Source organism: Lissotriton helveticus, chromosome 11, assembly GCF_964261635.1.
Source record: "Lissotriton helveticus chromosome 11, aLisHel1.1, whole genome shotgun sequence".
NCBI classification, from domain to species: Eukaryota; Metazoa; Chordata; class Amphibia; order Caudata; family Salamandridae; genus Lissotriton; species Lissotriton helveticus.
This window is the reverse complement of record NC_136072.1, coordinates 28,224,002-28,368,180: the sequence shown is the minus strand read 5'-3', so window position 1 is coordinate 28,368,180 and position 144,179 is coordinate 28,224,002. Positions and strand designations below refer to the sequence as shown.

Sequence of the window (144,179 nt, the reverse complement as noted above, 5' to 3'; positions counted from 1 at the left end):
CTTTTTTTTTACACGATTTTTCGTTATCTGCAAAGACTAAACAGAGTATTGCGACTCTGTGTTTGTTTGTAAATAGAGAATGAACCAAAGAGAACTAATTCTAAAACAGTAAATACTTGGATAACAATCAATCAAATGGAGAGAGAAGCAGGCACGACGGATTACAACGGGGGCAAAGGCCTGCGTTAACTACCTTTCACTATCTGCAAAGAGAGAGTACTCCTAATAGAAATGAGGGGGGGGGGCACCATTCAAAGCAGATCAGTGTGCATAAACACGAAAATGTTTTCACTTACCACGTACTTGACATTCGACAGCTTATGATATTTGCTATTAAAAAACCATTGAAATTCACTGAAAAAACCATAGGTTATAGACCATATATAGTTAGGAATTAGCATTTACAAAACCTTGAAAATTCACTGAAAAAACCATAGGTTATAGACCATATATAGTTAGGAATTAGCATTTAAAAAACCTTATTTTACTCACACAAAACCATTGAAATTCCATATATAGTTAGTTGCACTAACTATATATTGCGCACCCGCAATCCACTGCTGATCATGTCACATATTACATCATTCATGACATGGTCAGTGACATCACTGATGACATCACTGATGACATCTCAAATGACATCACTGATGACATCACTGATGACATCTAATTTGACATCATTCTTGTGCTAATACGATAAACCTCTTCAGACTCTAATATAACCTTAGATACACTCAGTGTATACAGACACTCACACACTGTCACTCATCCATGGAGTTACTCACACACCTAGTCAGTCATGCAAAGAAACAATCTCACCTCCATTTCCTCAACTATACAGTTATACACACCTTACTTATTCAAACATATACTAACACATATTTACTCTCTTATACAATCCCTGATACAAGTTCACAATGATCCATACAGCCACTCACACATTCAGTGGCTCTCATGCACAGTTATTTATATATGCCAACTCTCACATGTACTGTGTTTTACATATGTACTTACTATGACAAGTAGCATTGAGATATCCATTCACTCATCAATACACTCATGCACACAGTCAACCGCCCATGTAGCTTTTTCCACATGCACTCTTGAACTCATACACCTAGTGAATCAACTGCTCACACATCTATGCACAGAGTCACACACCTCCCAGCCACCCCCACACAAACTCAATCTCCCATAGAAATACTTGGGCAACCAATTAATAACACATATAGCCTCTCGTATAGCTAATGATCAACACATGCAGCAGTTTACATCACAACAGACATAATGATGCACAAATTAAGACAGTTTAGTCACTAACCCATGCATTCAGTGAGACACATTTAATCACTCACTCATACAGTCAGTCACGCACCTACTAAATCCTTCATCCAGACACTTATACATCCACTCATTCTTCAATATCTAAGACATATTTTAACTTTACAGAAACATACAGTCACTGGATGTTGTCATCAGTGATGTCATTTGAGATGTCATCAGTGATGTCATCAGTGATGTCACTGACCATGTCATGAATGATGTAATATGTGACATGATCAGCAGTGGATTGCGGGTGCGCAATATATAGTTAGTGCAACTAACTATATATGGAATTTCAATGGTTTTGTGTGAGTAAAATAAGGTTTTTTAAATGCTAATTCCTAACTATATATGGTCTATAACCTATGGTTTTTTCAGTGAATTTTCAAGGTTTTGTAAATGCTAATTCCTAACTATATATGGTCTATAACCTATGGTTTTTTCAGTGAATATATATATATATATATATATATATATATATATATATATATATATATATATATGTATCGTTAATCAAGGTATGTAGATGAAAGTTACAAAGTTGAGTTAACTTTAGAGTAACATCAATAAAGAATTATACTGGTTCGGTGGAGGGTTTGGATTAAGGACAGGAAGAAATGGTGCTAAAGCAAGTACGCAAGGGAGTCTAAGATGTGAAAAAATTAACACGGTGCTGCCAGGTCAGGGGAAACAAACCCAAACAAAACAACCCCTGCGAGTGTGTAGGTCAAGACCCACACTGTAGAAATAGAACAAAGTCCTGTGCACACATTTTAGGTTGATGGCTTTAGTGTGAAAACCAATATTAAAGAACTTTTCTTGCAGAAATTATGAAGGTCGACATCAGGAGTATCTTAATGGAGATTTTATATATCAATCCAGATCAATACAGAAAGGAAAAAAAACTGCTGAAACGTGTTTCGTCACAACGTGGTACAATTGTAACTCTTCAGGGCTGGGAAGGACACAAAGCATATGGTATAGTTCAAAACAAAAAAGCCAAATTCTGGCGCATGGAACAAAAGACACAAATGGGGTGAGAAATCCAGAAACACCTCTAATTTCTGTGGATACCCTATGGTGTAGAGAGTACAAAAAACGTGACTTCACTGCACACTAAGAGAAGCGACTCGTGAGATCAGAAACGCACAGTGCTTCACACTAAAGCCATCAACCTAAAACGTATGCACAGGACTTGGTTCTATCAATAAAAAATTATACTGTTTGCACAAAGTAGAAATTCGAGGCCGTCTTTCCGCGTGCCTGAGGTCTCCGCAGGGTTGGGCCACTGGCAGTGAGAGGCAGTGGGTGGGTGTGGTGATGTGTTATTGTGTTGGAGTTTGATCGCAGACACGTCTGCTGCCCACACTCGGGCACAGCCAGGCGCGCCCCCGCACAGTTCACCTCCCTGGAGCCCAGAGTGGGGGGCCCGTGCACAGCAGGATGACGGGAGGGGGCCCGAGCAGCTCTGAGTGGGGGCCCGTGCACAGCAGGATGGCGGGAGGGGGCCCCAGCAGCTCTGAGTGGGGGCCCGTGCACAGCAGGATGACGGGAGGGGGCCCGAGCAGCTCAGAGTGGGGGCCCGTGCACAGCAGGATGGCGGGAGGGGGCCCCAGCAGCTCTGAGTGGGGGCCCGTGCACAGCAGGATGACGGGAGGGGGCCCGAGCAGCTCTGAGTGGGGGCCCGTGCACAGCAGGATGGCGGGAGGGGGCCCCAGCAGCTCTGAGTGGGGGCCCGTGCACAGCAGGATGGCGGGAGGGGGCCCGAGCAGCTCTGAGTGGGGGCCCGTGCACAGCAGGATGACGGGAGGGGGCCCGAGCAGCTCTGAGTGGGGGCCCGAGCACAGCAGGATGGCGGGAGGGGGCCCCAGCAGCTCTGAGTGGGGGCCCGTGCACAGCAGGATGACGGGAGGGGGCCCGAGCAGCTCAGAGTGGGGGCCCGTGCACAGCAGGATGGCGGGAGGGGGCCCCAGCAGCTCTGAGTGGGGGCCCGTGCACAGCAGGATGACGGGAGGGGGCCCGAGCAGCTCTGAGTGGGGGCCCGTGCACAGCAGGATGTCGGGAGGGGGCCCGAGCAGCTCTGAGTGGGGGCCCGTGCACAGCAGGATGACGGGAGGGGGCCCGAGCAGCTCTGAGTGGGGGCCCGAGCACAGCAGGATGACGGGAGGGGCCCGGAGCAGCTCTGAGTGGGGGCCCGTGCACAGCAGGATGGCGGGAGGGGGCCCCAGCAGCTCTGAGTGGGGGCCCGTGCACAGCAGGATGACGGGAGGGGGCCCGAGCAGCTCTGAGTGGGGGCCCGTGCACAGCAGGATGGCGGGAGGGGGCCCGAGCAGCTCTGAGTGGGGGCCCGAGCACAGCAGGATGACGGGAGGGGCCCGGAGCAGCTCTGAGTGGGTGGAGATTTGGACAAGAGAGCATGAAGGGGGCGAAAGTTATGGTTAGGTGTGTAAACTGGAGCGGTGGACGCGAGAACATGTTCGACATCGGAAAGAGCACATGACGGGGTGAATATGAGGAGAATTGGGGGAGGCTGGGGAAATAGCTAATGATACTGTCTTAATTTATAAGTAGGGAAGATGTGGCGTTAGGGCAGAGCTGCCGCATTTGGAACTAGATAACAAGGTTTCAGTCTCGGCGCCGCCTCAACACCCATGTGATTCTGGACACATCACTTACGCCCACCCCTTTTCTAAAAAGTGAATGTGACCTTGAGGAGTGTAACAGGTGCTCATGTAAAGCGCTCCAGTACCTTTGGTTCGAGTTTGCTCTATATAATCACATAAGTGTAGACTACATTGTGTGCTGACTCCGCCCACAACCTTAACTGCACTTTAACCACAGATCTCTCTGGCACTTTATCCGACATATGTATCATGTCGTTTTCCTGTTGCAGCTCCTCACTAAAATAACATCACCCGGTTGTTAAATTAGTGACACCCTCTGCAGTCAGTTGCCAGGGATGGATTCCACACTAGGGGGTGGTGCAAAGCTCCCCACTGAAGTGTGGCGCAGTGTGGTTCTTTTAGTGACACCCTCTGCAGTCAGTTGCCAGGGATGGATTGGATTCCACACCAGGGGGTGGTGCAAAGCTCCCCACTGAAGTGTGGCGCAGTGTGGTTCTTTTAGTGACACCCTCTGCAGTCAATTGCCAGGGTTGGATTCCACACCAAGGGGTGGTGCAAAGCTCCCCACTGAAGTGTGGCGCAGTGTGGTTCTTTTAGTGACACCCTCTGCAGTCAGTTGCCAGGGATGGATTCCACACCAGAGGGTGGTGCAAAGCTCCCCACTGAAGTGTGGCGCAGTGTGGTTCTTTTAGTGATACCCTCTGCAGGCAGCTGTGAGGGATGGATTCCACACCAAGGGGTGGTGCAAAGCTCCCCACTGAAGTGTGGCGCAGTGTGGTTCTTTTAGTGACACCCTCTGCCGTCAGTTGCCAGGGATGGATTCCACAGCAGGGGGTGGTGAAAATCTCCCCACTGAAGTGTGGCGCAGTGTGGTTCTTTTAGTGACACCCTCTGCAGTCAGTTGCCAGGGATGGATTCCACACCAGAGGGTGGTGCAAAGCTCCCCACTGAAGTGTGGCGCAGTGTGGTTCTTTTAGTGATACCCTCTGCAGGCAGCTGTGAGGGACGGATTCCACACCAAGGGGTGGTGCAAAGCTCCCCACTGAAGTGTGGCGCAGTGTGGTTCTTTTAGTGACACCCTCTGCAGTCAGTTGCCAGGGATGGATTGGATTCCACACCAGGGGGTGGTGCAAAGCTCCCCACTGAAGTGTGGCGCAGTGTGGTTCTTTTAGTGACACCCTCTGCAGTCAATTGCCAGGGTTGGATTCCACACCAAGGGGTGGTGCAAAGCTCCCCACTGAAGTGTGGCGCAGTGTGGTTCTTTTAGTGACACCCTCTGCAGTCAGTTGCCAGGGATGGATTCCACACCAGAGGGTGGTGCAAAGCTCCCCACTGAAGTGTGGCGCAGTGTGGTTCTTTTAGAGACACCCTCTGCAGGCAGCTGTGAGGGATGGATTCCACACCAAGGGGTGGTGCAAAGCTCCCCACTGAAGTGTGGCGCAGTGTGGTTCTTTTAGTGACACCCTCTGCAGTAAGTTGCCAGGGATGGATTCCACACCAGGGGGTGGTGCAAAGCTTCCCATTGAAGTGTGGCGCAGTGTTGTTCTTTTAATGACACCCTCTGCAGGCAGCAGTGAGGGACGGATTCCACACCAGAGGGTGGTGCAAAGCTCCCCACTGAAGTGTGGCGCAGTGTGGTTCTTTTAGTGATACCCTCTGCAGGCAGCTGTGAGGGATGGATTCCACACCAAGGGGTGGTGCAAAGCTCCCCACTGAAGTGTGGTGCAGTGTGGTTCTTTTAGTGACACCCTCTGCAGTCAATTGCCAGGGTTGGATTCCACACCAAGGGGTGGTGCAAAGCTTCCCACTGAAGTGTGGCGCAGTGTGGTTCTTTTAGTGACACCCTCTGCAGTCAGTTGCCAGGGATGGATTCCACACCAGAGGGTGGTGCAAAGCTCCCCACTGAAGTGTGGCGCAGTGTGGTTCTTTTAGTGACACCCTCTGCAGGCAGCTGTGAGGGATGGATTCCACACCAAGGGGTGGTGCAAAGCTCCCCACTGAAGTGTGGCGCAGTGTGGTTCTTTTAGTGACACCCTCTGCAGTAAGTTGCCAGGGATGGATTCCACACCAGGGGGTGGTGCAAAGCTTCCCATTGAAGTGTGGCGCAGTGTTGTTCTTTTAATGACACCCTCTGCAGGCAGCAGTGAGGGACGGATTCCACACCAGAGGGTGGTGCAAAGCTCCCCACTGAAGTGTGGCGCAGTGTGGTTCTTTTAGTGATACCCTCTGCAGGCAGCTGTGAGGGATGGATTCCACACCAAGGGGTGGTGCAAAGCTCCCCACTGAAGTGTGGCGCAGTGTGGTTTTTTTAGTGACACCCTCTGCCGTCAGTTGCCAGGGATGGATTCCACAGCAGGGGGTTGTGAAAATCTCCCCACTGAAGTGTGGTGCAGTGTGGTTCTTTTAGTGACACCCTCTGCAGTCAGTTGCCAGGGATGGATTCCACACCAGAGGGTGGTGCAAAGCTCCCCACTGAAGTGTGGCGCAGTGTGGTTCTTTTAGTGATACCCTCTGCAGGCAGCTGTGAGGGACGGATTCCACACCAAGGGGTGGTGCAAAGCTCCCCACTGAAGTGTGGCGCAGTGTGGTTCTTTTAGTGACACCCTCTGCAGTCAGTTGCCAGGGATGGATTGGATTCCACACCAGGGGGTGGTGCAAAGCTCCCCACTGAAGTGTGGCGCAGTGTGGTTCTTTTAGTGACACCCTCTGCAGTCAATTGCCAGGGTTGGATTCCACACCAAGGGGTGGTGCAAAGCTCCCCACTGAAGTGTGGCGCAGTGTGGTTCTTTTAGTGACACCCTCTGCAGTCAGTTGCCAGGGATGGATTGGATTCCACACCAGGGGGTGGTGCAAAGCTCCCCACTGAAGTGTGGCGCAGTGTGGTTCTTTTAGTGACACCCTCTGCAGTCAATTGCCAGGGTTGGATTCCACACCAAGGGGTGGTGCAAAGCTCCCCACTGAAGTGTGGCGCAGTGTGGTTCTTTAAGTGACACCCTCTGCAGTCAGTTGCCAGGGATGGATTCCACACCAGAGGGTGGTGGAAAGCTCCCCACTGAAGTGTGGCGCAGTGTGGTTCTTTTAGTGACACCCTCTGCAGGCAGCTGTGAGGGATGGATTCCACACCAAGGGGTGGTGCAAAGCTCCCCACTGAAGTGTGGCGCAGTGTGGTTCTTTTAGTGACACCCTCTGCAGTAAGTTGCCAGGGATGGATTCCACACCAGGGGGTGGTGCAAAGCTTCCCATTGAAGTGTGGCGCAGTGTTTTTCTTTTAATGACACCCTCTGCAGGCAGCAGTGAGGGACGGATTCCACACCAGAGGGTGGTGAAAAGCTCCCCACTGAAGTGTGGCGCAGTGTGGTTCTTTTAGTGATACCCTCTGCAGGCAGCTGTGAGGGACGGATTCCACACCAAGGGGTGGTGCAAAGCTCCCCACTGAAGTGTGGCGCAGTGTGGTTCTTTTAGTGACACCCTCTGCCGTCAGTTGCCAGGGATGGATTCCACAGCAGGGGGTGGTGAAAAGCTCCCCACTGAAGTGTGGCGCAGTGTGGTTCTTTTAGTGATACCCTCTGCAGGCAGCTGTGAGGGACGGATTCCACACCAAGGGGTGGTGCAAAGCTCCCCACTGAAGTGTGGCGCAGTGTGGTTCTTTTAGTGACACCCTCTGCAGTCAGTTGCCAGGGATGGATTCCACAGCAGGGGGTGGTGCAAAGCTCCCCACTGAAGTGTGGCGCAGTGTGGTTCTTTTAATGACACCCTCTGCAGGCAGCTGTGAGGGATGGATTCCACACCAGGAGGTGGTGCAAAGCTTCCCATTGAAGTGTTACGCAGTGTTGTTCTTTTAATGACACCCTCTGCAGGCAGCTGTGAGGGATGGATTCCACACCAAGGGGTGGTGCAAAGCTCCCCACTGAAGTGTGGTGCTGTGTGGTTCTCTTAGTGACACCCTCTGCAGTCAGTTGCCAGGGATGGATTCCACACCAAGGGGTGGTGCAAAGCTCCCCACTTAAGTGTGGCGCAGTGTGGTTCTTTTAGTGACACCCTCTGCAGTCAGTTGCCAGGGATGGATTCCACACCAGAGGGTGGTGCAAAGCTTCCCACTGAAGTGTGGCGCAGTGTGGTTCTTTTAGTGATACCCTCTGCAGGCAGCTGTGAGGGACGGATTCCACACCAAGGGGTGGTGTAAAGCTCCCCACTGAAGTGTGGCGCAGTGTGGTTCTTTTAGTGACACCCTCTGCAGTCAGTTGCCAGGGATGGATTCCACAGCAGGGGGTGGTGCCAAGCTCCCCACTGAAGTGTGTCGCAGTGTGGTTCTTTTAGTGACACCCTCTGCAGGCAGCTGTGAGGGACGGATTCCACACCAAGGGGTGGTGCAAAGCTCCCCACTGAAGTGTATCGCAGTGTGGTTCTTTTAGCGATACCCTCTGCAGGCAGCTGTGAGGGACGGATTCCACACCAAGGGGTGGTGCAAAGCTCCCCACTGAAGTGTGGCGCAGTGTGGTTCTTTTAGTGACACCCTCTGCAGTAAGTTGCCAGGGATGGATTCCACACCAGAGGGTGGTGCAAAGCTCCCCACTGAAGTGTGGCGCAGTGTGGTTCTTTTAGTGATACCCTCTGCAGGCAGCTGTGCGGAATGGATTCCACACCAGGGGGTGGTGCAAAGCTCCCCACTGAAGTGTCGCGCAGTGTGGTTCTTTTAGTGACACCCTCTGCAGTCAGTTGCCAGGGATGGATTCCACACCAAGGGGTGGTGCAAAGCTCCCCACTGAAGTGTGGCGCAGTGTGGTTCTTTTAGTGACACCCTCTGCAGTCAGTGGCCAGGGATGGATTCCACACCAGGGGGTGGTGCAAAGCTCCCCACTGAAGTGTGGCGCAGTGTGGTTCTTTTAGTGACACCCTCTGCAGGTAGCTGGGAGGGATGGATTCCACACCAAGGGGTGGTGCAAAGCTCCCCACTGAAGTGTGGCGCAGTGTGGTTCTTTTAGTGACACCCTCTGCAGTCAGTTGCCAGGGATGGATTCCACACCAGGGGGTGGTGCAAAGCTCCCCACTTTAGTGTGGCACAGTATGGTTCTTTTAGTGACACCCTCTGCAGTCCATAGCAAGGGTTGGATTCCACACCAGGGGGTGGTGCAAAGCTCCCCACTGAAGTGTGGCGCAGTGTGGTTCTTTTAGTGACACCCTCTGCAGTCAGTTGCCAGGGATGGATTCCACACCAAGGGGTGGTGCAAAGCTCCCCACTGAAGTGTGGCGCAGTGTGGTTCTTTTAGTGACACCCTCTGCAGTCAGTGGCCAGGGATGGATTCCACACCAGGGGGTGGTGCAAAGCTCCCCACTGAAGTGTGACGCAGTGTGGTTCTTTTAGTGACACCCTCTGCAGTCAGTTGCCAGGGATGGATTCCACACCAAGGGGTGGTGCAAAGCTCCCCACTGAAGTGTGGCACAGTGTGGTTCTTTTAGTGACACCCTCTGCAGTCAGTTGCCAGGGATGGATTCCACACCAGGGGGTGGTGAAAAGCTCCCCACTGAAGTGTGGCGCAGTGTGGTTCTTTTAGTGACACCCTCTGCAGTCAGTTGCCAGGGATGGATTCCACACCAGACGGTGGTGCAAAGCTCCCCACTGAAGTGTGGCGCAGTGTGGTTCTTTTAGTGACACCCTCTGCAGGCAGCTGTGAGGGATGGATTCCACACCAAGGGGTGGTGCAAAGCTCCCCACTGAAGTGTGGCGCAGTGTGGTTCTTTTAGTGACACCCTCTGCAGTAAGTTGCCAGGGATGGATTCCACACCAGGGGGTGGTGCAAAGCTTCCCATTGAAGTGTGGCGCAGTGTTGTTCTTTTAATGACACCCTCTGCAGGCAGCAGTGAGGGACGGATTAGACACCAGAGGGTGGTGCAAAGCTCCCCACTGAAGTGTGGCGCAGTGTGGTTCTTTTAGTGATACCCTCTGCAGGCAGCTGTGAGGGACGGATTCCACACCAAGGGGTGGTGCAAAGCTCCCCACTGAAGTGTGGCGCAGTGTGGTTCTTTTAGTGACACCCTCTGCCGTCAGTTGCCAGGGATGGATTCTACAGCAGGGGGTGGTGAAAAGCTCCCCACTGAAGTGTGGCGCAGTGTGGTTCTTTTAGTGACACCCTCTGCAGTCAGTTGCCAGGGATGGATTCCACACCAGAGGGTGGTGCAAAGCTCCCCACTGAAGTGTGGCGCAGTGTGGTTCTTTTAGTGATACCCTCTGCAGGCAGCTGTGAGGGACGGATTCCACACCAAGGGGTGGTGCAAAGCTCCCCACTGAAGTGTGGTGCAGTGTGGTTCTTTTAGTGACACCCTCTGCAGTCAGTTGCCAGGGATGGATTCCACAGCAGGGGGTGGTGCAAAGCTCCCCACTGAAGTGTGGCGCAGTGTGGTTCTTTTAATGACACCCTCTGCAGGCAGCTGTGAGGGATGGATTCCACACCAGGAGGTGGTGCAAAGCTTCCCATTGAAGTGTGGCGCAGTGTTGTTCTTTTAATGACACCCTCTGCAGGCAGCTGTGAGGGATGGATTCCACACCAAGGGGTGGTGCAAAGCTTCCCACTGAAGTGTGGTGCTGTGTGGTTTTTTTAGTGACACCCTCTGCAGTCAGTTGCCAGGGATGGATTCCACACCAAGGGGTGGTGCAAAGCTCCCCACTGAAGTGTGGCGCAGTGTGGTTCTTTTAGTGACACCCTCTGCAGTCAGTTGCCAGGGATGGATTCCACACCAGAGGGTGGTGCAAAGCTTCCCGCTGAAGTGTGGCGCAGTGTGGTTCTTTTAGTGATACCCTCTGCAGGCAGCTGTGAGGGACGGATTCCACACCAAGGGGTGGTGTAAAGCTCCCCACTGAAGTGTGGCGCAGTGTGGTTCTTTTAGTGACACCCTCTGCAGTCAGTTGCCAGGGATGGATTCCACAGCAGGGGGTGGTGCCAAGCTCCCCACTGAAGTGTGGCGCAGTGTGGTTCTTTTAGTGACACCCTCTGCAGGCAGCTGTGAGGGACGGATTCCACACCAAGGGGTCGTGCAAAGCTCCCCACTGAAGTGTATCGCAGTGTGGTTCTTTTAGCGATACCCTCTGCAGGCAGCTGTGAGGGACGGATTCCACACCAAGGGGTGGTGCAAAGCTCCCCACTGAAGTGTGGCGCAGTGTGGTTCTTTTAGTGACACCCTCTGCAGTAAGTTGCCAGGGATGGAGTCCACACCAGAGGGTGGTGCAAAGCTCCCCACTGAAGTGTGGCGCAGTGTTGTTCTTTTAGTGATACCCTCTGCAGGCAGCTGTGCGGAATGGATTCCACACCAGGGGGTGGTGCAAAGCTCCCCACTGAAGTGTCGCGCAGTGTGGTTCTTTTAGTGACACCCTCTGCAGTCAGTTGCCAGGGATGGATTCCACACCAAGGGGTGGTGCAAAGCTCCCCACTGAAGTGTGGCGCAGTGTGGTTCTTTTAGTGACACCCTCTGCAGTCAGTGGCCAGGGATGGATTCCACACCAGGGGGTGGTGCAAAGCTCCCCACTGAAGTGTGGCGCAGTGTGGTTCTTTTAGTGACACCCTCTGCAGGTAGCTGGGAGGGATGGATTCCACACCAAGGGGTGGTGCAAAGCTCCCCACTGAAGTGTGGCGCAGTGTGGTTCTTTTAGTGACACCCTCTGCAGTCAGTTGCCAGGGATGGATTCCACACCAGGGGGTGGTGCAAAGCTCCCCACTTTAGTGTGGCACAGTATGGTTCTTTTAGTGACACCCTCTGCAGTCCATAGCAAGGGTTGGATTCCACACCAGGGGGTGGTGCAAAGCTCCCCACTGAAGTGTGGCGCAGTGTGGTTCTTTTAGTGACACCCTCTGCAGTCAGTGGCCAGGGATGGATTCCACACCAGGGGGTGGTGCAAAGCTCCCCACTGAAGTGTGACGCAGTGTGGTTCTTTTAGTGACACCCTCTGCAGTCAGTTGCCAGGGATGGATTCCACACCAAGGGGTGGTGCAAAGCTCCCCACTGAAGTGTGGCACAGTGTGGTTCTTTTAGTGACACCCTCTGCAGTCAGTTGCCAGGGATGGATTCCACACCAGGGGGTGGTGAAAAGCTCCCCACTGAAGTGTGGCGCAGTGTGGTTCTTTTAGTGACACCCTCTGCAGTCAGTTGCCAGGGATGGATTCCACACCAGACGGTGGTGCAAAGCTCCCCACTGAAGTGTGGCGCAGTGTGGTTCTTTTAGTGACACCCTCTGCAGGCAGCTGTGAGGGATGGATTCCACACCAAGGGGTGGTGCAAAGCTCCCCACTGAAGTGTGGCGCAGTGTGGTTCTTTTAGTGACACCCTCTGCAGTAAGTTGCCAGGGATGGATTCCACACCAGGGGGTGGTGCAAAGCTTCCCATTGAAGTGTGGCGCAGTGTTGTTCTTTTAATGACACCCTCTGCAGGCAGCAGTGAGGGACGGATTCCACACCAGAGGGTGGTGCAAAGCTCCCCACTGAAGTGTGGCGCAGTGTGGTTCTTTTAGTGATACCCTCTGCAGGCAGCTGTGAGGGACGGATTCCACACCAAGGGGTGGTGCAAAGCTCCCCACTGAAGTGTGGCGCAGTGTGGTTCTTTTAGTGACACCCTCTGCCGTCAGTTGCCAGGGATGGATTCCACAGCAGGGGGTGGTGAAAATCTCCCCACTGAAGTGTGGCGCAGTGTGGTTCTTTTAGTGACACCCTCTGCAGTCAGTTGCCAGGGATGGATTCCACAACAGAGGGTGGTGCAAAGCTCCCCACTGAAGTGTGGCGCAGTGTGGTTCTTTTAGTGATACCCTCTGCAGGCAGCTGTGAGGGACGGATTCCACACCAAGGGGTGGTGCAAAGCTCCCCACTGAAGTGTGGCGCAGTGTGGTTCTTTTAGTGACACCCTCTGCAGTCAGTTGCCAGGGATGGATTCCACAACAGGGGGTGGTGCAAAGCTCCCCACTGAAGTGTGGCGCAGTGTGGTTCTTTTAATAACACCCTCTGCAGGCACCAGTGAGGGACAGATTCCACACCAGGGGGTGGTGCAAAGCTCCCCACTGAAGTGTGGCGCAGTGTGGTTCTTTTAGTGACACCCTCTGCAGTCAGTTGCCAGGGATGGATTGGATTCCACACCAGGGGGTGGTGCAAAGCTCCCCACTGAAGTGTGGCGCAGTGTGGTTCTTTTAGTGACACCCTCTGCAGTCAATTGCCAGGGTTGGATTCCACACCAAGGGGTGGTGCAAAGCTCCCCACTGAAGTGTGGCGCAGTGTGGTTCTTTTAGTGACACCCTCTGCAGTCAGTTGCCAGGGATGGATTCCACACCAGAGGGTGGTGCAAAGCTCCCCACTGAAGTGTGGCGCAGTGTGGTTCTTTTAGTGACACCCTCTGCAGGCAGCTGTGAGGGATGGATTCCACACCAAGGGGTGGTGCAAAGCTCCCCACTGAAGTGTGGCGCAGTGTGGTTCTTTTAGTGACACCCTCTGCAGTAAGTTGCCAGGGATGGATTCCACACCAGGGGGTGGTGCAAAGCTTCCCATTGAAGTGTGGCGCAGTGTTTTTCTTTTAATGACACCCTCTGCAGTCAGTTGCCAGGGATGGATTGGATTCCACACCAGGGGGTGGTGCAAAGCTCCCCACTGAAGTGTGGCGCAGTGTGGTTCTTTTAGTGACACCCTCTGCAGTCAATTGCCAGGGTTGGATTCCACACCAAGGGGTGGTGCAAAGCTCCCCACTGAAGTGTGGCGCAGTGTGGTTCTTTTAGTGACACCCTCTGCAGTCAGTTGCCAGGGATGGATTCCACACCAGAGGGTGGTGCAAAGCTCCCCACTGAAGTGTGGCGCAGTGTGGTTCTTTTAGTGACACCCTCTGCAGGCAGCTGTGAGGGATGGATTCCACACCAAGGGGTGGTGCAAAGCTCCCCACTGAAGTGTGGCGCAGTGTGGTTCTTTTAGTGACACCCTCTGCAGTAAGTTGCCAGGGATGGATTCCACACCAGGGGGTGGTGCAAAGCTTCCCATTGAAGTGTGGCGCAGTGTTTTTCTTTTAATGACACCCTCTGCAGGCAGCAGTGAGGGACGGATTCCACACCAGAGGGTGGTGCAAAGCTCCCCACTGAAGTGTGGCGCAGTGTGGTTCTTTTAGTGATACCCTCTGCAGGCAGCTGTGAGGGACGGATTCCACACCAAGGGGTGGTGCAAAGCTCCCCACTGAAGTGTGGCGCAGTGTGGTTCTTTTAGTGACACCCTCTGCCGTCAGTTGCCAGGGATGGATTCCACAGCAGGGGGTGGTGAAAAGCTCCCCACTGAAGTGTGGCGCAGTGTGGTTCTTTTAGTGACACCCTCTGCAGTCAGTTGCCAGGGATGGATTCCACACCAGAGGGTGGTGCAAAGCTCCCCACTGAAGTGTGGCGCAGTGTGGTTCTTTTAGTGATACCCTCTGCAGGCAGCTGTGAGGGACGGATTCCACACCAAGGGGTGGTGCAAAGCTCTCCACTGAAGTGTGGCACAGTGTGGTTCTTTTAGTGACACCCTCTGCAGTCAGTTGCCAGGGATGGATTCCACAGCAGGGGGTGGTGCAAAGCTCCCCACTGAAGTGTGGCACAGTGTGGTTCATTTAATGACACCCTCTGCAGGCAGCTGTGAGGGATGGATTCCACACCAGGAGGTGGTGCAAAGCTTCCCATTGAAGTGTGGCGCAGTGTTGTTCTTTTAATGACACCCTCTGCAGGCAGCTGTGAGGGATGGATTCCACACCAAGGGGTGGTGCAAAGCTCCCCACTGAAGTGTGGTGCTGTGTGGTTCTTTTAGTGACACCCTCTGCAGTCAGTTGCCAGGGATGGATTCCACACCAAGGGGTGGTGCAAAGCTCCCCACTGAAGTGTGGCGCAGTGTGGTTCTTTTAGTGACACCCTCTGCAGTCAGTTGCCAGGGATGGATTCCACACCAGAGGGTGGTGCAAAGCTTCCCACTGAAGTGTGGCGCAGTGTGGTTCTTTTAGTGATACCCTCTGCAGGCAGCTGTGAGGGACGGATTCCACACCAAGGGGTGGTGTAAAGCTCCCCACTGAAGTGTGGCGCAGTGTGGTTCTTTTAGTGACACCCTCTGCAGTCAGTTGCCAGGGATGGATTCCACACCAGGGGTTGGTGCAAAGCTCCCCACTGAAGTGTGGCGCAGTGTGGTTCTTTTAGTGACACCCTCTGCAGGTAGCTGGGAGGGATGGATTCCACACCAAGGGGTGGTGCAAAGCTCCCCACTGAAGTGTGGCGCAGTGTGGTTCTTTTAGTGACACCCTCTGCAGTCAGTTGCCAGGGATGGATTCCACACCAGGGGGTGGTGCAAAGCTCCCCACTTTAGTGTGGCACAGTATGGTTCTTTTAGTGACACCCTCTGCAGTCCATAGCAAGGGTTGGATTCCACACCAGGGGGTGGTGCAAAGCTCCCCACTGAAGTGTGGCGCAGTGTGGTTCTTTTAGTGACACCCTCTGCAGTCAGTTGCCAGGGATGGATTCCACACCAAGGGGTGGTGCAAAGCTCCCCACTGAAGTGTGGCGCAGTGTGGTTCTTTTAGTGACACCCTCTGCAGTCAGTGGCCAGGGATGGATTCCACACCAGGGGGTGGTGCAAAGCTCCCCACTGAAGTGTGACGCAGTGTGGTTCTTTTAGTGACACCCTCTGCAGTCAGTTGCCAGGGATGGATTCCACACCAAGGGGTGGTGCAAAGCTCTCCACTGAAGTGTGGCACAGTGTGGGTCTTTTAGTGACACCCTCTGCAGTCAGTTGCCAGGGATGGATTCCACACCAGGGGGTGGTGAAAAGCTCCCCACTGAAGTGTGGCGCAGTGTGGTTCTTTTAGTGACACCCTCTGCAGGCAGCTGTGAGGGACGGATTCCACACCAGGGGGTGGTGCAAAGCTCCCCACTGAAGTGTGGTGCAGTCTGTCTATGTTCGTAACAGAGAACGGAAGACGAGGTCGTATCTTGTTTTTCACTCGACAAAAGATAGCGCATAGAAACACAACACCAGGAACCAAAAGCAATTAAGCGTCCTCTTTTCTGCATCTGTTGTCTTTTCCTGCTTATTTCCGGCTCTAGGGTGTGGACGGAGCCACAGGGACGTCACTTCCTTCCTCTTCTGTATGATGACGTCTGCCTTGGCTGGTTTGCCCCCATTTCCCACCTGCTTCACCCTTCTCTCCGACCACCCGTTGGGCTGGACTTAGACAAGCCCTCCAAAACATGGCTAGTCCGATCCACCCTCACACGCCCTCGCACTCACAAATTCCTTGAACCTGTACACGTTTTAACAACCTAACACAGCTTTGGTTAGTTGGAGATACATTAAGAGAATTGTTTGCTTTTTGTTTATGCTTTTCTTTGGCAGCCAATAGCTCAGCACTCGCATTCTGGCTGTGCCAGTGCTTCTTGTCTAAGCAGTAAGTTGAAATCCTTTTTAAAGGAATCACCATGGATCTAACAGTGACGTTGATTGGTTATGGTATTGTACAGTACAGGTGCTTACAACTTCCTACTCGACGGTGACCTCTGAATGCTCACTCACCTACCACTGTAGAGTCAACTGAACAAAAGAAGTCTCAGCTAGCCAATCATGGACACAGACACTGTTATGTCATGTGTTGTTATTGTTATATTCTGTGAGTAAGCGTCATTAGAACATTGTAATGTTGGGAGCTCCATTGAAAACAATGGAGTGCTCCGGGCTTATAATGGCTGGTAGAAGCCTGGAGCTTCAACATTCCAATGTTTCTTTGTTCACAGCTCTGGATGTAAACAAAGGCTTCAAGGAGCCTGAGGGGATTCCAAACCCCTCACGCTCCCATGAGGCTTTGTTCTTTTTAAAAAAAAACATTCTGCCCTCTAGTGGCAGAATGTTCTAATAGCCTTATAGCCCTTCATAGCTGGCCTATACCGACTATTAAAGTCCCTCTCCCTTGTTAAAGGCCCTCGCCGAACGCTGGAGAGGGTCTTTATTAGCCGGTATAGCCCTTTACGGCGGGCTATAAGGCTATATTAGAACATTGGAATGTTGGAAGCTCCATTGAAAACAATGGAGTTCTCCGGGCTTATAATGGCTGGTATAAGCCTGGATTTACATTTGGGGTGAGTTACCATCCCAACCAAACACACAGCTGCACTCGCCTGTGAAGGCCGTTTTCCTCAGTTTCAAATTAATCCATGTATTCCATTATAATCAGATTTTTAACCACTTTTATCCAACTTTTTAATCCAACGTTTTTACAGCATTTTCTCTCCACGCGCGGAATAGGTTTGCCAATTTACACATTTTCACATGTTTAAGCTGGGCCATCCGAACCTCTTGCATAAAACACGAAAGATGCAAATTCGTCTGAGGCAGTGTTGTTTATTTAAAATACCCAATGCATTTCGGGCACATGGTGCCCTTCTTCAGGGGTTACTGCTACTGCCATTACGGAACAACCATCTTCGTTTCTTGACTAACAAGTGACATTTCTTGGTATAAGCCTGGAGCATCAACATTCCAATGCTTCTTTGTTCACAGCTCTGGCTGTGAACAAAGGCTTCAGGGAGCCTGAGGGGATTTCAATCCCCTTGTGCTTCCTGAAGGCTTTGTTTTATTTGTCAGAGCATTCTGCCCTCTAGTGGCAGAATGTTCTAATAGCCTTATCTCCCTTCGTAGCAGGGCTATACCGGCTAATAAAGTCCCGCTGCCTTGTAAAAGTCCCTCGCCTTCGGCTCGGGCCTTTAACGATGCAGCAGGCTTTTAATAGCCAGTGTAGCCCACTACGGCAGGCTATAAAGCTATATTCTCTGTAAATACAGATCAGTCAGTCTGCCGGGAGCCTCATTGGAGCTAGGGAGTGAAGTAGGCAACTCACCCACTCTCTTATTTGCTTCAGGGTGAATCTATCCCAGTGGGGTAACAAAATATGATGAGGCTCCTCTGCAGAATGTGATGTGGGTCCCCCAAGTCTCCAATATTCCGTAAATATTCATAGGGTTTGGACTGAATGGGGGACCCCAAGAAGGGGTTGGGGGCCTCCTGAAGGGTCCCCCCTATGCCACAGGGGCTGAAGGGGCATGGGTTACACCCCAGGACAGACCCCCAAGTTACCCTTCCCTAGTAAAATTCAGGATTTGTCCTAGAAGACAAACCAAATGTCATGGCAGAAGATGTTGTGAGCTCATGAGACACTTTTCGGCTCATTCTGTGTTAAAATCCACTTTGGTTCTCTCATGACCCTGGGAGACATGAAATCCTGATATCACGGGAAGTGAATCTGGTAGTGAAAGTCACCGCCATATTGGAATGGGCAAAGCACTCCATTCACACAGGGTGCTTCTTTCAAAGCTTCACCCATCACATCAATACAATATCAAGAAAAGAACCTCAAAACACACACACACACACACACACACACACACACACCCACACACCCAAACAAACACACTCACTCACTCACACTCTCTCTCTCTCTCTCTCTCTCTCTCCCTCTCTCTCTCTCTCTCTCTCTTTCTCTCTCTATCTTTTAGACACTGGGAAATATAGTCTAAAAATGTATGATATCTAGAATAAGATTTGTAAAGTTAGAGGTGGAGTAAAATCCGGTAGCAAATAACATTCTGTACATAGAAAACCTCCGTATTAAATGCAGCCATGGCGCACAGTTTGGGAACCACTGTTGTATTGTATCTATGTTGTGGCTCCATAAGGTACTTAAAGGGCTCGTAGTACACACTCAATGACTTGTTATTTTATGGACTAACCACCTCTCCACTAGGTGCCTCCAAAACATATTTCACTGGATCCCCACGTTCCAACACTCCCAAAGTAAGCAGAAAATGCCTGATTTATTTTGTTAGACTCGTTAATAGTTTTGTTTTTTCCAAATGCATTTTACACCAATGCAAGTTATCAGGAAAGGACAATTGTCCTGTCTATTAAACACACTAAGTATTATTAAGTATTGACATTTGTACTTGAATCATGGGTACTTCCAGTACACATTTTTTTCAGTACACACACATTTCCAGACAGACCTGCTCTCTCCTTGAGCACAGGGAAGTAAAACACCCACATCCGGTATAATGCCAACATTTGGAAGCACGAAAGAGGGACATTTAAAAAAAACAAATCTGAGGAATTTATTTTACTTGCATTGATTTGGAGGCAATTTTCGGGAGGAGGCAGCAAAAAATAAAGTTGTGTGTGGTTTAAAGAAAATTCCAGACAGGTGTGTTGACACGTATGACATGGGTAGAAATGGGAGTGCATGCAAAAATTCTTCAAGAGCAGAAACACTTTGGCAATGGGGCCTACATGCATACGGGTGCTATCTAGCACTGTAAGTGGATAAAAACATTTGAGAGTATTCTCTAAACAAGGCATGGGCAAAGATGTGTAACTAGGAATATTTTATTAGAGGCGCCACCTTAGTAATACAAAACACCCTGCATATATGATTTTATTACCTTCATCCCTATTATTTTCAGGGAGAAAGTTTCAAGTACTCCCGAGGCCGGGCTTACAATCACCTCACTCTCCAAAAAAAGTAACAGAGGGGAGCCATGGACAATGGCCAATGGGACAAGGGAGCCGTGGGTCGAAAAAGTTTGGGAACCACTGCAATAAATTGTTTATGGCTCCTGCATGATTCTGTGTAGAAGAATTGTATGCTGGTTGCTAAACATGTTCAAGTTTGCCTTTGTAATATTCTAATTTAGGTACATACAAAACAGTGACTACATGGCGACAAGGACACCAAGACATTCATTTAACCCCTTCGCTGCGGGGGTCATTCCCCCGCTGTGCTGGGGGGAGGGGGCGCGGACAGCGCCCCCATGCTCATGACGAGCTCAGCTGGTCATGAGCCACGGCGCTCCTGTGCTCATGACGAGCTGAGCTCGTCACAGGTGCACCGGCTCCCGTGGAACGCTCAGCACAGCAGGGGAATTCTCCCCGCACCTGAGCGTTCCACGGGCCATGACGAGCTGAGCTTGTTCGTCATGAGCATGGGAGGGGTTAACCACCCAGTGCAGCCTGGGAGTTGTAGTTCAAGTGCACCAATCACAATCACAATTAAATTTCGAATTACAGTGCTTTGTAGAAGGGGCAGGCCAGCTGGTAAACTGTATCTCACTCACAGGACATGAAGTTAGCGAGTTCTTTTAGGAATATAATAAAAATACAAAAGAACAGTGTTACTTTATTTGAATAGCCAGACCATATTATCAGTCTTTTATGATGTAAATATATTTTTGTTTTTTAGGTTCCACTGCTCAAAGTGTGGACGCAAGTGGCCTTCAAACCAGGCGTTTATCCTCTTCGGCATGAAACGCGGCTACCCCGACAGCAGGAGGGGTCTGGTGCAAATGTGTGCATTCAAACAACAATGTCGTGACTGTCTAACATTCAACGAGCCTCGTCTTTCAAGCACAAATATCAGTATAGCGCTTGGAAACCTCCAGGGAGAAATTCTCAAACAGTGCTATGGAGAGTGTCTGTCCTGGAAACCTCGTGATCTGGTGCCTGAAGAGCACACGAGGGGGCCTCACAGGAGTGACCTCTGTGGAGCTTGTCATAAAAAACGCTGTCCAAAGAGGAGGCGTGTCAGAAACACCTCTATAGGGTATGAACTATGCACCTCTATAGGGCATGAATACATGTCTATAGGACATGATGAAAACACCTCTACAGAGCGGTGTGAAAACACTTCTATAGGGCATGATGGAAACAACTCTATAGGGCAGTGTGCAAACACTTATATAGGGCATAAAATATGCACCTCTATAGGGCAGTTTGAAAACACTTATATGGGGCATGATGGAAACACCTCTATAGGGCATGATGAATATATCTCTATAGGGCATGATGGAAACACCTCTACAGGGAAATGTGCAAACACTTATATAGGGTATGATGGAAACACCTCTATAGGGCATGATGAATACTCCTCTATAGGGCATGATGAATACATCTCTATAGGGCATGATGGAAACACCTCTATAAAGCATGATGAATACACCTCTATAGGGCATGATGGAAACACCTCTATAGGGCATGATGGAAACACCTCTATAGGGCATGATGGAAACACCTTTATTGGGCATGATGTGAACACCTCTGTAGGGTTACATGTAAACACTTCCATAGGGCATGATGTATACAACTCTATAGGGCATGATGTTCACACTTTTATAGGGCGTGGTGTGCGGGAGCCGGAGTCCTCACATCTGCTGGGCTGTCTTGCCTTTCTAATGTGTATTGTTGCTGCGTTTGTGTTTTGTTATTACAACATGATGGTGAAACCTGAAACTAACTGGGAAAAGTTTGCAAACATGTTTGTGAAACCTGAAACCAACTGGGAAAAGTTTGTAAACATAATGGTGAAACCTGAAACTAACTGGGAAAAGTTTGTAAACATGTTTGTGAAACCTGAAACTAACTGGGAAAAGTTTGTAAACATGATGGTGAAACCTGAAACTAACTGGGAAAAGTTTGTAAACATGTTTGTGAAACCTGAAACCAACTGGGAAAAGTTTGTAAACATGTTTGTGAAACCTGAAACTAACTGGGAAAAGTTTGTAAACATGATGGTGAAACCTGAAACTAACTGGGAAAAGTTTGCAAACATGATTACCAGCATTGTTTAACGAATCGAGATTACGTCATTACTATGGTGTTCCTGTATTTGTTGCCTGTAAAATAACTGTAGCCTCCTGGCGTTTACCTCTCACTTTGCTTGGCAAGGGCTTATTTGATATATGCTTGCACGCTATTCTAGACCTAGGAATAGGTAGTACATGATGTATACTCTTTGGTAGTTTTCTCACACATAGTTGGAACATTTAGGGGCATACGTACAAGGGGTTAACGCCACCAGACCATCACTTTTTCTGATATTCTGGTGGCGTTAACTCCTTTGCCTTATTTACGAGATGGGGTTAAGACACTTAACGTGGCTTAGTGCCGCCTTGTAAATAATGCCACTATTTACACAGCACTGAGCCTGAAAGGGGCAGGCAATGGGTGTTGCACTGGGCGTTCTGCCACAACGCCTGATGCTTTTTGACGCTGCCACCTAGTTACAGGGTATGGGGCAGCGCCAAAAATAAGACCAGAAAATACCTGGTCTTAAACAGGCGATATAAGGAGAAATGTTTTATTTCTCCTCGTATTTTGCTCCTTCCATGTGTGCTGCAAAAGAAACAGCAAATCGTCTGTGAAGATTGTTTCTGTTCCTTCCTGCACATAAACAATCACCAGACACCCTTGCAACATGGCATAAGGGTGCCTGCGCTGGTGCTAGTCAGCTTCTTTAGCGCTAGCGTTAGAGTGAACACAGGTGTACGGTGTATTCCTGTACATACAGCCCATCGCTGCATCTAAAAAATTTTGGAGTGCCACTTTCACTTTACAAATGTTGGAGTAATACAGGTTGTTCTCACTAAACTAGCTTCTAACAACCACACAATACATTGGGTCAAGGCTGCTTTTCCACAATGCCATTGTTTTATTATATAAAATGTGCCTGCTTCCATTTTGGGTCAGAGAGGAGCATTCCGGCAGTGACAATCGTCCTAAGACGGCTGCCGCATTGGACATGCCGTACTGCGCAAACTACGCTAACACCAGGTATGGGGTCTACGGCTAAACTCCGAGATCATGCAGATACCACTTCCGTTATGCTCTCAGAGTAGGGTAAATGTAGATAGAAATGTAATCTGCCATGGTCTGGATATTTATTTTCTTCACCATGTTCATAATGCTGGTCACATGGCTATGCTTCAATGCCCTATAATCACAGCTTGTTCATTTTATGCAAGATTACAATAGTTTGAATAAATATATTGTAAACTTTTGTTGTGTTTTTCTTGTGTTTATCATGGGCATGCATGAGTGGACAACCAAAGGTGTAAGATCTGTTTCCACGATTCCTTGGGGATCAGAGTGTCATGTTTCAGGTTGCCAAAATGACCTGTTACTATGGATGGGTTAGGGGTTCAGGTGAGGCACTGTGAGCCAGTCTGTCACGGCAAAGACAGGTACTGATGGCGTAAATGGACTCAGTCCTTCCATTGTGAGTTCTGTCGTCCGGATTCACAGTTCTGCCTTTCAAAGAAGGATTGTGTAGGCTTCAAGGAGCTGGAATGGGAGACCCTCTGGCTGTTCCATTGACAAATGTGACCCTCGGGATCTCTTCATTGTAATACATTGATGTGCCATGGTATCTTTGCAGTATTTATTCCAATCTCCTGTTGTGTTATGATGCCATCATGCTATAATGTGTTCATTTTTTCGAAACATATTAGTTACCAAGCAACTTTAACCTTACAGTTGCCAAACTAAATAAACCCCCCTATCCCTATTTTGCACAGTTACATCAACAACAGCATCACAAGGGCATCAACAACATCTGAAGTGATAGATATACTTTTTATTTCATTATAATCTTAATTTGTTGCCTGTTTTACCCCTTCCAGCAAGTTGAACACCTATCTTTGTTGATATGCTTCATTTTTTTTAATTTTCTTTTTAAAATCTTTTTATTATTTTAATTTGTTGATATGCTTCATGCAGAAGAAGTTCACACTCCAATTGAGTAAATAACGTTGCGACACCGAGCTGCTTTTTCAAGGCAGGATTTATCAATACGTTCCACTGTTCTAGGAGTTAAATATTTCTAATCCACGGTGCGAGTGCTCAGAACACCGCAGTCTAATCCACAGTGCGAGTGCGCGGAACACCACAGTCTAATCCACTGTGCGAGTGCGTAGAACACCGCAGTCTAATCCACAGTGCGGGTGCACGGAACACCGCAGTCTAATCCACAGTGCGAGTGCGCGGAACACTGCAGTCTAATCCACGGTGCGAGTGCGTGGAACACCACAGTCTAATCCACTGTGCGAGTGCGCTGAACACCGCAGTCTAATCCACTGTTCGAGTGCGTGGAACACCGCAGTCTAATCCATGGTGCGAGTGCGCGGAACACCGCAGTCTAGTCCACTGTGCGAGTGCGTGGAACACCGCAGTCTAATCCATGGTGCGAGTGCTCAGAACACCGCAGCCTAATTCATTGTGTTAGTGCGTGAAACACCAAGCGTGTACTTTGGGTTAAAAGCGGTGGTATACTTAGGAGTTATAGCTTTTCTCTTTCTCCCGCTATTTTAACTAGACAAAACAAGTTGCAAATTATTACTTTGAAGCAATATTATCTTGTATATCTACGTCACCCCTAAAATTTACATAGAAATAATTTCAAATATTTTATTGTTGGTAACACAATCTTTGTATTTATTTTTTAATTAAAACTTAAGTCAAGGAGGTATCTGACTTGATCACCAGGCTTTGGAGATTGTAATCTCCTGTACTACTTAATGTACATAATTTGGATCAGGGATGACATCAAGTAGGGGCCGATTCCGATGTCGGACAGACTCAGGTCCTTCTGACATCGGTCAGGAGTAGTAACCCACCACCTGCTGTTGTTGGTTACTGCCCTGCTAATACGATGCGACCGAACAGGGTTCGGTCGCACTCATATACTTCACAATGCAGGCATGCATTCTGAGCGGAATGCATGCCTGCATTGAGAAAAGCAGGGGTGCAGTTCATCCCTGCACCCTGTGGCCGGCACCCCAAGGTGCCTGCCACCGGGTGCAGGGATCCACAGAGGGGCCGTATAGGTGCCCCCAGGCTGCCATTCGGCTGCCTTGCACTCATGGGGGCCCCCAAAGACAGTTTCCGACTGCCTTTTCGTGCCGGACAGACCGACACGAAAAGGCAGTGAAAACTGCCATCGTACTCCCTCGGTCGTAAAGAGGGGACTGGAGGAGTACTGGAGGACTTCCGGGTGGCAGACAGGCTCTCCGAGCCCGTCACAGGCATCCAGAAATCTGAGTAGGATTCCATTCTGACCGAGCCCATTGGAATGGCTCAGTCGGAATGTAATCCGGCCGGCAATGACCGATTCGGTCGGAAGGGCTCTGACCATGGTTCGGAGCCCTTCCGACCCGAATCGAAAACGGCCCATTAGTAGTGGAGCTGCGAAACACTGTATTCTTCACACCTGGCCCAAGCCACTCAGGGTACTGCAAACATTTCCCCATTAGGGGGGGGGGTGCAGTCGTCAGAAGGGTGGTCCAATACTCTGATAGTCACGTGAGACACCATCTTGCGTCATCCCCTGTTCCATGTGACCTGACATCAGTTTCTGCCAGTGTCCATTCGTGCGAACCTCTGATGCATTAGTTTATTGGAACCACTGGACCATGTTTGCCATCTCGCTACAGACAGCTCCAACTGCCTTTTGCAAACAGAATTTTGTAAAGTACTCCACAGAGTCTGTCCTTGCTCATGATAAGATGACTTTCTTGTTAACCTCAGTTCCCTTCACTTTATCTGTGGCTTTCTTGCCTGTTCTGTGTTTGTCCCTCCCCTGGAGCATGGCTAGTTTACACTTTCTGTATGTGGGATTAAGTGTATCCTTCCACTGCTGACATCATGGAACTCCCTGCTTTGTTTTTGTTTTTCATTAGTTTATTAGCACTCCATGAGACTGCATGTCTTACTCCTCAGAGGACGCTTGTGCTCTTTCCTTGCCCCCTCCTGAGTCGTCCATCTCTCCCCTTCCACTGTTCCTCACAATGCTTCTCCATGGCATGCCAGGTGCCAGGAGCAGCATTGGTGACACCCTGGCTGTTGTCCGTACACTGTGTGCCCCCAACAAGCTGGGGTCCGCTGTCAGCCCTTTAGTCCAGACAGCATGACCATGACATCCTTCCAGAGCCCCCTACTAGCCCCACTACCTGTGGAAGAAGGACCCCATAGTATCATTGCATCGCGGACCTTGTGCTGAGACCCCTGGGGTCATTTCATGCCATAGGCGTGGCAATAAGTAAGTTGCAGGTACACATTTACGAGGGCTTAGTCACAATATGTAAAGTATCACTGCAGTAGTACATCTCAAATACTACGAAATGTTATTCACAAACATATAGGCAGAGGCGTGTTCGGGTGTGCATTCAATGTGCAGCGGGGTAATGTACATATGTGTGCCCAGGTGTGGCAAAGTGTCATCTTCTAGGTCCTACACGGGCAAGAATGGTAGCTATGTATCTGCTAGCAGCATAAGGCCCACAACAGGTGGGGGTGAACTGGGTATTGTGTCAACACCGTGAACAGATCCGTACAAATGTCCACCATCCTGAGAACTACGTATTGCAGTTGAGATGCCACAGAGCACCTGAGAAAATATGGAGAAACCGCACTATCACTCTACCTAGAAAACATCACTGTGACAATGCTACCTCACAGCCACGCCCCCAATAGAGACCAGCAGCATACATCACAGTTCCTGAAAAATGTTGTTAAATCTGTTGTAGGTGTGCACTGTTACATGGGACAGTGATCATTTTAGGCAAGACACTTCGGGGCAGATTTACTGGATACACACCAGGTGCAGTGCAACAACCGCAAAGGCTGCGCTGCACTACGTGAGAAGAAGAGAGCAGGATAGTGCCATATTTACAGAAATATGGCACTCTCCCCCCTCTGCCTGACGCCGCCGCAGAAATATGCTGCTGTGCGTCTCGGACACACCTTTTCACCATAGAGAAAGAGTTTCTCTGTGAGTCTTGCATAGGTTTTGTACTGGAAGGGAATACCATGCTTAGACTGAGGGAACGATTACGGTGTCGTTTGGAAACTCTTCTGACCGAATCGGTTTCAGAATCGTTTCCGACCAAATCAGATTCTGTTAGTCCGACCCACTGTTTACGATGCTTCCCAACATTGTTCGTTCGGACTCACTTTGACTTCAATGGGTGCCTGTGTTCGAACCAGAACAAAGCCTCCCATTAAAAAAAGGGGTGGTTTGGGAACACCTTGCACCCTGTGGCAGGGCACCCCATGGTGCGTGCCACACTGTACATGGCTTAACAGAGGATCCCTTGGGTTCCCCCACAGGCCCCAACTGGAGACCTCAGGGTGTAGGGTGGCCTGCTATAGGCCCCAAAGTCAGGTTCGGACAGCCGTTTTGTGTCGGGCTGACCGAATTGGAACGGCTGTCCGAATCGGTCATCATAATCGCTCTCTTGAAAACTGTGTCCATAGAGCTGTACGAATCGACTCCGAAAGACTCGGGCTGTCCAAATACCTTTCGGATCCGACTCGGTAGCCTTAACAGTTTCCGTACATTATAATGGGTTGGTTCGAAATGTGTACGATTTGGTCAGAAACATAGGTTTTGAATCGGATTCCGAGATTCCGAATCCCATTCGGAACCTTTCTGAAACAACATCGAATAAGTTAGAACAGTGCAGCACACATACAAAGTTGAAAAAGAAAAGAGAAATATAAGCATTTCTGCTTCATAGCGCCTAGTTGAAATGAGTACTATTTTCTCACTCTAAACCCTGTCTACTTTTTAAGTAATAGGGCTTATCCTCAGAAGGCTAGGGTGGTTGTTTGGGAACGCCCAGGCACCACTCATGGTATGCTCCCTTGGCGCTAAGCAATGCAAGCGTTTTCCAGCACTAAACAAATTTAGCACTGGAAAGTAAATTAGTAAAAAAAAGATTTTGCATCAATTTGCATCACTTTTGTGATGCAAATACAGCATTACATCTTAGCAAATAGACCTCTTTGACTACTAAATGACATTGGGACCGACAGAAGAAGCTGTTATTTCTAATCTACCAAGCAGGACATGTGTCTCTGCACCCAACATCAGATATACATACACCACTGATTTACTGCAGTTTACCCGCACCACCCGTGACTCTAGTCCCACCTGCAGTATGGTGTCAAATATCAGTGGTGAACCATTGGGTGATTTTCAATGCATGGCAGAATATGGTCTGCATACTGCGAGGTGACATGAACCTTTTTTTCCACCCTGACACCCACAGTATCTCACCTGTGCCGCAGCTGTGGCACAAAAAAGGCAAAAAGAAAAAGGTCAAAGGCAACAGGGGACATCCCTGGCTTTCTTTGCTGTTAATTGACCTGCTGGAGATGGGTTACCTCCTGTCCTCATCCTGCCTCAATATATAAAAAATATATATATGGAGAGGCGTAGGGTGGCTCAGAGTGAAGTGGTGTAAAGTGGTGTAAAGTAGAGTGGTGTGGCACAGAGTGGCATGGAAAAGAGTGTCATAGAGTAGAGTGGCCTAGAATGGCGTAAAGTGGAGTGGAGGGTCATTTCGTGGAGGGGAGTAGAGTGGTGTAGCGTAGAGTGGAGTAAAGTGTCTTAGTTTGGAATAAAGTGTCATAGAGTGGAGTGGAGTGGCATTGAGGGGAGTAAAGTGGCATGGAGTGTAGTAGAGTGGAGCAGCATAGAGTGTTGTGGAGTGAAGTGTCACAGAGTGGCACAAAACTACTGAGCGTTGTAGAGTGAAGTGTCCTTGAGAGGAGTAGAGTGGCCTAGAGTGAAGTGGAGTAAAGTGTTGTAAAGTACAGTGCATGGCATAGAGTGGCATCGAGTAGAGTGCTGTAGAGTGTAGTGGGATAGAGTGGAGTGGCAAAGATTGGTATAAAGTGTTGTAAAGTAGAGTGGCATGGCACAGAGTGGCATGCAGTAGAGTGTCGTAGAGAAGAGTCACCTATAATGGAATAAAGTGGAGTGAAGTGGAGGGGCATAGAGTGGAAGGGCGTAGAGTGATGTAGTGTAGAGTAGAATAAAGTGTATTGCAGTGGAGTAAATTGTTGTGGAGTGGAGTGAAGTGGAGTGAAGTGTCAGAGTTGAGTTACACAGTGTTAAGTGGTATAGAGCAGTGTATAGTGGCATGGAGTGTATTAGAGTGGCATAGAGTGGCATAGAATGTAGAGTGGCATAGAGTCTCATACAGTGTAGTGTCATAGAGTGGCACAAAGTACTGTCATAGAGTGAGGTGTCCTTGGGAGGAGTAGAGTAACCTGGAGAGAAGTGGAATAAGGTGTTGTAAAGTAGAGTGGCATGGAGTAGAGTGTCGTAGAGTGGAGTGGCATAGAGAGGAGCGACATTGAGTGGAGTAGAGTGACATAGAGGGTCAAAGAGTGGAGAAGAGTGAAATGGGATATAGTGGAGTGTCAAAAAGTGGTGTGTCAGAGAATGGAGTAGTGTGGCCTAGAGGAGCGTAGAGTGGAGTGGCATAATGTGGAGTAGAATGGCATAGAGTGAAGTGGTGTAGAGTGGAGTAGAGTGCTGTAGAGTGCAGTAGAGTAGTGTGGAGTGGAGTAGAGTGGAGTGGAATAGAGTGGAGTAGAGTGGCTTAGGGTTGAGTACAGTGGCATTGGGTGGAGTAGAGTGCTGTAGAAGAGTGAAATGGATATAGTGGAGTGTCAAAGAGTGGCGTATCGTATAAATGGAGTAGAGTGGCCTAGAGCGGCGTAGAGTGGAGTGGCATAATGTGGAGTAGAGTGGCATAGATTGAAGTGGTGTAGAGTGCTATACAGTGCAGCAGAGTAGTGGGGTGAGGAGTGGAGTGGAGTGGAGTGGAATAGAGTGGAGTTGAGTGGGGTAGAGTTGAGTAGAGTCGTAGAGGGTGAAGTAGAGTGCCATAGAGTAGAATAGAGTAGAGTGGTGTAGAGTGGAGTGGAATATGGTGTCATAGAGTGGAGAAGCATAGAGTGGCATAGAGTGGAATAGAGTGGAGTGTCGTAGAGAGGACTATACATAGTGTGGAGCGTACTGCCATTATAGACAATACATTTTCAATTGAAATGACCCTTACATTTGAACAGACATACCGTTTAAATGATAAAACTATAAAGTGCATAAACAATAATGTGCGGAATGACGTCACCTAGTGTATTGATTTGTTTGATCGTATTCAAATATTTGTTTCCAGCAAACTCAGAATTACAAAAAATGTGCTCCATTTGTGCTTTACTAATTATAATATATTCTGAAATATTTGCACAGTTCGTTTACAGGCATTTACATTTTGTTGTTTGCTAGAAAAGAGCCTTTAATATGTAAGTAAAATACATTTGTAGAGCGCACAGTATCAAAAGATTTCACAGCGATAGAAAACCCAGAAGCTGTGACAGAGGCAGGGAGTGAAAAACCCTGCAAAGAAGCAAAGAAAAAAAGCCACCCCCTTTCACACCGCCAGATACTAAGATAAAGCCTCTCGCTTTGAAGTCAGAGAAAGAAAAGCAAACCCCAAACTCCTCAGAAGACAGAGTATGACATTCCAACTCTGTCTTTGAGTGCACAGCAAATGTGACAACATAAAAACAAAACGTAAAGGCCTGGTAACAGAAAGCGAACACTCGTGGAAGAATACAGTAAATAGGCTGTGCTAGGAGGGACAATCGCAAGCTGGATAGCCTAAAACAAATGAAGCCAGCAAATAGAAAGCAAGCAACTGTGATTTACAAACCAGAAAGCCAATGGTGAGCAATGGGCGTAATGCATTCTTAGGTCAGCTTTCGGAATGTCCCCACAATGTCTTTAGCAAAACAGACAGCTAAACTGTTTGGTAGGCTTTGACCGAACAGGACACTGGATATGTTTGAAGGCTCAAAATGGGTCCAAAGACCCAGAGAAAGAAGCCGAACCGGCAGTCATGCAGAAGGAGGCGGCCTGGGTGTGACAGTATGGTAGTGAAGCACTGTGTCTTAAATATTGTGCTACACCAGTATTGTAGCAAAAATATTGTTGATCAGACCTCGAAAAGGTAAGTATATGAGGATAACAACAGCTGTGCTATACTCAGGGCTTAATTTGAGCCGGTGGTTGCAGGTCGGCCCCACTGGCACTCATGTTGGCGACAAGGACGTATTTTACCACAACATGGAGATTTTGCTCCAGAGTAAGAGACAGAAACACACAAAATAGGGGAGAAGGACACGGAGAAAGAATGAAGAATATTGAAAGGGAAAGGGAAAGAAAGAAGAGATGAAACAAACCTGTACGAGTGAGTTAAAGGGGAAGCAGTGTCTGGATGTAGATTAAGGAGGCATGAGGTGTAAGCAAGACTACACATCCTTGTTGGCATTCTACCCCGACCTTCGATGGCGATTTAGTAACACTTTGGGTCCTGGCACTTATACTTTTACAAGTAAACACGGTCAATACTTAACTCCAAGTGCATTTACCTTTTCTTGTCCATAGATATATATCAAGGCATGCAGAAGGAAATTTACAGAGTGGGTTAACATCTGCGCAACATCAATAAAGTGCTTTATTGCTAGTACAAAGTCTTGTATTGAAATCTGAGGCTGAGTGTTTCCGCGGTCTCCGTGGGGGTGGGCCACTGTGTTGGAAAGTGGGTTATTGGTAGGAGCAAATGTAGGTCTGCCACTGGCAATAAGGCCACAATTACATGGTAGGACCTAGCATAGGTCTTAGAAAAGTATTCCTATGCTCAACCCTTGGTAACGTGGCTGCGAGCAGACAGGCTTAACTTCAAAGACAGGTATGTAAAGCATTTGAAAACACCATTTCAGTAAATAATTAAGATACAACGAACACACAAAATGAAAATCCAACACCAATTTATAAAAATAGGTAATATTTGTATATTTTAAATGACACCAAAACGAAAATAATCCAACATATGTCAGGAATGCATCCTAAAAGCCAGCGATAACAACTAGATTTTCAAGAGGGCCACAGAGTGTAAGTGCCAACATTATGCCAGGGCGGTGACTCCAATATGCCAAGCCCACCCTTATTGTCAAGATGAGCTACCATGTGCTGGGACTCCCTGAAAGCCGATCACAGCAGGCAGCAAGGAAGTCACAGACACATGGGCCGAAATCCATGCAGACAACCACTCCACGTTACCTGGCTGACAAGCTTAAGGTTGCAGCTTGAATATGAAATACCTTGAAAAAAAGACTGGGCGGGAAAGAGTTTAATATGGTGGCGGTGTCTGTTAGACACCGCCAGCCATATTACTATGGGGGTGGAAAGGCGTGTGGGAATTGTTGCGGGGGCCCGTTGCGGGCCCCCAGGGACTCTGTGCACCCTATGGTACCCCCCTGCAGTTCCATGCACAACATGGAAGGCACCGCAGGGTGCCTGCCATGTTGTGCATGGAAGTGCATGACATGCCTTCCTGGCATTGTGGCGGGCGGTGCTGAGTGCACCGCCCGCCACAAGGTCAGGAATGCAGGATGCACCCGCCACTGTGGCGGGCGCATCCTAATGGCCCCCCACGGGACCACGGCCCTTATGGCGGGCGGTCCCATTTCACGATAGGATGGCGGGCGGACTTTGTCCGCCCGCCATCCTAATGACTCACATAGAGTCTGAAGACTGTTTCAACTTACAATCGATAGGCCATAGATTTTATACAATTTGTTTGATGCAATAAAGCAGTTCCGGCGATCCTTTTTTGGTAAGGATTCAGGACCTCTTTCTTTTGAGCCATAAACCAATGAATTTGATTAGGAATCCAGGTGGGCCTCACCCTTGCATGGACACGATGCAGCCAGTGGGTCACATGTCCAGATGTTCGGCATGGAGAGCATGTGATCACTTCTTGAACTGTGTGTACTGTGTCCCGATCGGCTATTATGTTCCTAACTTCATGTGGCATCTGACTTTATGGTATTTTGGGAACGAGGGTACACCTCCAGCCAATCCCTCTTTATTGAGGCCAATCTCCCTGGACCTTTGTGGTATTGCTGCGCCTATCTGTGGGATTGATCTAGGACTTCCTGTTTATGCATTTGTCTGTGGGCTACATGCCACCACAACTGTGACCAGTCAATCAGTGACCTTGGCCATAGGTTTCAAAGTTCTGCCCAACTGCTTATTTCAGAGTCGGGGTTGATGTAGAGTTCATAATAGACAAATTTATTAATAGAGATGCGATTTTGTTTTCATACATGAATGTATCATTTTTGACATCGACATTCTCCATAGGAACATTTCCTCTCTAGCTGAATTTTCAACTACACTATCTACCCACACTTCATTACAGTAACTTAAGTAGGGGCCTGGTGTTCTTCAGTCTTGAAAATTACTACTTTCCTAGTTACTTGCATTCTACCCAATTTGAGGGCTCCATTTTTACTCAGGAAATCCCTAATTTCACAAAACCACACAAAAACAAGACAAGACCATCAGGGGATGCAGAGCTCTGCTGCTAGAGCCCCCCCCCCTGGCCTTCAAAAAGGAATGATTTATGATTCAGTCCTTTTCAGCAAGTACAACCAGGGAGCCTTCTCTTTGAAAAACCTTTGAGTTAATTTGGCTTCTCCACTCTTCACCTGTTGTCTTTAGTGTCCTCACTGATTGGTGGCTTGAGGCTTACTTCTCGACTTCCATTTCGCTAGACATCATCCTGAGTCTGGAACCCGTCCACACTTTTCTTTGTCTATTGCAGATGTCCAAACACCTTTGGCTAATGTCATTTATATGCCTTATGTAATGACTAGCAGCCCATCCCGACGTTGTCCGGGAGAAATCAGGCTTCTGGGCCCCCGCCCCAATGTTGTCTCAGGCTTCAGGGTCCCCGCCCGCCCCGACGTTGTCCGTGGGTCCCCCAGAGCGTACCCGCCACTTTCAGGGCCCCCAATGAGCCGCACACGGGCCGTTTCACCTACCTCAGCCGCCGCTCCTCCCCGCCTGTCCGCTGCTCCTCGCCACTCCTCACCGCTCCTCACCGCCTGTCCGCCGCTCCTCCCCGCCTGTCTGCCGCTCCTCACCGCCTGTCCGCCACTCCTCACCGCTCCTCCCCGCCTGTCCGCCGCTCCTCCCCGCGCACATGTCCGCAGCTCCTCCTCGCGCTCCGATAGGCCGCTCCTCCCCGCGCTCCTGATGTCAGCACGCACATCGCGGCCGGCGCTACTTCCAAGGGACTACTTTTTTTTTTAATCGTAAATATTTTAAAGAACGTATATTTTATTTTTTTATATAGCCTATGTCCATCTGCAGACCCTGACAATTACAACGATGTATCGGGTGTTTGGATTGGCGCTGTTGTTCACGAGTTTACCCGCCTCAAAGGTTCAAAGTTCTCTCTTTATAATAGTAGTATAGATTTATTCTTTTGTAAAGCGCTCTAGCACCCTTTGGTAATGTACACACTATATAAAATTGCACAAAATGAATAAAAAAATAATATATATATCTAGAGCAGTGAATCCTCTATGCTTCTCGCTTACCTCCCATACTCTGTTTCTTCCTCTCATTGGCTGGTCCTCCGAACTGTCAGTCGACAAGAGAAAGTGGCGGGCCCATAGCTTCATGTGAGCCCAGCGCAAGAAATGCCTCACGCTGATTTTTGGAAGAAAAACAGAGGGATTGATTGTGTGGGAGGCATGTACTACCCACGAATGACTATCGGATCAGTCCTCGTAATGTAGCTAAACCCTGACAGAACCAGTCAAACACTATCTTTACTAGGACTGCTGTGCGGACCAGTCTCTGTAGTTTGTTTAGGTACTTTCGAGCGACTGAATAAAAAAAGTACAGTTATATTTGCCACGGTCCGCTTTAGAACCTTACCCAGTATTAAAGTGCGTGTGGAGTTAGAAAAGTAAATACACACTACAGTATGGCCAATGGCTGGTCTATGTGTGTGTGAGAAAGAGAGAAAGAGAGAAAGAGAGAAAGAGAGAGAGAGAGAGAGAGAGATATTTTTATAGACTGAGCAGTGGAAAATCAGAAGATCAATATGCTAATATGTTCTTCACTTCCTCCCATTCGCCTCAGTGTCATATCACAAAAGATATTTGTAGGAAAGTGGAGTATTATGTAGTGATGCTGGTTGGGCCTCACCAGGCAATACTCTCACAAACCTCAAAGATGGTTCTTGGATTCACAATAATAAATACTTAGCTCAGTCCTGGTAGACTGGCAAAGAGCATTTAGGCTTTACTAGAGGAATATGTGTGAAGCATTTCAGAGCACCATCATGGATGATAAGTAATTGACATGACTCGAAAGAAATTCGACACCAATATGCAAAAATAAAGCAGATTTTTACCTTAATTTAGACACCAAAACAAATAAGATAATATACAAATAACTGGAGTAATGAATTTTAGAAGCAATATAAAATCAGTGCAAAGGAATACAGTGAAACTTTATCATTACGGTCAATGGTAAAAACTACAAGCCACAATTGGTCGCTTGCAAGTCAAGTTGCAAATGACCGAAGAAGGGTAGAGGTGATGTGGGCCACAGGACCAAGCGACGACAGTCAGTTTGATTTTACCTGGCCCATAAAGCCCGTGTGCAGAGTTATTCTGGCTGTCCTTGGTGCGGAACGGGAGCCGCGGGAGAGCTGCTTTTACCGCTTACACCATGCTGCGGAGAACAAGATGCATAAACACAACAACGGGGCCGCCGCTGATGTCAGACAAAAGTTGGATGGAGTTCCTTCTTGGTGCAGCATCGAGTGAAGGGGTCGGTTCTCGGACTGGTGACCAACAAGCCTTGGTCAAATAGGAAAAGGTATTTGAAAAATTGCAAAGCAAAGGGCCAAATGAATCAACTCCTCCTTAATTACTTAAATACTATCACTCAGATTCAATTACACAGTTATGAGGTCCGTTCGTTAATTCAATTCTGTTAATTCGGTCATAACAATGACCAAAAAAACACAAATAAAAAAATGCATTTTACATCAAATAGTTCTTAGGGTCAGAATTATGAAAAAAATCACACATCAATTAGCACGAGTTTAAAAACACCATAAAAATATAAATTATAACAGAAGGGGTTAAGGCATAGCAAGGAAAATAAACCAACGAGAAAAACTTTCCTAGGCAGTAAATACCATGGGCATTACATTAATTTATTTTTGACATGATATGGGGGATAACCCAAGCTCAGTGCAGTAAATAAAAATCAACAGCTATTTAAAACATATACATTCTTTTTTATTGAAATTTATCTAAAAGATGCAACATGGAAAAAACTAAATTCAAAACATATACATACCAGTGCATATACATCCCATAGAACATATTTACCATAAGTTACGATCGGTAAGCACTTTATCCAAAACAATGTAGACAAACAAATCGAACAACAAATACACAAAAAAATTATTTTTAAGGAATTTTATGAAAGAATTATAAAAACTGGGCAATTGATATGTTCTGGCTAGGTGGTAACAATTCTTAAGGTTCTCAATGCGCGTTTCGGCACAGGGCGTGCCTTCATCAGGAGAGTGTAGTAATCAAGTCCTCAGACAGAAGATGTAGATAAATGGTTTATTAGAAGTTAGGTAGATAAGATGGAATAAACCATAAAGACCCCAACAGGAACATCCTGCATGATGCTCAGCCCCAAGCCAACTGCCCAGCCTAAGCCCACAGACTGTCAACATTCCACTGCGCATCATAGCTAGAACATTCTATAATAAAAGGGGATAGTGCAAGGATACTACATTATCCTTTCCCTTTAATAATGGAACACAATAAACTTAAAGGGAAGAACAAAAAATTGAAATATAATACAAATATAAAGACATCTGTAACCCAGGGATGGAATTAAAATTAACATCACACGAGGGAAAACAGAAATACAAAAATTGTAAAAGAAGAAGGAAAGTGAACAGATAGAATCAACCTCACCATCCTCCTCCTCCTCTAATTTAGAACAATGTTAGAATATGTAAATATTGAGCTCTCTTAATCAATGAGCTCACCAAAACCCAAGAAAGTGCTACAGACAAGAAGAGAAAAAAAAATAATGGCACTCCTGTAGTAAAAGACACCATGGGACTACAAACCCACGTGTATAATAACGAAACCAATAAGGCAAGACTAATAAAGTAATCCCTCTAATAGGAATAAAATGCTTTCTAAAATGGATAAAGACTACAGAGAAATAAGAAGATAGGAACTAAAAAAAACAGATTCCTACTCATATGTGTAAATTAGACGATGAAGGGACTAAGACCCATATCTAGCCCTAAAAACTGAGGACCGATAAACAAATGGGACCCAAAACCTAAAATCTAAACCTGCCCCAAAAACTAGGGACCATGAATGTTATACAAGGGTAAAAAAAAACATAGACTAGAGTAATGGGACTAGAACCCACTCCAAAGTGCTTCTCACATGAGAAGACTGTGACGTAGCCAAAAACGCCACCCCTCTTTTATGAGACACTATGGGACTCAAACCCTAGTGTAATACTATTTAGGTGGGACTGACACCCCCTAAAAACACAAAGGTGGGACCAAAACCCCCTCAAACAAAACTAATAATTTCAATTTTTTAAAAGCTAGCGTGTTACAGGGTAATGGGACTAAAACCCATTCCTATACAAAAAAAAACATGCACCTCTTAACCAGAGTAATGTCAAAGAAGAAAGTGGGACTGCTTAAATCCAAAACCCATTCCTAAGGATCATGGGACTAAAACCCGCTCCTACACTAAGGGGTCGATTCCGATCCGGTAAAAAGCGCTCCGATTCGTCGTACGGAGCGTTTTTTCCCCGTACGAATCGTACCTGTAAACGTCCCGTACGTACGACGAAGTACGATTCGTACCAGGAGCCGTACTCCGTACGAGTCGTACAAGACACCGTACGACTCTAATCTCCGTACGATTCTCCCTCGGAACCCGCTGTACGCGACATCTGTACGGTTCGCGGCTGGGTTTACGACCCAGCAAGTACGATACGTGTCGGGTACGCACCGTACAGCCCTTTTTCTACGGGAGCTGAAAACAGCCGTAAAAGCAGAGTTCACGCCGAAACAGGTACGGAACGGCCCCCCGGGTACGGTGCGTACCCCCCATGATCGCAGGGCTACGCACCGTACCCCTGCGATCATGGGGTGTACGAGCCGTACCCCCATTGTACGATCGGTGTACGAGCCGTACCCCCATGTACGATCGGTGTACGAGCCGTACCTCCATTGTACGATCGGTGTACGAGCCGTACCCCCATGTACGACCATTGTACGATCGGTGTACGAGCCGTACCTCCATGTACGATCGGTGTACGAGCCGTACTCCCATTGTACGATCGGTGTACGAGCCATACCCCCATTGTACGATGGGTGTACGGCTCGTACATCGATCGTACATGGGGTACGGCTCGTACACCCATCGTACAATGGGGGTACGGCCCGTACACCGATCGTACATGGGGGTACGGCTCGTACACCGATCGTACAATGGGGGTACGGCTAACACACCGATCGTACAATGGGAGTACGGCTAACACACCGATCGTACATGGGGTATGGCTCGTACACCCATCGTACAATGGGGGTATGGCTCATACACCAATCGTACATGGGGGTACGGCTCATACACCGATCGTACAATGGGGGTACGGCTCGTACACCGATCGTACAATGGGGGTACGGCTCGTACACCCCATGATCGCAGTGGTACGCACCGTACCCCTGCGATCATGGGGTGTACGGACCGTACGGTATGGATGTGTTTGTATGCTTTTCCGTACGACTCACCTGACGTGGCCGTACGAATCGCGTCCTGATCACCCGGTCCGGATCGTACTCGCCGAGTAGTACGGTGTGTGTACGAGTCGTACGGAAACGGCTCCGGATACGAATCGTACGGACGTTAATTTTACTGGATCGGAATCGAGGCCTAAGTGTGTGTAAAATTACATTGAAACACAAAACATTACTAATTCGTGTCAGTACCAAAAAGAACTACAATGGAACACAAAACGCTGAAATTTAAGATAACAGCCAGTCTGACACGCACGAAAAAAAAAAACAGTCAAACACACACGGAAAGAACTGCATAGAAACAGCAAAAACGCTACAACCCAAAACTACTAGATAAGATCACATCCAGACACACACACAATACCGCAACAAAATACTTTCTCTATTATAAAATTGCCAGCAAAATACAATAAGAGCTAGTATATGCTCCGGTGAGCGGTCTCTCACCCGAGGTCACCAAAGCAAATCGTCGATCTATGAAGGTCGTAGCCGTAATTTTTCCGACTTAAACAGAAATTTGTCTTCTTTCTAAAAATTCACTGCCAGGCAGGAATAACCATTTCGCCAGTGTGTAAAATAACATGTCTTTTACTGTCCTTGTTGAAGGATTTCAACAAAAATTTTTAACGTGTTTCTCGTAGAAAGATAGTTCCCATGGTGACAATGGACAAGTAAACTCAGTACGTAAAATGGTGTCACATTTCCTACGTTGCGCCGAGTGGCTCTGCGCACAGCGTTGCTTACAGACGTAAAGAACACGCACACTCCCAAAACGTCATAAAGTGCTCAGGAGCAAAGGTAAGCTTCGCGTTGTTTCATTGTCAGGATTTAAAATGACAGTTGGTATCTCGAGCACATTGCATGACGCAGTTGAAAATAATGTTGATTAAAAACAACGTTAACGATGAAAATTAAACACTTCTAATACTTCTAGTGTCGACTATATTCTTCTTCTTGAGACAGTAAAAGGCACGGCTTCACACTTTCGCTATTAATGTGACTAGACTAAACAGCTTAAGACTTTAATAGTTCGTTTCACTGCCAATCCCAAGTTGAACGTTACGAGATGTAAACAGTACTTCTAAAAATAAATTCGAGATGTAAACAGTGCTTCCGCTTAGTGTCGAACTTGCTATTAATGTCTTCAGAGCCATTAAAAAACGTAGCTATTAAAAAAATAGGATGAATTACAACACGTCTATGTTAAAGTTGCGCTCGTGAAAGTACCGGTTTTTCCATGTACACAAGCGACCAAAAAAAATTAATTCTGTGTAGACAGTGTACTACATGCTCTAACCGGCACAAGTTTTTTTTTTTTTTTTTTAATGTCTCATCGCAGGTCGCACTGCAATTTTAAAGAGCCAAAAACAAGTAAAGATAAGATCATGCTTACTTCTGATGCTTAAGATGACCATATGTACAAGGAAAACCACTCACAGCACGTTTTGGCAAAGGCCGTCCGATCTGATGGACACTGATGGGGTCGTTTTTTCATACTGCGCTGATGTTCCTTTAGTGGCTCCTTACTTTGAAGCATCTTATATTTCTTGATTTCTTCTTTTCGATGATAACTTCCTTGTCTTTTACGTTTTGTGGCTCTTGGTCCTTTTGTCTTGATGTTCTTGTTTCCGCTCGTCATTTTCTCTCTGCTGAAGGATTATCTTAACTTAATTCTTTTGAAGACTACTTCTGGGTTGTTATTTATGCTGAATTTTGCTTCACCTAGTACGTGGGAAGGTCACTTCGTCGCCATAAATACTGTAGTAATCAAGTCCTCAGACAGAAGATGTAGATAAATGGTTTATTAGAAGTTAGGTAGATAAGATGGAATAAACCATAAAGACCCCAACAGGAACATCCTGCATGATGCTCAGCCCCAAGCCAACTGCCCAGCCTAAGCCCACAGACTGTCAACATTCCACTGCGCATCATAGCTAGAACATTCTATAATAAAAGGGGATAGTGCAAGGATACTACAGAGAGCCACAAAGGTATATCCTGAGAATGGATCAGAGAAAAGGTATATATATTTATGTGGATCCGTAAATACATAATTCATATGCTACAAGTTCAGATATACACATTATTGCACTGAGCTTAAAAATTAATAAAACAGTTAAAGTCTACTCAAAAGTTGCCAAGTGACATACATTAGACTGACAATGTGAAATACTTAAAAAGCCATCACCAGGATAGATAAGTTTAAGATTGTGAAAAGAGATTAGATCACCTCAGTGTGTTCTAGATTATAGAAACACATACAATTAAAATAGAATTCTTGCTGGGGAATACCAATAGGAACCTTAAGTATCAAAACCAGAAGTTCAAAGGACTTACCAGCTAAAAATAGTTATGGTGAACAGAAGGAATTCGATGGTCCAAGGGAGGTGGATAGTAGCGACTTCCACTATGGATAACCCATGATGGAAAAATCAGTAAGTAACGGCAATAGAAACAGGAGGAGCATGGTGAATATGCAGATGCGAATAGCATATGTAATAACTGCATAGTTTCCATTTTGAAGATTATAATTCAGTAAACAGGAAAAAATAAAGGTTCAAATTAAAAAATATAATTATTTTTTACAGTTAGCAATGTCTTTATTGGCACCCATGAAGGCTAGCAATCCTTTAAATACAGTTAACAATCTAATCATGGCTAAAATAAATATTCTTATAAAGCGTACCTCCTTGTCAATTTTATTGCAGACAAAATATAATTAAGAACAGCAAATGGATTTTAGGCGTACTTAAGCGTATTGAAAATATCAGTCCCTCTTGGTGTAAAGTAAAGTGCTTGTGCTTTAAAATTGGTCATAAGAAGCGTGCTCTCAAGCTGCTAAGGGGCACATGCATCATTGTTTTTTGCGGTCTCAAAGGGGCAGATTAGCAGAATCTGCCCCTTTGCAACCACAATTTTTTCATTTGAGATGCATCATCCCAAATGCAGAAATCGCTATTTAAGTAATTGCTAAATTTGCGATTACTTAAAATTGTGATTCCCTAAATGCACTGCAACAAAAAAGAATGCGATTTTGCATTTCAGAAACGCAAATTACCACCAACTCAAAGTTGATGGTAATTTGCGAGAACTTTGAAAAATGCACAAAAGTGCATTTTTCAAAGTTCTATGTTGCACGCATACATGTCCTTGAGGCATGTGTGTGTGCAACATGTTTTTAAATTGCAATTTCAGGGGTGCATCAGGGTCTCCCTTTGGCACCCTTGAAATTGCATGCGCAATTCGCGAGTACCTATTTGGTACTCGCAAATTTTGCATGCAATTCCCATTGATTCCTATGGGCCTCATGGCCCATAGCAATGAATGGGAAGCAATTCCTTATTTGCGAATCGCAATTTGCGAATCGCAAATAAGGAATGTGTAGGATTCACAATTTTTTTACGATTCCTACATGCATAAGGAATTGCGATTCCTAAATTGCAATTTCTTACAAATCGCAATTTTGGAACCCCAATTCCTTACTTTGATGCATGTAGCCCTATATGAAGTGCAAAAAAGCATAAAGTGCACTATCATTTGGGGCGAGGAATTATTACCTGGGCAGCCTGGGAAGAGATTCAAAACAGGAGCCAGAATTAGCGAAAGCAACCAAATAGTGAATTGATGTAACCTGCGACTCTAAAGGGAAAGCCTATGTTCTGGTTTTTCCTCCCAAATTGGATACTGCTCTATCCCAGGCATTGTGGAAATTGGGAAATGGTTAAGAACGGAGGTTAAAGGGCTGGATCTGGGAAACATCCTTTACGACGAAACTTTTACAACGCGGTACCATTACCACGCAGGTTTTACAACGCAAGTCGTTACAATGACTTGCGCTGGAGAGCCCTGTAGGATAGGGAATAGTTTAATTTACTATCTAACACCTTCCCTACTATCCACGGGGACTGGAGTCGGAATAGTGAATTAAACTATTCCACTATCCAGCGCCCCCCAACGCAAGTCGTTGTAACGACTTGCGTTGTAAAACCTGCGTGGTAACGGTACGCGTTGTAAAAGCACGCGTTGTACCGTCATACATCCCTGGATCTAGCGATTCTAATCTCTTCGTTCAGCATGAAAACATTTTCCTTAACTATGGCCTTATTTTGGGGTACACTACCATCTGGAGTTTCGAAAAATGTGTCCAGGCCCCTGTCATTGAACATTTTCCTGGCATATGCCAGCCAAGGTGTAGAGTATCTAATGCCCAAATTCAGACAACCACTCAGAATGTTTTTCGAAAAACCTGCTTGTGTGGTACACCAAATTTTAACCCAGAGTAAAAGGGGGCCCATTTTAACTTGATCTTCCTAATAGCCCATGCTCATTTGCTATGGGAGATATAGATTGGGGTCAAATTAATGATGGCCAATAGCCAGCAGAGGAACTAGTTTTCAGAGGCCTGCATTCTAGCTGGTGCTCCATGAACCCACACACCTGCTCCATATGTTCCTACACCCAGGCATTTGGATTTATATAACTGGAACATCTCTGTAATTAACTTGTACCCCAATGTTTTGGGAATACTCCAATTTTCTGTATTCTCTGGCTGGCCATTCTCCCCCATGACAAATTAGCTTCAAGCAGGATGCCAAAATAAGTAAAATGGGAAACCTTAGTGATCGGGGTCTTACTAATGAAACAATAATTTTTATTTGGTGTTTTCTGCACCACAGGTTAGGATCAATAATTTCTGGTGGTTTACTTTTCAACTTTTTATCATGAAATCATTAAAACCATTTAAAGGGAATCTGGAGGCTAATTACTGTTTGTGGGGCCGATTCACAGAACTAACTTAAGACAAAATCCTAAACTTACTACTTTTTGTATTCACAGAAGTTAGGATTTTGTCTTAAGTTTGTTTTAAGACAGACTTAAGTTAGGATTTTGTCTTAAGTCTGTCTTAAGTCTGTCTTAAGACAAACTTAAGACAAAATCCTAACTTCTGTGAATACCAAAAGTAGTAAGTTTAGGATTTTGTCTTAAGTTAGTTCTGTGAATCGGACCCGTTGAAATTAAAACCTCCTCATCTGCACATAAAAGAACTAGTAATGTACGAAAGACAATCCTGGGGGTATTGTTACTACTTAAGCCCAGTTATGAGTTAACATTTCTGACACACAGAAAAGAAGAGTCACTTTAGAAATTTGAAATTGTATTACAAAACAGCAGTCTGAATAAGTGTATTAAATTCAATTCTCAGCTCCAAAAAGATTTTCAGTGACAATAAAGGTGCTCAGAGAGGGTGCTCGTGTAGATTTACAAGCAAAAGAAAAAGGGGAGGTATGGACCCATTGCATATGCCATATTTCTTCACATTGAAGCCTGTTCCAAATCTTTACTACATAGCAGAATTAAATTCAGTTTAATCAGACTGAGGTTAAGGTGCAAATTCCAAATTGTCCTTCTGTGAAACATCTCCTCAATCCATCCAGACTTTTCATAGGATGTCGACGTTTCGAACCGGCAAGGAGGAAAAGGGCCAGTAATTGCCTCAACAGTGGGTCTTCTTCAGGACTGTGTAAGTGAGTAAAGAAAGAGCAACCTGGAAAAAAACATCTTCCATGTGTGGATGAATAATCATTGTTTTGAAATGACCACCAAGCCTTGGCAGCGTTAAGTACAGCAGATTGATACTTCAACGTCCAGTGGTCCCGGGGAACACGGTAGCTGTCTGAACTTCATGGAAGGCAGGACTATAGTTCCCACAATGCACTAGACCATCTGGATTGTCCGATCCCTCAGCGGATTCTTCAGATCTCTAGTTTTGTTTTACCTGCAGTTTGCAGAGTACTAGTACCACTAGGCCAGGGGGGGCTGAGGGAGCTTCAGTCTCTCACAAGGATTCCTCTGTCAAAGGGCCGAGAGTTAGCCTAGGATAAGTCTTTGTCAGACAATTCCAGTAGTGTTGCCACAGGTGCATGTTATCCCTCCTTTGGTTTGTGTTAGTCCTGTTGTCACAGCCAAAGGTTTCTGCTATGTCCTCTTCGATGCAGGTTGATTCAGAACTGAGCTTCTCGTGTCAGAGGTGGCCCTTAAATCCTAGATTTAGGGGTTTTAGGGGTGTGGGTGCAAGTGGTCAACGGTCTGCTTGCCCCAGCGGCAAATCCACCCCTGAGGTGACCACGTCCAGGGTTGTAGGTCACCTTTTCTACCAAGAACACACTATTTACCCCTTTTAAAAGGTACCTTAGAAGTACAGACATGGCAGCCCATCCTAGAAGTGTGACTAGCCTTCTGCGGATGTACACCTCATGAATACCATCTTTCCTGCCTATCCGGGTGCAAATGTGCCTGTGGCAGGGGAGGGCTGTTTCCTCCTTTGGGAGTCAGCCTTGATGCATATCAGAGGTGACATCGCCTTTTAAGCTCATCACCTTGATGTGCTACTTCACTAGCCTTCCTGGGAGAGAGGAGGTGTGACCTTCTTTCTGCCCAGGCCTTTGTTCCTGGCTCCTGGGAGTGATCACACTGCCTGACAGGAGGTTAGAATCCTGTCTTGGCAGCAGCAAATACGGGCTGCCAGCCTGAGAATAGAGTAGCTGGGGCAATCAAGTTGGCAACCTCTAAGGTAGCCACAAGGGTGCATACCACATCACCCTCGACACAAGATTCATGTCAGGGGTGAGAAGGCAAGTTGTTTGATACCAAACTTGACATATTTAGGTAGTACCATAATGGAGCTAGGGACCCCGATTCTGCCCAGGTGCAAGCCTGTGTTATCCTTTTGACTACTTATCACTTATAGTGTACTTTAATGGTAAAGTCCACTATAGAGACATATAAGATTGCACTTTCATGCCCACATCTTTAATAAGGAACCCTGCCTCCTGGACTCAGGAGGCCTTCCTTAGGGGTGACGGACGTATATTAAAAGCAGTAAATTGACGTTGACACGCTTGGTAGGGACAAAGTCGTGATGGAGTAGCTTACACTGCTCCTGCAGTCTGCATTGGCAGTCCTCTGTCAGTAGTTTACCTGGGACACTCAGGGTGGCACAAACAGTGCTGCCAGCCCGGGGGACCCCTTTCCCAGGCATGCCTTGGGTATCACTGGTATTGTATACTAGGGCTTATAAGGAGGGTAAAGTCCTGGTCAATTGAGGTTGCCAATTTACACATAACCGTCTTATGGAGTTTTTGGGCTGCAGACTCCAGTGCACTATCAGAGTCATAACCATCAGCATTGGAGCAAAAACTGTGGGGGGGGACCATCTAAACAGGGCACATTCCTACAATATTCAAATGCTGTGAGATTTAACAATATCACTCAGATTTTAGGAAGCATGTGACACCAGTCACTCAAAGGTGCAGTATTGGAGTATGTACTTCAAGCCCTGCATACTCTCCGCCCATATTTGTCATTGGCTTGTGTCATTTTCCTTTGTAAATGCTGGTTTTTGATTCGTTAAGAGGCTTGCAAGTCCCTCCTTAGTGCTGCATTGTCTTCATTTGGAACCTCCCATGAGGACTGGCCCTTTTACTTTACAGGTTTCATGGCTAGGGGAGCTATCACTGCAGCGCCAGGACACCGTTTGGTATCAGCGCGCTCTATAAGTGCCATAAATAAATACATTTACTTCGGTTGTTACACTGTACGTCTTCTTTAGTCTGTAAGCACTATTTTTTTTAATGAGTTTTTCTTACTGCAGGAGGGTAGGAGGGTCTCTCATGCACAGTTGTGACCACCGCCTTGTTTATTTAACTCGTAGCAAACGGGGAGCTCTTCAGGGGCCAGGGGAGACAGAAGGGGGCAACTCAGTGACGCCTACCACCATTTGGAATGCAATAGGTCTCGCAGTTGCGAGAGTTTAAGCTGTTGGCATTGTAAATGACAATGCCTTTTGTTTATGTTTTAAAAACAAAAACATAAATAAAAGGCATTGTCATTTACAATGCCAATAGCTCAAACTCGCGGAAATGAGAGACCTGTTGGATTGCAGATGTTTGTTTAGGGCATGTGAGTGAACAGTCACTCAAAGGGTGCGGTTTTATGGAGAATGGGGTACCAGCCTTACAAAGAGCCACCAGGTTAGGCTGTGCCGCAATGCGCCAATCATCTGATATTGAACCAGAAATAACCCAGCATCACATTACAGAGAACCAGGTGAGGTCAAGGATCTCACAGCATGCCATGTGTGGTCAATTACCGCAAACCCTACCACATGGGGTTACGCATCGTTCATCATGCTGCATCAAGAAGGCAGGTTTGGCGGCCATCTTTGGTGAGGAAGTTCCAATGCAGGAAAGCTTAGTGCCGGCGAGGCACCATTGTCAGTCATAGGCTTTTGATTCCATTTGTGGAATGAACATAGTGACACTCATCGTCGATACGGGACATTGTAGGAAGAGAAGTGCCAGCACGCATCGGAAAGCTGTGTACTGGACAATAGGGGGACCCAGCTCTTTCAGCAGGAAGTAAAGCCCCAACTGAACAATTTGCTCCAATTATGTGCCAAAGTTATTACCCCTATATTATAAAGAACAAGGGTCCTTAGAGCAAAAAACAATGAAAAGAAGAAATAAATATAGACCAAATGGAAATATATTGTTAGGGGAAATGTCCAGCCGGACAATTTATTTCCCTGATACAAAGGTAATTCTAAAACAATAGAACACTGAGTGTGATAAAAGCGGGACACCGGCCGGTGTCCGACTAACACACTGAGAAGACATACAACATACAAAATAGCAGGCAATGGCAGGACATCTGATTAGGATAAATCATAAACCAGACAATCTAAAGTATACACATATGCAAGAAAAAAGTATAAAACAATTTATGCATTTAGTGTAATGTGTCGACGACGTTTCGAACCATAATTAATAAAGGTTCATCCTCAGGACAGAGGGTAATTGCCTTGAAATTACACATTTGCAAATATATCACTAGTAGGAATGTACATATGCCATACCATGAGAAAAGAAAGGAGACATAAAAGGATAAAGACATGTCATTAGAACATTGTCAAGACTGCGTGCATAGATTGCATGACTCATACCATGCCATAGTGCAGCCGGCAACGGGGTGTAGTACATGCTAAGTACAGGCAGTGGAAACAACGGGGGGAGCAAGACTAGTGGCGCCGCGTATCTACAGTGCATGGAAGTGACTATGGCTAGTGCATGCCAAAGTGCAATGAATAAACACGTGTGGAGTGAAACGGCAACGAACAGGCGTGCCAGTAAATGCAGTGAAATGTGACATTGTGTGACATTGCGGGGAAGTGGAGTGGCTTACCAATTGTGTAGCACTCAATTAAAGAAGATTTCTTGTACTTGTTAATTAATTTGCTAAAGAGCAAAGAAACATAATAGATCTAATGGAGAGAAAAAGATTCGGTGAAGTGGCGCAAAATACTTCACAAAAATGCAGGGCTATAAGGAAAAAATCCTACCTTTGAGAGTGCCCTCGATAAGGGGGTCTGTGAAAGGAGGGGAAGAAATTGTAATTAAAGTTAAGGGGTAGCGTGGATAATACGAGTTGCAAGGGGCTGGCTTACCCGAAATGCGGTGGTCTCGGTATCCGGGTCTGGGGAAAATAAACGGGCGGCGTGAGTGCCAGTGGTCTCATTAGCCGAATAAATGAAAGGTATACAGAATGACCGGGACGGATCTCACCTGGTAATACAGCTTGCAAGGCCACAATGGGGGTTCTTGCTGGCACCGGGAATCTGCGCGGCGAACCTTTGCAAAGCAAGACGCGATGTAGTGGGTAGGGGAGTCACGTGGGGGGTGAGAGCCAATCGGTTTGCGCCAAAGGCTGTCGGCCATTTTGGAATGGGAAAAGAATACCCATTTACAAGGCACGACGCGATGTAGTAAGCAGGGGAGTCACGTGGGGAATAAGAACCAACCAGTGTGCACCAAAAGGGGTGTCGGCCATTTTGAAGTGGGAACAAGACCCATAGGAAGGTAGTGATATTAAAAAATCTTCCGAGTAAAGGACGGGGAATTACATGCCAGTGGATACAGCTCACTCTAAACATACAGTAACACCATCCAATCATAATTAATGAATTTATAACACATTTTTTACATTTTTCCATTTTTTACAAGTGCACCCTGAGGAGGAAAATTACAGTTGTATTTAAAGGCTTCAGTTAAAATCAGTAAAAAGAAGGAAACAGTTTGTAATTATAAAGTCAAATTGTTAAATCAGAGAGGTCCAATCCTCAGTCCGATTGAGCCCAGTGTGAAGACTTTTAGTCTTCAGAATCCATCGCAGTTCCTCCTTGTTCAGAAGTTGTTGCAGGTTGCCGCCACGGCTGGGGGGTTTGACCAGGCAAATGATGGTCCATTTGAAATCCATTTCTGTGTGGGCCTGTTCAGTGAAATGCTGTACGAGGGGAGCATTCGCGGTTCTACAGCGTATCCTGCTCCGATGTTGGCACATCCTTGTTCGTGCCTTTTGTGTTGTTTGTCCAATATAGATCATAGAGCAAGGGCAGAAAATAGCATAGATCGCATTTGAGCTATTACAGTTTGAGAATTCTCTACGTTCATATTTCATATCTCTGTAAATAAACTCTTTGCCTTCTATAGTGCTTTCACACATTGAACAGTTACCACATCTAACATGTCCAGTGAGTTTTGGCAGGCCCCATAGTGTATCAATTGTGGTCATTTCTGCAGGGGCGGGTAGTGCTGCCCGCACCAAATGATCTTTTAAATTCTTGGCCTTCTTAAAGGCAAACATGGGTTTTTCTAGTTGTAATTGGTCAGCATTCAGCACAGGCCAGTGTTTTTTAATGCTCTTAGTGAGGGAATTAGATATTGGAGAGAAGGTTGTAACACACACCAAACGGTTCTGTGGTTTTTTTGGTTTAGATTCCAACAGAACTTCCCTCGGACAAAACCATGCTCTTTTTGACGAAGTTTTTATTAATCTGCGGGGGTAGCCGCGGGCGCTCCGTGAGCGCTCCGTGACTCTTTACCCTTTTCACAATTTCTAAGGCTCAGAAGAAATTGTTATCTAAAAGAAGATTACTTCAGAGAGGCCCATCTACTCAGTGCTAAACTTAGCGCCCGCGGCTACCCCCGCAGATTGATAAAAACTTCGTCAAAAAGAGCATGGTTTTGTCCGAGGGAAGTTCTGTTGGAATCTAAACCAAAAAAACCACAGAACCGTTTGGTGTGTGTTACAACCTTCTCTCCAATATCTAATTCCCTCACTAAGAGCATTAAAAAACACTGGCCTGTGCTGAATGCTGACCAATTACAACTAGAAAAACCCATGTTTGCCTTTAAGAAGGCCAAGAATTTAAAAGATCATTTGGTGCGGGCAGCACTACCCGCCCCTGCAGAAATGACCACAATTGATACACTATGGGGCCTGCCAAAACTCACTGGACATGTTAGATGTGGTAACTGTTCAATGTGTGAAAGCACTATAGAAGGCAAAGAGTTTATTTACAGAGATATGAAATATGAACGTAGAGAATTCTCAAACTGTAATAGCTCAAATGCGATCTATGCTATTTTCTGCCCTTGCTCTATGATCTATATTGGACAAACAACACAAAAGGCACGAACAAGGATGTGCCAACATCGGAGCAGGATACGCTGTAGAACCGCGAATGCTCCCCTCGTACAGCATTTCACTGAACAGGCCCACACAGAAATGGATTTCAAATGGACCATCATTTGCCTGGTCAAACCCCCCAGCCGTGGCGGCAACCTGCAACAACTTCTGAACAAGGAGGAACTGCGATGGATTCTGAAGACTAAAAGTCTTCACACTGGGCTCAATCGGACTGAGGATTGGACCTCTCTGATTTAACAATTTGACTTTATAATTACAAACTGTTTCCTTCTTTTTACTGATTTTAACTGAAGCCTTTAAATACAACTGTAATTTTCCTCCTCAGGGTGCACTTGTAAAAAATGGAAAAATTTAAAAAATGTGTTATAAATTCATTAATTATGATTGGATGGTGTTACTGTATGTTTAGAGTGAGCTGTATCCACTGGCATGTAATTCCCCGTCCTTTACTCGGAAGATTTTTTAATATCACTACCTTCCTATGGGTCTTGTTCCCACTTCAAAATGGCCGACACCCCTTTTGGTGCACACTGGTTGGTTCTTATTCCCCACGCGACTCCCCTGCTTACTACATCGCGTCGTGCCTTGTAAATGGGTGTTCTTTTCCCATTCCAAAATGGCCGACAGCCTTTGGCGCAAACCGATTGGCTCTCACCCCCCACGTGACTCCCCTACCCACTACATCGCGTCTTGCTTTGCAAAGGTTCGCCGCGCAGATTCCCGGTGCCAGCAAGAACCCCCATTGTGGCCTTGCAAGCTGTATTACCAGGTGAGATCCGTCCCGGTCATTCTGTATACCTTTCATTTATTCGGCTAATGAGACCACTGGCACTCACGCCGCCCGTTTATTTCCCCCAGACCCGGATACCGAGACCACCGCATTTCGGGTAAGCCAGCCCCTTGCAACTCGTATTATCCACGCTACCCCTTAACTTTAATTACAATTTCTTCCCCTCCTTTCACAGACCCCCTTATCGAGGGCACTCTCAAAGGTAGGATTTTTTCCTTATAGCCCTGCATTTTTGTGAAGTATTTTGCGCCACTTCACCGAATCTTTTTCTCTCCATTAGATCTATTATGTTTCTTTGCTCTTTAGCAAATTAATTAACAAGTACAAGAAATCTTCTTTAATTGAGTGCTACACAATTGGTAAGCCACTCCACTTCCCAGCAATGTCACACAATGTCACATTTCACTGCATTTACTGGCACGCCTGTTCGTTGCCGTTTCACTCCACACGTGTTTATTCATTGCACTTTGGCATGCACTAGCCATAGTCACTTCCATGCACTGTAGATACGCGGCGCCACTAGTCTTGCTCCCCCCGTTGTTTCCACTGCCTGTACTTAGCATGGACTACACCCCGTTGCCGGCTGCACCATGGCATGGTATGAGTCATGCAATCTATGCACGCAGTCTTGACAATGTTCTAATGACATGTCTTTATCCTTTTATGTCTCCTTTCTTTTCTCATGGTATGGCATATGTACATTCCTACTAGTGATATATTTGCAAATGTGTAATTTCAAGGCAATTACCCTCTGTCCTGAGGATGAACCTTTATTAATTATGGTTCGAAACGTCGTCGACACATTACACTAAATGCATAAATTGTTTTATACTTTTTTCTTGCATATGTGTATACTTTAGATTGTCTGGTTTATGATTTATCCTAATCAGATGTCCTGCTATTGCCTGCTATTTTGTATGTTGTATGTCTTCTCAGTGTGTTAGTCGGACACCGGCCGGTGTCCCGCTTTTATCACACTCAGTGTTCTATTGTTTTAGAATTACCTTTGTATCAGGGAAATATATTGTCCGGCTGGACATTTCCCCTAACAATATATTTCCATTTGGTCTATATTTATTTCTTCTTTTCATTGTTTTTTGCTCTAAGGACCCTTGTTCTTTATAATACAGTACTTGCCCATGGTCCTTAGCTTATTGCGCCTTGGGTGCCCTTGTCCCTTTCAAATAAAGTTATTACCCCTGGCACCCTGGCTTACTGAGCCCAATACCACCAAGTAGGGGCTGTATTATAGAAAGTGCCCTGGGGGTGCAACAGGTGTATGTTCCCACTTTATGAGCCCCCTGTGCACTTTGTAATGAGAGAAGGGCAAGCAGACACCTTCTGTAATACCAATCGCAATGCCGCTAAATGTGTGGTGGTGTGACCCCAAGGGGCGTGCCCTCATTTGCATCTAGAAGGCTAGATGGCTCATAAAAGTATACACTCTATATTCCAATACAGTTATTGGCCTCTCGGCGGAGTGCACAGAGCAATACTTGCATATGTGCCAATGGTAGTTATAGGAAGTGTGAGAGATGCACATAGAGGATTTCATAAAGATATGGGGAGAAAAGGGGTGCACGTGTCTCTCAGAACGAGACGCTGCACAATTTTAGTGATGTGAGGGGGAGAATGGGAGGGTCTGAGAAACTCTCATTCCCTTCTGCCGTCATTATTAATGTTTAGTTCAGACTCATATTTTCAGGATTGGAAAATGTTTGAGTCTAATTGTGAACAGCAAAATCATTGTTATTCATTTGTCTGGTACATCTAACAAGCACTGGTAAAGGCAAAATGTCTTCCTTGTTTTAGGTGGATCGCTGACATAATATCGAATACACAAATATAGAATGACCAAAATATCGAAGAAAAAATATAGAATGCAGAAATATCGAATTCCTATCTACAAACAGGTAAGTACAAAAATATCGAATCAAAAATATAGTTTTAGAAAATATAGTTAGTCAAAATATCGAATTTTTTTTAATGTCTTAAAAGTAATTTAAAATTAATGAAATAATAAATATAACATTTAATATTACCACCCCAGTGAGTGCAACAGTAGGGAAAGCGTTGGATAGCGTGGGGGTAAAAATTACTATTCCGATTCCAGAGAGTGCAACAGTAGGGAAAGCGTTGGATAGCGTAGGGGTAAAAATTACAATTTGATATTAAATTACTTACCTTCAATTCGATATTTTCCACCACTATATTCTGTCCATTCGATATTTTGTCCATTCTATATTTTGACTTCGATATTTTGGTAATTCTATATTCTGAATTCAATATTTTGTCTTGTTACCTTTTAGGTTTATGTGCTTTTTGTTGTGTGACATGTCTGCATGCAACATCAGAAAGTCACTGAGAGGCACCCAAATACTATTCAGGGGCACCCTGTGTGAAGCTCAGGATTTTAGTGTACATGTTTAAGCCACACCCTTAATTACATTGGCCATGCCACCTAGAAAGGATTCTTAGTTACGCTTTTTGGTGCACCCCTCTTTTAGAGACCCCCCTTCTGACTTTTTTCATCCAACTTAAAGCACTGGTTGAATATTGCTATCCCACCCTTCCCCGGGGGCAAAAACACAGTCGCATTTCATTCCAGTGCTGTAATAAAGTCTCTCTGGGTGGCTGGAGAGTGTAAGCTGAACTGGGCTCCATGCTAGATACAGGACACCTACTTGTAAAGTTGCTACTCAACCAGATAACGTTGAGGGTTTAACTGGGTCTCAGACCCAGCAGTAATTGAAAAACAACTCTGAAATAGGTCCCTATCAGGCTCTATATTCATGTCCTTAACTTTACTGGCAAAACACTTTTCAATATCTCAGCAATAATGTAGAAACCCTTCAGGTATTCTTTGTCAGGTCAAGTTGCAATTTAATCCACCGTCTTTTCCTGCAGAACCAGTTTATGTGGTTTTCCTTTTAAATGTCCTTTCCTGGCTGCTCTCCAAAGACAATGTTTGTTTAGTTATGTTTCTCACAACACAGTAGCCTCTGACCCAGAGCGACCACAACAGAGGCACAAACAGGCGTGAGGTTTCTGCACTGAAAGTGTGATTAAGAACGAACCAAGGGGCATATTATCAAGGGATTTATCTCTGCTTTTTTGGCTTTAAAAGCCAAGAAAGCGGAGATAAAATTATCTCCCTATCAGCAACAGAGTGCTAACACGTGAATTCGCATGTTAGCACCCTTTTTCTCTACGCTTCCCCTTGCATCTCTAATGAGATGCAAAGGGGGCGTTCCAGAGAAAAATAATAGGAGAAATGTCGTTAAGCGACATTTCTCCTATTATCAAGGATTTCGCTAACCCTGTTAGTGATAAAAAAAAAGCAGCGCTAACCGCGGTTAGCGCTGCTTTTTTTACACCTGGTATTTTCCTGACTTAGCCATGATATCCTATGGAAGGTGGATATCATGGCTAAGTTTGTGAGCCCTTATCATCAAGCTAACGCCAAACTTCGAGAGATTATCGTTGGTTTTCCAGCGATAATCTCTCATTTGGCAGTTAGTGCGAGGATTTTTATCACTTTTGAGATAAACCTTGCTAATAGCAAGCTATCTCTGCGATAATTTCCGGCGATGCTTAGTGTTAAAAAATTTGTTGCTAAGCATCGTTAGCGATAAATATCGCTCATCGTTGGTAATATGCCCCAAGTCTGTTCCTCAGCAAAACGGTCCGCTTCACCTTAAACAACAGACCCTGCATGCCCGCCCCTCACACACGCCATCTAACAAAGGACAGAGCTTCAGGAAGTCTAATCAGCAGCCCCTCCCTAACAAAGTCTTCAATAAATTCCTATAGGTAGCCATGTCACCATCATCCTCACACCAGTGTCGGCATCTCCACCCTCCAGGTACAGACACAGAGGCAACACACTTCCGCAGTCTGAGGGAACCGTCCTTACGCTCCACTTTGTGTCATATCATAACCGGGTACGTCAAAGCGGATCCCACTTTCCTTTTGTAATTAATGTTGAAAACCACACTTGAGGATTGTTAGACCTGACAACCCTAGGGTGGTCTTCTCCCCAACTTTCTGTCTTCCTCCACTCTTCTGAGCTTGTTGTTGCTGGTATTTGGACTCTGCACACTCAACCACTGCTAACCAGTGAAAAACTGCTGTTGCTCTCACCTCTAAACACTAATATTGGCTCATATCCAATGGCATATTTTCTTTATTTATAAGTCCCAGTAAAATGCAATACATGTGCCCAGGGCCTGGAAATTAAATGCTACTAGTGGGCCTGCAGAACTGCTTGTGCCACCCACTTAAGTAGCCCTTTAACCATGTCTCTAGCCTGCCATTGCAGAGCCTGTGTGTGCAGTTTACCCTGCCATGTCCATCTGGCAAAATAAACCTTTATCCATGCCTAAACCTACACTTTTTACACATATAAGTCACCCCTAAGGTATGCCCTTGACAACCCAGAGGGCATAGTACAATCTATTTAAAAGGCAGGCCTTGTGCTTTTAGATATTACATTTCCTGGTAGTAAAAAAAACCTCTTACATTAGTTTTTCACTACTGCAAGGCCTACATCTCCCATAGGACAACATTGGGATTACCGTATTACATTTTATAAGTGTAATTTCGAAATGGCAAAATATAAATGATTGAAGTTTGGTGTCGCTGGAATCCAAATTCAAAATCTTAAATTATGGTGGAGTTGAATTTTAAATTACAATTCTGAAAATGCCACTAGCTTTAGTTATCTGGTGCCTGTTGCCTGTCTAAGGTCACATGACTGGGTGTAGTTGGTGGCAGTTGGGCTTTGTATATTTCTCCTAGACAGCGACAGGCATTGAGAGCTTAGGTGGATCTCAATGTAATAAAAAAATAAAAAAACTTGTGGAAGGGGCAGTTGATTCCATAATAATTCGGCCATATAAGAAAAGGCTGTGATGACAATCTTTTTTGGCTCTCTCCTCCCCCACAACCTTGTTCTCCATGATTTCCCTCATTATCACTCTCCAAGAGTGCACCTCATTTCCCCGTAGCGTTTCTTTGACGTGCATTTAATCTTTTTTATAGTGCTGCTCATAGTTTACTCACACTCAGTTCTGTGATCTACATGGTATGCGTTCTTTGCAGCAGTCACATTAACCCTCCAAACTACTTTACAATGAGCCGAAACTGCAACTAGACAAAATTCCGAACTCGCTAGTAGGAACCTCAATCACCAGAGTTATCTTGACATTTTTATTTTTGCCTCAAAACTGCCTGATGCACAAGGAAGTTCATGTGCTTTTAAACCCAAAAATATTTTTAAACACAGCACCCCCCCCCGCCAAAAGCAGGACCAGGAGCAGCTGCACCGGTTGCCCCGCCGTAATGCCAGTTCTGCTCCCAGCAATGGGATAGGCCAATCATTTCCAGAAATAAGTTCAGAGCTAACCTCATAGTCATTATATGAGGATTATGATCTAAGGAAGAGTTGGGGTGTGATACTTTACCTGAATTCCAACAAGCAAAACAATTTAACAGATTTCTTGTAGATGATTTAAGGGAGAGTAGAGTTCTCCTCTAAGACTTTTTTGACATTTTTCGGATCAAATGTGTAAAATGCTGCAGACCTTTACAGGCCATTCATGAAATATCCCTGTACTTTCATGGTGCACCGGGGAAGCCTGGCCTTTCCTATGAGTAGATCTCATTTGTTTCAAATGTCTCAAGTAAGAAATTACTTCCACTATACCAAAGTCATCATTTTTTTCACGGTTGAGCCCCTTATGCCAATGAGTACATTCTATATGACGGTGCCAGAAATTTACCAAGGATACTTCAGCCACAGTCTTGGGTACCTCTAAAAATTCCCTACACTATACAATGGTCAGCATTTTGCCATTGACACTCCCTATCTATAAAATTAGTACAGGAAATCTTATGAGAAGAGTTACCTCAAATATCAGTTCCAACATTTTGCCATTGATCCACCCCTTATGCTAAGAATTATGTGCATCATGTCAGGGCCTTCTGCAAGGGGTGGTGGCGTGTGTTCTGTGTGCCTGCCGCTGGGTATGACTGGGTTAGTAATTTTCTCATATTAGACAGTTCGGGTACCCGCAGCCAATGATCGTGTCTGCATAGAAGCATGGCAGGGCCTGCAGTTTGCCATAGGTAACACCTCCGATCCATATTCTATTAGTGCCTTTGTCCATAAGGCAAGAATAACCTCCAGTATCCCAGACCAGCAGCGCACGTACACACACACATTCTCACTATGGGCCATATGTATCAAGCACTAATGCCTTCCCAAACGCCGAAATTCACAGAATTTCGGCGTTTGCGAACGCATTGGTGCAAAATGGTATGTATCAAAGAAATCTAAAAGATTTCCCAAAAATCGCTATTTGAGATTCACAAATCAGGTTGATGATACATATGGCCCACAGATTCTCAAATAGCGATTTTTTAGAAATCGCTATTTGAGAATCGCAAATAGGGATGTATGTACAAAATCGCATTTTTTTAGCGATTTCCAAGTATTCCTTAATTGTGATTAGTAAATTGCGAATCACAATTAAGGAATACTTTCCCATAGGACCCGGATCCCCCAGCATGCTCCCCGCTCCCTCCCATAACTTTACAACCCACATGAAATCAACCACAGAGATTTGTGTGGGTGTAAAACGGCCATGTTTAATATTTTGACATTTCATAAACATGACAAGGCATTTCAAAATTCATTATATACAGTTATCAACACAATTTCATTCTTGACTTCGTGATCTTCTTCCGCCAGGTTAAGATTCTAATCCTCCAACCAACACTAAGGGGGGCTTCTGGCTCCCCTCTTCCATGCCGTGCATCCGCGCGAGGTGGAACCCACCTGCGCCCCATGAGGAGAGGGCCCCCAACCTCTGATCCTTGTCCGCCTTCTCCGGGGGCCCACCCTCCGACCACCAGGCTGACCAGGAACCCAGGAGGCTCGTAACCTGTCGCCCTAGCCTCCCCAGCCGGGGCCCTATTTCACAGCGGAGAGCTTACCATCTCCCCCCCTCAGTGCTGGCCTAGGGAGTACGCAAGGCGGACTCCCGTCTATTCCGTCGGTCAATTTTACTGTTCCAAGGTCTTTCTACCGCCACAAAGGTGATCCGGGCCCACAGGTCCGTCACCTTCCCCCACCTGCGCTCTGAATGAAAGACCCTTATCCTCTAACCCAGCTATGTGTACCGATGTCCAATAACTGCACTCCATCGGTGCGATACCATACGAAAACCATTTGGTGCGGAATGTGATACCAGCGGCCCTTCACTGAGCACATCTTGGCTACTTCCCCCCTGGGCTGCATCTCGAAGCCCTGTAACTGTACTCCAACCTTGTGATACCTCACCTCACCGGAGACCCTCCGGGTGGAATGTTACACCAGCGGCCCTTTCCTGAGCACAACTTGGGCAATTCCTCCTTGCGCCGCCTCACCGAGACATTCCAGGCTCTCGACTTCTTCCCGGGGCCACCCGTCTCGGGGACAGCCGTCTCGACACAAGAACATTGTTCCCCTCAGGCCTACCGGCCATACCACTCGCCGCTGACATAGTCACCTCGTAGCCTGATGCACGAACGAGTGCCCCGTGCCCCCGCTACCTTCGCGGGCACACTACTGAACAGGAGAGAAATAGAAAAGTCAAGTATGGTCATTGGCAAATCATCAGCATTTCTGACACAACCATTCTGGCCAAATGGGTCTCATACAATCGTTGGACGACCAGCGCCCGACCTATTCCATTGTGCTGTCTGGTACGCCTGCCTCAGCTGTTAGCATTGCCATACCTATCCTGACAGGGAGGGCCGAGTGTCCCAACGCGCTCAGTCCCAGTCCCACTAATGCTAACCCAAACGGCTTGCTTTGGTACTGCCACACCTAGATGACCCACAACCCGTACCACCCCAGGCCTGACCCACTCCTGCTGTGCGCCTGGGAAACTGTTCCATACATTCCTATGGAAACGGACAGCCCGTTGTAATTCCGTGTATTCCTAAGACAAACTAAGTGAGCACGACTGACTGAGAGAAAGGTGGTGTACAATTTCCATGATCATGGGGGCCAGGGCTGTCCTGTTCTGAGGATGCTAAGACTAGGCGGAGATTCAGGTGACCCCGTGCGCTCGCTGATCCCCGAACTTAACGTATACGGAAGGGGGAGCATGGAGGCTGTCTGCCTATAAAACCTAGTCTATGATATCCCAACCTGACGGACGAGTGTAGGGTATATGGGAACTACCCGCTAATTACAGGTGAGGTCCTATGTTATCAGACAAGGTGACAAGACCAGTGAACTCTCGCTACTTCTCATTCACCCGAATCTGGCCTACTTCCCAGGATGATATTTGACATGAAGTGAATTAATAACGCAGTTTATCTTATGGTTTCCACTCCTGAATTAGCAGTACCGTGAAACCGTATGTACACGATAAGCAAACTGTAAGCCACTGAGACCACTATGCAAGGTACACACATGGAGCTATCCCCATTTGTCTCACGTACTAGCAATAAACCTCTTTACTCTATGGTAAGGGAGCACTCCTGTCCTATTTAGATCGCACAGAGCGGTAGCAGTGACAGCCTGACACAGGCACCTTGTTCAAGAAGAATTATTCATGTACACAGTCATTGCAGAGTCCCTCGCAGCTACCTGAACTTCAATTCTTGTACGTTCTGCCCCTACTGATCCCTTTATTCCCCAATAAATATCCACTGCCAACCAGTACAGACTTGCACCCTCACGCCAGTCTGTTCCCATTACATTCCTCTCCGGTCTTATTGTGGATCTGCAAACCATATGCATTTACCATCCAAAAACCCAGCCATCAAACAATGGCACTTAATTATATCCAGGTCTGATTACCGAAATTCTCATACATGCAGACACAAAGGTCACAGTAATTCAGACTAGATCCATTAAAATTGCTAAAACCACAATTTCGCAGGGATAAACAATTTGTCACTCTTTGCCATGTAACACTTACACCTCCAAGAGCCACTCCTCCGAGAACACCGTTCACGATGCATAGTTTAGGATGATTGTCAATAATGGACATTTTAGCATTCACCCCTGGATGAAACTTTTCGGTTGCCCAACTAAAGAAAAGTAACGCAGTAAATTATGACGCCATACATTCAAGCCCTTTTCTCCTTTATAAGAGAGGGATGCTTACTAGACTGCGTTTTCTCTGTATTTGCCTTTTTTAAATTAAATGTATTTATCTGCATCTATTTGGGGGCTCTGTTGTTCTGGTAATCAGGCTGCAATTTATTTCTATAACATATCTTCATATAGTAAGTAGTGGTACAAGAAATCGGTTGAGAAGGTAATGAACCAGTAACTTACTGGTAGCCCTTGTTACTCTGAGTCCCCATTTCTCCCATGAGGTTACTTTGGCTCCCCATTTCCTGCCACAATTACAAACCTTTAGTTCCCCCACTAATTCGCCAGTCCCAAGAGGATATTACTATTGAATCGATTTAAACTTATATTCGGGTGCCCATGCCACTTGATATGAATGCCCCAGGCCTCGCAACCGCTTCGGGCATGCCGGGATAATCTCCCCATGGAAAAGGAGCAATGGTGACCAACCGAAGAATGGTAGATAAGTATGTTGTGTAAACAAAATTATTTCACACTACTGGTTCAATGCATGGTGAGAAACAGTGAAAAAGGTGGCATTTCAAAAATACTGGCATGATACCAGCTAATGTTATTCTATTCCTTCTCTAGGGGCACAGAACATAACAAAATTAAAAGGTGCAAAGCCTTATAGGCCCAAAGATGCAGGACTAAAAACCACAGGTCCAAACAACAGCCCACTTAGATGAACACAGTTCACCGCTCAGACTGACTTGCCACATGCTAGTGATATTGATGCAAACAAAGGGGGTGGCACGGGCCTAAATAAATGGTTTAATTTCTTTTTGAAACATCCGGTCAGACGAAGACCTGCAGGCAAGTATTGGATATCCGACAAGTGTAAGCCAAACATTGAGGACAGGGCCACATGGAAAAGATGAAGACAATCCCAAACTGCAGGAAACACTTTCATGTTTTAATGCAAAGGACAAAACCACAGGCTGAATACAGGTGACACGCAAGATCAAGTTCAGCTAAAAATGCATTTAAGTAAGAAATGAGGTTTCCGTTACACACTACCAGAGGCAGCAAGATCAGTTACTCAACCGACCGGACACCATTAGTAACTGCCCGACTGGGACGGCACCCGTGAGCAGGGATGTGCCTTTAATATGGAACCTTACCGAGGCCGAAAACTACAGTTCTTATGTTTAATAAACAGATATCTACTAACTGTGAATACTTTTTTTAAAACAAATCAGCCGCTAAAGGTGAGGCCCGAACTCATAACCTCGTCATGGCCCAGTGCGAGTACTGCAATACAAGAACCACGCGCTAACTGATAGCGCCACCGGAGCTCGTTAATAGAATCATCACAATTATGGACAAGTAGCTAACACAACGTAAGTCAGGTAGTTGCTCAAACGTACGGTGGAATAGAAAGGAGTTTAACTGCATTTCCGTACACTCATGCTCTTTTAAAAGCCAACCTAGATGCGGCCATTTTCACACTGGTTCATGGAAAAACGCTTCCACCTGGCAGAACAGGACATCCATTTCAAACCAACTTGCAGCAGAAAAAGGTGGGTTTACCCGGGTTAACCAGTTCGGATATAATCCCCCATTGGCTCGTTCCTGTGCAAGGCCGTCACACCGAAGCTGCAGGATCTGCAAAATTCACTACTACTGAAAAGCATACTCCGCCGATCTAACGTGCACCAACGTGCCTATCGATTTTCTGGCATGGTAACGTGGAATTTAAGGGCTTCCGCCTCTCCACAGCCCCCTCATTTTTCTCCGCGCGGTGCACCGACCTTAGGTAACACGATTCTGTAGTTTTTCCCTCACCATAACCGCCACAGCCTATCCAGCGCAGCGCACTGTACCGCAAGATCATAGAGTCATGAAGCATCCACCGCCGCCTAATTTCCTGACCCTACACCACCCGACCCATTTAGTACCCGAAATGCAACCGCAGGCCCCGATGTGACACCATCCCAAGGCTCGAGCCGTGGTCCCCCCTCCCTGTATGAAGGCCCCAGGATAACTGAGCATTCACGAAGCTGCCTGGTTTAGGCGGGAAACGCGGTCACCGGTTCCGAAAGGGAAAGACCCACTCCGACTCCCCAGCAAGGTACCAGCAGTACTGCTCAAATCCGACTGAAAACACCTAAACTTTGTCTGTACAAGGCCTTCTGTGCCGGGCCCTAACTGGCCCGTGTGTATTTTCCCCGTCTACTTATCCAGCCATGCCAGGCCCTGATACCGACCCCCTCAGCCCACCCACGTCGACCAGGAAGGAGCCCACAGGCCCAGGGACCCTGCCGGCAGCCGCAGACCACAGGAGCAGACTCAATACCCAGACACCCCTCCCGTAATCCGCGGCTGCACACAGGCCCCCCCGGCACCCGACTCCTTACCTGACGAGATGAATGGCTGCAATCCGACGCGCTTCTCCTCCTCGTCGTCTCCCATCACGCACTCGGCTGTGTAAAGCCTCGGACATCCGCTCCTACCACCGGCCAAGGGAATTCGGGAATTTTAAAATTTACACTAAGTTTAAAACTAGACACGGGGGTGGAGGAGGGACGCTTCTGGGAGGCCGCCACCGGTCCGGTGCAACCGAGGAAGGAGAGGCAGGGGGCCCTGCTCCTGGGACCTAAATAGGTCACCAGGCTCCGCCCTCTGTCACACCGGAAGTGCGTCCTCCTGCCCCGGAAGAGTTAAGCGGCCGGTCGCCCATTGGGGCAGACCGGCCGCCCCTATCTAGATAAGGTAGGGGCGGGGGCCGGGGGGCCGGGCCCTAAGTGCGCGCTCACCGATGCTCCGCTCGCGCTTGGCATTCATTTCTATGGGCCAGGAGGCCCATAGGAATGAATGGGAAGTTATTCTCAATTTGCGATTCGCAATTTGAGAATCGCAAATTGAGAATAATTTCAAGGGTGCAGGGGTGTCCAAAGGACACCCTGTTGCACCCCTGAAATAAGCATGGTTGCACATGTGGCGCTCATACATGCCTAAAATGCGATTTTGTACATACATCCCTATTTGCGACCAGTCCCAAAGGGATGTAAATGGTCTTTTAAACACCTGTGAAAAACACAGAGGTGGCGGAGATACACTGCCCAGCCAAGCCCACAGCAGCTGAAGCTGCAGCTGCCCGGGCTGAGACACACGACGAGGGGGGGGGGGTCTAAAGCTGTTTTAGCCCTATGGGCTCGCCTGCTTGCATCAGTAGCCTAGTGGTAACCTAGCAGACAGTATGCCTGTTGTTAGTGCATATCAAAAGTACCTAAAATACCACTATCTTCACATGTTGATAATACTGTTTCAGACCTGCCAACTCACAAGGTGCCACTGTGTGACACACGATATCGGCCTCTATATCACGGTCACCCGGTGAGGAGTCAATATTGCATGGGGGCAGGAAAAGCCAGCTAAGAACCACTGTAAATAGTGAATTTCCAGCTCGTTTTCAGAGGCTTTGAACTGCTGGTGATAACACCCCAGGACATGGGCACCCCCTCATCAGGCTTTTTATTTTTATTTTGTAGGAGGAGGCATGGGGGCAGGGTGGGGGCAAAAGTGCTTCATACGTACTTCTCTGCACGAGGCCCCACCTTCTTCTAGCCCCGCCCACTCTGCACACACTGAGATTTATGTTCAATTTGGCAGGTATGCTGTTTCTTTACACAGTCTTGCATCCTCAAATGGCATGCTATCTTGAAAAACCTGCACTAACCCCACCGGCCACCTGCACGAGCTCAGATACACCTACTAGTAATCCAACAAACTCCTGCACCGCCATAGCTAACCTCCGTTCGCTCCTGCACTAAGCCCCCCGGCCACCTGCACGAGCTCAGATACACCTACTAGTAATCCAACAAACTCCTGCACCGCCATAGCTAACCTCCGTTCGCTCCTGCACTAAGCCCCCCGGCCACCTGCACGAGCTCAGATACACCTACTAGTAATCCAAAAAACTCCTGCACCGCCATAGCTAACCTCCGTTCGCTCCTGCACTAAGCCCCCCGGCCACCTGCACGAGCTCAGATACACCTACTAGTAATCCAAAAAACTCCTGCACCGCCATAGCTAACCTCCGTTCGCTCCTGCACTAAGCCCCCCGGCCACCTGCACGAGCTCAGATACACCTACTAGTAATCCAACAAACTCCTGCACCGCCATAGCTAACCTCCGTTCGCTCCTGCACTAAGCCCCCCGGCCACCTGCACGAGCTCAGATACACCTACTAGTAATCCAACAAACTCCTGCACCGCCATAGCTAACCTCCGTTCGCTCCTGCACTAAGCCCCCCGGCCACCTGCACGAGCTCAGATACACCTACTAGTAATCCAAAAAACTCCTGCACCGCCATAGCTAACCTCCGTTCGCTCCTGCACTAAGCCCCCCGGCCACCTGCACGAGCTCAGATACACCTACTAGTAATCCAAAAAACTCCTGCACCGCCATAGCTAACCTCCGTTCGCTCCTGCACTAAGCCCCCCGGCCACCTGCACGAGCTCAGATACACCTACTAGTAATCCAAAAAACTCCTGCACCGCCATAGCTAACCTCCGTTCGCTCCTGCACTAAGCCCCCCGGCCACCTGCACGAGCTCAGATACACCTACTAGTAATCCAAAAAACTCCTGCACCGCCATAGCTAACCTCCGTTCGCTCCTGCACTAAGCCCCCCGGCCACCTGCACGAGCTCAGATACACCTACTAGTAATCCAACAAACTCCTGCACCACCATAGCTAACCTCCGTTCGCTCCTGCACTAAGCCCCCCGGCCACCTGCACGAGCTCAGATACACCTACTAGTAATCCAACAAACTCCTGCACGGCCATAGCTAACCTCCGTTCGCTCCTGCACTAAGCCCCCCGGCCACCTGCACGAGCTCAGATACCCCTACTAGTAATCCAACAAACTCCTGCACCGCCATAGCTAACCTCTGTTCACTCCTGCACTAAGCCCCCCGGCCACCTACACGAGCTCAGATACACCTACTAGTAATCCAACAAACTCCTGCACCACCATAGCTACGCCCCCCGGCCACCTGCACGAGCTCAGATACACCTACTAGTAATCCAAAAAACTCCTGCACCGCCATAGCTAACCTCCGTTCGCTCCTGCACTAAGCCCCCCGGCCACCTGCACGAGCTCAGATACACCTACTAGTAATCCAACAAACTCCTGCACCGCCATAGCTAACCTCCATTCGCTCCTGCACTAACCCCACCGGCCACATGCATGAACTCACATACACCTACTAGTAATCCAACAAACTCCTGCACCACCACATCTAACCTCCATTCGCTCCTGCACTAACCCCACCGGCGACCTGCACGAGCTCAGATACACCTACTAGTAATCCAACAAACTCCTGCACCGCCATAGCTAACCTCCATTCGCTCCTGCACTAGCCCCACCAGCCACCTGCACGAGCTCAGATACACCTACTAGTAATCCAACAAACTCCTGCACCGCCATAGCTAACCTCCATTCGCTCCTGCACTAACCCCACCGGCCACATGCATGAACTCACATACACCTACTAGTAATCCAACAAACTCCTGCACCACCACATCTAACCTCCATTCGCTCCTGCACTAACCCCACCGGCGACCTGCACGAGCTCAGATACACCTACTAGTAATCCAACAAACTCCTGCACCGCCATAGCTAACCTCCATTCGCTCCTGCACTAACCCCACCGGCCACATGCATGAACTCACATACACCTACTAGTAATCCAACAAACTCCTGCACCACCACATCTAACCTCCATTCGCTCCTGCACTAACCCCACCGGTGACCTGCACGAGCTCAGATACACCTACTAGTAATCCAACAAACTCCTGCACTGCCATAGCTAACCTCCGTTCGCTCCTTCACTAAGCCCCCGGCCACCTGCACAAGCTCAGATACCCCTACTAGTCATCACACCAAACTCTCGAAATGCCATATCCAAACTACTCCTGCACTAACCCCTCCACCCGTCTGCAGGAACTGACGTACCCCTACTAGCGATCACATTAACCTCCTGCAATGACATAGCTAACCTCCTGTTAATATTGATAAAATCAATGTCAACATGCACAATGATGCAATCACATACACGGATGAAATCGCATCACTATTATTAAATTCTACCAATTTAAACTCTCACACCATCCAGACTCAGAAGTACGTGGTCATACAGGCTCTGCAACCTAGGCCTGGGGTTACTGATTGAAAGGTCATAGGTGAGGAGGCACATACCCAGCAAACAAATGCACAAACAGGAAACTCCGATCAATCCCCCAAAAAAAGAGCAGCGACACTACAATGGACCAGGGAGATTGGCCCCAAAAAAGCACACAAGGCCAGAGGGGTGCATGTGCTCCCAAAACACCATAAAGTCAGATGTCACATGAAGTTAGGAACACACATTCAATCTGACACGGCACACACAGTTCTCGCAATGCTTAAACGCCCCTCACGCTGGATATTTACACACATTACCACTGGCCCCCATTGTGTCCACGCAAGGTGGAGGCTCACCTGCATTTGTAATCAGGGGCCTTATTTATGATTCCACAGACAAGGCCCGCAATCTTTTATCAAAAAAGGATTGTCAGAAGTACTTTATAATATCCAGAGAAGTTTATAAAAATGTGTTCAAATCGATAGTACTTTGAACCCGTCCTCAGACTTGCTTCTGTAACTGTGCTCCCGGCCGAAGTGTTTAATTAAACCAACTGTTCCTGTTTTGCCAAACACCTCTTGTCTTTTGTTTTTTTCAATGTAAATTCATATTCAAGCAATATTTTGGTGAGTCTGCCAGGAGAGACTGCTTTCTTGGACCTGACTGCAGCGGAAGGAACAAGACCTTGCCTGTACAGATTCACATCTGCACAACAAGAACAGTGAGTAGACACCGCAATTGATTGGAAGTTCTGCTGAATCCGCGGGTGGAGGTCCATCCTACAGCTGCCGTCAGAGACCACATCTGATCCTTAGATTCAGCATTTGCCGTATGGCAAAATAGGAAGAAGTGCAAACATTTAATCTGAGTACCCTCCCACTGACAGAAATCTGGCATTTTACCTATTTTATGTGTCCGAGCTAAGCAGTCGCAAAACGGCCTTGGAGGCGATCCCGTGGAGTTCACCTTTTTTTCGATAGTCAGCACGCTAGAAAGGGGGAAGGTTGTTTGTCACTTGGACCGGTGGGCGTGTTACAGATGTGCACTTTTCCTCTGGGTCAGAATTGACGCCTCACAGCTTGGGATGCTGGGTGGACATAGATGGTTCACATTAGCCCTTGGTGTGATATAGGGTGACCACCACAGTCTTATTTTTAAGTCTAAAGAGTTTTTCTCAATGCTACCGGTTTCTCAAAGCACAGTTGGTATCTGAAAGAAGTGAGAGGTGTTGTTCGCTTGGAACGCTGGGCATGACACAGATGGTATGCTAAGCCCCTTGGTGTAAACCAGGGTGCAATACGGACGCTAGGAAAAAAGATTTACATCTGGGAGATTTGGTGTAGCTTGTGTTTGCCCAAGAGGGGCCTGTGGTTCTTTGAGGTATTTCTTTTCTCTGCAAACAAATTGTCATTTCTTTGTCTGACAGACTATTGGGCTCACTTAGTCCCATGTACCAAGCAGGGCTTTGCCTGTTCACAGAATAGCATGCACTAGGAGTGGGCTAAGGTATTTTTAACAAAGTCACCATTTTTTTCTCTGTCAGTTTTTTTCTTTTTGTGGTATTGAAATTGATGCAAGGTATATTTGATATTGTTTGGTGTGGGAACAGCGTTTACAACGCAACCTTTACAACGAAGTACCTTTACGACGCAACCATTACAACGCAACTTTTACAACGACTTGCGCTGGGGGGCGCTCTAGGATAGGGAATAGTTTTAATTTACTATCCAACACCTTCCCTACTATCCACTGGGACTAGAGTGGGAATAGTAAATTAAACTATTCACTATCCAGCGACCCCCAACGCAAGTCGTTGTAACGACTTGCGTTGTAAAACTTGCGTCGTAAAGGCATGCGTTGTAAAAGCATGCGTTGTAATGACGTACATCCGTTTGGTGCTGTGATGCTGATAAATTAATGCACTTATATTTTTTGTCTTGAGTATTATGTTTTTTATATCTCTCAATGTGGTATATGAAGGTGTTGCGATTTCTCACAATCAATATTTCATATCACAGTGAACTCTGCTATTTGCTGCCAAATTTCATGACATTTTTAACAATTGCATTATCTTCTAGTTTGCGACACTTCAGAAGCATTGCTATTTGTGTTTGTGAAATGTTCTTGTTTGTGCATCTGTGAGTAGCATTGAGCTCATAGTAAGTAGTTAGAACCAGCAATCCCCTTGTATATATTACCCCCAAAACCAGAAAGACTAGGGTGCATTTTTGCCCTAAAACCGTCCGAACTTATCATGGAGTTGCCACTTAATCACATGCAAACTAGGATCCCAACACAGGCTAAACAACTTAACAAGTATTGCCACAAATGGCACGCACACACTAAGGCATACATGTTTCCATGGACAAAGGAGGGAACCTTTGACCCTCACATATTCAAACACACGAGGACACATATACGGACCAAATACATGGGCTAGAAGGACAGGAGAGAGACAGTATTAGAGCTGTGGGCCATATTTGAGGAAGTGTCCAGTCACATCTGGTAGGCCCCAAGTCCTGGTGATGGAAGCTGTGGGTGGGGTCTTTTTTAACTTTGGTCTGGTATTGACAAGAGTATCTTTTAAGCTTTGTGATTTTTTGAAGGAAAAGAGTGGTTTCCCCCCCCCCCCCTTTCCCCTTTCTTTCCCCCACCTAGTTGGCCGTTTTTTCTTCCAATCTCCTAAGGAACATCTTCCTTAACCACCCAAACGTAGAGATTTATGCAGTGATACAAAGTTCCCCCCTTTTTTCTTATGCTAGCGCCAATTAAGTATTAGGAAGCATTCCCCACTAACAGTGCACTACGATTGCACGTTTGTTCCCTTAATGTGCGCCAGTTTTTGATACACTTTTCCCAATGTAGAATTATCCATGGGCAAAAATACCCTATTCCCACTCCATCCTGTCCACATCAAGCGGCTTACTCCGTTACACGGAGGTCTTTGTTTAGACGGGGTCGGCAAGGTAACCGGGCGCACGCGTGACGCCCACGTGATTACGTCACGTCATCGCGCTGCGCCGGCCAGCCACGCCCTCCGCGCCCGCAATGGCAGCCGCCTTTAACTTCGGCGCTGCTTCTCTGCCAAAACACGGGACGCGGAGGGGCGGTCTAGGTGAGAAGTCGCTCTTAATGCTGAAAACTGTAAGTAGAAATCGCACTAATGGAAACGCATCCGTTTTCGGACTACTTCCGCTAAGGAGGTATGAGAACAGTCGGTATTTTGATACTATCTCTACCCCCATTTTCCCCTTGACTCCACAGAATAAGTTTTCGAGCATTGCTGCCTCCCTTCAATCCCCGTGCAGCAAGCATTTCTCCATTGAGAAGTGAGCACTATTTAATTTCTGGCAATATATATGTTGTGTGTTGTTCTGTCTTGTTTGTATTGTTACTTTGGATCAAGTTGGCATATTACCACGTCGGCAATTTCCTGACACTAATTAAACACAGTCATGAGTTAGGCACGCACGATGTAGCCTGTGTATGACTGGTTTAAACATAGAATTCTATGTACACAATCACACCAACATTGATAGGTGTGCTTTTTAAGGAAACTGTTTGTTCCCACAAACTATTCAGGTACACCGCACGTTGCACAATTCGCTGATACTGGTTGTGGAATGACTCAAAGATAGAATGGACCACGTCACTTCACTACGTTACAGGCATGTAAACTACCCTTTGTGACTTATAATCCTTTATCTTTTTCACAGGTTTTTGTCATTTTTTTGTAACCATACTTGGTTGCAAATCTTTTTTACCATTTAGCAAACTTGCTATCTAGGTTCTTGAAAGGGTTGCAGGTATGGCAGGGCGTTAGTGTACCCTGACCACCCAACTCCTTTCATTTTTTATGGTCCTGAAGAAAAACCGGTAACTCCCACCCATGGTTTGAAACATGTAGACCTATCACATACCTCAGATACACTAGGTCCTATTAAAGCCTTCATTGTATCTACACACACTATTTTAACATTGTCCAGTAGCCTTAGAATAAATTATATTAAGTCATACCAGGACAATTTTTAACCCACTGACCCTTTTTTTCACATTCATCACTCACATACCCGCTCCACTGTATTTCAGGTGTCGCAGCACACCTTGGCGGCATTCGGCTGTCAAGGTGGCCCCGATGATGAAGCATGTCACCGACCAGGTCGGTGAGTGAGGGGTTCCTTAAAAAACAAAGAAGGACTTCTTCTTCCCACTCAGGGTCTCATTCCACCAATACTGGCTGTTTAGCCTTATCTTTGGTGGTACTCCTTCCATTTGTTATATAGCTATTGAACCTTAGGACTGGGAGTACCCTTCCGTCCACTCAAGTGGATAAAATCCCTTTGCTCTCTATCTCTTGTTAAATATATACAGGTGCTTTCAGTCAGGTATTGTGAGATGGCTGCAGGATTTCACCAATAATTTTTTACCTGCACACAGAGACAAAAACTCACGCGCACACACTCCTCTCTGCTCTTAAAACTGTTGGTTACTTTACAACATTTGCAACATTTTACAACACATTTTCTTTGAAGGCGCTGAAAGGGGACTGCTGAAGACAAGCGGGCCTGCGGAATTTCAGCATTGTGATGAATAGATTCCTTCACTAAGGGGCTCATTAGGATGACGGGCGGACTTTGTCGGAATTCCGGACCGCCAGCCATAAGGGCAGGGGTCCCCAGGAGGGTATTAGGATGTGCCCGCCACAGTGGCAGGCACATCCTGCATTTTTAGCATTGTGGCGGGCGGTGCTCTCTGCACCACCCACTGCAATGCTAAACATGCGTTGATGCATTTGCATAAACAAAGCGGCAGGCACTGTGCGGTGCCTGCCGCTTTGTTAATGCAAATGAAGGGGGGTACCACTGGTAACCCCCCGTGTGCACCCCCACCTCTCCTTCACTCTGGGGGCCCGCAGAGGGCCCCCAGAGTGAAGACCGCATGCCTTTCCGTGGCGGCATCGCTGCCGCGGAAAGGCACCTATTGACGCCCATCATAATATGGCTGGCGGTGTCTGATAGACACCGCCACCATATTATTCCCTTTCCGCCCCGGCCGCAAGGCGACCGGGGCGGAAAAGCGGCGGACGGTCTTTCCATCTGCCGAGGTCCCTCCGCCATACTAATATGGCGGGGGAGAAAACGAGTGTGGATGTCTGGCGGATTGCCCCCGCCGTGCTGGCGGTGGCTACCGCCAGCCTGGCGGGGGCAATCCGCCCGACATCATAATGGGCCCCTAAGTGTCTTTAGTAACTTCAGTGGGATCAGTTTCATGTGGACTCCTCAGGAGCTGGGATTTAACAAGCAGTTTTGGTATATTGTATCTGTTTTTTATTTGCATTGCACCTTGCATTTTCCATCTTGTATTTTGTTGTATGTATGATTTGACTATTCTATGCACAGCGCTCTGATACCCTGAAGGGTCATGTTCACGCTTTATAAAACACAAATAAATAAATAAAATAAATAACATGGTTTATACTACACAGTTGAAAATCTGCCACTGACAGCAGAGATTGTACGTCATTCACACAACCTTTTGATTTTCTTGGGGACTCAGAGGAAGAAGTGGGTGGCTGTATCGGAGGCTGAGAACAGACCCTTTCAGAACTAAAGTTGATTTTCTGCTAACAGGCAGACAGCTGAAAGGGCACCCCTGGATAGCAGCGACTATCCGAGGCATTCTTTTTAGGAAGTCCTCTTCTCAGAATAGGGACCGTGTCTACCAGTGCTTAATTTGAGCCGGTGGTTTTCGGTGCTCGGCGCCAGCACTTCATTCGGTGCTTCTGACAGCCGGCACAAGGTGGCACTCTCTGGCTTATTTTGGAGATGACAACAACAACAGGTAATTATTTATTCAATATAAATAAAAAATGACTATTACCAGCTGCCCAAGCCATTCTTATAGCTTTGGGGGCCTGGAATAGTCAGAAGAGGTGTGGCGCCGTGGCTAGGGTGACTGACTCCGGAATCTGGGGATCACGGTTCGATCCCGGCTCCAGCGGCAGCTCAGCTCAGCACCATGTGACTCTGGACAATAGCTTGGTTAATATTCCCGACGGCCCCCAGTGCCTGGAGACCCTTATGGGTGATTGTGCGCTTTACAAATGTGGATTATTATTATTACTTGTGGGAGTGTGATGGTTAGTAGTTGTGTTGGTACTGTCATTGGCAGCGCTGGCGGGGGCAATGGGTGGTGCAAATTGCAGTGGCCCCCTGATAAGAGACCTGGCACTTATTTTTTACAAATTAAGCACATGATAGCTGTTGGTGTGTGTAGAGGGCATCATACAGCACAGATGGGGAAATGTGTTCCCAGAGTGTCCCTCATACTTCACAAACTTTTTGGGGAGTTTGTCTTATATTTAAAAATATTCAGAGTAAAACTGACCTGAAGTGTCATGTGTCCCAAAAAAACAAAATGGTCCATTTTGAAAACTTTAACAAATAACTCCTTGACAACAGCTGAGCGTCAACACTAAAGGCCCCATTATGATGTCAGGCGGATTTCCCCCGCCAGGCTGGCAATCCGCCCGACATCCACTCTTGATTTCCCCCCCGCCATATTAGTATGGCGGGGGGGACCTCGGCGGATGGAAAGACCGTCCGCCGCTTTTCCGGGGCGGTGCCTATCAGACACCGCCAGCCATATTATGATAGGCATTTTTCAATGCCTTTCCGTGGCGGCAATGCTGCCACGGAAAGGCATGCAGACTTCACTCTGGGGGCCCCCTGCAGGGGGGTGCACACAGGGGAGTACCTGTGATACCCCCCTGCATTTGCATAATCAAAGCGGCAGGCACCGCGCGGTGCCTGCTGCCTTGATTATGCAAATGCAAAAGTGCTTTTTAAGCATTGTGGCGGGCGGTGCTGAGAGCATCGTCCGCTACAATGCGTAACATGCAGGATGTGCCCGCCACTGTGGCGGGCGCATCCTAATACCCCCCACGGGACCCCTGCCCTTATGGCGGGCGGTCCCTATTACCACGAGAATCGCGGGCGGGCAAAGTCTGCCCGCCATCCTAATGACCCCCAAAGTAATGATAGGATTGAAACAGCCCTTGTCATCGCAGTACTTGAGGGCTGTCGTTGCAACTGGTTTGAATGGTGTGAAGCACCCCACGTGGTATCAATAACAAGAGCCATCACCACCCCTCTGTGGGAGGTCAGGTTGTGAGAATGAATACGTGCATTTCAGGACCTCTCAGTGAGTGACATGGGTAAGAAGGCAAAGCCGCGGAAGGTAAAAATGCCATTTATTCATATACATACTTAAGTGAGATGCAAGTCTGTGTTATGTGTCGAAAGCTGGTTTGTATGTACGTTTGAATCAGAAAGATCCAAAAATGGTTCTATCAGAGAAAATATAAGGTTGTGCTTTTTAGATATGTGTGTGTTTGTGTGTAACACATACTGTGTGTGCAACACATACAGTAAGGACAGGGGTGTGGGTTCAGGAGTGGCGTTTGGGGTGTTACACCTCCCTAATAAATGTATTCTCTAGTAAATAGTTGGGTATTTTACCATGATATGCCAGTGTGATTGTTGGGAAATTTGAAGCTTAAACTCCCCCAGTCCTACCGACCAAGCGACGCCCCTGGAGTCAATCTATGGTCTCCGCCTCAAAGCCCCCTTTCACTGGTCACATGGTCATCCCCCTCAAAGCCCCATTCCTCTGATCACATGGTCATTTGCCTCAAAGTCCCCTCTCTCTAGGGTCAGACAGAAAATAGAAGGCACGGGCACCAAAATAAAAGTGTCCCCCCCATTAGCGAATCAAATAGCTAAAAAAAGGCCCACTTTTTCAAATAGGGTAGTGTTGAACTTGTAAATACAAGTTGCATAGGGGTTTGCAAGGAACGGGAGATTGCATGGATTTGTGCTTGCTACAGGATATTTTTATGGTAATATCAGAGAAATAAACAGCAAAAAAGGCGCATCAAACTAAGAAACAGGCCCAAAATCCCCCATAAAATACTGTCAACACACTGAGCTATTAGGCCAGCTTTCATGCACTGCCTGATTGCCCTATAGGCCAGTCCCACCCTGCCTGGCTCTGATCACATGGTCAAATCTAGACCTCATTGTCCCCTTCCTTCACCCAAGATGTCTTGGCCTCGGTGCCAGTGCAGTTCTGACTGAACCACATAAGCCTCCCACTTTATGGAGGCTATCAATTGTCTTCAATGTTTCATTTACCTAAAGATGGCCTGCATCACTCACAAGGCGCTACACCACAACACCCCCCAGTACCTAGCCCACAAACGTACCTTATCAGGAGGTAACAGACACTCTAGGAGCGCAGACAATCGACTTCAGAAACCCTCACGTTTCAACAAGACCAAAACCACCAACAGAGCTTTCTCCGGAGCAGCGCCAAGAATATGGAACTCGCTTCCGCCATACATCAGAAAAATCTCCTCTACTCCTCTCTACAAAAAGGAAGCAAAATCATTCTTGATGAGCAAAGTTCTACCTTAAAACTGCACAAACACGACCCCAGCTATACAACCTCCGAATGACCTCTACTTTTGAGTCAATGAGACCGCGAAGCTAAGACCTATGCAAACTCAAACTTGCTCAATGCTGCTATCCACCGAGCCCTTTTACTATATGCTGTTACTTTTATGCTTTGTTTTGGTATACAGCGTGTTTTCACTAATTGTTTTCACCTTGCTCTTTATGTACCCTGGGTCTGGTTCGAGCTATAGAAAACCCTGAGAATAAATAAATAAATACAATTGTTAAGTTTCCACTCCCACAAAAAACACCTGAGCCTCATCTTGCCTCAGTGGCCAGGTTCATTGCAGGTTGGGTTATGCTAACACCTTCTATCTGGATGTCTAGGTGGCTAGGGGTTCATGGGCCAGGCTGGCCACTGGGCCTGGAATGTCTAAGCATGTGTCTGAGGTCAGTAGAGACAACACTGGCCAGTCTAAATGTCTCTCCATATCACATAGATGCGTTCATGACAAAAGTCTTTTCCCCGCTAATGCTGGAGCTGTGAGTTCTCCAAGTAAGGGGTCCTTTCATTCTTCTGTTCTCCGACTGGCAACCGAGCGAGGGTGGACTTTGTACCTCAGGGCGAACCAGATATGGAAACGGTACCCCACACATTTCAGGAACCATCGCTGTTCCATTCACAGGAGCTAAAATCTCACTCTTTCCATTGCATCTCAATGCAATCCCAAAATTTGTCTGGCTTTAGGAAGACCCACTCCCAGGCCTTTATGTACTAACGTGCTTCCCCATAGACACAGAACTGGTAAAAGTCTTTGCTATATCAGGCACCTATTGAGACCGAGGGGCCGATTCCGATCTGGGTCATAAAGCACTCCGACCGTGCCGGATCCGGGGTGTTTTCTGACCGATCAGGACTCCTGTAGTCCGACTGAGCGAGTACGATGCGGCCGTATGCTGTCGGACTCGGTTCGGTTGTACTCCCATAGAAGTCAATGGGAGCCGGTCGTATGACGCGAACATGGGTTCCCATTGACTGATTGGGTACGTCGCAGACAAGTGCACCCCCTACAGTGGGTACGCGTGGGTGCCATCTGCAACGTACATGCCTGTCTTGGGGAGACCCATGGGTCTCCCCCTGTGTCCCAGTTGTAAGGCTGAGGGTAACAGGGGGTCCGACACAGACCCCCGAAGTCCAACCCTGGGAGCTATTGCGAGCCAGATGCTCCGAATCGATCCGGCTGTCCGAATCAAGCATCGTACTAGCTCGGTCGTGAAACGTCTCCATTGCGCGCCACAGTTCGCTTGTGACCGAGTCGTATGGAGCGGTTCGGACCCGGAAACGATTCGGACGGAGATTTCGCGCTTGTCCGCATCGTACTTCGAAATCCGGACCCATGTACGACTCGGACGTAAATTCAGCCTCCGAATCGGGTCCGCTAATGCCGAACCCGATTCGGTGCCCTTCCGACTGAGATCGGAATTGGCCCCTTTGTGTAAAGCGTACTTAGCAGACACGTGTCAATCAGTTGCCGCTAGTACCAATGGAACAATAGTGGTTCTGTTAGCAATGAAAGACATGCCATGTTATTATATAACATTTGCCAATATTTGTTTGACTTTTTTGTATCCAACACATTATCACAAGCAGGAAGGACCTATTGTAGCATGCATATAGGCACATCATTGTGGAAATCCTGATAAACGTGCACATCCAGCTGTCGTCCATCTTGGGCGGGATATCCGTGTGCTTTGGTGATATTGGATGAAGACAGTGCTTAATTTGAGCTGGGTGTTTCCAGTGCTTGGCACTTGTCAGAAGTGCTTCCATAAGTGGCTGTTAGGTGGTGAAGTCGTGCTCGTTGGTGCCAAGCACACCTGATGAGCATGCTCCCACTGCGGAGAGCTCTTTGGCATCAAGAGCTGGCAGGCTGCACACATTCTGAGGGGATGCCACCTCAGGCCTGCATGCTGGTGTCATTTGGGTCCCCTTTGGCAAGCATGGTGGCAACCACAGGCATTTGGCAGCACTCGCAGTCGACTCCTAAGTGAAGCTTTGAGCCTTGCCCTCAAGTCATTTTAACACCTTTGCCACTGGGGTATTTCCCCCACGGGGGGAGCTGGCGCCGCGGCGCTCATGACGAGCCCAGCTCGTCATGAGTCACAGTGGAGCTGTGCTCATGATAAGTTGGGCTCATCACAACCCCGCCCACTGAATAATTCTCCCGCACAGGCGGGGAATCAATTGCGCGTGGGCGGGCCGTGGCCGTTATGACGTGCTCAGCTCGACTGTGACTCTCGTCATAAGCATGGAAGGGGTTAACAAATAAAGCACAGGCCAATGGAGGGTCACGCTCCAGGAGATGGGTGAGGGCTGAAAGGTAAGTCTTCAGCTAATGCTTAAGTGCCAGGGCCTGTGTCAGGGGCAACTGCACCTTACGCCACCCATTGCCCCTGTCAGCGCTAGCAATGGCAGCGTTGTGATTGGTCTGAGCACTGTGGTTCAGCGCTCCGAGAGGGACTGGGGGCCTGGGCGCGTTCTCCACCCCAGGCTGTGATACAGCCTCGGGCTGGCCAAACATTCATGCGCACTTAAGACAGCGCTACCACTGTTCCGGTGACGTCCAGCCCCGCCCCATATCAGCTGAGACAGAGACTGAAAAATAAAATGATAATGTTTGTTATTATTATTTTATTTTTCCGGTTTGAACTTCTCACAGAGCAGTGGGGCGACGCTCCTCTGCCTTAGCGCCGCTGTCACATGCTGTCTCCAACTTGGCTCATTTTCAGGGTCAGGGCAGCTCTGATGACGCACCTCTCTCCCTCTCTGCACCTCCCCCCACCCCTCTGCTTTCTCCTGTGCCCTCCTTTTATCTTACCCTCTTTTTATCTCCCCTCCTCCTCCTCATTGTGGCCTTCATACCATGACACACTTCACCTTTCACTTGTGTCCCATGAACTAGTTTACTGCAGGCTGTGATTTCCTTCTATTATTAATTGATGTACATCACTCTGAGTCACTTTCACTCTAAAGGAAACCTTTCCATAAGTAAATAGATACAAGATGAGGTTTAAGGCTTTACTCCCCTTTCTTCAGCATTTTTTAACAACCCCGACCACCCAGAGATGCTAGCTGTAAGAGCAGGGTAAGATTGGAACATTTATTGCACTTTCAGAAAAGTCATGCCATTATCTTTTCCCTCAAAAGAACACTACACAACTCTGCACAAATGGTAAATCTTCACAAAAGCAGCAGTTCACACAATAAATATTTGGATTATGGAAACCACAAGTTTTCACTCATTTATTTATTTAAAAAAATTCCATGTCGTCTGGAACAAAGGTCATCTGATTTCACTTTCTGTGACGTGTCCAGGTTCTAAAAGGCACATGATGTAACTGCTCTTGCCATTAGGGCATTGTGAAATTGCACTGTTTTCAAATTTAGAGTTTTAAAATCTGTCTTCTCAATGTGGGACTGATGTTCCTCTGACTGCAGGGGGAATGGGTTAGGTACTTTTTTTTGGGGGGGGGGGGCATGAAGGACATCAGAGTAAATGAAGGGAAGGTTCCCACGTCACAAGAAGTATCATTCCACTACAACTGGACACCCCTAAATTCAAGACCTCTCAAGGCTGGAAGCAACCCTTCCCTGGAGCACCTACCACCTTCTGGCTCTCCTTGTCACTCAGCTGAGAACCCAACAATGCGACCTGTGAGGAGACCACCTTTCTTGTATCTATGCAAGGTCTTCTTACTCTCTTCTTATGAGAAAACTGTGCACCTGTTATTAATCAATGTGCAAGCTTCTCTCACATGTACTCTCATTCAAAGAATGTTCGAAAGAAACCTGTGAATGTTATGCAAAGGTGTTGGAGGCAATGCTTAAGGTAAGTCAAAGCGATAGGGTTTTAACGTGAGTATTGTATGTTTGGACGTTAAGGCAGTGGTGCTAGAGGACGAAGGGGAAGCCCTATAACCCTTCTAATTTAGTGTGTTGAGAACAACACACTGGAAGAAAAATATAGAAAGCCCCCCGCACTCAAATACAAGTAAAGCAAAAGGTGTGTCCAGTATGACACTACAGTAGAACAGTCACAAATGCTGGAGGAAAACAAGAAAGGGAACAATGGGGCATATTACCAACGATGAGCGATATTTATCGCTAACGAGGCTTAGCAACGAATTTTTTAACGCTAAGCATCGCCGGTAATTATCGCAGAGATAACTTGCTATTAGCAAGGCTTATCTCAGAAGTGATAAAAATCCTCGCGCTAACTGCCAAATGAGAGATTATCGCTGGAAAACCAACGATAATCTCTCGAAGTTTGGAGTTAGCTTGATGATAGGGGCTCACAAACTTAGCCATGATATCCACCTTCCATAGGATATCATGGATAAGTCAGGAAAATACCAGGTGTAAAAAAAGCAGTGCTAACCGCGGTTAGCGCTGCTTTTTTTTATCGCTAACAGGGTCAGCGAAATCCTTGATAATAGGGGAAATGTCGCTTAACAATATTTCTCCTATTATTTTTCTCTGGAACGCCCCCTTTGCATCTCATTAGAGATGCGAGGGGAAGCGTAGAGAAAAAGGGTGCTAACATGCGAATTTGCGTGTTAGCACCCCATTGATGATAGGGAGATAATTTTATCTCCGCTTTCTTGGCTTTTAAAGCCAAAAAAGCGGAGATAAATCCCTTGATAATATACCCCAATGTCTTTCAGAAGTTTCCTCGTTTTAGTGCTTTAGAGGCCAGCCGACACGTGTTTCGTCGCGATGGAACATAAATTCTGCGACTCCTCAGGGCTGGGAAAGATACAAAAGGAAAATGCAATGTACAACATGACATACATTAAATCAAAGTGCCATCCAAGAAATCGGTTACATGGTGGGCAGTACTTCCGTGTTGTAGTCTCATCCCACGTGAAAGTGATAAGGTATATAAGGAGGCCACGGCAGAGTGGAAACCAAAGTTGAGTTACTTTGTATCCGGGTAACGTGTGATAGTGGTTTGAGTAGTAAGCCACGTAATGTGCAGAGGAAGAAAAGGGAGAAAAAGAGTGATTGATAAGCGGCTCCGAGACTAATAAGAGCCACCAAATAAACAGAATATTGCATAAGGAAAACTGACGGTACGATCCAAGTGATATAAAAGGAGGAGAAATAGTGGGATTAAAAATTGAAGAGCTCCAAGCGATAGAGACATTACCGATGATCGTCATTAAGAGGTGCACGGATATATCAGGCCACGGATATGTGACACGGAAACGTGCATTATGTCATGTGAGTGCTCTTAAAAAGTGCAGATACTAATGTAGCTGGCGATACCTTCCCAAAATCGTTGTATTTCTGGTGAGGTCTGTGGTAGAAAGAACAGAAAGTAAAAATCGAGAGGGTGGAAAGAAAGTTAGGGGCATATTACCAACAACTAGCGATAATTATCGCTATGTTGGTTTAGCGGCGATATTTTTATAGCCGAGCTGCGGCGACTTTTTATCGCTTAGGAACCTTGCTATTATCAAGTTATATCTCCTAAGCGATATAAATTGGCCGAAATGCATGATTATCGCTAAAAAGTCAGCGATATTCATGCATTACCGAGCTAATGCTCTTAGCCATGTTATCCACCTCCCATTGGATAACATGGCTAAGAACTGCTCAGGGCAGGTGTTAGCTTATGGAGATAATCGCGCTTAGCGCGAATATTTCCAAAAGTTGGTAATAGGAGATAGCGATGTTAGCGACTGTTTCCTGTCGCTAACATCTTGGCAAGCCCACTTTGCATGTCATTAGTGATAACTATCACTGATATGCAAAGTGGGGCCCAAGATGGTCGCTATCTCCTACTAGCTGTCGCTAACTGGTGCTAGCGACAGCTAGGTAATAGGGAGATAATTTTATCTCCGCTTTTAAAGCCAAAAAAGCGGAGATAAACCCCCTTGATAATATGCCCCTTAGTTCTCCGAATGTAAGACTAAAGAAAAAAGCTCACTGCGCAGCCGGTGATAATTCCGACCCGGCTGGGCTCTGGACCTGGTGATCGGGTTTTTCAAGAACTAGGAAGCACGATGAAATTCGCACTAAATAAATGAAGAGAAAAGAGGGCATTGGGGGTCCAGTAAAGCCAAAACACTCACAGATGTGACCAGGGTACAGGTGAGGGGTGTGTTTATAAATTGATCACTAGAAATGGCCCCGAGGGTAAATGGGTGCCATAGCAGTAGTTCCAGGCTTTAAGTGGGCCGGGTCTCACCGGTGCTGAGCACCGGCAGTTTTTAAAGGGGGCCTCAAAACGGGTCTCTATCGGGCTCTGTTTTGTGCCCTGGCACAGGTGGTCTGTTTTTTTCTCGGACTGCGGTGACAGCAGTTTGCTGTCACTGCAGTCCAGAAAAAAAGTGCCAGGGTGCAAAACAGCCTGATACAGACCCGTTTCGAGACAGCAGGCACATCGATGTGCGCTGCCCACACTGCTCACTAGTGGAGAAGTTACGGCATGACGTCATGCCAGGTGAGCGCTGTAGGGAAGGGAAATCCTTCAAAGAGTTAATTTCTCTCTGGATTTCCCTTCTCTTTCTGAAACACAAAGAGCAGCAACATTGTGGTGGTGTCACCAGGGATTTAATTGGAAGCTTTTTCAATATTCTATGTAACAAGCCATAGTTGCAGTTTTTTTTTATCTTATGCAACTAATAACCATTGACAAAGCCAATAGTCCTTACTTGTTGTAGGTACGATGTTACTTGTTGTATCACATGTCTGGATGCAATGACAGAAACAGCAAAATACAACACCGGTGGCACACTATGCTAAACACAGATTTTTACCGTGAGTGTTTTAAAGCCACGCCCCTAATTACACTGGCCACGCCCCTTTGAGAGACCCCCAGTTTTTTCATCCCACTTAAAGCCCTGAGTAGTGCCACATACGAGTGACAACTCTAGTACCGGTCGTACATAGAAACATAGGGCCTGATTTATGAAAAGTGACGCATCGCTGCGTGAAAACAGCGATGCATCACTTTTCACTGCGTCCTCCTTGCGACACCAATGATGCGTCATATTTACAGTATTTACAGTACGCATCATGTCGCAAGGAGTTACAGATACGTCAGTATTTCTGACGTATCTGTAAGCGCAAAAGTCACGCATTGCTGGGGTGTGTCACAAAAGTGACGCAACTCCAGCAATGTGTCCTTTCACATGGGGAAAGCCCCAAGTAAAAGGGCTTGCGTCAGTCGTACACCTGCTGTGAGGCAGGCGCAAGATTTTGAAGTAACAGCGTCCTTAAAGTGACACATTGAAATCTCATAGATTTCACTGCGTCATTATTACGAGGCTTTTTGCGGGGGAACGCCCCCTCTGCATACATTATACCTGACGCAGGTATAATGTAGCGCAGGGGTTTACAAAGTGACGCATCTGCTTAGATGCGTCACTTTGTAAATAGTGCACAACAGGAGGCATGTTTTACGCCGCCGATGCGTCGCAAAAAGTGACGCATCGGAAGCGCAAAACTGACGCACGGCCTCATAAATGAGGCCCATAGTATCAGGGTATTGTGAAACTCACCAGGAAAGTGACTCAAGTATGAGTACTGGTCGGGTCTTCCGGTGGTTGTCACGGCAGTGCACGCGATGAAATATGGATCTGTGAACACCAAGTAAGGTGAATCATCAGACCAGGATGGTCCGAACAAATTACATAAACACCAGTACAGGGATTGCATTAGGCGTCTATGGGAGCGTGGTATACCGGTAGAGCAACACTTACCCGGTATAGTACTCGAGTATAAGCACTAGTATATATATATATATATATATATATATATATATATATATATATATATATATATATATATATATATATAATAGACACATCTCAGGGCGCCTCCGGGACCTCCACTGGCTTAGAATGGAGAGTCGAGTGAAATTCAAAGCCTTGAGTTATATGCACAAAATCAAGTCTGGGAATGCTCCCAGATATCAGCAAACTCTTGTTAAAACGTATTCTCCTGCACGCACACTCCGATCTTCCTCTCAAGTTCTCTTCTGCCTGCCTAAATATAAATACTCAAGAATGGGCGGCAGGTCCTTCTCTTTCCTAGGTCCCCGACTCTGGCATTCTCTTCCCCTTGACATCCGTTCAGAAAACTGTTACGGCCGTTTCCGTAAATCCATTAAAACTTGGCTTTTCAATCAGTAACTTTCTGGCTTTCTCCGTCATACTGCTCATGTTTTCTAATAGCGCCGGGAAACCCTTTTTGGGTAGCTGTCGCGCTCTACAAGCTTAATAAATAAATAAATTAATAAATAAATACATAGCAGGGTCTTTGGGTCGGACAAGTAACAAAAGGAGACGCCGCTGTGGGGAGGTCTGCAAACATTCAACAAGAAAAAAGAAAGGAAAGAGCTCAGGCACAGTATAGTCCAGATCTACTCAAACGGGGCATTTGATTAACTATATGTGATCACATTGTAAACATGGAGCACGAAAAAGAGTCCCAGCGTAAATAGGAAAAATCCGTAATTACCTAATAGTCAAGGCATGTGTATCAATGCTTCAGCCCGCAAAGCAGAATATCGCTGCTGAGAGTCAAAGGAGCGGGTCCACTCCTACAGGAAAGGGGCCCTATGGAGAGAGCAGGATAAGGCAGTGCTTAATTTGAGCCGGAGGTAGCAGGTGGGGTCCACCAGCACTCAATTTCAGGGACCAGCCCTTTTTTTCCACATCTGATATTTCCCAAAAGCAAAGGAGGAAAAATCACACCAAGTGGAAAGAAAGTTAAAGAAAGGCGGAAAAAACATCACAAAGGGAGAAAGCGGGGACCGGCAAGAGTGGGATAAAGATACAGGAGTGTCTGGTAGTAGATTAAAGAGGCACGAGGTGGATTTAAGTCTATCCCACCTTGGCATTCCACGCAACAACCTTTAATGACACCGTCCTCAGGGTCGGAGCAGAGCTTCCGCACCAGCAATCACTCTTTTACAAATTAAGCACTGGTGAGAGCATGGATACTCACAAACATTTGCCCAGGGGCCACAAAGGATGCTTTGTGATGTGCCCGAGGGCCGCACTGATGCCAGACGGGTGGCGGGAGGGGGTCTGGGTGGGTCAAGGATTGTGTAAGGAGGTTCAAAAACATGTTAAATAAACAGGCAAGCATTTATTTGCAGGTTAATAAACGTTTGCCCATTTATTTAACATATTTCTCTAAATATTAGTGCTAGCAAATAAACAGGAGCTGGTGCTACTGTTCACCAGAGGGGGCGCATTTAAAGGTGAAGAGGGCCGCAAGCGGCCCCCGGGCCGTACTTTGAGTATCACTGGGTTACAGGGTCCGCGTGGTTGCTGTGCATAGCAATAGTGCACCTTCCTTTTGCAGACTTCTGTAGGCTTAAGAGTGTTTTGACTTATCTCAGACACTCATAAAACACACCTATTCGGTATGCATCTGCTAATGCACTCCGCGATTCACTCGGCTTAGATTGGAACCTCTCCTATATTGTACGAACTACGCCATCAATCAATCAACCAATCAACCAATCAGTAGATTTGTAGAGCGCTACTTGTCACCTGTGAGGGTATCCAGGCGCTGTCAACTACATTTTACCACCTAGACCAATGTATCCTGATATTGCCAATGCTGCCCTAATCCTTTATAAGTGGGCTGCACATCAGACGATCATTACAGAAACATCGTCTACATGAAAATTGTGTCCTAAATACGGTTTACAAAATTATTGTCCTGTGGGAGTGTGTGCTCTGCGTACTTAATTTCGTAAAGGCACATTGCAGCTTTGCAATATATGAGTCTGGTTTATTTTAATTCCCTTAATTAACTAACTTTAACTTTCTGTACTGATACGTTTATTTGAATAAACCTACATTGAGAGCCGAAAAGCCTTGTGATGCGGCTTCTCCTTCTGACCATTACTAAGAGTTATAGTCCAATATTATACCTTTCCTGCCTATCGACCCCATTAATTAATAGAATTAAGTTATAGGTGGAGTATCTCAGTCCCATTTCCTGTAGGTTTTTTACTATGAACTCGAATGAGCTATAGGTTTGTAAAAAATATTTATGACATAATATTTATGTGAGACTATATTCTGACAATGGTATTCTGGTACCACGCAAGTTTTAGCCCGGCTGTCACACTATCGGTGGGAATTGTGATACATTGACCATCTTATGTATAGGGGTGGGCGGTAAACTCTGCTCAACTGGTGGAGTTCACTGAGCTTTTCCCACTCCGTGCTCCGCCTGGAGCACGGAGTTCCAGAAAAACTCTGCGAACCGACACATGGCGGAGTTTTTCTCACACGCATCTCCCTTTCATTAAGTTAGCAAGCATGAGCAAGAAAAATGGAGTGCTCGGATGAGTCCCGGAGCAATATTTCAAAGCAGGCGGTTGCGGAAGGTCGCTACCATTCACGTTGAGAATACTACCGCTCAAGCCGAAAATCCGCTAGAGCGACAGAAAGAAGGAGAGGCGCATGGTGCAGTATGCACCGATTTTACACTGCATCACAAGCTCCCACGGCTAAAAATCAGCTTGAGCAGCGTGCAGTTCTCGCGGAACTCAGTGAAATCTCATGGTAGTTTCACGTGACTCTGCAGAATTTCATGGAGTACAATTCTGCTAGTTCCACCGACCCCTGCTTAATGTAGAGAACAGTAATCCCACTGGCACAACAGAAAACTATAAACAGAAAAATAAGAACGTTTTACAGTAAAAGAGAATTGTAAATATTTTGTGTAGAACTCAATTGATTTTAGATCCAGATTACAAAAATAAACTTTGTGTAAGATTTCTAATTAGGCGTTCATTACTGCGATACTAGGGGAAACATCCTTTACAACGGAACCGTTACAACGCGGTACCGTTACAACGCAGGATTTACAACGAAAGTCATTACAACGACTCTCGCTGGAGGGCGCTCTAGGATAGGGGATAGTTTCATTTAGTATCCAACACCTTCCCTACTATCCACGGGGACTGGATTTTGAATAGTAAATTAAACTATTCACTATCCAGCGCCCCCCAACGCAAGTCGTTAAACCTGCGTCGTAAAGGTACGCGTTGTAACGGTACGTGTTGTACCGTCATACATCCCGATTCTAGTAATGAGAGCCTTAGTCTCACTGCAAACAGTTCAATGTGAAAATATGCTACAACAAAGAAGAATAGAATTTTGTATATGATGGTGGAAGTCACCTGAAAAGTCAATAATATGTATTCGTAGAATTTCTGTCAGAGCCAAAATGTTACTGAATAAGATTTTCATTGGTTCCTTTTCTTTGAAGGACATGTCTCGGCCCGAATCAGGGAACGCCTGGATTGACCTGTTCAATGAAATTAGGAGGAGGAGCTGGAAGAGGAGCATGGAGACACATGGCGTCTCCAATTAAACTATAGCATCACTAACGAGCTGGCGCAAGAGAAGCAGAAGGAAGGGTGGAAGGTGTTTGAGAAGGCATCTAAGGGCAGGTAAATATGTTAAACTGTGGTGAGCATCCCCAACCCTGCTGGATACCGCAATGAATCCAACGGGGCTGATTCCAACTCCCATTCACTTGAGGTTGAAAAATGGGTATCAGTAAGATAGGTGATATTAACTCTTATTGTGGTGAACGGTGTTTAGTTTGCAAAAAATATAAGTGCCAAGGCCCAAAGATGGTCTTAGGAGGTTGCGGTCCACGTGACGGCAGCCAGTTGCAACTGCTGACACTGAAACTGTTGTACCGTCCCTTTCTCAGACATAGTTCCTTTCTCAGTACTATTGCTTTGTATTTCACTCCTCAGATTTCCAACTAGATTTTGCAGCTCCATAGAAACACTAACACATATATTGAAATTGGTAATTTGTTTCAAATAAGCACTGGTCTTATCTTATCTTATCTTAAGGGAATTTTGTATAGCGCTCTGTCACCGTAAGCTTCCTGGCGCTTACTGTTCCATGTTAGTGAACAGAAAGGCTTGTATGAGAACCCCAGACATGTGAAATGACAACAAGGTTCTCATTGCAGAAACTGGCAGTGGCCAACGTGCACCAGTGGATGACTCAACCTCCAGGGGGCATTCACCACCAATCACACAATGGCATAATATATTATTTTATGATATATAGGGCAGTTTGTATGCACCGCAATGTTCAGTAACTCCTTGGCCTCTTGCTGCTGTTGGGTTAGTAGGAATGTGGTCTTTTGTCTGCTGGTTGTGGCTTCTTTTCCAAATAGTTGTGGCTCTAAAAGACTGTCAGATCTTGCATCCTTCACTCTTGGTGTGAGTTTTGGGTTTCAATTATGTGTGTAAGTCTCACTAGATACTCATTATGCAGACTATTGAATGCCCTATCCAAGATGGCCGCCTTTCAGATCTGTCTCTGCTAACCTAGGATCAAATTTTTTTAAATAGGTGAAAGAATTGACGAGCCCCCAACCATCCGTGATTCCCAACAAAGAAACCCTAGGGTCTAGAGAAAGGTTGTGACCTACTGTGCCCTCGGTGTATGTGTGTGTTTTGGTCCAGTATGTGGTAATGACTTGACAACCCCATATGACGTGCGGGAATGTGCCCTCCGTGTTCTTACAATGTCAGCATGCGGCTGTAATAGCTCTGCTTATTTTCCACATCCATGGGGATAAAAGTATGCACGGTGTAAGTATCTTAATTGGTCAAGTTCGAGTATAACAGAAATAGTCGGGAATCTGGGGTCCATTTTTGCTTCGGTCCGATCGTCATCCTCAAAGGCTCCCCATTTTTCTCTGAGATACAAGAATGGGTCAGTAGAGTTAACGATCAAGGACCTCTATATCCATGATATCCCCCTCCACACGACTTGTTTCATTGTGATATTTGCCTCCAAGAAGTGGAACCCAGGTGTCATGTCCTCTAGGAAAGGACATTGTTAAATAAGTAGGTCAGCGGTCTAGCTTGCCCGGACAGAAATGGGACACCAGGAACTTCCTGGGAGGAGACGGGAAGCATTGGTTTCCCTCACACTATCTGAGTAGACAGAGAGAAGAGGACTTGTGGAGAGTACCTCCACATCAGTAGGCCATGTATAAGAGTTGAGGAATTAATAACAAGGAGTGAACAACCTTATGCCCGACGCTGTCTTTTATGCAGAGTGTTATGCTTTCAAGCGCTGTGACAAGTAACTTATCCAGAACAGGACCGGACACCAGGCACCGCACACAGCTCGGCATATGGCTGCTAGGGCGGACCTAAGCTGTAAATACCTAAAGAATTGACTGTCATGAATTGCAAGGTCAACTGTTAACTGTTCAAAGGATTTCATAAGGTCGGCCAGAAGTCTCCGATCTTGAAGATACCAATGATATCCAATGCTTGGAGTCCCTGTGTCCGAGAAGTGTGTGATGCGACTAAGGGGGTCTCCGCGGTCACCCAGCCCTGCCAGCCTAGGTATTTGATTGCTGCTTTCTGGCAGTGTGTTGTGATCCTAGAGATTGTGGGTAGCGTGTGCAGGGCCTGAGCTCCGTACAGAGGGGAGTAAAGGTCATACGGTTTCAGTATGGATAGCTCCTGGTGTACCGCTGTGTCCACCCTGTTGCAAAAGAGGCAATCATTCAACGAAATAGGTTGGGAGGTCCAATACTTAAATTGAAGGTTAGGGATCCCCAGCCCATCGTCAGACATAGTCTGTGCACATGTAGCAAATTATTCATGCGGGTTACCCCGCCCACAAAAAATGTGCTAATAAATAGTGTTGTTCCTGAAAGAAATGTAGGAGAAGAGAATAGGGGTAGTTTTGTTTATTGAACTAGATATGGGTCAGGGCTACCATCTTGAAGAAGGCATCTTGACCCATGATGGTTAATTGGAGCTTGGCCCAGTTGCGGAGTTCCCGCTATCTCCTAATATGCAACGGGGCAATATTGAGTCTCCAGACTAGTCCATGGTCGAACGTGATCCTCATGTCAAGAAATCTGAGGTGGGTTGGGCCAATTTTAATTTCGAGATATAGGCATATTGTGGAGGGTCCTCTACCAGTGCTATATAAGTTGGTTGTCCCAGCTTACCCTGGAGCACAAACGCACACAAAAACACTAACTCACATCCATGCATTCACACACGATTGCAAAAACTCACACCAATTCTCTTCACTCACTCCCAAATATTCACACAAGCACCAAACATTGAAAATAAAATCACACTTACCCGCACCGCTCTGCCTCAGAGGTCCCAGGATGGCTGGGACAGCTGCCTTCCTTCACTGGCTGACCTTAGATCAACAAATGAGGGAAGGCAGCAGTCTCTCACTCGTCACGGATTGGGATGGGGTCATTGAGACTGCTCAACCCACCACACTCTGTGAATAGGTGTCAGTGATTGACACAGCCCTAGGCATTTCAGGGATTAGAATACCAGCTCCCAGGTCCGAGGCAATTATTGACGCCCCGCCTAGTCACAAGGACAAGGGTCTTGAGGTGCTTAACCAGGCGGAAGAGGTCATGCCTGATTGAGCTGTGACTTCTTCAGCCAAAGTTTAGCTCAGGCAGCCTGGAGCCTGCACATTTAGGCATGTCCAGGGCCGGACTGGCCGCAGCGGGCACCAGCCATTTCCCCGGAGGGGCGCTAGGGTGGGGGGCCGTTTTTGTTACAGGGGGCTGGCAATATCGGCTCCTTGTAACAAAATCGTCCAAAAACGGCCGTAGCAAACAGCTCGGTCGCACCCCCTCTGAGCCGTTTGCCAGGGCCGGTTTCGGTTCCCAGTCCGACCCTCGGCATGTCTAGCTCATGGGTGTCTGAACTGAAAAAAAGCGTGCCTTTGCTCAGCCTGGCAGACGCTCTTCTTTTTGGGGAACAGGTGAGGGGGCGTGGCCCCTCAGCCCATTAGGATGGGCCGCCGCTGGGTACGATGCATTCCCGTAGACTTTTGGCATATGGAAAATTCTTGGAATGGAGATTTTGGGCTGCTGCATGAAGTGGAGAAGGTCATCTGTATACAGAGAGATCCCGACACCCCCAAAGAACTGCATCACACCTGGTCCACTCTGCGGGGGCTCAACGACTAGGGCAAAGAATAGTGGGAAGAGTGGGTGTCCCAGGCACGTGACGCTGCCTATCTAGAAGGGGGCCGAGAAAGCACTTTTGACATGAACGGGGGCCCCTGAGGCAGAGTAAAGGGCCTTCACACACCTGTGAAATTGTTGACTAGGCCACATCCTCTCTAGTACTTCAAACATGGAGGGCCAGTGTATGGTTTCAAAGTCGACTTTGCATAAAGCCACCAATCAATGAGTTTTTATAAAATACTACACGAAACCTACAAAGTCAGTGCCTGGTACTTCTGCCAGGCATGAAGCCATTTTGGTCAGAACTCATTAGGGTGTGGATTTTCTTGACCAGCCACCTCATAATGTGAACATTCTTCACTTGGTCCTATCCACCTTAAACATCCAATCCCACCAATCAGAAACTCACATTGTAAACAACCAATCAGAAAGCAAAGAAAACTACTCTCTGCTCATTCTGCCCCTGGTGTAGTCTTTCTTCAGTTACAGTAGGTTTGTCATGAGTGAAACTAAAGCTAAACCTAACAACAGATTCAGTGACTGACCTTTAATAATCATTTTACACTGTGTGCAGCCATCATTAAGGCACCCTTATCCATTAGATATTACAGATATGACAATTCTTTGCAAAGGGAGCAGGTGATATAAATAAACCGAACACTGCGTCCTCGTGAGTTTTATTATGTTTATTCAAGATCAACAAAACATGCAAATCAACAACTTTTCAGGTGCTATAAAAGCGAGTTAATGTTAAACCCGAATAAATGGCATTTCTTCCTTGTTCTTGTTTGTGTTGCCATTGAATAAATGTACACACAGCTGCTCCCATTTTGTGTCTGCTCTTTATTTATTCATGCAAAGTTCATTATTGCACAGGCCACGCCCCTAGAAAAGATGGAGGTTGACTGTGGAACCGAAGAATAATGCGCAACCCTTGGAGAACACGTTTAAGTATAGGTTACAGGCCTCTAGCATCAGCTGGCGTGTCTGTGACGGTTCACTGACAGAATATCGTCCCTGTAAATACTGAGATACAAAAATATCGCGGCCAAAACATTAAGGGCAATTATATAGTCATCACAACTTCATAATGGTAGGCATAAAAATAACGTGAAAAAATATATCAATGTCATTGATATAGTTTATGAAACATCGTTTTTTAAATATATATAAAATAATAAATAAGAAATATATTAAATAGTAACATTAATTAAAAAAATAAAAGTATTTTACATATATCTTAAAAAATATTACAAATAAATGTAAATTTACAAAGTTACACACATATATAAGAATTAATATATATTTACATATATCTACTTACAAAAAAGCTATTAAACTAATACTTTTCATTTGTATTATAATTTACAAATAATATAAAAATAAATAAATAATTATATATACATTTATATATATATATATTTATGTATATATATATATATATAAAACATTAACATGAAATCTTTAAAAAAACAAGCTGATCTAATTAACTAAAAAAATAAACAACTTAAAATTCTTTACATTTAGTAAAATTTATTTTACACATTAAAAATATTAATCAGTACAACTATTATAATTTTTAATAAACACAATCATAATATTCTGAATTATAACAGCATAAAATAAATTATTAAATATAAAATGTAATACGTATACTTTTCCCACTACAATTTATACCAAACAACGCAAACTATTAAAATAAATATATAAAAAATCTACTTGTCCCAAGTCACACAATGCAAAAATAATAAAACTGGTTAAAATGTACAAATTTCCCTCCAATAAATGCAACAGCAGTAAAAGTGTTAGGTTGCGCATAGGTAATATATATTGGACCCATTCCAGCCAGTACAACAGTAGAGTAAGTGTTAGCTTGCGGAGGGGTAAAATGAACTATTCCCACTTCAATGATTGTAACAGTACGGAAAATGTTGTATAGCAGAGGAGTAAGATGTACTATTGCCACTCCAATAAGTACAACAGTATTGAAAGTGTTGTATAGTGGAGGGATACAATTTATTATTCCCACTCCCGTCAGCACAACAGAAGGGAAAGTGTTGGAAAGCGGAGGGGTAAAATGTACTATTCCCACTTCAATAAATGCAACAGTAGGAAAAGTGTTGGATAATGGAGGAGTCAAATTTACTATTCCCACTCCAGTCAGTTCAACATTAAAAACAAACAAAATATCTTCAAGAACATAAAATTATTATAAAGACAAAGTAAATAAAAAAATATACATATGTTGAAAAATAAAGTACAAAAATATTTAATGTTAAACATTTTAAAAAATAAAAACATATTACAATGTTAAATACATATCACAAATACCTAGAAATATTATTATAAATTAAATACAAAAACATTTTCATATAAATAAATATTTTTATTAACAAATGATTTATTAAAAAACACGATTTATTTTATACATTTAGTTTAGTTTCTTCCCACCCTATACCACCACAAAACTCACAGCCTGCACCTAAAACATTATTTACACTATTAATATAAATTTTCAGCAACAAACTAATTTTCATTAATTATGAATGAATTATAATGAATGTACTTCCCACAATATACCCCCACAAAACACACTCCACACTTATAAAATGTAACAAAAAATGATTTACACAATTAACATAATTGATTATTAAACTAATAATTTACATTTAACAAACCCGAAATTGGCGATAATGGGGATACCAAATGGTCGCACTTTCTAGGCAATGTAGTACAATTCTAATGATGTTACGCTCAACCTCCCACCAAGGCACCGCCTAACCTCTCTGCCACTCAACAAACAAAACAATTTAGGAAGGAGCGTAATCTTAATATAAAGCAAGAACAATAGCTTCAATTCACAATGATATATGTTCACAAAAAGTATCTTCAGTGATGTCTTTATTTTTCAAGTTCCGTAGTTTTCATATGCATCGCCAAATGTGATGCAGCGCGGGCAACAATTTTTTTTTTTTTCGGTACTTATCTGTAATGGTCTATATTCCGCATTTTACAACCCCCCCCACCCTGAACCTCCCCCGCCTGACGTCACCGCCCCGCTATAACGCCCCGCACGGGCCGTGCCTGGACAGGTTTGAGCTGGTGCACACCCCTGGTCTCCTTTTGAATAGAGGTGCATTCTTGCGGGGCGTGGCCTGGCTTGCCACAGGTAGCTCACCTCAGTACATTCAGCACAGAGGGCTCCCTTCAGCTCCATTCTAGCCTCTGTGGATCCAGTTCTTGGACACAACACCCCATTCCTTTATCAACCAGAGGCCCAGCTCTCCCCGCGTTGCTGCATCACTCTTGCTCCTGTCTTCTCCTTGTTTTTCCCCTTGTTTTTTTAATACCTTCTCCTTGTTTTTTCCTCATTTTCACCGCCTTATACTTGCTTTATCCCAGATTCCTGAATCCTTTCTCCTTGCTTTTCCCTTGTTTTCATTGCTTTCTCCCCGCTTCTTCCCCCGTTTTTCCTGGGTCCCTTCTCCCTTTTTTACCTCGTTTTTACTGCTTTCTCCTTGTTTTTCCCTCATTGCGGCTGAATGAACAGATCACCACGAAGCAGTTAGCAACTCCAGCGCCTTGAGACCCTCACGGGTGATTTGCTGTGCTTTATAAACCCTCGATTGATCGATAAACTCGCAAGATGGAGGGGTACCCGTGCACCATTTGTGACATGCAGCGTGAAAGGGAGTGAACAGCGATTGGGCTGGTCAGCAACTGCCCTCAGTTGTAGAAACCCACCATTTCAGCAGGAGGGGTGTCCACATGAGGAACAGGAGGTCCCAGCTGTTCCTATAGGATTTGTAATTCCAATAGGGCTGGTTAATCTAGCTCCATTCGGATGAAAACTCCTCCAAGTAACGATGATTTTAGACATTAAAATGTTTACCACCCAAGCCACTAAAAAAGGTTCAGACCTTCAATGCAAAATGGGTGAAATTAGGCGTGGTATTTACCAAGTGGGACAAATAACATTCATTCAGACTGAGGTATTTCACACATGTGGCAAATACGTTATTCTGACTTCTCAACTTCAAATGAGGCATAACATGCACAATAGGTATTTAACAAGCTAAATCTACATGTTTTTCCTTTTCTTATGGGTTTTGTCCCTTGATCAATTTGGGCAGTTTTGACCTGACAAAATTCATGATGGGAAAACTGTGAGGGTGTGATAATTACCACACAACTCCGGGGCATATGTAGAAGTCTCTATCACCACCACAGCGTCACCTAGAGTGACGTTGTGGTGGCGATAGGGGCTGTGCCTTATGTACAAGGCAGCGTTAAGCCACTTAACGTGGCGTAACGCTGCATTGTACATAAGGCCCCCTGTCACGCTATGGTCAGCGTGAAAAGGGTGTGCAGTGGATGTTGCGGTGGGCGTTCCACTGCAACACCCATTCATTTTGACGCTGCCCCCTCTGTACAAGGGTGGCATACATAGGAGGCAGCGCCAACATTAAGACCAGGAAAAAACTGCTCTTAAGATGGCGAAAAGAGGAGAAATGAATTATTTCTCCCCCTTTTTGCTTTTTCAATGTGTGCTGCCTTGTGCAGCACACACGGAAAAAGCAAAATGCCTTTGTTTTTTTTATGTACAGGAAGGTGTCCCTTCTTGTACATAACCAAACCTTTTTTTTAATTGCCATATTGTCACTTTCCTGCGTGCTGCATGAAGCAGCACACATGAAAGTGACAGAATGCCATTTCAGGATTGTTTATGTCTAGGAATTGACACCTTCCTACACATAAACAATCCTCCCCTGCACGCAGACACCCTTGCACTCTGGTGCAAGGGTGCCTGCATTGGCGCTAAGTTGCTAAACTTAGCGCCATCGCAGGGGAAAACGCAAGGCTGCACCACATTCTTGTAAATAGGGTGCAGTCTTGCGTTTCAGAAGTGGCGGAGAGAGGCGTTAAGCCAAGAAGGTGAACGCCTCTCTATGCCACTTACTTTTACATATCCCCCTCAACATTTTAATACAGTCTGTTAGCACAGGGACTGCAATGTTGTATTCATTAATGAGGAACAGTTGCTGCCATTACAAGATAAATGGAATAGAATGAGGTTTTTATCATGTGTGGTTACTACCGCTCAGTGGCGGCTCCTCTGCTAAGGCGGAGGAACGGTGCCCCACTATGTTCAAAGGAAAAATAAAATGATAATAGCACAACGTTAATAACCTTATGTTATTATAATTTTATTTTTTGCACGGAGACCCATCCGGGATAGAGCGGGGCTTGGCTGTCCTCATAGGTAGGAAGAGTGGTAACTGAACCATAAGTGGGTGTGGCTGTTTGGCCGTCTGTCTAGGGTGGGCCAAACCGCCATTTGCACTTTGCATGTTCTCCACCCGGCTGTATTGCAAGGCCGGGTGGAGAACAGGCACAGGCTCCCACTCCCTGTCTGAACGCCGGACCACGGCGCTCTGACCAATCACAACACTTCTGTCATGTTGGTGACAGCAGCATTGTGATTGGCTAGGGAAGTCTGGAGGTCTGTGTGCTTCCTGGAGACTACAGAAGTGAACAGAGGAGAGGTGGCGACTGGCAGGTAAGTGGGCATTAGTTTTGTTTATTTTTTTTGTAATTCCCCTCCACCCCTGCCCCACCACTACAATTCTCTAGCGGCCGCTCCGGCTACCACCACCCTGGGTGAAGTATATACCATGTGGTAAAGACCTTGGGGCATATTATGAACGGCATGCATTGAATATCGTAAATCGCGCTTAGCGCGGATTTGATTATCGCCGACTATCGCTGGGCGGCGTATTAGCAACGCTTAGCTCACAGGCGATGTACAAACCAGCGATAGATGGCGATAATCATCATTAGCGTGTGAAATCAAGCAATGATTTCACAGCGCTAATGAAAAGCTTGTTAATATGGGAGTGTGGACTTAACCTGTCAATCCACCTCCCATACAAAACATGCTTAAGTCAGGTTTTAACCAGACATTAGGATCCGGCGATAACTGCAGTTAGCAGGACTTTTAATATCGCTTCGCAAGACCGGGCCGCCTTGTTAATGCAACTCTGTTGTGTTACCGCCCTCTTTCATGTTGTATTTTTGAGGGAATGCCTACTTTGCATCTCATTAGCGATGTTTACTGCTGGCATGAGAAGCATTACAAAATTGGTTGCTAACATGTGCTAATGCATGTTAGCGACGCCTTGTAAATAGGGCGATAAAAATATCGCCGCTTTAGCTGCAAAAAGTGCCGCTAAAGTGGTGATACTGCCCTTGATAATATGCCCGCTTGTGTTTCAAGTTTTAACTTGCAAAGGAGGCATAACATGTAGAATCCATATTTTACCCCATGTTTTGCTTCTTTTACAGCCTTTTCCCCCCAATAAATGTACTTATTCTTTTTGGTTTACCAGCGGTATTTTATACTAGTGACAACCAGAGGCCAACCCAGATGCTTGAGATTTGCCAGGGTATCAAAGGATAATCAGTTGCCAGACCTTGTTCCTGCAAAGCACAAGCACTTGGTCAATATGGTGAATATGCACGAATGGGAATTAAAAGCATTAACTCCTTCGCTGCGGCGGCTATTCTTCCGCAGTGCTAAGGGGGCGGGGTGGCGGCGCGGCGGTCCCGTGCTCGTGACGGAACCGCTCCGTCACGGTACGCGTGTGAGCTGTGCTTGTGACGGAACAATTCCGTCACGGCCCGCTCGCTCAATAGAACGCGCAGGCGCGAAATCAGCGCCACGCAGGCGCGGCGGCGGGGCCGTGACGGAACCGTTCCGTCACCAGCACAGCCCACCCGAGGCTCGTGACGGAAAGGTTCCGTCACGAGCATGGGAGGGGTTAAAACCCGCACAAGTCCTAAATTCCCTTTTCAATGGCAAAGAAACAAAAAAGGTGCAAACAAGGGCTGGAGGCACAATTCCCTATACCCCCAAGGTTTAGGAAGCTGGTCAAAAACAGCTTACCCAAATGTACACAAATAAGATAGCCCAGTACACTTTGTACACACAATATAGCAATTTGAATAATCAAAGATGCAGAATTATTTCAAAGACGAGTCGATGTTATGTTCCAGTTCATCCTTTATTTTTCATCATAAAAACTTTTGAAACCGCCAACGCGTTTCGTCCCATCCAGGGACTTCTTCAGGGCTACAAAAATACACATAAAAAAAACTTGGGCAATATGGGTAATGCCGCCTCTAACCCAACCCCAATCACCTGCAGAGTTTAGAGGTTTTAACACTTGTCCCTGTGTTGTTGGAATTGTGCGTGGAGCCAAAGAGAAATCCGATGGAGGAAGATGGTGAAAGAAACACCCAGGAAACTACCTCCCTCCAAGATGCTCTCACTCCAGAGGTCTGCCTGCAAACAGTAGAATCCGGAAGTCACCTAATGTTCCTGGACTGAACCCTAAAATAACTGAATTATTCATCTTGGACACTATCATTCAACAGTGAGTGAATGAGTGCGCTACAGAAAGATAGGTTTAATCTTACCTCTTCCAATCAGATACAGCCACTTGGGTTCTGGCCAAGCAAATCATCTTAAGTAACTTCCAAGAACAACCAAACTGTAAAGACAGCAGGAGCCACATCAATCTGTGTAAAACAAATCTAAAAAAACATTCTTGTCACAAACTAATGACCCTCGATGGTCGAACCTCTGGTAATCTAAGGAAAATGATGGTGGAAACAGCAGCCTTTTGGCAGTTCCCAAATCCATGCCCTCTCTCACGTCGACCCTTCTTTCTGCAGCCAGATTAGGATGGGACACCTCAAAATGTTACTACCTCACTGGAGCCCTGACATAACTCACTGACTCCCCCTTGAAACCCAGATCTAGAAATCTGTCCTGCCTCACCTCAAAGCATCCACACAGGCACAAGCGTAGATTTATGGGGGCATATTACCAACAACTTGCGAAATTTATCGCTAAATGCGCTTAGCGACTTTTTTTTATTGCGGAATATTTTTTAGCGGAGAAAGCATGCTATTAGCAATGTTTTTCTCCATAGCGCTAAAATATCCAGCGATAGTGGCGTAATGCGAGAATATCGCTGAGAATACAGCGATATTCTCGCATTAGCGACGGAATGCTCTTAGCCATGTTATCCACCTCCCATTGGATAACATTGCTAAGAACTGATCAGAGCAGGCGTTTTTGGCGATAGCGGGAATAATTCCATCGCTATGCCAGCCTTGTGAATAGGCGATAGCGACATTATCGACTGCTTTCAGTTGCTAACGGATTGGGTACGCCCACTTTGCATGTCATTAGCGATAAATTTCGCTGACATGCAAAGCGGACCCCAAACCGCTCGCTATAGCCTTCAAGCTGTCGCTAACTGCTGTTAGCGACAGCTTGATAATAGGGCGATAGAATTTTCGCCGCTAAACCGGCGAAAAGTGCCTATCGCCCCCCTTGATAATATGCCCCATGGTCTGCTACAAACATGTCTGGAAAGACCAATCATCTCAGGAGCAAAGATACAGCGGGGCTTAGTCTACCAGAGCCCCGGATTATGGGGTGCTGTTTACCGCACCTCTTAAGAACCATTGCCACAGGTTTCGGAATTTAACAAGTGCAATAAATAGCGCCTATTACAAGATTTGCCGTAAAAATGTGATGTAACTTGAGGAATTTAGCGCTTTCTGCATCAAAATAAGCATTACCTGGCCACTTACTCCCATTAAATGTCGGCTGAAATTTATCGGAGAGAACAATCCAATGATGTGGTCTTTACCGTACCCGATAAATACCGGGGGGGCAGATCTACAAGAAACAAACACAGCGCGGTGTCGCAAGCCATTTTACTGCACGCGCTGCATTCGTTTCGAAGCACAGGGATGCAACATATTTACAACAATATGTCGCATCTCTGTGCTTCCCCCTGCACTGGTGCACAAACTGCTGCCATGCGCCGGCGTAGGCACCCTTAGACCATGGTGCAAGGATGCCTGCGTAGTGGGGAGATTGTTTTTGTGCAAGAAGGGGCACCCTCCCGCACAAAAACTATCAATTGAGGTGATTTCCTTTTCCAATGTGTGCTGTAGAATGCAGCACGCAGTGAAAGAGGATAAAAAACAAGGAGAAAGGAAAACATTTCTCCTCGTTGCCCCTTGCTACACCACCCCTGGGGTGGCGTAGCATTCTAATGCATTTCCAGATTTACGATTTCTCGTAAATCTGGAAATGCATTAGTGGACATGGGTGTTGCGTGGGAACACCCACAGCAACACCCATGTCACGCCCCTAGGTGTGTCAAACATTGCTTAATTTTAATTGAGCCCTTAGATTGAAGGTGAAGAAACAAAAAAAAAATGCAATCATCTCTTTGGCCTTCTCTGGATCAAATCCTTTCCCCCCTATAACTCCCTAACAGAAGAAAGAAGATGTGAAAAATACCTCAATTAAAAAAAAAATTAAAACTTTCATTTTCTAACATTACTTGGGCTTGACAACCACCCGCTCCTAGCCCTCATCTGCTTACCGACCTCCCACAATTCCTTGCATCCACTTCTTCCTTGCTCCCTCCCAGCCCATCTCACCCTGCTCCACTTTCCTTCCATGAGTCAAATCTCACCCAAATCACCCCCTCCCTGTAATACCAGCTCTGATGCTCTTACTTATGCCCTGCTGCAATTGCTGTCCTCTTCTAGACACCCTCCTATCTGCTAATTAATTCCTGTTAATTGTAATCAGAGGCATTTCTCTCCCCAGTTGTCTGGCTGTAAAGTGCACTGACACCCATCTGGTACAGTGGCACTATAGAAAAATTGTAAAATAAAAAATATTTGCTTGCGGTGCCAGTGCAGCTGGATTGCTCACATCCCTACTTGCCTTTCTTGGCACATAACATAAGGCCCTCTTTAACCCTTCGCGTGCTGATGACGAGAGCACGGTGACGCTGTGCTGTGAGCTCGTCATGGCCTCCGCGGAACGCCCACGCGGGGATAAATACCCCGCTGCACTGAGCTCAGCTCGTCATCAGCACAGCGCCACAGTGCTGCATGACTAGCCAAGCTCGTCATCAGCACCGCGGCGCCGCGCGCGGCCCCCCTCCCCCTCACCACGGGGGAATTAGCCCCGCGGCGATGAGGTTAAGGCTTCCAGACCCTGATGCTGCTTGAAGCTGGGTGGAGGTTGCAATGTGATGACCTCTCAAGAGGGCCAGACTGGTCATTCATTCTCTGGCTCATTTCCATGGGGGCTGGAGACATTGGAAGCCAGTTTCTGAAGCCCCAGGGCTCTGATAGAGCCTCTCCCACTTCCTCGAGCTCCCTGAGTTGCAATGCAGCAGGCAGTGTGGGGGCATCAGGAGACTGAAAGAGAAGGGTGAAAGAGAGAGTAAGAGAAGGGGCTCTCTCTCTCTCCTCACTCACACACACACACACACGCACGCACACATGCACGCACGCGTGCACACACACACACACACACACACACAAAAGAGAGAGAGAATGAGAGAGAAGGAGGCAGAAAGAGAGAGTAAGAGAAGGGCCTCTCTCTCTCTCTTCACACACACACACACTCACACACACACACACACACATATATATATATATATATATATACATATATATAAAACTCTCAAACACTTCTCCGTTTCAGGAAAAGAAGAGCAGCACTCCGGGAGGTTACTCATACAACGTGCAGTTTATTACAGCAAAACAAACGTTTCGGCAGAAGCCTTCGTCGGTGTCACAACCCATTTCCCAGCATACTCATTTAAATAAGGGCATGTGATTATTGATATACATCGACAAGGGACCAGCCCTTCCAGCGTTACATAGAACACCATCTTGGAATGGTTTCCTAACCTCAGAACCACTGCAGAATTAATCCATGGATTGGATAAATCTTCATTAACAATGGGCAGAAATTCAACAATCTCTTCTAATTATAGAAAAAGTGATGAGGCCGTGGATCGGCAAAAGTCCCTTGTATAGTAAAAATAAACAGACATCATGACAACATACATTACTATGCTAAGAAAAATATATAAGTGCATAAATGGGTTCAGCGCATCTCATACAACGGCAATTCATAATTGTCGCAATGACCTCATCCTAAACAGTCAATTATTCGAAATTAATTAATGAAAAGGGATGACGAAAAAGGAAAAACCTAACAACACAGCAAACAGCCAGACGTCCGTCCAGCAGAAAACACACACGGGATATTATATACAAACTGCTCGCCACTACACAAACGCTGTTATAAGCATATCCATAAATTCATCATATCATGATGTGAAGTGGGGCAGTGGACTATGAAAGCTAAATATATACTTATTCTATTACGACACAGAAAGTGAGAGTTGCAAGATTCCAGATATGGGATATATACAATAATAATTCAATGATGGTTGTACTGTATATAGAAGTAGGTGATCATCGTGAGAGGAAGATACAGCTGATAAATCTATACATTATATACAGTATATACATATATTCATAAACATTGCTTTTAAGTATTGTAAAATAATGTAAAAGATAGGTATCCTGATCTAATAGGATATCAAACACTAATATCTTCATGTTCTTATTACTACCCTTCATTTGCCCAGATGTACCACCATTTCTTCTCCGCTGTTCATACCCTTAGGGAACTTAGTGGACAGGTCGATGATATACCTGGATTCCAGGCGTCTAAGCCTTCTCAGTCTGTCCCCACCCCGTGGATTGTATGGAACATAATCTAGCCCAAAGTAGCGTAGTTTTGTCCTATTCCTGTTATGATATTCGGCAAAATGCCGTGCTACTGGGTACGCGGGGTCAACTTTGTCGATAGCCCTCTGATGTTCTAGCACTCTCAATTTAAGTTGGTTGATGGTACTCCCAATATATCTTAGACCGCATGGGCATATCAGACAATACACGGCATAGGTGGTGCTACAGGTAATGAATTTTTGGATCTTTCTAGTCCTACCAGCATCAGGAATATCATATTGCAAAACCCTACGGCTATTGCTGCACGCCTTACATTTCCCACATGGGAAAAAACCACTCATTGTTTTTAAGGTGTTAGTCTGAGTGGGTAGAGGTTCAAGATGACTATGTACTAACAAATCCCCCAAAGACCTAGCCTTGCTAAAGGTCACTAATGGGTGCGGCGGTAAATCCTCTCTTAGTACGTCATCTGTGAGCAAGATGTGCCAGTTCTTACGCATCAAGCTTCTAAGTCTCTCGGCACCCGCAGAGTAAGGAGTAATCATTCTGAAGACATTCCTGGTATTCGTATCCATCCCACCCAATTTCTTATCGAGTAAGTCCTTTCTCGAGATCATTCTCACTTTCTTCAGAGTGTTTGATAAAAGTGGTTCATCATATCCTCTGAGACGGAAGCGGGATAAGCATTCCGAGGCAGCCGCCTCGAAATCTTTATCTTGGGTACTGTTTCTTCTTATTCTTAACAGTTCCCCATACGGGATACTCTTAATGAGTTTAGGTGGATGGGCACTTTTGGCAAATAGAATAGAATTTCCTGCTGTCTCTTTGCGATACAAAGAGGTTTGGATATGGCCATCCTCAATGTACACCCGTAGGTCCAAATAGTTGGCTGCCACCCCACTAATAGTCCCAGACAGGTGTACATTATAGATGTTATCATTGAGGGAATGGACGTATTTCTTGGCCATATCCTCAGTCCCCTGCCACACGATGAACAAGTCATCAATGTAGCGGTACCAGTGTACCACTTTCCCGCTTTCACCGCCTTCTTGATAGCTTCTGGGCACCCGCTCCTCCCACCAGCCAACGAACAAGTTCGCGTAGCTGGGAGCGAAGCAGGTGCCCATAGCTGTCCCAGAGGTCTGCCGATACAAACTATCCTCAAACAAAAATATATTGTTTGTTAAACAGAATTGCACAAATTCCATTAGCATGATATTGTGCTGCGCAAAACGAATTGGACGTTTGTTAAGATAGTATTCAACAGCAGTCAGTCCATGTTGGTGCTCAATGATGGTGTATAGACTGGTAATATCCATCACAAGGAATAGATAATCATATTGCCAGTCCATGATGTCCACTTTACTCAAAAAATCTTTGGTGTCTTGAACATAAGAATCAAGTGTCAAAACCAAGGGGAAGATGTAATTGTCCACAAATTTAGACATGTTCTCTGTTAGCCCCCCGATAGATGCCACAATCGGTCGGCCAGGTGGAGTGATATTGTTCTTATGTAATTTGGGCAGGTGGTAAAACGTAGGCACCATCGGGTTGCTACTACGTAGGAAGATATGTTCATCCTTGTCAAGCATTGAAAGGTTATACCACTTTAAAATCAAGTTATCATACTCCCTGACACTCAATTCATATAGTTCTCTAGTGGTGATTATGTAATACTTTGTGTCAGAGAGTTGCCTCATGGCTTCTTGATGATAATATTCTCTCGTCATTAAGACGACATTACCTCCCTTGTCCGAAGGTTTTATGATCGTTTTTGTGTCGCTTAATAATTCCTGTGAGGCTCTCTTTTGAGTTTGAGTGATATTACTTGTAATAGAATGGGAAACCTTTCTATGTTTTACCAACTCCATCAACATGGCTTCTGAGAAAGCGTCGATGGCATCCCAGGGAGATTGAGGGATAAACGTTGAGAGAGGCTTGAACTGACCACCATCTCTTTCTTGTTCAATGCCCTGGGCCGCTGCCCTCTCTGCCATATTCATGTCCAAATTATCCATGTCTTCATTTTCACTCCTCAAAGCTTCCATTGCTTCAATACAGGGCATGTCTTTGCCAATCAAGGTGTCGGTGGCTGTTAACCTGAGCCCAGGTTTGGACGATCCCTTGATATGAGGTCTTATTTTAAAATGCTTATGCAATTTAAGCTTTCTAGTAAACTTGAACAGATCGATTTTAGTTTGTGTAAATTCAAGATCCGCATTAGGGCAGAAAGTGAGCCCCAGGCTGAGGAGTTCATGTTGTTCATTGGTCAGAGATATGTTTGTGAGATTGACCACTGTGAGGTTATTCTCCTTTGTCTGTCCAATATTATTTACTTCCTCGTTTTGCGGTTTGGCCGGGTTTGGGGTTTTGGTTTCCCCCTTCCTCTTCCTTTTGCCACCTCCCCCTGCTCTCCTGGTTCTCCTTCTTCTTGTCGCTCCGGGGGCTTGTTTTTGCCTCCTCTTAGCCAGTTTTGTCGAATTGATTGGAACTCTGTGTATATATATATATACATAAAAGAGAGAGAGAGAATGAGAGAGAAAATGGACAGATGTAAAGAGAGGGAATATACGAGTGAGGGCAGAAGAGAGAGGATAGAGAGAGCAAGAGGTCAAGCTTGGTTTCCAACCCAGCCCACCCTTATGGTGACCTCTTTCTGCAGATCCCTGTGCTCAAAATACTTTACCTATAATCAGTATGGTCCGCACTGCAGGGCTTTCTTCTAACTTGCCTCCAAGTAAAGGCAGCCAATGGGATCCGCTTCTGAGTCTAGGTGTGGACAAGAGGCGGGACACTAAAACAGAGAATCTGACGCAAAGTAGCACCTTTAACTACATTTAAAATGTTAAATTTTCAAAAAGTGCACATTTAATTAAGCCAGCTGACCATAAGCAATCACTGCCAACCCAGCTGGCATTCAAAGTAGCTGAGTGGACCAATCCTGGCTTGCTGGCCCATGGGGATATTCCTGCAGTCTATTTTTTGTGTGTTAATGCTTGCCTATCCAGGTTTGCTGGCCCATGGGGATATTCCTGCAGTCTTTTTTTTATGTTCATGATCCCAAATCCTGGCTTGCTGGCCCACGGGGATATTCCCGCAGTCTGGTTTTTGTGTTCATGATTGCCTCTCCAGGTTTGCTGGCCCATGGGGATATTCCTGCAGTCTGTTTTTTGTGTTCATGATTGCCTATCCAGGTTTGCTGGCCCATTGAGATATTCCTGTAGTCTGTTTTTTGTGTTCATGAGTTCCTGTTGTCCTGTTTTGAAGAAAAATACACTAGACCTACAACAGCAATTTTTAAGATTACTTCTATTTGTTGTATTAGTCCATTGCCTATATAAAGTAGTGTTTAGCAGTCTGCCTTCATCATTTAGAACCTAAGTAAAATAACATCACTCAAGAACAGATTCAAGAACAGCCCTGGAAGCATGTTGAGTGTGCCAATGACAGTTTGAGAATGTAGCATAAAAGACCAGAAGGTGTGAGTTGCTACGCCTCTTTGAGCATTTTATTGAGCCTTGAGCATTTCCATTCGCTTTGATGTAAGGATTTCTGCCCCACTATATTCTGTCTCCCCTCCACTGGCAATGAACCTATATTTGCATTTTTATTGGCAATATGGCAGATTTTTCTGTAACTGTTGTTTTTTTTCCCGTCTGCAGCTTCATCTGCTCTGATTGCTCCCATTCCTGGAATTCTGCCAAGACCTGCATCGTTTTTCACTACCGGCTGCGCAAGAGGGCTGGACGCGGGCAGGTACTCATGCGCCCCTTCCGCCAGCAGTGCCTCGAGTGCAACAGCAAAAAATACCATACTCCACAATTCAATGAGGACAAATTTGAAGACATTTTGTTGATCCTGATGGCCAAAATTAAGAAGAACTGCTACCATGAGGTGTATCCCTATGAGGCAACTCCCGCCAGACAAAATACAATCCGGACGACACCCCACCATAGGGAGCTCTGTGAAGCCTGCCAACAGGGCATCTGTACGAAGGCATGAGCTGTGTGTCTGAGCACCCCTAACAACTTGTGTACTCCATGGGCACCAGTTGGTAGCTCCAATGTGCTTCCATCACAGGGTGCCTGTGTCTATGTCTCCTATGCCGCTTCCACCGCTCTTATGATATGGGACATTATTGTGACTGACCCTTATTAGGGAGGTATGAAATTGCTGGACTTCTCTTTCATAATAAAAAACAATTATATATATACTAGCAGCCCGTCCCGACCTTGTCCGGGAGCATTTAGGCCTCCCCTACCCCCGCCTACCCAGACATTGCCCAGCAGCCCGTCCCCCACCTACCCCGATTATTGTTTTAGTAATTTCTCGTCCCCTGCCTGGCCCGACACACGTGGATGTATGACGCTACATCGGGGTCAGCTACATCGCACGCTGTAACATCGCGTCTATTACATCGCTTCCTCCATTACATCGTGACCAATGACATTGCATCCCTTTGCAACGCGATTGCATTGCTTCCCATTGGCCCGAACATCACCCCGCAGTACATTACGTCGCAGGGCAAAACAACGCGGTTTCTTGTGTTTGCCGCATGAACCCACCTCTACCCCTGCCCCTCCCCCCCTCCCGTCTCCCTCGACCCCAAATCTTCTACTTTTATTACTTTGTTAGTATGGTATATTATTAATTTGTAAATTGCAAGTAATGTAACCCTATTTTTTTTAAACTCTTATTTTAATTTTAGCCTGTTTCGTGTAAGGAAAGCACATGCAGGTCTGGAGATCCGTCCTCCCTTGCAGGCCCAATCCATGCATTTGCAGTTAGTCTTAATGGCTCACAAAATACCTCCTGTCTTTACTGATGAAGGAGTTTTTGTGACTTCCTGTTAATACACATTTTGCAAAAACCCGGTATTTGTACAGTGCCACCTAGACTTTGGGGGGCCGTGGGGGAGATTACGTGAGCTATTGCCCTGAGTCACATGATGCTGAGCTGATCTGCCTCACTACGAGCAGCATGTTTATTTGCCATATGTGTGGCAAATCCTCTTACAGCAAGTATCACAATTATTTGTTTTGCAATAAATATCATCAGCTCCAACGTGTCGATAATTATTGGGGGGTAAACGCTCAGTATTTAGTAAGACAGGCAAACAATTTTGGTGCGGAAAGCAAAGAAAACGTACATGTTACGCCCCCCCCAAAAATGAATTGGGTGTTATTTATTGACCTCAATAAACGTTGACTCTGCAGACGTTATAAAGTGTGATAAATGCCATACCATTTACCAGACATATGTAATGGGGGTATTAGACTTTGCACATTATCTCTCTACATTTGTCAAAGAATCTCTACAATTCTCAGTAAGTGCCAATACAAATTTTTGAGTCCTTGTTAAATTGTTGGGACGATTCGGGTAATCTCTGCATCACATTAGTTTTCAAGTGATAAGGAGTTTACCAATTTTCCTGAAATGTTGGCATTTGTGAGAAAAGCTGTGCAACAGTTGGACCATCAGCTTTGCCAAGCATCACGCATATGGGGTTAGACCATGCGGGTGAGGGAAATGGGAAAAGGAGGTTCACTTGAAAGGGGATCTCTATGGGCATTGGGGTTTGGGGCATTGGGGTTTGAATATATTAATGCGGCCGTCCTGCTGTGAAAACAGCGCCATCCAATTCTTTCCAAGCCTCTCTTTGGTGCAGCGGATGGCAGCAGATAATTCTAAAAACTGGCATTGACATTCAGAGGCCCACTGGAGTTCAAATAACAATAATTGTAATTTTGGGAACTTCGGCATAATACTAATTACCTGAGACACCCCACTGGGCCATCCACCCTTCCATCCATCCATCCATCCTTTCATCCATCCATTGATCCATCCTTCATCCATCCGCATCCTACCAGCCCCACATCCATCCATCCATACACCCACCCATTCTTCATCCTCCCATCCATCCATCAATCCGTCCATCCATGCATCCATCTTGCCTTCCACCTTTCACCCGTCCAGCCACACACCCTTCGTCCGTTCACCCACCCTCTCACCCATCCATCCACCAGCCCATCATCCATATATCATTCATCCATGCAACCATCTTCCATCCACCCTTTCATCCATCCATCCAACCACCCAGCATTTCACCCGTCCAACCACCCAGCATTTCACCCGTCCAACCACCCAGCGTTTCACCCGTCCACCCATACACCCTTCATCCATGCATCCATTGATGTACATGACGAAACAGCTTTGAATGTACACGTACATGAATAATGATACAGCATACAATATTGACACTATTAATGCCCTAACATCCTGAACATCGCATTATTTTTTTTCTTTACGTTATTTCTCAAAAAGGTTCATGTGGAATTCATTATTTGTAGCAGTTGTTGCAAGTTCGGGATTCGAACTGCCGACATTCCCCTTCATAAACGTTCCGTTTAGCTCTTTACGCTATCATACATTTTTAATGGGAAGCTGGTATTTAGAGACCCAACTTGTCTTCTGTGAATGGTTATTTGGACAGTCAGCGCTGTATTATATTGTTCGGCCAAATATTCATTTTTGTGCATTACAAACAACAGTCACTCACCCTCTCACCCATCTATCCACCCATCATTCATCCACCAGCTCATCATCCATACATCATTCATCATGCAACCATCTTCCATCCACCCTTTCATCCATCCATTTATCCACCCAGCCGTTCACCCGCCCAACCATCCACCCTTTCATCCATCCATTCATCCACCCAGCCTTTCTCCGGTCCATTCAACCTCCCAGCATTTCACCCGTCCAACCATACACCCTTCATCCATCCGTCCATCCACCGATGTACATGACGAAACAGCTTTTCATGTACACGTAACAGAAAAATTATACAGCATACAACATTCTCAAAAATGTACATTTTGCATAAATTATTTGTAGCAAGTTGGGGATTCGAACTCACGACCTTCCCCTTCATAAACGTTTCTTTTATCTCTTTACGCTATCATAAATTAATTAAGCAAAGCTAGTCAGTCAGCGTGGTATTTTTTTTTCCCCACATTTGTATCTTCATGTGCCTCAGCGAGGTATTTAATGTAAGCTCGTAATGTTTATCTTCAGGTGACAGCATACAAGATTCTCAAAAATGTACATTTTGCATAAATTATTGGTAGCATTTGTTGCAAGTTGGGGATTCGAACTCACGACCTTTCCCTTTATAAACTAATCTTTTATCTCTTTACGCTATCATAAATTATTTATGTATCTTCATGTGCCTTCATGTGTTTATTTTCAGGTGCCTCAGCGTGGTATTTGCAGGTATTTATTTCAACATTGTACTGTTTGGATCAAGTGCCTCATATTTTAACATCTGGTTATTTATAATGTTTAGCTTCAAGTGCCTCAGCCTGGTATTTGCCGGTAGTTATTTCAACAGCGCCATCCAAATCAGCCTCCAAACAGCCACCCGATGTAGATGCTATGCAACCGCTAGCGACTTAAAGGTCCATGCGATGTAATTGCATGCGTTCTGAAGCCTGCGGCGATGGAAGCGCGATGCAATACTTTCGTTGCAACGGGTGTTTCCTGACACCCGCCTGCCCCGACATTGTCCCCGGAGCATTACCTGAGCCGCAGGTCCTCATTTCACCGCTCCTCGCGCCTCAGCCACCGGTCCTCATTTCTCCGCTCCGCCACTCTGCTCCTTACCGCCTGTCCGCCGCCGCTCCTCCCCCGTGATATGTCCGCCTCTCCACTGCTCCCACCCCTGCTGGCCTCACGTCACTGCTCCTCTCCCGCGCCATGTCCAACGCTCCTCGGACGCCTCTCCTCCCCGTGCTGACGTGAGCACGCACGTCGCGGCCGGCGCTACTTTGGGGGGGACTACTTTTTAAAAAAAATATAAATATTGTACATAACGTTTTATTTTGTCATTTATATAGCCTATAACCATCTACACACCCTGACGATTTCAACGGTGTATTGGGTATGTAGATTGGCGCTGTGGTTCCCGAGTTTACCCGCCTCAAAGCCTGAAAGTTCTTACTTTATTATAGTAGTATAGATTTACTTGAGTTTTATATAGCGCTGGCTAGACCCGGAGGTATCGGAGCGGTTTACATAAGGTCGCAGCGAGTTACAAGTTACAAAAGTTTCACAGTAGTTACATAATGGATAAATAAACAATACAGGAGTAAATTAGCGAACACGAAAGTCAGGATAGGAAAGACCATTTACAGCAGGTAATCCACAGGAAGCAGACAGCAGCGGGGAAGAAAACGAGACAAATGTCCGCGGTCCGATTGTGGAAGGTTACGGCAATAGCTGCAAATGCTGCGCTGCACTACGTGAGAAGAAGAGGGCAGGAGAGTGGCATGTATGCAGAAATATGGCACTCTCCTCCCCTCTCTCTAACGCCGGCGCAAAAAAAACGCTGAAGTGCGCCACTGACACACCTTTGCACCGTAGCGCCAGAGTCTCTCGGTGAGTCTAGCATAGGTTTTGTACTGGAAGGGAATACCATGCTTAGAATAAGATAGAACAGTGCAGCATGAATACAAAGTTGAAAAAGACAAGAGGAATGAAAGCATTTCTCCTTCATAGCGCCTAGTTGAAATGGGCACTACTTTCTCACTCTAAACCCTGCCTACTTTTTTAAGTAATAGGGCTTATCCTCAGAAAGGTAGGGTGGTTGTGTGGGAACGTCCATACACCGCACATGGTACGCCCCCTTGGTGCTAAGCAATGCAAGCGTTTTCCAGCACTAAACAAATTGAGCACTGGAAAGTAAATTAGTAAAAAAAGATTTTGCATAAATTTGCATCACTTTTGTGATGCAAACTAAGGGTGGGCGGACATTTCCATTCGCACTTTCTGCCTTCCGCAAAGAAGTCGGAAAAACGGGGCAAATTTCCGCCCATTCGCGGGCGAAATGGAAGTTGGCCGCCCGCCCCCATCCCGCCTCCCGCTTCCCGCCTGCCTCCCGCCTGCCCTCCAGCAATTAAATTAAAAGGCAAAATAATAACTTTAAAGTAAACTTATCTTATTGCGCCGCAATCTTCTCAATCGCTTCATCATCTTTGGAAACTGCACATGTGCGGGAGCCTGCGCATGCGCATGTGTCTCTGCACCCAACATCAGATATACATACACCACTGATTTACTGCAGATTACCTGCACAACCCCTGACTGTAGTCCCACCTGTGGGATGCTCTCTAGCATCAGTAGTGAGCCATTTGGTGATTTTCAATGCATGGCAGAACATCGTCTGCACACTGCGAGTTGACATACACCTTTTCTTCCACCCGGACACCCACAGCATCTCACCTGTGCCTCAGCTGCTGCACAAATAGGGCAAAAAGAAAAAAATCCAAAGGCAACAGGGGGCATCCCTGACTTTGCTCTGCTATTAATCGACCTGCTGGAAATGGTTCACCTCCTGTCTTCATCCTGCCACAGTGTATATACAATATATATATGGAGAGGAGTAGGTTGGGCTAGAGTGAAGTGGCGTAAAGGAGTGTAAAGTAGAGTGGTGTAGCACTGAGTGGCATGGGGCAGAGTGTCGTAGAGTAGAGTGGCCTAGAATGGCGTAAAGTGGAGTGGAGGGGCATTTCATGGAGGGGAGTATAGTGGTGTAGCGTAGAGTGGAGTAAAGTGTCTTAGATTGGAGTAAAGTGTCGTAGAGTGGAGTGGCATAGAGTGGAGTAAAGTGGCATGGAGTGCAGTAGAGTGAAGCAGCTATGAGTGTCGTAGAGTGTAGTGTCATAGAGTGGCACAAAATGAAGTGTCGTGGAGTGAAGTGTCCTTGAGAGGAGTAGAGTGGCCTAGAGTGAAGTGGAGTAAAGTGTTGTAAAATAGAGTGGCATGGAGTAGAAAGCTGTAGAAAGCTGTAGAGTGGAGTGAAGTGTCTTAGATTGGAGTAAAGTGTCGTAGAGTGGAGTGGCAAAGAGTGGAACAGAGTGTCATAGAGGGTCTTTGAGTGGAGTAGAGTGGGGTGGGATAGAGTGAAGTGGCGTAAAATGTTGTAAAGTAGAGTGGTGGAGTGTAGACTGACATGGAGTAGAATGTCATAGAGTAGAGTGAAGTGGCTGGGCATAGAGTAGAGGGGCGTAGAGTGCAGTAGTGTAGAGTGGAGTAAAATGTATTATAGTGGAGTAAATTGTTGTAGAGTCAAGCGTGGTAAAGTCGAGTGAAGTGTCAGAGTGGAGTGGCACAGTGTGGAGTGGCGTAGAGCGGAGTAAAGTGGCATGGTGTGTAGTAGATTGAAGAGGAAAGAAAGTTACATAGAATGTTGTAGAGTGCTGTAGAGTGCAGTGGAGAAGTGTGGGGTGGAGTAATTGCGATTCCTACATGCTCCTTAATTGTGAATCACAAATTGTGATTCGAAATTAAAGAATACCTTCCCATTCATTCCAATGGTCCTAGAGGTCCATAGGAATGAACGGGAAGACATTCACAATTTGCGAGTACTCATAAGGTACTCCCAAATTGCAAATTGTAAGAACTGGGACCACCAGTTCTCCGGGGGGTAGCTTGGCTCGAGCAGGAAGGCCGCCAGGGGCTCATGTGTAAAGCAGCTACTCAACACACGCATCCACTGAGACAAGAAGTGGGCGCAATAAAGGAGACCACATCGATAGTTGTGATTGTAAATCAAGTTCTTTTATATAGGTTTTAGATCAAGCAAATAATGCATCAGCACAGCATTAGCATTTCCTGAAAGGATCTCATTAGGACATTGCAGGAACACCTTTCAAAATACATTTCCTGTAAAATGGTAAAACAGTTCATTAAGTACTCTCAGTACAGCAGAAAACTCCCAAGAACACAGCCTGTCGCGTTATACTATTCAGCAGGCTGAAAGGTAGTTTCATAAGCCATGGGTTAACCTGTAGAAAGCAATCATATGCATTTCCTCTTGTAAATATCAACAGTCTTGCAACCAAGATCAGATCATTGAGACAGTACTGGCATAAATCACTAGGGTCCAGAACTTAACCCCATCAGGAACTGTAGAAGCCCGCCCCTGCAAGAAATTCAGTACAGGGAAAAAGATCCTCTCGTAAGCAGGCATGAAAACATATAAGCCAGTATGAACAGGAAAGGCAGCTTAAGACTGCCACCATGCACCAACAGTCAATGAAGTGAATGTTCTTATCACCAAATGGGCCGGACACAGTTAATGTAGTATAGCCTGCTCTTCAGGCCCCCACAGTCAATGGGCCCGAGTCACCTAGATACTCAATTCAGGCCTCCCAGTCTCACAAGCTCATGCGGGCCCAGTCACCATTTTTGCCGGGGGAGGGGCGAACTCGGGGCCAAAACCGGCCTTCCGCCCTCCTCCCCGGGATTACCTGTTATCTTCGGCTCCTTCGGGAGCCCTTGCGATGGTTCTGTGGCAGGAGAGGGATTCTGACCCTCCCGAGGCCTCACTCGACCCGGCGCTGTGCAGGCACAGCTTCAGGGTACCGGCGCCGGGGACGAGGCGAGGTCAGCATGCGGGGCAGATCGGAGGGGGCTTCCTGGCTCCATGGCCCCCTCCGCGATGAGATGGGGCTTCCCCGGGCGCCGGGGCTCAACACAGAAGACCCGGGGCAGGCAGCCAATGACTGCGTGGCTGTGGCGGGGGCGCGGCCGGTGACGCGGCGGCGCTCCCCGTCATGTGATGCAGGCCCACAGATGCTTCAGGCGTACGGGGGCCGCCGAGGGTGACCGGATGAGGCGGCACTCCGCCCGCTTCAGGCGTACGGGGGCCGCCGAGGGTGACCGGATGAGGCGGCACTCCGCCCAGCGTGGCCTATGGAGGATTTCGGCGGCCCTCTCCTGGCATACGGGGGCCGCCGATGGGGGGGTTGCACGTGTCCCCTGAGGAGAGCGCAGACGGCTCCGGGCCGTGGCGGTGAGTCAACCTGCGCAGTGCGCCTAATTCTCAGATCACTACGGGGGTCAGAACAGCGCCGAGAAGCGCTTGAGGCACTCGATGAGGGGGCGCTCCCCATGGCAAGGCAGGGCTCAGGGCACTAGCGTTATTCAGTCCAGGCAGTCTCTGACACAGCGCTGGTTGGGGACAAGGGACAGCGTTTCCCAATCATGCAGCAAGCAGGCAGGCAGAATGTAAGGAAGAGAGAGTCAGTCAGGGGGGGGAGACAGGTGGGGCTGAAAGGCCCACAGCAGGCAGGGGGTGCGCAGAGCAGCACAGTCCAGTACCTGGTCGATCCCCCAGCAGTCTCTGGTCAAAGAAAAGTAGACTTATTGGCGCTTGGATGGTTCTGCGCCCTTAGAGGTTGGTTTCTTGATGGTGAAAAGGGGGGGGGGTGAGTTGGAGGCTGGATGACTTTTCCTCAGTCACTGCAGATGGACCCTGGGGTTCCCTACCGCTGGGCCAGATCAGGGGGCTAGTCTAGGACACCTCACCCAGCTTAAGAGGCAGCACCTAAATCCTGTCACTCCCAGTAGCATAGGTTCCTAACTAGGCCCTCCCGTCTAAAACTCCTGAGTGGGTTCCCCAGGTCAGTGATGCCCCAACTGACTAGAAAACGTTCCCTCCCTTGCTTAAGTATGCCCAGGCCAGGTGACCACTCTCTAAGGTGGCAAAAATCAGCTCTGCCTTTCTTCTGGAAGGTTCCAGGAGCTTCCCCACTCTACCTATGGACAGGGGATGGGTGGCTGGCATTGCAACATTGTATAGGGGATCCAGCCTTCTCCTGGCAACTAGGGTGCTACACTAAAAAGACCACGCTGCAGTAGCAGGGGCCAGTGGCAGCCATGTTTGAAGTAGAGAGCATCTGCACCCTAACACAGATTAGCCATGAAAAGGTGCCCGGAGACCTATGGGCCAACAAAAAGAAGGTGGGAAAAATGAGGCAAGGGCAAAAAAACACAGGGAAAGACCACCCTAGGGCTGACAGGTCTAACACAAATGCAATTTCAAGGGTGCAAGGGCGTCAAAAAGACACCCTGTTGCACCCCTGAAATATGCATGTGTGCACATGTGGAGCACATACATGCCCTAATGATGAGCTGAACAAACTCTGTAGGAAAGTTAAATTTGGTTCTCCGGCAGATCCTATGAGGCCGGCACAATTTATTGAGTCTCTGATGCTTTTCCAGCAGCCTTTGAGTTTTATACTTAACCTGTCCTTTTCTATGGCCAGTGTTCCCACTGCCTGGAAACAGACCTGGGTCTCCCCTATCATTAAGAAGCCCACCCTGGATCCTTCTAAACCAGAAAACTTTAGACCGATTTCCCTTCTCCCATGGGTGGCTAAGCTCGCTGAGGCCCACGTTAACAATGTGCTGTCTCAATTCATGCACCATAACGGCATTCTGGACCCATCTCAAAATGGGTTCAGGCCGGGTCACAGTACCGAGTCTGCCCTACTGGCCACGACCGAACATCTCCGGACGATTCTCGACGCCGGTCAGAGTGCAGCGCTGATTTTTTTAGATCTCAGCGCGGCCTTTGACACGGTTTTGCATAACATCCTGTTATATCGTCTGGAGACAGCTGGGATCACTGGTCTCGCCCTGGAATGGTTTCGTTCATTTTTAAAGGATAAATCCTTCCGGGTGTCGGCACCTCCGCATCTTTCTCAGTCCCATCACATCGGTCAGGGAGTCTCTCAGGGCTCTTCACTCAGCCCGTCCCTTTTTAATCTCTATGTGCATCCGCTTGCGGCAGTAGCTAAAGAGTGGGACCTTACGCTGGTATCATATGCAGATGATACTCAGCTGGTCATCACTCTTACTGAAGGGCCATCTACATCGGCCACGAGATTTAGGGACGGGATGGCTGCAGTAGCCCAATGGATGACTGACACCTGCCTGCAGCTTACTGCAGGCAAAACGGAGGTGCTGCTTGTAGGGAAGAACACCACCCACTGGAATGAGCACTGGTGGCCATCCTCGTTGGGCACCATCCCAGCACCCAAATCATTAGTTAAAAACTTGGGAGTCTGGATGGACTCCTCGCTCAGCTTCCAGACCCACACCAAGAGAGTGGCAGCTACCTGTGTGGGTCTGTTAAGGGGCCTTAATCCGATACTGAAGTTCTTTGATTCTAAAGTACGGCAGCTTATTCTTCAAGCTATCATTCTTTCACGCCTGGACTACGCCAGTGTGCTGTTTTTGGGCGTAAACAAAGCCGAGATAGCACGTCTGCAGAGAGTTCAGAACTCTGCAGCAAGGACCTTGGTAGGTCTTCCCCGTAGATGCTCTGCCAGAGCCACGAACAGAAAGCTGCACTGGCTTCCAATTGATTCCCAAATCCAGTTCAAAGCTCTCTGTCTGGCGTTCAAGATTCTTAAATCCAGGTGCCCAGATCTCCTGTGTCCGCTTCGGACTCCATATGTGCCCCAGCGTAGTTTGCGCTCACTGGGACAACATCAAGTGATCGTACCTCGTACCAAACTATGCCGCATTGGTGGTCGTTCCTTCCGGGTGCTGGGAGCCAAGCTCTGGAACTCCTTGCCGGTGGGCATCCGTGGTATGGAGAACCTGTCTGCCTTCCGGAAGGTTGTCAAAACCTTTCTGTTTCCTCCTCCTTAGGGTTGCTTGTTCCAGCTTGGCCTGCCTCTATCGGTACTACATTTTTTGATCTACCAGCGCCGGGACGCCTGTTTGCTGGGGAAGCTGTCGCGCTTACACAAACTACTAACATAACATAACATAACATGTGTGCTACATGACACTTTGAAAAATGCTTAAAAGTGAATTTCTCTAGAAAATCGCAAATTACCACCAACTTGAATGTGGTGGTAATTTGCGATTTCTTATGGAAAATTTGCACAACTTGGGTGCTTCCAGAATTGCATTCGCAAAATAGGGAAACGCAAATTTTGTCATTCCCTATTTTGCGATGGCCTATTGGGATGATATATCCCAAAAGGCTTTTTCCCGCTCGCAAACGGGCCAATTCTGAGAATCGGCCCTTTTGCGAACAGGAAAAGGGCTTGATACATATGCCCCTCTGTTACCAAATGGTGTCCTGGTGCTGACCTACTGATCAAACCAAGGAAGGGCTGGTATCTTACTAGAAATCTGAAGTAATAAAAAGCCAAGTTTTCAGCTCCTGCCTGAAGTTAAGTAAGGAAGAAGCTGATCGGATGGAGGTCGGGAGTTTATTCCTTATTTTTATGGTACCCAGATGGAAACTTCTACCACCCAAGTTCGTTCTTTTAACCCCTTCAGCGCTAATGACAAAGCCAGCTCGTCATGGGCGTTACCTGCACTACGCGGATGACGAGCTAGCTTTGTCATAAACAAGCCATTTTTCAAATTCCAGTGCACAGCGGGAAAACGCGGTAGCGCGGTAGGGATGAAGGTACCACCAAAGTGCTGGAATTAGATGATTTAAGTGCTCTGCTGAATTTCTGGCTTAGTTCTCCTGGTCCTTGTTTGTATAGTGTTTTATACGCAATGCACAGTGCTTTAAAATGAACCCTCTCCTTCACTGGCAACGCTGTAATTGCTTGATGGTTTTCGTAACAGATACGTACATTGGTGTACGGGAGAGCACTCTTGCGGCCGCATTTTGCAGCACCCGGAGTTTCCTAAAATGCTTAGCCCATAGATTAAGATAGAGGCAATTACAGTAATTTAATCGGCCCAATATCAAAGCTGACATGACCAGTTGTTGAAATCTTACTGGGATAAACAGCAGGAAATTTCAAATTTTCCACAGAATGAGAAAAGTAGAAGATTTAACAGCCACATGCATCAAGCTAAAAACCGGTCGCAAACGGGCCGATTCTCAGAATCTGCCCCTTTGCGACCGGTATTTTTGCATTTGGGATGCATCATCCCAAATGCAAAAATCGCAATTTAAGGAATCTCTAGATTGAGATTCCTTAAATTGAGATTGCATTTAAGAAATCCCAAATTGAGATTCCTTAAATGCAATGCATCAAAGTAAAAAAAATTAGCGATTTCGCTAATAGGAGTAGCAAATAAAAACTTTGAAAAATGCACTTTTGTGCATTTTTCAAAGTTTCATGTTGCGCACACACATGCCCTTAGGGCATGTGTGTGTGCAACATATGTGCACAGATCAATTTCAGGGGTGCAACAGGGTGTCCTTTTCACAACCTGGCACCCTTGAAATTGCATTCTCAATTTGCGATTCTCTAATTGAGAATCGCAAATTGAGAATGCCTTCCCATTCATTCCTATGGGCCTCTAGGCCCATAGGCATTAAAGGGGAGGTATTCCTTAATTACGATTCGCAATTTGAGAGTCGCAATTAAGGAATTTTTAGAAATCGCTATTTTTTTAAGCGATTTCTATATGCATAGGCTTTTGCGATTCCCTAATTGCGATTCCTTAAAAATCGCAATTAAGGAATCGCAAAAACCAACACTGATGCATGTGCCTGTAAGGGCGTTAACCTGCCCCACAAAAGTGAGTTTATTATCTATTATTACCCCAAGATTTTTGCCCTTTCCTACCGGTACTGGTAGCTCACCAAGATTCGTTGTCCACCAATCTGGGGACCAGAAAAAGGGATCGTTTCCAAAGAGAACCACCTCCGTTTTGCTAGAATTAAGCTTCAGACTTTTAGCGCTCATCCATGAGCTTGCAGAAAGCATGCAGTCATGAAACTGCTTGGTAACGGAATGTGGCTGGTTCCTAACTGGTACAACTATCTGTGTATCATCAGCATTCAAAGCTAAAGCTTTTATAACTGGGGCCAGAGCCGCAATATAGATATTAAAAAGAGTTGGGCTAATTGAGGAGCACTGTGGCACTCCACAAGGGAGCCGACAAGGATCCGATCCGATCCAGGAAAGATTTTAGCAGGTGGAGAGGCGCTCCCTGCACCCCCATTTCTGCTAATCTGTCCACCAGAATGGTGTGGTGGAAAGTATCGAAGGCAGCCGATAGATCAAACGAAATCAGTGTGGCCTTCCCTCCAATGTCTAAGGCTCTCCTTACTGTGCTGCAACAGTATTGTAGCAAAAATATTGATCAGATCTCGACATGGTAAGTCTATATAGATAAATACAGCTGTGCTATACTCAGGGCTTAATTTGAGACGGTGGTTGCAGGTGGGCTTCACTGGCACTCATTTGTGGAGACAGGGACCTATTTTTCCTCAACATGCAGATTTTGCTCCAAAGCAAGAGACAGAAAAACACAAAATAGGGAAGAGGGAGACGGAGAGAGAAGAAAGAATAGTGAAAGAAGAAGAAAGGTGAGAGGAAAAAACCTGTAAGAGTGAGGTAAAGGGGCGAGGAGTGCCTGGATGTGATTAAGAAGGCATGAGGAGCCTTGGCATGCTGCCCCGAGCTTCGATGGTGATTGAGTAACACTTTGGGCCCAGCAGAGCACATCCTGCGAAATTTCCGCTTTTAATAATGTCTTTCAAATGAATAGCTTTTGTCCTTGTGGTAAAACTTTCCACGTTTCTAGCTGTGCTCGGCTCATTGGGAGGGAGGGGTGAGGGGGGGTGAGCAGACACCAGACAAATTGAAAGTGTGCAAAAGGCCGCTTTTATTGAAACAGGTGCATATTTACAACAATACCAACCTGGCAACCGCCTCACAAAACTAGTCCTCACTAAATAAGATGTTACCTTACAACCCCAAACGTCAGGCCCGCCCCTAACACGTCACAAACCCCGCCCCCACCCAGCACAACATAATTACAATTCAAACAATACCAAAACCTGATAATCATTTAAATATCATCCCAACCCACGGCAAAACATCACATTGCAAAACTTACCCACCAACAACTTACATTACCCAAAACCTTGTAACCACCCCACGAAACAACTATTTAAACTTTTCCAGCCATAGCCCAACTTTAGCAAAAACCCAACAAGCTTCATGTCCCTGCTGACCAAGAACGCCCAATTTCCGCACGGCACCTGTTCCAAGCGACAATGAACAACATGTTTTGTTACCCCATATCCACCTGTTCCGACAAAAGACCCTAAAATTATGAAAGATAAAACAAATAAATAATGAAAATAAATAAATAAATAAATAAATAGAAGACCCGGGAAAAATACGAGAAAAACCTAACTGAGAATAGGGAGGGAGGGAGGGAAAATTTCCAATATAACTAATGAGCTCCCGGCCACCAGGTCATTCAACCTAAAATGGTGGCCGGGAGGAGGGGCCAGAGGGATATATAGCTGGGCTCCCCCAGTAGGAACCGAGGGAGCCCAAAACCAGCCCAAAACCAGCCCAAGGCCGGTGCCCTGATGCAACCCCCCCCCACTAGCCCCTCCCAATCAGCCCGGGGGTGGGGACCTCCCTGCGGTCGGCTGCCCCCCCCCCAAGCCCCCCTTGGGAGGGAGGGGTGAGGGGGGGTGAGCAGACACCAGACAAATTGAAAGTGTGCAAAAGGCCGCTTTTATTGAAACAGGTGCATATTTACAACAATACCAACCTGGCAACCGCCTCACAAAACTAGTCCTCACTAAATAAGATGTTACCTTACAACCCCAAACGTCAGGCCCGCCCCTAACACGTCACAAACCCCGCCCCCACCCAGCACAACATAATTACAATTCAAACAATACCAAAACCTGATAATCATTTAAATATCATCCCAACCCACGGCAAAACATCACATTGCAAAACTTACCCACCAACAACTTACATTACCCAAAACCTTGTAACCACCCCACGAAACAACTATTTAAACTTTTCCAGCCATAGCCCAACTTTAGCAAAAACCCAACAAGCTTCATGTCCCTGCTGACCAAGAACGCCCAATTTCCGCCACCCAGAAAAGAGGGGGAAGGAATTACCCTCCTCTCTTTCTGCCCCCCAAAACCGACCAACCAAGGAACCAGAACCTCAACCCAAGAAATGTTGAATCTTCAAACACCTGGAGAGCACCTCTCGCAATTCCAAGAGATATAAATCCATCCCTATACGAGATAAGTGAACACCATCGCCGCGAAAGAATTCCACATTGTCATAACGGATGTCCTTATGGGACACCCGCCCAAAACCCAGATCTCTACAAAAACGGGAAACCTCCAGATTCAACTTCCTTCGTGCCTTATCAACCGCCCTAGGCTTGATCGCACCCCTCCAGGTTCTTCTAGGGACCAATTCTGTCCATAAAACATGGCAACCCGCCCATTGTTGACGAATAAGAGAAAGATCCTTCTTCATCGCTCTCAATAAAACCACCCCTTTCACCCCACAAAGGTCATTCTCCCCAAGGTGTAAGAGCAGCACGTCAGGACAAATACCTCCCACCAACCAAGAATTCAAGGCCGGGATAAGCTCCCTCCAGATCATACCTCCCTTCCCCTTCCATACAACATTAAAAAGACGAGAATTAAAACCAAGTGTGGAACCAAAATAGCTTCTTATAGCTTGATCTTCCGCGCGCCTAATGAAGGAATGTCCCACTATCCAGATCGTCATAACAGTCGAACGGGGGCCGGCCACTGAACCTGAAAAAGAAAAGCAGCATCAAACTCAAGAAAAACTATCATCCGCAGGCGCCATAACAGGATCAGTACGCACATAGCGCCTAAAACAGTTGGAGGACCAACGCCCTAAAGACATAATGTCTTGCTGCGACCAACCCCTGTTATGAGCTTCTGTAGCTGCCCCAATCCTGAAAGAATGCGTACCATACTGTGTCTCATCCAAGCCCAGGAAGCGCAGCGCTTTACGCAAAACCATGCGCAGTTGGTACTCCGTCACCCTGGAACCATCCACATGTCGAAAAACAGGGCCCTCAAAGGCGGCCCCCGAACAGTCCCGCAAACGCCTGGCCCACCTCAAAGGACACGTCTCAGGAGGGGAAGAAGCTTCCAGCCAGATGCCCCTCCCTTTGCTGTGTTGATCAGTTTTTGCCCGAGCCAACCAAACGTGCAACCCTGCTTCCAAAAATCGAACATTCTCCCACCCCACCCCAAAAGTAACTTTCGACCCCAGTAACTCAGAAACTCTGAAAGCACCAAAAAACATCCAAACCATAAGAGTAGAAAACAGACAAACCTCAAACCCATTCAGACAAACCGAGGGCAAAACCTGCAAAACTCGGGCTAACGTCTGCCAAGACAAAGGTCGGCGAACCATATGTTCCCTACCCCTCTCCCTAGACCAACCTTCTAGCATGCGCTTACCCACCTCCCCTGCCGAAGGAGAATAGCCCCATAGCAATTTGCCCATGAACGCAATACCAGCCAATTTTCCAGCAATCGTCACACGTGTCAGCCCCCTGTCTATCAAGTGAAGAATGAACTGTACCACATCTTCAGATCGTCTCCAGCCCGGAGCGCGCCAGCCGGCCCCAGATTCTAAAAACTCTTTCCAGGCCAATTCATACGCTGTCCTAGTGGAAACTGCAAGCGAACCTACCACCAGCTGCAAAACCCTGTCTCGCCTACAGTCCACAGATGTTCCGGCATGCGGGTCGGCGTCCTGTCCGCCTCCGAGGCTAGCCCATGGAATCTCTCCCACTGTGAACGAGACAAAGCATCCGCAATGTCATTGTCCACCCCAGGAATGTGTAAGGCCTTAAAACTGATGTCATACGTCAAGCACCCCAACACAAAGACTCGCAAGAGCTTCAAGATGTGAGCATCCCTGGCCGACTGCCGATTGATAATGTCCACTACAGCCTTATTATCAATTCGAAACAGCACTTTTTTGTGAGAAAACTCCTGACCCCACAAAGTCAACGCCACCACCACAGGGAAAAGCTCCAGGAAGGCAATACTCCTGCCTCCGTTCTTCCACGCAGCAGGCCACTGTTCAGCACACCATCTGCCCTGCCAGTAAAGACCGAAACCATCACTGCCTGCAGCATCTGAAAAAATTTGGACGTCCCAAATCCAATTCTCTTCTCTGTACAGAGGAATGCCATTGAAAGAGTGCAGAAAGGCTACCCACATCCGCAGATCCTCCTTAACACCTGCTGACAAGCGAACGTGATGGTGAGGTAAAAACTGACCAGACAGAGCTCTACCCAAACGCCTGCAAAAAGTTCTACCTGCCCTGACCACCCTACAAGCAAGGTTAAGATGGCCCAGCAGCACCTGAACTTCCTTCACTGTCACCTTTGCCTTGTTCAACATAACATGTAAGAGGTCCAACATTTTTTCTTTTTTATCCACTGGTAAACGTGCCTCCATAACAGTAGAATCAATCTCGATTCCCAAAAAAGACATGGTCGCGCAGGGGCCCATTGTCTTTTCCGGTGCCAACGGCACACCTAAAAATTCCATCAGAGTTTGGAATGTTCGCAAAGCATTCTGGCATGCTGAGGAATTGGGAGCACCTACAAAAAAGAAATCATCCAGGTAGTGAGTCACAAGCTGATGTCCTGACGTGTCGGTGAAAAACCATTGGAGAAATGTGCTAAAGGTCTCAAATAACGCACAGGATATGGAACAACCCATTGGTAGAGCCTTATCCACATACCACTTCCCCTGAAATTGAATCCCCAAAAGATCCCAATCCCCAGGATGTACAGGCAATAAACGGAATGCCGATTTGATGTCACATTTTGCCATCGCCGCACCAGTGCCGGCAGATACAACCAGGGCCATGGCCACATCCACTGAAGAATAAGACACTGAAGCAGCCTCACCATCAATGAAATCGTTAACTGATGAGCCCTCCGGCCATGACAAATGTTGAATCAAACGAAATTGCCCAGGCTCTTTCTTAGGCACCACACCAATTGGGGAGACAATAAGATTTTCCAAGGGCCAATCATCAAAAGGACCCGCCATCCTTCCCTCCCGCACTTCCTTATCCAATTTGTCTTGCACCACCTCTGGATGTTCATTGGCCGACAATAGATTCTTTGACCACCGCCGCAACCGCGGCCCTGTGTAACCCAAACGAAAACCTTCCTGAAAACCATCCAACAATAACTTAGCAGCCTCGACATTCCCGTAGCCCCTCAGAGCCACAGCCAAGTGAAAAGGATTAACTGGCGTATGAGCCTTTGGGCCCAGTTCCAGAAGTGTTCTTCCCCCCCCTGTAAGGTTGAGGCTGCTGTGCAGGAGCAGGGGCATTGGCTGTCTGTTGTGACCACTGTCTACCCCCCGTAACCCGAGGCCCCCAACACTTGGACAGTGGGTGCGGTTTACCACATTGGGAGCATTCGTGTCGAAATTTGCAATACTCTCTTGAGCAATATCCTCTGTTAAAATCCCAACATGTCCCATTGGCAGATTGGACTGACGCAGCTGCACCCACCCCTCCCCGAGTGGGCCTACCCTGAAAGGGCCGTGAAGGTAATGGATACCCACTAGCTGTGAAAATTGTCTTACCACCTGCCGATGCTCCCATAGTGTGTTGCCACAAGTCATTATCCAACTCTCCCCATTTCGCTTCAGGATCCCAAGCCATCCGAGCCCGGAATTCCTCATCGTACTGTGACCAGGCATAACCACTGCCAGTAATCTGCGCTTTTCTGATCACATCCTGTCACGAAGCGGAGCTTCCTGACTTAGACGAACTCCCTGACTCGGACGGACGGGGTGTCCTTGCTAATGCCTCTTCCTTTCCACCCCGTCCGCAGGATCCTTTTGACGTTTCCTGGATCTCCCCGGCTCTGCCTCAGGGGAGTGTACCTCTGTATCCAGACCCTGTGACGCTAGGGGCATGTCCACCTGCACTCGCCCAATCAGGTCAGACGACGTCACCCGATACTGACCAACCGGTGGAGGCGGGGGGCGTTTAAGGAAGCTCCGTTCTGGATTGCCGGCGCGAAACCTTCGGAACGCCAGCTGGAACCCGAGGAGGACGCCACGGAGGAAGCCACGGAGGAAGACGGAGCCGCTGTCGTGGAACCGCTGCTGGGACCCCTGAAACCGAGTGACGACAAGCCAGGAGGCCAACGATACTACGAGCCGCCCCGCCACACTTCCAGGGGAGAAGTGTGGCTCCACAAGGTACGGGGGCGTTTTCAAGGGTTGTTCAAATCACGGGGTGGGACGGGGTAGTCTGAGGGTGGTCACTACCGTCGTATCTTGTCGGCCGCCTACACTCCCTGACTGATAGGTTTGGTGTTAGTAACCTGGTGATCCCTCACTACCCTTCCCTCCTCCCACATTTGTATATGTCGAGCCCAGCCCCTAACGTGGCTGTTTTTCTTTCCTTTTCTTTCCGAGTGAACTCCAGCCCTGTGGTCAACGCCCGCTTCCTCAAGACCGGAACCGAAGAGCCGGACCCTTCCCCAAAGGAGAGGACCCTCGTGCATTTGTTTCCCAAGAGACTATCCTTATTATCCCTGAACTTGTCTCGGTGTTGTTAAACCGAATAAAAAGAGTTACAGACCTGCTTCAACTCGTGACGATTCTCATTCCACCGACCCCGTTCCCCACAAGTGGTGCCGTGACTCGGATCATCCAGTGAACCACGCCATCCGATACAAGATGGAGAATCTTTTGTCCCAAATGGAAGCAGACCGGACTGCGTTTTCCCAAGCCATTCAAACTCAGTCCGATAGTATCCTAAAATTGGCGGAAGGACAAACACAGTTGATGAATGTCATAGGACAGGGAAGAGCTACAGCCCCACCTCCAGGTACTGTCGTTCCATTACAGAAATTTAGCACAGGTGAAGACCCCCTTGCTTTCTTTTTGAACTTTAAAAGAGCGGCGAGAGCTAGTTCCTGGCCAGGTGATAGGTGGCCCTTCTATTTGGCACCGTTGCTGACTGGTGAAGCCCAGGCAGCATATCAGACAGTAAACCGGGATGGAACAACTGCATATGCGGCTGTGAAACAATATATCCTCGATAGGTTGGGGGTAGACGAAGAAACCCATCGATTAAGGTTTCGGCAAGAGAAGGGGTCACCAGGGGATCTACCCAAAACCCTGTTCTTTAAACTAAAGGAGTCCGCCGACTTGTGGTTAAAGCCAAATGATGGGAATCTCGACGCCATTATGAATAAAATATATCTCGAACAATTTATCGAGTCCCTTCCCTATAGTACACAAAGGTGGCTCAAACAACATGCGGGGATAACCTTGGAACATGCTATCGAGATGGCTACTTGTTATGCCCGGGCTCAGGGTAAGCCGTACATGAAGGAGCCCGAAAGGAATACCAAAATCATTACACCTGTCAAAACTGAGAAACGGTTTCAAAAACCCACTCCTGAACCCCCGAAAATTCGGTTCCAACGACCAGAACTTCCCACTTCAGGGCCTCAATGTTATGACTGTGGTGAATGGGGTCATATTGCTCGATTTTGTCGGAAGAAAAAAGACAGAGAAGACGAACCTATGGATGTGAGCTATGCTCCCAGGTCTATCCTGTATGCACAAGAAACCGGAACCACCTTCTATGTACGTGTCCTCTTAAACGGTACTAGTATACGAGCCTTGCTAGATTCCGGGTGCAAACATTCAGTAGTAAGGGAAGAGTTAGTAGACCACCACTCTCACATTCCAGGGAAACGGGTTAGTATCCGTTGTGTCCATGGGGACGTCAGGGACTATCCCGTAGCCAAAATCGCCCTTCATACACCTTCAGGAAAGAAAATGGAAGTCGTAGTGGGAGTTATGGCGGGTTTACCTGAGCCCATAATCATAGGGACTGATAATCCTTCCTTTAGTGCTTTGCTGTTGGAAACCTTACAACGTCTATCTTTGCCCCATGACTCCTTGTTGGCCGCAGAACCTTGGGCCCGAGATACTCACTTCAGGACCGCCCAATTGAATGACGCAAGTCTCGCCAACGCATGGCAGGTGGCACGAAGTGGGCAGGATCCAACCACTAGAACGTATCCCACGTTTTTAGAAAAAAACGGGTTATTGTATAGGCTTGCCAAGGCTGACGCTGAACCCCAGTTGCTGGTCCCAATTGCCTTTCGAGAGCAGATACTGTTCTTTGGTCATGCCCATTTGCTAGCTGGCCATTCTGGGGTAGAAAAAACGAGCCAGTCTATACTACGACATTTTTTTTGGCCTGGTATTTATGCCCAGGTTCAGAAATACTGTCAGGAGTGTAGAATATGTCAGAAACGGAATCCATACACTCCACCTCCTGCCCCATTGGTACCCATGCCTATCATAGGGGTTCCGTTTGACCGTATCGGAATGGACCTCATTGGGCCCTTACCCAAATCATCCCGCGGGCATCTGTATGCCTTGGTTTTGGTTGATTATGCTACGCGGTATCCCGAGGCCTTTCCTCTCAAGTCAGCAACGTCAGTAGCAATAGCCCAGAGGCTTGTTGAAGTCTTCTCACGCATGGGCTTCCCGAAAGAGATCGTTACAGATCAGGGCACCCCTTTTGTGTCCCGTTTGATGCAGCAAGTGTGCAAACAGCTCGATATCAAACACATCAAAACCTCTGTATATCACCCCCAAACAGATGGATTGGTTGAGCGTTACAACGGCTCCCTTAAGTTGACACTAAAGAAACTGTTATCGGGTGATGGAAAGAACTGGGATCAGTTACTACCCTTGGCCCTCTTTGTACTGCGCAGTCAGAAACAATCCAGCTTAGGGACGTCCCCATTCGAGTTGTTGTTTGGGAGATCCCCTAGAACGCTCCTCGAGATCACAAAGGATAGCTGGGAAACAGAAGGAGCACAAGAAGCTGAAGCCCTGTTGGATTATACTAGACAACTCCAGAGTAGGCTACATAAACTCAGAACCCTAGCTCACGAACACTTAGCGGTAGCACAGACTAAACAGAAAACCCTGTATGACCGTGGTACTAAGTGGAGAGTGTTGGATATAGACGATTGGGTTCTGATTCTGTTACCCTCTTCCACGCACAAAATGAGGAAGGAGTGGCAGGGGCCTTATAAAATCCAGAGGAAAATAGGACGTACCACGTATCTGGTACAGTTAGGAAGAGGCAAAACCCAAATGTATCATATCAACATTCTAAAGAAATGGTTAGGTCCACCCCCACAGTCAGTCAATGTGGTCTCCCCTGCAATTCATACTGAGCATACTGTTGATGCTGCCCCTGTGAATCCCGAATTATCATCGACCCAACAGGAAGAAGTCAGAAAACTACTTTTGTCACATTCAGCAGTTTTCTCTGATCAACCGGGTCGTACTCACTTAGCGGAACACAGCATACCTACTCTCCCAAATACAGTGGTGAAACAGAAGCCCTATCGTATTCCTGAGGCCAGACGTTCAGCTTTCCAAGCCGAAGTAGACGGCATGCTGAAGGCTGGGATCATAGTCCCTTCCCATAGCAACTGGTGCTCGCCAGTGGTGTTAGTACCGAAGCCTGACGGTAGCATCCGTTTTTGCATCGACTTTAGGGCCGTTAATCGGGTATCCAAACAGGATGCGTACCCTCTACCCAGAGTCGATGAATTATTGGAACGTCTTGGGGAGGCTCGGTACATAACCACCATAGATCTCACCAAGGGATACTGGCAAATTCCCCTTGCTCCCAAAGACATGGAAAAAACTGCATTTTCAACGCCATCAGGTCACTACCATTTTACTGTACTCCCCTTTGGTTTACATGGGGCGCCAGCTACATTTCAAAGAGTTATGGACACCCTACTGGTACCTCACCTACAATATGCGTCTGCTTACCTAGACGATATTGTAGTGTTTAGTAAAACCTGGGAGGACCATTTGTCTCACCTCAAACAAATATTGTCCAGTCTTGGGGAGGCCAGTCTCCACATCAATGCGAAGAAGTCCCGGTTTGCTTTCCAGCAGGTAAAATACCTTGGGTATCTTTTGGGCGATGGACAAATTAAGCCCCAGATGGAGAAAGTGGAAGCGATTAACGCTCTGCCTTACCCAACTTCAAAGAAAGAACTCAGGGCCTTCTTGGGACTGGTGGGCTATTACCGCCGGTTCATTGCTCTGTTTGCTAGCCTGGCCGCTCCTCTCACCGACCTCCTTGGGAAGAATACCAAATCTGCTGCACTTCCTGCGCCCTCTCTAGCACAGTCTTCGGCTTTCCAAGCCTTGAAGGACGCTTTGACTTCCTCGTCTGTCCTCATTTCCCCTGACTTCCTTAAACCCTTCGTCCTCCAGACTGACGCTTCGGGGGTTGGCATTGGTGCGGTCCTTTCCCAGGAAGATGAGACTGGGGCTGAACGGCCCGTGCTCTTTATCAGCCGCAAGCTGTTTCCGAGAGAACAGGCATATTCAACGATTGAGAAAGAGTGTTTGGCTGTTCGTTGGGGTGTTGAAAAACTGAGGTACTATCTTGAGGGGAGGCCATTTGTGTTGTACACGGACCATGCTCCTTTGACTTGGCTTCAGCGCAATAGGGGGAACAATGATCGCATTTTGCGTTGGTTCTTGGCCCTGCAGCCCTTCCAGATCGAGGTCCGTCATCGTAAGGGTGCTTTGCAGGGGAATGTTGACTTTCTGTCCCGCTATCCGATTTCCCCCGATCGGGTCAATCCTGGGGGTGGGATGTGTCACGAAGCGGAGCTTCCTGACTTAGACGAACTCCCTGACTCGGACGGACGGGGTGTCCTTGCTAATGCCTCTTCCTTTCCACCCCGTCCGCAGGATACTTTTGACGTTTCCTGGATCTCCCCGGCTCTGCCTCAGGGGAGTGTACCTCTGTATCCAGACCCTGTGACGCTAGGGGCATGTCCACCTGCACTCGCCCAATCAGGTCAGACGACGTCACCCGATACTGACCAACCGGTGGAGGCGGGGGCGTTTAAGGAAGCTCCGTTCTGGATTGCCGGCGCGAAACCTTCGGAACGCCAGCTGGAACCCGAGGAGGACGCCACGGAGGAAGCCACGGAGGAAGACGGAGCCGCTGTCGTGGAACCGCTGCTGGGACCCCTGAAACCGAGTGACGACAAGCCAGGAGGCCAACGATACTACGAGCCGCCCCGCCACACTTCCAGGGGAGAAGTGTGGCTCCACAAGGTACGGGGGCGTTTTCAAGGGTTGTTCAAATCACGGGGTGGGACGGGGTAGTCTGAGGGTGGTCACTACCGTCGTATCTTGTCGGCCGCCTACACTCCCTGACTGATAGGTTTGGTGTTAGTAACCTGGTGATCCCTCACTACCCTTCCCTCCTCCCACATTTGTATATGTCGAGCCCAGCCCCTAACGTGGCTGTTTTTCTTTCCTTTTCTTTCCGAGTGAACTCCAGCCCTGTGGTCAACGCCCGCTTCCTCAAGACCGGAACCGAAGAGCCGGACCCTTCCCCAAAGGAGAGGACCCTCGTGCATTTGTTTCCCAAGAGACTATCCTTATTATCCCTGAACTTGTCTCGGTGTTGTTAAACCGAATAAAAAGAGTTACAGACCTGCTTCAACTCGTGACGATTCTCATTCCACCGACCCCGTTCCCCACACATCCATATACTTAAAAAGTGCCACACAGCGCTCAGGGAATTTCTCACAATACACACTAGCATATATAAGAAATGCCGCTGTCCAGTTTTCTATGGTCAAAGGAACCTTCGGGCGCTTGGCCAACTCATACTCTTCCTCCTTAGACCCCTCCTTAGACCTAACCTCCCTATGTAAGAGCTTCAATAATTCAACATACTCCCCTTTCCAAATCCTTTCCTTAGTAGACAGCATTAAATGAGCGCCCAACGGTTTTGTGACGCCCATGTAAGGCAATTTCTTTATTTTAAGCTCCTTGCTGTGTGGGGGGTCCTTACCTACCTCCACGGGCTCCGTAACAGTCCCAGAATCCACCTTAGAACCCACCCCCCCGTCACTCGTACCCACTCCTTGATCCTTAACATAACGACCCTTGTGGAGCTTAAGATCCACACCCTCTGAAGGAGGATCCCCCCCCGTTCCAACAGAAACCATCAATGGCTTGTCCCGCGGCCCATCAAGCTCACCTGGATTCAACAAAGGCAGTTGTGCCGGCCTCTCTCTCCATGCCATCTGTTCAACATCATCGCCTGAACGAGGAACCCTCACCGCGGGGCCGCTCTCCCGAGTTGGCCTGGAAACTGTAGGTCTCGGACGCACCACCACCGGTGCCTGTAAAACATCATCAGAAGCGTGAAAAAGCCCCCCCCCTTGTACCCTCAGCACGTATCTCGCCCTCCTCAGGGCTCTCCTCATCATAATCTAAAACCAAGGATTCCTCCAACCTAGGAGGATCCAACACCTCTGACGGACTTCTGAAACCAACCCGGGCCTTACCAGCCCGTACTGACATTGTAGGCGGGGGAGCCGACTGGACCCGTCTGTACTCCCCCTAACGTTGACCAGATTTGTACAACTTAACCAACGATGAATCCCTTTGTTGATGAGAAGAAACATGTGGGGCCAGCGAGGACGCGCCGGTCCTGCTTCTGCCAACCCCGCCGATATCCAGAGAACCCGACAATGGGGCCAGCGAGGACGCGCCGGGTCCGCTTCTGCCGACCCCGCCGATACCTGTAGAAAGAGAAGTTGGGGCCAGCGAGGCCGCGCCCGACCTGCTTCTGCTGACCGCGCCGAGATCCTGTAATGAAGACGTTGGGGCCAACGAGGTCGCGCCTGACCTGCTTACGTTGACCGCGCCGGGGTCCCTCGCCGGTACGGGGTATGCCGCGCCAGGCTCCACCCTCCCTTCTCCTCGGTGCAACTGGGCCGCACTCCACCCTACCAAGTCTGCCTCTCCACGACGCTCCCTGACCTGCAAAGCAAAAGGCTGAACTGATGTGCCGGGACCCTTACTACCAGAACGGCCAAAGCTATCAACACCACTAGCCATACAAAAACCAGAATCCTGAAACTGCACCCGACCAACCTCCCTAGCAACAGACCCCCTAGATTGAACCGATAAGCCCTTCCGAGGAGGGGAAGGCTCCACCACCTCATCTCCACTACTCCAGTCCAGCAACCCCTGAACAATCTTGGACGCAGGGCCCGATGCCAGTCCACCCTGCCCTTTCTGCTGGATATCAGCGCGGGGCTGCTCCATCCTCCCAAGTGATCTGACCCCAACAGGCAAACCTGGAAAACGCAAAGTGCCCCCAAAACCACTCAGCATATCAGTGCCCTGGATGGGTGTAGCCCTGCCCGCATCACGAACCCCCTCTGCCCAGGAGGGAAAAACATCTAGGCCCTCCCAAGATCTAACACCCACCTGCCTATCGCCACTCTCCTGCAGAGGAAAAGTAACAGCACCACCCTCAAAAGGCTCAATGAACCCCTTGCCAGACCCAGAAACATCCTGCGGGACACCCAACATAACACAACCAGACTGCTGACCCAGCAAACCTGCCCCTGACCCTCTCTCCAACTGCGCCCACTCCCCCTCCCCCACAGAACCACTAAGAACTGACAGCACCTCTCCCCGAGTAGAGACAGGGGGGGAAAACAACAGGGGGCTAAAAGGCACAAAAACCTCCCCAGCCCCTGAATGTGCAGGCTGCACAGTAGGCTGAAGCTCGACGTCATCAAACAATTGTGGCCCATAAGCGCAAGCTGGCGTAGAAACTCGGGTATCTATAGGTCCCTTACGAACAGCCAACAAATCCGCCCCCTGACGCACACCAAGTGTCCCAAAAACCGAGGGTTGACCAGAGGCGCCGGCCGGCGCTGCCGCCGGTAAGCAACCTCCAACTTGAATGCGCGTCGCAATAGATTCAACCTGCGCATGCGCGCCAACCGCCGGTGCCGCGGCCGCCGCTTCCTCAGCCTGACAGGCGGAGACAGAAGCAGAACGCTTTCTACCTCCCCGTCTGACGGCCCGCTTGCCCCTGGCAGCGGGGACCGAAAGCGAGCGCTGCAGCGGCACCATGGACACCAAGGAAGCCGACGCCTCACCTTCCCCCAACCCCGCCTCGCGCATCAGAACCGCTTCCCCCTCCGCAAGCGACACACTACTAGGGGCCGCTCTCCTAGAGCGCGGGCGGCCCCTTTCACTTACCGCTTCCCTGCGCGGCTTTTTCGGCGAGGCACACGCCGCCACCACCGCCGCAACACGCGCCGAGGCCTGTCGCCGAGGACGCGACGTCCCAGCCACGTCCCCAATAACCAGGTCCAGGCGTCCCGCTTCGCTCAAGAGGCGGATCGCCTCTAAAACGCGATAATCCTCACCAGACATGACGAATTATTAACACCACACAACAATAAAATTTCCAATATAACTAATGAGCTCCCGGCCACCAGGTCATTCAACCTAAAATGGTGGCCGGGAGGAGGGGCCAGAGGGATATATAGCTGGGCTCCCCCAGTAGGAACCGAGGGAGCCCAAAACCAGCCCAAAACCAGCCCAAGGCCGGTGCCCTGATGCAACCCCCCCCACTAGCCCCTCCCAATCAGCCCGGGGGTGGGGACCTCCCTGCGGTCGGCTGCCCCCCCCCAACCCCCCCTCATGACAGGATTCGAAAAATCTCCCAGCAGAAATGTTAGGCCTCAAGCCTTTAACTGCTTTACAACAATGCTGTCCCATGCAGTCCGCGGGGTAGGGGGCTGTGAGGCCGTGACAGGCCCGCCTCCGCACCGCTCGGTCAGCTGACCCTGTACTGCCCCCCCCCCCCCCCTCCCCCTTCTCGACCACGGCTGGCTCGCCCCACCTTGGTATTTGGCAGTAGTTAGGGCATAAACCGCCACCGACGCATTTCTCTTGTCCGAGAGACAGAGTCCAACGGCAGAGAGGATGCGGTCCGTCGGCTAGTCTGCCGACTTTGGTGTGGGGAACAGCAGGGTTCGAGCCTCACGACCACAAATCACTCATACTCCCTGTAACGGAATGTGTAAGGTTGGTGTGGCTTAAGGCTTTGGCGTACGCCCCGGAGTTTGGGATCCAGGTTCGAGCCTGGCAGAAAGTTGCAACATCCTGCGATTCTGGGCGAAACGCTTTCATTTAAATACAGTGCTCATGTAAAGCGCAACAAAATTTAGCTAAGTCGGGTAACCTTGGTAGTGGAACCGCACAACAGCCACTGGGGGAGCGGTAGGTGGATTCTCTGGGACGCGATCTACATTCGGTGGTTCTGGGCAGTATCCTTATCCCCTCGTTTTTTTACGTGTTATCGATTACAGCAGGTCTCCCATGAGCGAGCGGCCGTGGCTCAGCAGCCAGAGCTGCAGGCGGAGCGGGGGATCCGTTTCGAGCAGTAGGCTTAGTAGCAGGGAAACTTTAATGGACTTAACAAATTAAACTGGGGGGGGGCTCAGGGATTTGGTGCTGACTATCGCCGGGCAACAGGAGCGTGCCCGGTTGCTCCCCCCCTTTTCTTCACTTCATTAGGGGCCGGGGCTTCTTTGCATGCCGCATGACACGGGCTAATGTACCTCTGGCTCCCTGCCCTCCTGAAGCACCAATGTCACTGCGGGGCTCCCACTGGCCCTGGGGAGCTCCGTAACACTTCGGCCATCGGGCCCAGCCCTCGCAGCCTGTACCCCGGCTTCCGTCTGCATCTCCCGCCCACAACCAGGCGGGGGCGACTTCTGGTCGGTGGTGGCATGAGGGGTAGGCTACTCTGGCACACTCCCCCTTCCACCGTTTCAAACCTGAGATGGCAGCTAGGGTAACCTAAAATGGCGGCCAGGGTGTTTTTCGTTGCCCGCCGCGGGGGGGCCTACCCCTCCTCCTACCCACCTTGGTGGAAGTAGATTGCCTCGTTGCGGGTGTGGGCGAGCCGGGGCTAGGGCCCCCTCCTTGAGAGGTGCGCGCTCAGGCAGCTTGTGCTGTCCCGGTTGGCACGAGGGGGAGAGGTGGCGGCTGGACAGGCAGTGCTGGGGGGAGGAAAGTGGCCCTTTGGGGCTTCCTCGGCCCAGCAGCCCTACAGATCCGGGTTCCGGCCCCGGTTGTGCCAGAGCGTTTCACAATAGGAACAGTAATTATACAGGAAGAGGGAGTTATAAGCGAACAAGTTGGAAACGCTACATAGCTGGAGGCAATAGGGACACGTGAGCAACCCAAATACAAGAGGTAGCAAACGGTGCATTACTGGAGAAAACAACGACATGTGTCCTAGGGTCAAAAGGTACATAGAACATTAGAGGCACAATACAGCACAAAGTGCCTGGTGGTCGAGCTGGCTCGGTGCCTAGTAGCCAGATGCAGTGATGGCTCCCCTTTCATCACCGGAGGGCAACCGAGTGGCGCAACTAAGGGGCTTGATCACCTGTAGTATGCAAGTTCCTGCATTTAAATATGTTATGTTGCGGTTCCTGCCTATCGTGACCTAGCATTACAGGACCCACGACCAGTAACTCTCAGGTGAAGTGTAACTCCTTGAATCACACACCCTAACGACATTCTCTTAAAAACGTATCGAATCCAGAACATACAAATGTGAACAGTCCTTAAAGTGCCATAATAACGTACCTATAGTAATTATCACATCACCCAACAGATGTCGTCCCCGGGCGTGCACCCAATGCGTTGTGCAGGACTCTCCCCCTTGCCCCGGCGAGCAGGGCGGAGCAACACATGTTGGTGGTGCAAGGCATAGGAGTCGAACCATGGCATGTTAGCATGCAAATACTAGCGGAGCTGTGGAGCTACACCACACGCAACAATAATCTCCCAAAATTTCCTCCGTATGCCGTGGTAGTGCTCAGTGCCAGAGTCTCCGGACTGCCATCTCATGAGTCATGGTGCCAGCAGCTACCAGAGCCTTCAGCCCGCCCCCCCCCCACGCAACGTGTTCTCCCAGGACCCCTGGCACCAGTTTGGGGGATGGTCATACTTTTAATATTGTAGTTTTGCTCTGACCCTAGTGTAATGTTGGGGGCCCTGGGCCCTCATTGCTGGAAAGGACTGACGCAGACACAGTCAGCTACTGGGTACAACTGGCCCAGAGCACATGGGCTTGGCCCCTTTTATTAGACCTGTGTCACCTGACCAGTGACATCAGTGGTGGGTGGGTGTTTAGTGTAGGGCATACAAGAAACACTAGACGGCTGACTGTGACTCTGGGTCACTACACCTAGCAGTTGAAGCCATTCAGTTCTATCCCTTGCAGTCCGTGAATCGCAAGAGGGGAGCTGATTACCTGGTTTTGTATCCCAGGTTCGAGTCTCTGCATCGGTATAACACCCCATCTTTTAGGCGTATACCTTACATACACGTACCTGACGGCAAGTGAATATTCTTCAGTGCACACACCGTGGGGGTGATTGAGGTTTTCTGAGCGGCTCCCTAGTACTAAAGATAATTGGAGCGGTGTGGGGCAGCGGCCAGGGCAAATGACTTCGGAGCACAGGTTCATGGTGTGATCTCCGGCGGCAGCTCAGCTCAGCACCAGGTGTTTCTGGGCAATAGCTCACTTAATTTCCTCAATGGCCCCCAGTGCCTTGAGACTAGTAAGGGTGAGTAGTTCACGCTTTCAAATACGGACTTACATTTACATTTCCAGGGTCCAGTCCAAAACCAATCAAATTCTTGGGGCCGCCCCGGAGCGCTCTGTTGCCTTCTCTCCTACAGGAATTAAGTCCTGGGCAAGGTTCTCGCGTTGGTTGGCTGCGTGGTAATGCGGTGCAAGTCAGCTTACATTTACTACTGTGTCCGACTTCTGGAATAAACGTTCATCCCCTCCACCATCGACCAGCACGCACCCCATAACTGTGTGGTAATGGAACTTCCCGCAATACCCGCCCATGTTCTCAGGTGGGACGCCCAGTGGGAACAGGGCCTTGCGTATTTAGGCGGAGGGGCCTGGGGGTATCAGCCGGTTTCAGCCATACCTTACCCTGAGTTCGGAGGAGAGATGCCCGCTACTGAGGGGCTTTGGATGATTAGTTATCGGGTCACACCAAATAGTGATGGTAGGCTGGGGAAGCTGAGGCGTGGGTGACGTTGCCTGGGCGCACACTGATATTATCACCTTCCCTCTGTTGATAATGCACAACCTTCTCCAGAATGCGCGGGGGCCCTGTCGCTTTAAACGGGAAACATCACTTACAACGCAACTTTTACCACGCAATGCTTTTACATCGCAACTTTTACAACGCAAACCATTACAACGTATTGCGCTGGGGGGCGCTCTAGGATAGGGAATATATTTAATTTACTATCCAACACCTTCCCTACTATCCACGGGGACTGGAGTTGGAATAGTAAATTAAATAATTCACTATCCAGCGCCCCAAAGCACTATGCGTTGTAATGGTATGCGTTGTAAAACTCGCGTTGTAAAAGCATGCGATGTAAAAGCATGCGTTGTAATGTCGTACATCCCTTTAAACTCAGCATTTTAAGGTTCGAGGTCAGGGGGCATACTTGTGTCAACACATGCAGTAGTAGTATCAGCTGCCCTTGGTAGGAACATGGGGAGCCCCTGTTTAGAGCAGCTTTGAACTTGATACAGTCCAGCTCGTTCATGTCCATCTTAGGGAAAGTTATGGTCAGTGCACGGACCCCCCCCCTTTTCCTATTTCTAAACGTGTTTTCGACCACAAGCTATTTCCAAGCGTGTTGTCAATATGGTAACACAGCAACAGCTCACTAATAAGTAATAGAGGAGCTGGCGTAATGGGTCGGTAGTGCGACCGTTGGTGTTTTAATTCGTCTCACAGCTTGCGCAGAATAAAATTTACTCGGACTTGGTGGGCGCCAATTTTATGAGGAATGTGTACCGCCAGCCAAGGTCGCATGTCAGCAGGTTATAGGAAGGCAGGTAAAGGCAGCACCTTCTTTGAGGTTCCCTCTTAGCAGGAGTCTTTGCACCGTGTTGAGCTGTTACAGTTGATATGCCGCCCTTCCAGGACACTTGGGGGCAGATTTATGAAGGCCTTGCGCCTCCTTGCGCCCCAATTGCGTCACTAAATGTGACGCAACGGCGGCGCAAACAATGCACCCTATTTACAACGTGACGCATCTAAGAGATGCGTCACGTTGGAAAGCCCTGCGCCATAAGGAGGCGTTCCTGCGCAGGGGGAGGCTGAGTGATATCTATGAGATTTCACTCAGTCACTTTCTACGTCACTTCCTTACGCCTGCTTGAAGCAGGCGTAAGGGTGACGCACAATGCATAGAATAGGTGGCTCCTGTGCATTGCAGGAGTCATGTCGCACTTGCGACATGACTCCTGCAATGCGCCGCCCGTGCGCCGAGAGATGCGTCACGCATCCTCACTTCCTTGCACCATGGTGCGCCGCATCATAAATGCGGCGCCCCATGGGTGGCGTAGCAGTGGCGCACCGTGGCGCATGTTAACTGGCGCATCCCTGGGGATGCGCCAGTTAACATAAATCTGCCCCTTGGCGTTTTTGTTAATAATTTCAAGCCAGGTCACGTGACGGCAGAATTAGGCAAAGGCAGGAAAGAAAGCACCTGACTGGCGGTCCCTCGTAGGGCAGGTGCCTTTGTACGGCGGGGATCTGTTACAGTCGATATGTCTGTTTTAAAGTCCCTGGACATTCCTAATGATTAGAGGGTGGCATACTGTAGGGACAGGTTAACTAGTACCTCCTGCGTCTCTACTATGCCCCAGCTAAACTGCTCTAATGGTTTCGTTAGGCTTCAGTGGATTTTACACACATTTTACATGTTTTCAGGGGTGCATGGTTGATTTCAGTTGAGGGAGGGAGTGGCTCAGTGCAATGGTATTGGCGGTTGAGCCCACTATGCGTTTAAGGATACATTTCATGCAATATCCAACACAGCAGTGACAGTACCACCTTTTCAAAAGGGCAGCATTTTCAATATGCCATGCAGCGAAGCCTGTATTGGGGCGTCCCCACCTCAGACGACAAGAGAGCATTGTTCAAGGAATGCTTGGTCCTCTCTCATTGGCAGGCAATTTCTGGGTGGGCTTAGCTTGGCAGGCCAACCTGCAGGGTTCACTGACTCTGGCAGTCTGCACTGGGGTTCATCCAGGAAGGGGGCTCAGCAGGACTCAGTCACCCTAGAATGATATGCACATACTGACACTCGTGGCGTTAGAGTTGGTAGCAATCAGAACTGGGGGGTGTCTTATGGAGCACACCCACTGCCTGGAATCATGGTGCGGGATATATTTTGTTTACCCTAGGAAACTGATCTTATGCCCAGCTCCTGTTTGCCTTTGCTATCAGTCACCAGCCCAACGGTAGGAAAGTATACTGGATAGTCAATGTTCGGGTAGATCACCTTGTAGGGCATGTTTACTTTTGGCCTGTCACAAACTTTGCGGTTAAATAGGTTGGAATATTAAGCCCACGGTCAACAGGAACACTCAGTATTTCTTCTACCCAGATAGGGGCTATTGGCGATACACCAGCGATGGGTAACATCACCGGTGAGCAGCATGCCCCGTGGGCACGCGCGCTCCACAAAACATAGATGTTCAACCAGCAGGGTAGCTAGTGGCAAAACCAGTAGATAGGTTGATAGGTCTTCCGGCCTTGCAGCCGTGGGGCTAGCCTCAACAAGGGGATGCCCTTCAGGCAATTAGGGGAGAGGATGTGGTCCATGGGCTAGACGGCCGACTTTAGTGCTGGAAACCAGGGTTCGAGCCTTGGGGTTGCGTCCACATCCTGTGATTCTGGGCAAATCACTTAATCTCAATGTGTAATGTAAATACGGTGTTCATATAAAGCGCTCCAATACTTCGGGTCGAGTTCGCGCTATATAAATATGCACACAATTTTGTGTGCTTCTTAAGGTTCTCATGACCTACGGTCTGTGGTAGCACACCAAGCTGACCGATGAGGTCATCCTGTGCTGCCGTCCTAGGGTGTAGGGGAACAAGGTGTCAAGCACAAAAGTCTTGTGGAGCATTTGGCACGTCTAGTGTGTGGTTACTCTAATTCAGCGGGGCAGGACATTCTCCACCCCCGGGGCTGATCAGTGCTGTCCAGAGTGTGGGTCTTTGGGCACGCGGCCATCTCCAGGTTAGGCCGTTTGGGCATCGATCAGGAACTGGATGCAGGGACTTTCACAGACAGTGCTTGTGGGGTTGGGTTTCCCAGGCTTGCTTTGGTTCAGCCTCTCGAACAGACTCAAGCACTCGCTAGCTTCTCGGGGAGCCCCCCCAATTTTTCGGTGATACAGCTGGGGGGTTACGACCTCCCTACTTCAGGAAGGACTCTTTTGCTGCACAGGATGAAATCTGATCTAGGGGAGGTCAGCAAGCGCAGGGGGCTAGGTGCGGTAGGGCGGTCAGAGATTGTGCCGCGTAGGGTGTGGCATGGCGCCATATCCTGCCAGGCGTCAGATCGGTCTAGGAGACGCGTCAACAGCCCCTTAGCGCAAATTCACAGAGCAATGGGGCCTAGGTCCCAGTAGGCAGGAATTGTTTCAGGAAAGGGTCCAAGGTTACTATTAAGCTGTTGGGGTTCACCCTCGCCAGCAGGGAGGGTCTTGACTGGTTAGACGTACAGGAGGCCTTACAGGATAGGACCAGGGGCCCCCTTTGAGGTGGACGGGGATCACCTCTCGCCTGTGGGTGGTGGACCTTTTCTCCTAAACATACAGGAGGCATTTCAGTTGAAGGGTTGAGGTAAAATAGGAGGCTAGGGTAGTGGGGGGACTGGGCGGCGACGGTTGCCGCCGCACTTGGCTGTGGCGGAGTTACAGGGCGATCTGGAAGCATAAAGGTGCAGAAGGGTACCTCTGCGGGCACATAGGGGTGCCAGAGCCTAACACCAGGGGCCTCAGGGGAGGTTCCTGGCACTTGTGTCGGCGCCCCAGTTGTCCTTCGGGTGGTTGTGGGCCTGTGCAACCGGGGGCTTGCCTAGCTACGCTCCGCCCCGTAAGGGGCGTGAGTATAATCAGTAATACCAGAATGGGCAGCACATAGGTGGTTCGCCACGGTGCTGCTTGGCTCAGCAGGCGGGCAGGTGGCGAGAATGCGGCCTGCCCTTGGATCGCCCGTAAGCTAACCCAATATGATTACATATGTTGTATGTAATAAACCTGCAGCAATTGTTTCCCACCTAACACTGGTGTCTAGTGTGTTATTTGCGGGTTACATGCATGTGTTGTGGGGTGGGGGCCGGTTGCCATGATGTTACTAGGAAATTTACAGAGTTGGGTTAACGTCTGCGCAACATCAATAAAGAGCTTTATTGCTAGTACAAAGTCTTTAATTGAACTTTGAGTGCTTCCGCGTCTCCGCAGGGTTGGGCCACAGGCAGTGGGTGTGGTGGTGTGCTAGAGTTTGATCTCAGACACGTCTGCTGCCCACATTTGGGCACAGCCAGGCGCGCACCCCGCACAGTTCACCTCCCTGGAGCCCAGAGTGGGGGGCCGTGCACAGCAGGATGGCGGGAGGGGGCGGCACGAGCAGCTCTGAGTGGGTCGAGGCGTTTTCTGAGCAGGTCTCCCGGCTGCAGAAAGAGGAGCGTTGGACCCTAGAGGTGGTGGGCTACTTAGAAGAATTCGAAGCAGGATGGAAAACACACAAGCAAACATCTGCTTTTGCAAGGTGAGTTGGTATAGAGTTGAAGTCGTTGTATCCTGGCCACCTTGGCGCTCTGCCAGGGATCTCCTCCTGATCGTAGTGTGTGATCCTCTGCAACTTGAGTTCATCTCCCAGTGCCTTCACTCTCGAATGCACCAAAACTGTGTAAGTTGTATGTGGTGTGTGGGGGGAGAGGGCATGTTTGACATTGTCTTGAGTGCATGAAGGGGATGAAAGTTAAGTGTAAGTTGGGGTGGTGAACGTGAGAACATACTGGACATTGGAAAGAGCCGTACAATGACAAAGGGTAGTTGTGTACGTTGGGGCTGTAGAAATAGCTAAAGATACTACTTTATCAGTTGGGGCAGATGTGGCGCTAGGCTGGAGCAGCCGTCTTCGGAACTACCGAACCTGGGCGCATATTTACAAGCACCTATCGCCACAGGAACGTCAGCTTTTTGTGACGTTCCTTCACGAATAAACCTTTCACCTTATTTACAAGGCAGCGTTAAGCAACTTAATGGCGCCTTTTAAATAAGGCTTCCTTTCACACTACACTTAGCGTGAAAGGAGCATGTGATGAGTCTTCCTGTGGGCGTTCCACCGCAACACCCATTGATGTTGACGCTGCCCCCTATTTACAAATAATAATAATAAGACCAGAGAGAAGCCGGTCTTAACATGGTGAAAAGAGGAGAAATGCTTAATTTCTCCTCGTTTTTGCTGTCAGCACACATAGAAACAGCAAATCGCCACAAATTATTGTTAATGTGCAGGAAGGTGTCCCTTCCTGCACATAATCATTAATAAAAAATGACGAGTTGCAACTTCTATGTCTACTGCACAATGCAGCACACATAGGAGTTACAATTCAGCATTCTGGTTTGTTTATGTGCAGGAAGGGGCACCTTCCTGCACATAAACAATCATTTCCCTAATGCAGACACCCTTGCACTGTGGTTCCTTCCGTTGGTGCTAGGCAGCTAGATTTAGCGCCAGGGCTAGTGGAAACTCACAAGTGCACTGCATTCTTGTGAATACGGTGCCTCCCTTCCTTTTCAGAATTGCCGGAGCGTGACATTAGCAACGTTGCTTCTACATTCCCTTGTGAATCTACCCCCAGGTTTGAGTCTCAGCGTTGGCTCAACATCCTGTCTGTCTGTGCAAATCATTTCATTTGCCCACGTGGTGCTGGATCAATTTTCAGATTGGGGGTGCGGACATCACTGAATTCATAGAAATTGTGAAAATTCCAAGCACCACACACATAACAGGTGCAGCAAATATATTCACCAGGATAGTGGTAAGGGTGTAGTGTGGAGCTCCAACGTGGCTTCTCCGCTAAGATGGAGGAGCGTTGCATCATTGCTTATCAGCAGTGGAAAAAAAGGAAAAATAAATGTGATAATAGCTTGATGTTGTAATCATTTTATTTTTCCTGCTGAGGCAGCTTTACGGGGCGGGGCTGCTCTGCTCAAAGAGCAGGGGAAGGAGTGGTTACACTCTGTAAGTGCGCATGACACTTTGGCCGGCCTTCTCGGCTGGCCAAACAGCCATGCACACTTAACATGTTCTCCGCCCAGGCTGTATTACGCCCGGGCTGTATTACTGAAAGTTTGAGCTATTGGCGTTGCATTATTGTTTGCAACAGCAATAGCTCAAACTTTTAGTAATGCGAGACCTATTGCATTGCAAATGCTTGTCTACTAAGTAAACGGCATTCACATCTTCATCCTTCCAAAGAACACATTACATTGGTCTGGGTTGACTTATTTATTATAGAATGTCGATGTAATTCTGGTTTTCACGTACTGTTGTATGCCTGGGTCCTCTTTGCGTCTACGCAGGATTGGATGATCCATATGGACAAACGAGGAGGTCGCCAAAGGCACCAAATTTAGTGAACCTGACAACTTCAAAGAAAAACAAAATAATTTACAAAAAAATGAAAATAAAATAATGTTGAGGCCAACTGCATTTGTTCGTTCAGGGCAAGAGGTACTACCAGCTAGAGGAGGACCACCCCACGGCTAATATGATAAGTGACTTACCTGGAGATAAATTGATTTGCCCAAGAAAATACAGTTTCCATCAAGTTGGAGCTAGGTTTAGAATGTGTTTTTTTGTTTCTTAGTTGGGGAGAGCTGCTGAGTGTGAGAATGTGCAGTGGACGGGGGAGTGGTTGCAGGAACAGTAATCGGAGTTTCCTTTTAGTTTGAAAGACGCCAGTGCTTGATTTGTAAAAAGGTTACAATGTGTTTAGTAGGCTGAGTGAGGACCCAGAAGAAAGCCAAGCAGAAGTCCTTTCCCTCCCCACGTTCTAATCACGTCATATCCTGGCAGCAGGCACGCCCCCAGCTGAACCCTCTCATAGATGTCCTGTCTCTACACACTGTTGTATGCACACCGTCTAGGAGGGGAAACGGCTGTCCTTCTTTTATTTCCATTATGGGTGGTGGAAATAGAAGAAGTGCTGCAGGTTTCAATGCCTTGTCAGGGGTAGTACGTGCTATAGAAACATAAATACAGTTACAATTTAAAATTTGCTAACATTCGTGCCAAGAATTTTCAATTCTATTAAGGACAGGAGGCGAGGATTATTCTATCTCATTTCTTTACTGACAAATACAGCAGCCAATAGGAATACAGTAAAGAAATAACACACTACATTTCCCATGAGTACTTAGTGACCATAGAGAGTAGGTATTATAAAAGGAACCATAGAGGACAACACTTCCTCTTTCTTTGTGCAGAACAGTTCAACAATAAAGTTCCAAGAATCCAAACGAGATAAAGAAAAACACGAAGCACAGGCCATCGGGAAGCAGGACGAAGAAACAGAAGTAGAAGATCATCTGCAAAGCATCGAATCCTGCCACATGGAACACGAGGTCAGCAGCTCACTTAGGATCTGAACCTGAAAGGCAAAACAGAGCCGTAACAACCAAAACCCACTAGTCCAAGGAAGCAGAACTAGACAAAAGGGAGGGAAAAAACAAGGCATAGAACAGCATTATTCTTAGAAAATTACAATTACAGTCAGTCAGTGAGAACAACACTATAATGCAGATATAAACAAGAGTGGGATAATCCTCGCCTCCTGTCCTTAATAGAATTGAAAATTCTTGGCATGAATGTTAGCAAATGTTAAATTCTATGGCAGGACGGACGATTATGCTTGTTCAAAGCTTAGCCACCACAACAGAAGCAACATCAACAATAGGCTTGAAATAAAACGTTTTAAATACAGATTCCGAAGACCAATCAGCGGCCTTCATGATATCCTGGAGGCCGACCCCCAAGGAAAATGCCTTAGAAGCCATGGCTCCCCGAGCAGAGTGAGCCCCAAAGACAGAAACGTCAATGCCCGCCTCCAACATGAGCCAGTTTACCCAACGTGCCAAGGTAGTGGGAGTGACAGGCTTAAAAGGCTTCTGTAAAGCTATAAGCAGTTGACCCTGCAAATCATGCAGAAAAGGTGCAGTACTCACCTCGTAATCCTTGATGCATTGAACCACACAAAGCTTCGGATTGTGTGGAAAAGAAGGATAAGACACAGAAGACCTGTTACACTTAGTACGGCGAGATATGGCAAACGAAACACCCTCCGGAGAGAACGTGCGCCCTGCAAGATCCAAAGCACGAACATCCGACATGCACTTGCAGGACAACAGGCATAGCAACATAGTCAACTTGGCAGACAATTGCTTGCGAGAGAGCAAAGTATTAGAAGGCCATGAATTCAAGACCACTGAGACATCCCATAAGGCGACATACTTAGGACAAGGAGGTTTTACCATCCGAATGCCTCTGAGTAATTTGGAAACCAAAGGATGTTCCCCAATAGGTTTATTATCTACAGGAACATGGCCAGCAGAAATTGCAGAACGAAAGTTATTTACAGTCCTGTATGCCAAACCAGAAGAAGCAAGAGATGCGAGAAAATTCAGAACTGAA

General features: G+C 47.2%; 1 pseudogene; it reads left to right on the top strand.

The window, feature by feature from the left end:
- Positions 1 to 46,356: 46,356 nt before the first annotated feature.
- LOC144792106 (receptor-transporting protein 3-like) lies at positions 46,357 to 105,377 on the top strand (annotated as a pseudogene).
- The last annotated feature ends 38,802 nt before the right edge of the window (positions 105,378 to 144,179 follow it).